This window comes from Populus trichocarpa, chromosome 17, assembly GCF_000002775.5.
Source record: "Populus trichocarpa isolate Nisqually-1 chromosome 17, P.trichocarpa_v4.1, whole genome shotgun sequence".
NCBI classification, from domain to species: domain Eukaryota; kingdom Viridiplantae; phylum Streptophyta; class Magnoliopsida; order Malpighiales; family Salicaceae; genus Populus; species Populus trichocarpa.
The window spans coordinates 2,325,862-2,446,605 of record NC_037301.2 but is presented as its reverse complement, the minus strand read 5'-3'; the positions used below and the strand labels follow the sequence as shown (position 1 = coordinate 2,446,605).

At 33.0% G+C, this 120,744-nt stretch overlaps 14 protein-coding genes and 1 long non-coding RNA gene across 36 annotated transcripts; 6 read left to right on the top strand and 9 right to left on the bottom strand.

Annotated features, from left to right (window-relative positions):
- Positions 1–746: 746 nt before the first annotated feature.
- LOC18106976 (polyubiquitin) lies at positions 747–2,813 on the top strand. The gene is made up of 2 exons (XM_006372884.3): positions 747–914; positions 1,475–2,813. The coding sequence occupies exon 2, from the start codon at positions 1,475–1,477 to the stop codon at positions 2,618–2,620; it is 1,146 nt and encodes a 381-aa protein (XP_006372946.1). The 5' UTR covers positions 747–914; the 3' UTR covers positions 2,621–2,813.
- A 1,775-nt stretch (positions 2,814–4,588) lies between these two features.
- LOC18106975 (probable galactinol--sucrose galactosyltransferase 5) lies at positions 4,589–9,737 on the bottom strand. Its single transcript, XM_006372882.3, has 4 exons — positions 8,232–9,737; positions 6,978–7,155; positions 5,353–5,720; positions 4,589–5,264 (listed from the first exon to the last, which is right to left on the bottom strand). Exons 1-4 carry the CDS (start codon positions 9,468–9,470, stop codon positions 4,698–4,700), a joined length of 2,352 nt encoding a protein of 783 aa, XP_006372944.2. The 5' UTR covers positions 9,471–9,737; the 3' UTR covers positions 4,589–4,697.
- Positions 9,738–12,576: 2,839 nt separating this feature from the next.
- LOC18106974 (plant UBX domain-containing protein 11) lies at positions 12,577–16,641 on the bottom strand. Of its 2 annotated transcripts, none has more exons than XM_052448385.1 (10): positions 16,593–16,641; positions 16,351–16,450; positions 15,928–15,980; positions 15,750–15,831; positions 15,588–15,653; positions 15,416–15,483; positions 14,887–15,108; positions 14,308–14,800; positions 13,756–14,025; positions 12,577–13,029 (listed from the first exon to the last, which is right to left on the bottom strand). In XM_052448385.1, exons 2-10 carry the CDS (start codon positions 16,448–16,450, stop codon positions 12,785–12,787), a joined length of 1,599 nt encoding a protein of 532 aa, XP_052304345.1. In that variant the 5' UTR covers positions 16,593–16,641; the 3' UTR covers positions 12,577–12,784. The 2 variants fall into 2 exon arrangements, with proteins under 2 accessions (XP_052304345.1, XP_052304346.1); XM_052448386.1 differs by having other exon boundaries at positions 16,589–16,630.
- A 1,152-nt stretch (positions 16,642–17,793) lies between these two features.
- On the bottom strand, positions 17,794–25,763 carry LOC18106973 (pentatricopeptide repeat-containing protein At3g18110, chloroplastic). 14 transcript variants are annotated; one of them, XM_024588487.2, is made up of 7 exons: positions 21,986–25,763; positions 21,674–21,874; positions 21,439–21,529; positions 20,194–21,013; positions 19,319–19,893; positions 19,150–19,233; positions 17,794–18,036 (listed from the first exon to the last, which is right to left on the bottom strand). In XM_024588487.2, the coding sequence occupies exons 1-4, from the start codon at positions 25,597–25,599 to the stop codon at positions 20,522–20,524; spliced, it is 4,398 nt and encodes a 1,465-aa protein (XP_024444255.2). In that variant the 5' UTR covers positions 25,600–25,763; the 3' UTR covers positions 17,794–18,036; positions 19,150–19,233; positions 19,319–19,893; positions 20,194–20,521. The 14 variants fall into 14 exon arrangements, with proteins under 14 accessions (XP_024444255.2, XP_024444250.2, XP_024444258.2 ...); XM_024588490.2 differs by lacking the exon at positions 17,794–18,036 and adding an exon at positions 18,120–18,588; XM_024588486.2 differs by lacking the exon at positions 17,794–18,036 and adding an exon at positions 18,120–18,578.
- Positions 25,764–26,836: 1,073 nt separating this feature from the next.
- Positions 26,837–30,986, bottom strand: LOC18106972 (PTI1-like tyrosine-protein kinase 3). Of its 2 annotated transcripts, none has more exons than XM_006372877.3 (8): positions 30,793–30,986; positions 30,013–30,211; positions 28,971–29,224; positions 28,714–28,840; positions 28,363–28,636; positions 27,607–27,739; positions 27,401–27,487; positions 26,837–27,306 (listed from the first exon to the last, which is right to left on the bottom strand). In XM_006372877.3, the coding sequence occupies exons 2-8, from the start codon at positions 30,104–30,106 to the stop codon at positions 27,184–27,186; spliced, it is 1,092 nt and encodes a 363-aa protein (XP_006372939.3). In that variant the 5' UTR covers positions 30,107–30,211; positions 30,793–30,986; the 3' UTR covers positions 26,837–27,183. The 2 variants fall into 2 exon arrangements, with proteins under 2 accessions (XP_006372939.3, XP_024445148.2); XM_024589380.2 differs by lacking the exon at positions 30,793–30,986 and adding an exon at positions 30,523–30,684.
- Positions 30,987–40,571: 9,585 nt separating this feature from the next.
- Positions 40,572–45,548, top strand: LOC18106971 (uncharacterized). The gene is made up of 4 exons (XM_024589426.2): positions 40,572–41,960; positions 43,685–43,952; positions 44,142–44,319; positions 44,793–45,548. The coding sequence occupies exons 1-4, from the start codon at positions 40,700–40,702 to the stop codon at positions 45,378–45,380; spliced, it is 2,295 nt and encodes a 764-aa protein (XP_024445194.1). The 5' UTR covers positions 40,572–40,699; the 3' UTR covers positions 45,381–45,548.
- A 391-nt stretch (positions 45,549–45,939) lies between these two features.
- LOC18106970 (protein EMBRYO DEFECTIVE 1674) lies at positions 45,940–48,989 on the top strand. The gene is made up of 4 exons (XM_006372875.3): positions 45,940–46,331; positions 46,430–46,503; positions 46,804–46,948; positions 47,235–48,989. Exons 1-4 carry the CDS (start codon positions 46,185–46,187, stop codon positions 47,727–47,729), a joined length of 861 nt encoding a protein of 286 aa, XP_006372937.3. The 5' UTR covers positions 45,940–46,184; the 3' UTR covers positions 47,730–48,989.
- On the bottom strand, positions 48,898–52,328 carry LOC18106969 (vesicle transport protein GOT1). Of its 2 annotated transcripts, XM_006372874.3 has the most exons (8): positions 52,209–52,328; positions 51,942–52,002; positions 51,730–51,803; positions 50,985–51,076; positions 50,802–50,882; positions 50,605–50,702; positions 50,440–50,521; positions 48,898–49,203 (listed from the first exon to the last, which is right to left on the bottom strand). In XM_006372874.3, exons 3-8 carry the CDS (start codon positions 51,758–51,760, stop codon positions 49,165–49,167), a joined length of 423 nt encoding a protein of 140 aa, XP_006372936.1. In that variant the 5' UTR covers positions 51,761–51,803; positions 51,942–52,002; positions 52,209–52,328; the 3' UTR covers positions 48,898–49,164. The 2 variants fall into 2 exon arrangements, with proteins under 2 accessions (XP_006372936.1, XP_052304711.1); XM_052448751.1 differs by having other exon boundaries at positions 51,942–52,259.
- Positions 52,329–59,299: 6,971 nt separating this feature from the next.
- On the bottom strand, positions 59,300–66,564 carry LOC18106967 (CMP-sialic acid transporter 3). 2 transcript variants are annotated; one of them, XM_006372872.3, is made up of 17 exons: positions 66,327–66,559; positions 66,086–66,243; positions 65,395–65,609; positions 64,914–65,030; positions 64,344–64,400; positions 64,167–64,244; positions 63,096–63,140; positions 62,331–62,390; positions 62,120–62,242; positions 61,869–61,946; positions 61,437–61,506; positions 60,817–60,924; positions 60,520–60,653; positions 60,337–60,416; positions 60,002–60,047; positions 59,846–59,927; positions 59,300–59,759 (listed from the first exon to the last, which is right to left on the bottom strand). In XM_006372872.3, the coding sequence occupies exons 3-16, from the start codon at positions 65,560–65,562 to the stop codon at positions 59,877–59,879; spliced, it is 1,215 nt and encodes a 404-aa protein (XP_006372934.1). In that variant the 5' UTR covers positions 65,563–65,609; positions 66,086–66,243; positions 66,327–66,559; the 3' UTR covers positions 59,300–59,759; positions 59,846–59,876. The 2 variants fall into 2 exon arrangements, with proteins under 2 accessions (XP_006372934.1, XP_052304545.1); XM_052448585.1 differs by having other exon boundaries at positions 59,300–59,927; positions 66,327–66,564.
- A 6,701-nt stretch (positions 66,565–73,265) lies between these two features.
- On the top strand, positions 73,266–75,766 carry LOC18106966 (uncharacterized). Its single transcript, XM_024589445.2, has 2 exons — positions 73,266–73,392; positions 73,647–75,766. The coding sequence occupies exon 2, from the start codon at positions 73,692–73,694 to the stop codon at positions 75,591–75,593; it is 1,902 nt and encodes a 633-aa protein (XP_024445213.1). The 5' UTR covers positions 73,266–73,392; positions 73,647–73,691; the 3' UTR covers positions 75,594–75,766.
- Positions 75,130–80,053, bottom strand: LOC127904513 (uncharacterized). Its single transcript, XR_008057786.1, has 3 exons — positions 79,691–80,053; positions 75,361–75,635; positions 75,130–75,273 (listed from the first exon to the last, which is right to left on the bottom strand). It is a non-coding gene; the product is annotated as an uncharacterized LOC127904513 (long non-coding RNA).
- Positions 80,054–82,919: 2,866 nt separating this feature from the next.
- Positions 82,920–85,244, bottom strand: LOC18107197 (rust resistance kinase Lr10). Its single transcript, XM_006373131.3, has 3 exons — positions 84,420–85,244; positions 84,275–84,301; positions 82,920–84,169 (listed from the first exon to the last, which is right to left on the bottom strand). The coding sequence occupies exons 1-3, from the start codon at positions 85,057–85,059 to the stop codon at positions 83,052–83,054; spliced, it is 1,785 nt and encodes a 594-aa protein (XP_006373193.2). The 5' UTR covers positions 85,060–85,244; the 3' UTR covers positions 82,920–83,051.
- A 16,462-nt stretch (positions 85,245–101,706) lies between these two features.
- Positions 101,707–105,384, top strand: LOC18106962 (rust resistance kinase Lr10). Of its 2 annotated transcripts, XM_024589230.2 has the most exons (5): positions 101,707–102,045; positions 102,450–103,014; positions 103,472–103,516; positions 103,922–103,939; positions 104,038–105,384. In XM_024589230.2, the coding sequence occupies exons 2-5, from the start codon at positions 102,675–102,677 to the stop codon at positions 105,165–105,167; spliced, it is 1,533 nt and encodes a 510-aa protein (XP_024444998.2). In that variant the 5' UTR covers positions 101,707–102,045; positions 102,450–102,674; the 3' UTR covers positions 105,168–105,384. The 2 variants fall into 2 exon arrangements, with proteins under 2 accessions (XP_024444998.2, XP_024444996.2); XM_024589228.2 differs by lacking the exon at positions 101,707–102,045 and having other exon boundaries at positions 102,052–103,014.
- A 3,885-nt stretch (positions 105,385–109,269) lies between these two features.
- LOC18106956 (putative disease resistance protein At4g10780) lies at positions 109,270–113,528 on the bottom strand. The gene is made up of 2 exons (XM_052448583.1): positions 113,109–113,528; positions 109,270–112,792 (listed from the first exon to the last, which is right to left on the bottom strand). The coding sequence occupies exon 2, from the start codon at positions 112,774–112,776 to the stop codon at positions 109,447–109,449; it is 3,330 nt and encodes a 1,109-aa protein (XP_052304543.1). The 5' UTR covers positions 112,777–112,792; positions 113,109–113,528; the 3' UTR covers positions 109,270–109,446.
- Positions 113,529–115,630: 2,102 nt separating this feature from the next.
- On the top strand, positions 115,631–119,439 carry LOC18107201 (uncharacterized). Of its 4 annotated transcripts, none has more exons than XM_024589239.2 (4): positions 115,631–116,314; positions 117,765–118,092; positions 118,352–118,440; positions 118,971–119,439. In XM_024589239.2, exons 1-2 carry the CDS (start codon positions 115,713–115,715, stop codon positions 118,027–118,029), a joined length of 867 nt encoding a protein of 288 aa, XP_024445007.2. In that variant the 5' UTR covers positions 115,631–115,712; the 3' UTR covers positions 118,030–118,092; positions 118,352–118,440; positions 118,971–119,439. The 4 variants fall into 4 exon arrangements, with proteins under 4 accessions (XP_024445007.2, XP_024445006.2, XP_024445008.2 ...); XM_024589238.2 differs by having other exon boundaries at positions 118,967–119,439; XM_024589240.2 differs by lacking the exon at positions 118,352–118,440 and having other exon boundaries at positions 118,967–119,439.
- The last annotated feature ends 1,305 nt before the right edge of the window (positions 119,440–120,744 follow it).

Here is a 120,744-nt window from a genome sequence, read left to right as displayed (position 1 = left end):
ATCAGGAAGGACCCACTCCATTTTCTTGAAGATAAGTATTCTTCTTCTTTAAGAAAATAAAGAAAGAAAGATAAGGATGCCAATCATCAATGACGTCTATGTCCACGAAATTGGCTTCTCACCAACCGCTTTTTCCTCATGTCACGGATGACGTCGGACTAAATTCCTAATATATTAGTGCTAATATTTATTTTTAGAATAAAGTCCTTCCTTCCCTTAAAATCAAAGTTTATATTCTTCTTAAAAAGCGACAAATTGATGCTTATAAAAATTAATAATCAACTATATTACATCATTATTCTAAAAAATTGTAAGAATTGTTGTAAGTTTATTGCTATTTTTTTCTTTTTTTATTTTAAAATAAAGATATTTTCAAATTAAATTGAGATTTAATTTTATTTTTTCATAATTTTAAGGATATGTTTTTATATTAATTTGATGCGTTTAAAAAATTAAATAAATGACAATGTTCAAATGAATTGAATTTTACTATTTTAATTACTTTAATAATAATACTTTGGTTTGTTCATGTGCACATTATACGGGTTTTCTATTTTTTAAATATATTAAAATAATTTTAATTTATATTTTTTTAATATTAACTTATTAAAATTATAAGAAAATATTAATATAATATTTAAAATATTACCAATTTCCACATAAATTAGGCACCACTAGTTTTTTTCCTTAAAAAGATTCTCTGTGTCGGTAGGATAAGATGAGCGCGTTCAAACACACACGCCAGAAAAGAGTGCTTCACCTCTCTTTTTCTCCAGGGTATTCTCGTAACTTCCTCTATAATTTCTACTATAAAGTAGAACCTCGAGCCCCGAGTTCCTCACAATTCCGATAATAGCAATCAGCCAATACAAAAAAATCCCTAAAAAATCTCTTTCAATTCTCAATCACTCAATGTAAGTTTCGTTCCTAAATTTCTCTTGAATATTGGTTGACTGCTTAATCTTTGGTGTGATTGATTGATTGAATTGTGTTTTCGATTTGATTAGAAATCGTTTTCTTTTTGTTGATTTTGATCGATTTTCAAAGGATCTGTCTTTTCTTTAGAATTTATGTAAATATTTGGGATTTGTTTCTTTATGGACATGATGATTGCTTTCAATTTGGTTAAAAACAAGATGACAGATAATTTTGTAGGTTATATCTTGTTCCTTGATTGAAAAAAATTTAATTATTATTTGGAAGGCATGATTTTTTAATGGTTCTTATGATTTTGTGGGTTGGGCGTAGGCTTCCGTTTTGATTGATTTCTATTTTGAGGGTAGCTGAATTGATTGATATGTGAAAGATTTTGTTAAAGAGTCTGAATGTGTGTGGTGGATGTGTTTATCTTTTTTATAATATTATAGGATCCATTGACGCCTGATGAATTTGTGGGGCTATGAAAAATAGTTTTTTTTTTTTCCTGTAATTAAAGTTGGCTGATCTTGTCTCTGTGTTTGTTATATGTGACCAGATGCAGATTTTTGTGAAAACTCTCACTGGCAAGACCATCACCCTCGAGGTGGAAAGCTCTGACACAATCGACAATGTAAAAGCTAAGATCCAGGACAAGGAAGGGATTCCCCCAGATCAGCAAAGGTTGATCTTTGCTGGGAAGCAACTAGAGGATGGACGCACACTCGCTGACTACAACATCCAGAAGGAGTCCACCCTCCACTTGGTGCTTCGACTTAGAGGTGGTATGCAGATCTTTGTCAAGACTTTGACTGGGAAGACCATCACCTTGGAGGTGGAGAGCTCCGACACCATTGATAATGTCAAGGCCAAAATCCAGGATAAGGAGGGCATCCCTCCAGACCAACAGAGGCTCATCTTTGCTGGCAAGCAGCTCGAGGATGGACGTACTCTAGCTGACTACAACATCCAGAAGGAATCCACCCTTCACTTGGTGCTCCGCCTTCGTGGTGGTATGCAAATTTTTGTGAAGACTTTGACTGGGAAGACCATCACCTTGGAGGTGGAGAGCTCCGACACCATTGATAATGTCAAGGCTAAAATCCAAGATAAAGAGGGCATCCCTCCAGACCAACAGAGGCTCATCTTTGCTGGCAAGCAACTTGAGGATGGGCGCACTCTCGCTGATTACAACATCCAGAAGGAGTCCACCCTTCATTTGGTGCTTCGCCTCCGTGGTGGTATGCAGATCTTTGTCAAGACCCTCACTGGGAAGACTATAACCCTGGAAGTTGAGAGCTCGGACACCATTGACAATGTGAAGGCCAAAATCCAAGATAAGGAGGGGATCCCACCTGACCAGCAAAGGTTGATCTTCGCTGGAAAGCAGCTTGAAGATGGAAGGACCTTAGCTGATTACAACATTCAGAAGGAATCCACTCTTCACTTGGTGCTGCGCCTTCGTGGAGGAATGCAAATCTTTGTCAAGACCCTGACTGGAAAAACCATCACCCTGGAGGTTGAGAGTTCAGACACCATTGATAATGTGAAGGCTAAAATCCAGGACAAGGAGGGGATTCCACCAGACCAGCAGAGACTGATCTTTGCTGGGAAGCAGCTTGAAGATGGAAGGACCCTGGCAGATTACAACATACAGAAGGAGTCCACTCTACACCTTGTGCTTCGTCTCCGCGGTGGTTTCTAAGCTGGTGATGATCCTCTATGGTCAGGTGTTTGTGTCCCAGTTGGTGTAACCGGCTATTGTTGGATGGAATATATGAAGTTGCTGAAATACCATGTACGTTTTGCTGTTTTGCTATTGTTTTCCATGTCTGGTTTAAAGAAGTGGGAAACTTGTCTTTGATTCTCTAAAATAAATTTCACATCTTTTGAACAAAGATATTCCTGATTGTCTTTGAATTTCACCAAATAATCTACACTAGTAGTTTGTATCGGCTAATTTTTAGGCCCCTTCAAATATTTCTCGATTGCTGCTCAAAGAAACTTTTTAAAAATATTCTACAAATTTACACGGAATCCAAATTAGATTTGCTTGAATGTGCTTCTGGGAAAAATCTTAGTTGTGCTTCAAAGTTTCACTTGATGAAAGTTGAAACCATGATCTACTTTGTCCATTGCCATGCAAACAGTTGGATTTCTTGGCTGTGCTTTCTACAATTTCAAGTTGATTTTTAATGCAACAGAATATAACATCTGCTTTAAAAAATATATATTAAATGATAAATTAAAAAAAAAATTGTGAGGTGCTTATAAAAGAATAGAGTGGAAAGCGATATAAATGTGTATGTTTTATTTTCGTTGTGCTCTTTGTTTTATGTGGAGATTTACTTTATTACTAAATATATATATGATTTTTGTTTATATTACAAGTAACTGGGAAGAATTTAAAGATAAATTATAATGATTTTTTGAAGGTATTATGAATTTATCCAAATCATTAAAGAAATTAATCACTATTTAAAAAATAACTAAATTAAACAATAACGGTTGTGATATTGATTAAAAATTAAACCAAGGAAACTAATCAAAAACAAAATAAAGGCTAGAAGTTATTAAGGATTGGAAGGCTACGCCGGTGCCCCTGGCTTAAGAAAAAAAGCACAAGGGCGCCGCTTGGAAGGTTTTATTCCGCGTTGAAGTTAAGTCTTAATTTTTTGGAATTGAAATTGTGGTACCAGCGATTAATTTTTATTTAAAAATATATTAAAGTAAAGTTTTTTAATTTTTTAAAAATTATTTTTAATATCAACACATCAAAACAATTTAAAAATATTTCAAAAAAATATTTCAAAAAAAAATTCAAAATTTTTACAAATATTATTTGCACCGATTTTCAAACAAATCCTAAATATAAGTCTCAACTTTCAAGGGTTCCTAACTACTTAAAATTTTCTCTAAATTTAGGTTGATTTTTATTAGGTTCTCCAAATCCTTTAAAAAAAATTTATGAGTAAACATAGACATAGATCTATTCTCTCTGCCCCTTCTCTCCCCTCCTTCAAAATTTCTCTAAATATAGATGTCGACATAGGTTCCTCTCATCTTCTAAAGGTTTACTTTTCTTGAGTTCCTCTCAGTCTCTTACAAATTTTTTTAAATATATACTAACTCTCCTTGGGTTTCCCTAACCTATTAATTAGAAACTTTGTGTCGACATGAGTATGTCATTTTCGGTCCTTAGAAATTTTTCTTAATACAGGCTTTTCCTCCATGGGTTTCTCCACTTGCTAGAAAACTTTTCTCAATATGTGTTCCTCTATAATTCCCCCTCTATATGCATAGAAATTCCTTTTCAATCATGATATATGCCTCTACACAGAGTTTTCTGGTATATCACCCTAGGTTTCCACCTCTCTTCTCATACGAATAAGATTCAACAAACTTGTTGTACGTTTTTATGTAGTATTTGTATATAAAATATTACAAAGACTTGGGATCTACCTATAAACCCAAATTTAATGGTTTTAAAACCCCCTCGAGGCCCAAAAACCCATGGTCCCTCATGGGCTAAACCTTGGATAAGAACTCAAAATAATAGGTTCAACTTAGAGAAAAAACCTAGTCCTCGTGAGTTCAATTATATTTTAGATCATATTCTTTCTGTACCTTTAACTATATATAGTACATATATAATTGTAATTTCCAAAGCATCTCAACCTCAATCATGTTTATTGTAATAATTAGCCATTATTAATAGCACTTGATTGGTAACATCTTTCTAATTAATTTGGGGGATAATAACAATAAGTCCCTCCTAAACTCTAAAACAAGTAGTCAACTGTAGACAGGCCAGATGGAGGAGACCATGGCACTTGAGTGACAACCATGTACCCTTCATACTCAAATGCAACATCTCTTCCATCAATCTTGCAGGATCTTGGTTTCTCAGAAGCAAAGACCCTCATTTCTCCGCTTCCCTTGATGCCAATCTGGACTGAGCTATTGGAATCATTAGTGTAGGCCAATGACTGGATAGCACCACCGGTGTTGAGCATGTTCACTAAACCTATAGGAGCAAATTGGGCTGGTTTTCCAGCCAAGGTGGTGACCGGGGACACTGTGATGAGCTCAAAATTGAATGGTTCTAGCGCTATTTCAATGTTCTCGTGTGCCTTGGAGAGAACCAACTTCTTAGACTTGGACAAGTACATGGCAAAGATTTGCACTCCTTCAATGGAAATTGGGTTCTTGCCACTATTCCATTCTATGTCTCTGGGGTTGGTCTTAGCGGTCACCGAGTGAGAAAATTGGGCTGCACATTTGTTGCGTCTAGTCTCCCGGCACCATCCTCCTCCTTGGCAGTTAAATGTTCCAATAACTCCAGTAAACTGTTGCAAAGAAAGCATAAAACAAAGAAAATCATTTTTGGTGTAGGACAAGATGAGCATGTGTTAATATTGTATCAAAATTGCTTACCTTGTTGAGGTTCCAAATCTTGAGCATGGTGTTGCCATCATGCAGAGGATCCTCAAAGAGGCAATCCCTGGTAGGAAGCGCATGGTAGTTGCACCGGAGAATTGAGCCGTCTGGCAGCACTAGCCTCCTGAGCAGTGGGAAATTGTGCTTCCCAACAGAGTCACTAACGTAAATCGGGCCACCGGAAATCGCCCTTGAAGCAGCGTGGAATTCAGCACAAGGATGAGTAGACTGGAACATATCCCAATCTGGGTGAATGAAGTTGCCCATCCACAAACTGTTGTAAGCACAGTGCACCATGTGACACCCTTGGAGCCAAAATGTGCCGTTTGGATCACCAGATGGATCAGTGCACCAGAAATCATCACCTGTTGACACAATATGAGCATCTTATACTATGAATTTAGCATGATTTATTGTATATATAAAAAGGAACTATAGCCTAACATTGATCTTTATCTCTAAGAAGCACCTAAAGTTGCAGAAAGTTGACATGTTTCGAAGCAGGAGGCAATGGGAAAATTAAGAAACAAAATTGATGCGTAAAAGACCCCATCATCACGCAAGCTTTGAATCAATGCTAGATAATGACTTGGTGATGGATATGGGGTTGCAATTGACCGTTCTCTATAATTAAAATATCAAAAAATAATCAGAATTAATCCCTTGAAGATCACCAAATCTTAGATGCTACCACCAACTACCTTGCCAGAAAGACAACCACACGTATAAAACTCAATCTGATAAGTTAATATGACTAATCTATAATTTAAAACTTAATCTCAGTTGATTTTTAGTTTTAATTGGTTTTGATATTCATCCAGCGATTTGATAAGGGAAAATTACAGTGATCATTCAATAATTTAATTGTTTTTATTCTTATTTTTCAGGTTTTGAAAAATTATAATAATTTACACTATAAATTTTGTTGCAGCAATAGAAATTTATATCCAAAACTATCTTATAGTTTAATCTATTTTATAACTATATAAAAAAAAAACTATAATTTTTCAAAACATGCAGAATAAACAACTAAATTATAAAATAATCAGAATAATTTTTTCATTTAATAATTTTACCCGGTCAAATTCAATCTAATTTTAGTCGGTTAGAACTAAGATTATTTTTATGATAAACTCAAGTTGATTCGGCAATTAAATAATCTAGATTCTTTTTCAAGTTATATCTAATAATTGTTTGTCTTTATGTTTTAAAAGCGTTTTTGAAAAAAAATTATTTTTATTTTTTTTATTTTAAATTAATTTTTTAATATTTTTATATCGTTTTAATATATTGATATCAAAAATAATTTTTTAAAATAAAAAAATATATTATTTAATATATTTTTAAACAAAAACACACTTCAAAAAATAATATTTCCAGACTCCTAGATGCGAGAACCATGATGCCAGCAATACATGACCGACACATCTCAGTCGAGCATCCCCTAGCATCTGTCCATGTATTTTATTAAAATAACTTTTTTCTTTTCGCAAATGAGAAGTTCTATCTTTCGTTACAATTAAAATATAAACTAGAAAAAATAAATAATTAAGCACTGCCTACGTGTCGTAACCACAGATTTTGGAGTGCCAGATCCATAATAAATAATTTAAGAGACATACCGACACGACCAAGAGAGATGGCCTCAGTTCCAAGGAACATGAAGTCGTTGCAGTGTTCCATGCTAGCTATGACACCATTCCCTTTGAAGTGCTTCCTCACCGAAGCTGTCAAGGCCTTGTAATATGCCTTGGCCAGGTCAACTCTTCCGCCATAGTCTTCACAGAGCATTTCCAGCAACTGCGCAGCATGGCAGATTATGTATATAACTAATTAAAAACCATCTAATTAAGCCCCATAATTAACAAATAATTCATCAATTATCTTACCGAAAGTATGTCATAAATATAGTATTAATGCATGATCCTTTTCTTAATTATCCTGTTGATTTCTTGATTAAGGGGGAAATCAGAGTGAAAGAAAACGAGATGGTGGACTTTTTGTTGAGACAAAAACGAACGTATTTATTAAAAAACAATTACTTGGTGCAATAAAATTGCCGACCAAAGATGTCGAAAGTCAAAGCATGGAAACAATCAACACGACTGAGATATATTTGGTCCAAAGTTGGACAAAAAATAGCGCACCTAGCACCGAACTTTTAAATGTATTGGAATATAAATTATATTTTAAAATTTTATTTAATAATTTAAGATTTTGTGGTGAATTAATTTTTTGATATGATATTAAAGTCTTAATAATCAAATGATTACAAGTTCAAATCTTATCATTTGTTTATTTGATAAAAAAAAAATTAAACAAAAGGTAGTATAGACATATACAAGTTTCAAGTCCAAAAAATTTCACTTAAGAAGATGTGTTAGAGAATAATATAAATCATATCTTGAACCTCACCAGATTAACAGTTTAAGCTATTGGATTGAAATAGTTCTTTGACAAATCTTATATGATCGGTGAGGTGACAATAAAAATTTAAAATCTAAAGCTTTATTTTGACTGAATTTTTAGATAAATAAGGTAAAATATTGACTCAATTTGACTTAGTTGATCCAATTGAATTTTTAATGACATAGTTGACATGTCAAACTTGATTAGGTGAACTTTTTTATAAAAAATAAAATATTGTTGTTTTAATAAAATTAATTAATCCAAATTAATTTGGCAACTTATGAATTAACCAAATAATCTAGTAATTCAAGTCTTTTTTTAGTTTATCCCTGAGTTAATCTAAAAAAAAAACACTCTTGACTGATTAGTATTGGGATTTCTATTTTGTTTGAAATAATTCATCAAGGAATTTAGTCCTCCCTTTAATATATATATATAGTAGCTGGCTAGGTTATTAGAAAACTTACATGAATAACGTCCACCTTGACGCCGTCAATCCCAACTTTCGCCAAGTGTGAATGAATTCCGTCGTACATCTGATATACAATCTCAGGCGGCACAAGCCCCACGCCATTGTTCACAATCTTATCGACGGCCAGATCTTCCATTGTCATCTCCAATCCCGGTGATAATTTTGGCTTAACAACTTGTGTTGGTGGCAAACCAGGGACATTAGGCCTTAGCCCACCCCAGTATCCACAGAGCGCATGCCACACGTAGACATAGTCCACGGTGTTAAACTCTTCCTTTAGGTCCTTAATAAAAGCCCCCATGCCTTTATTATCGGCACCGGCGGCCAAGCTCTTATGACTCTCGTAGTCCCTGAATTTGTAATTCTCTTGGAACCTCACTAGCCTGCATGGCATTTGTTCACCTGCACCAACAGCAGCATTCATGCCTTCTTCTGTGATGGGGTCCTCATCATGACTAATGGATTGCCAACCATCATCAATCAGCACAAGTCCAGGCGGGCACCCACCGTCAACAAGACCCTTAACACCATCCCAGACACCTTGAGGATGCACGTTAAGATAGAATGCATCCCAAGTACACCAGCCAAACTTATCCACGATACCTGGAGGAGTTTTCTCCTCCAAAAGCTTGAAAGTACCCAGATGCACCCTAACCGCCTCCATGGCTTCCTTCACCAAATTGTATGGATCATCACCTGCATGCAAATAAACAACACTCCGGAATCCGGCACCACAAACCTTTGTGGACCCACTTTCCACACAAACGTCAACGTTGTCGTCGTCGCCCGGCTGGAGAGAAGCCCGGAAAGGCCCCTCGATCAGAGGAAGAAGGAGAACGTAGGGTCTTCCTGAATCATCAGACTTATCAAGCATGACAATTTGAGTCTCGTGCTCAAGGTCTCTGCCGTTGGAGCCAACCCAGTGGGTTGTCCACCAGACCTTGAACCTGAATATGCTCATGAACTTTATGCTCTTCAATTTCCCAATATGGACAACGTGCCTGTCCTTGGATTCTTTCGAATCGAACCCCACAAAGGATCCGGCGTTGTCGCATATTGTTTTTTCAGTGAGTGTAGCAGGCGAGGGACTGAGGGTTATATTATCAGGGACATCAGAGAGAAAAATGTGGCCATTGACCACAAAGTTTGATCCCTCAAGAGAGATCAAAGACGGGTTATTTCCATCAACCAGTCCTGAAGCACCAGAACCAGATTTTCTTACGCTCGGAACCATTGTTGATCAAGAACGGACTGCCTTCAAAGAAAGAGAGCAGAGCAATACAGAGAGTAAGGAGTAGGATAGTACAGTTTGTGGTGAGAAGCAGAGAGAGTGTGGTTATATATATTGAAGACTGTGAGACCGAAAAGCAAAATGGAATTGAAAAGGAAGAAGAAAAGAATGGAGAAAGGAGATTCTACGTGATCTTTAAAGGAAGTAGTTTGCTAGTTTGCTTTGTGCTTGGTTGAATTTGAGCTTGCTTGATTTCTGTTATGCTCAACACAAATGGTAATTGCCTTATTTATAGGCAAGCTCTTGAATTAAAGAAATTGAGTGAGGAAGGTGAAGTGGTGTTTCCTATTAGGTGACTGGACCAACGAGATCAGTGATTCCCGTAAAATATAAGAATTCTTTATTTAAGATTATCAAGTAATCTTTAAAAAATACATCTGTAGATCTTTTTTTTATCTACTCGCGGTACAATTATTCCATCTATCCAAGATTAATATAAAAATATATATATTACTTTTAGTCATATTTATAAAAACCAAACCGATGTGACCGACCGGGAACTGAATTGATCAGGGTTGAAAAAACAAAAAAAAACAAAAAAAACTTAGTTAATCTTATCAAAGACATGTATTGTCCTGGTCGAACCGAGCATAATTAATCAAAACCCAACTCTTAGAGCGTGTTTGGTAGTGTGGTAGTGGTTGCTTTTCAAATAACTTTTCGTGCCGAAATACATGTCAATGATGTTTTTTTATTTTTTAAAAATCATTTTTGACATCAGCACATCAAAACGATCCAAAAGGTACAAACCACACTCAATTTTAGCAAACAAAGAAAAAAAATTTGAAATTTGGTCAAACGCAGGTTCAACCGCAGAGCCAAACAGGCTCTTAACTTGTTAATTTTTTAAAAAAAAATTATCAAAAAAAATTATTTTGATTTTATTTATTTATTTTTATCCTTTATATGATTTTAGAAATATCCTTTGAGCAACCACTTCTCAACATCATCAATGAACCGATTTCATAATTAATAAACCAATCATGTGACAAATACAGAGCTTCTTTTAACCTAGTTTGAAAAAAGAAAAAAAAAAGAGAATATTTTCCTTTTTCCGGGAGGAATCATTTTTCTTCCTTTTTTTCTCTGATAATATTCCCCCGCCTTATGAACCTTCTTGCGATGAAGAGATCACAAATATATATATTCTTCTCTTCTCTTTTCTGTTTTGTCCCTTACGGAGCTTGGAATATTGGTATATATTCTAGCTTTTTGAATGATCCATGTAGCCAATTAATTAACCGATAATTACTTTATTAATTTAATTTTTTACTTATATTATTTTTTTATTTAGTTTACGACTGCTAATTTTAGTTGGATTCTCTTAGCTATATATTTAAGAATTATTTTCCTATAAAAATTTAGTTATGAAATTAATATAAATATAAAATTATAGTTTGCTTTTCAAAAGAGATTAAATAGATTGATGGTTTAGAATTTTATTAATTAGTGCATGATTGTAATTTTAAGATTTAAGAAATTCTAATTTCTTTCTCGATGTTCTTAAGGCTTTGAAAAACCTTTTGAGTTTCTGCTTCCACTTTGTCACTCTAGTGCTAGCACATGCACCGTTAGCCGGACTCACTGTCAGCATGAATTAAGGTAGAAGTTTGATACTAGTTGGTTTTTAAAATATTATTTTTATTTAAAAATATATTAAAATAATATATTTTTTTTATTTTTAAAAAAATATGTTTGATATCAGCACATCAAAATGATGTGAAAATATAAAAAAAATTTAAACAAAAAAAATCTAAAATTTATCCAACTTCTGTTTAGAACACAATACCAAATAGGAGCTTAGTAGTAATTTGATTTTGTGTTTGGAACTACGTTTGAAAAATATATTTGACTTGGAAAAACATTAAATAGATTTTTTTTATTTTTTATTATTCTAATGTATTAATATTAAAAAAAGTAAAAAATATATTAAAAAATTATCTTAATATAATTTTAAATAAAAAACACAATATTAAAAATAACAATACACAAATTCGATGCATGGCCAGTGCTGTCAAGGAACCCACTATCCACCAAGGGAAAAGGATAATATTCTTATTAAAAGCGTGTGGACCTCTAACAAAATGCCGTCTCTCTTCAACTTGAGCCTCCTCTTAATTATACCATGCCATGTTGTTGCGTCCCAAAAACACTCCTATTTCTTCTTTCTTTCTTTTTCTAACATTTTCCCTCGGTTTCTGGGTAGCTAAAGGAGAGAACTTTTCAAGGTTGTTCTTACCAAAATAGAGTTTAGGGTTTGAAGTTCCGACTCTTGAGGTGGATCGAGCACCGACCAATGCCATGTGTTCGTCTCCGAGGCCATTATGCACCGACCCTTAAAGACCAAATGCTTTTTCCAATAATAATAACAAAAGATGAGGTGAAATGTGGAGACATATGAGTCGGCCACGAGTGTTGCTTCTCGGACAAGGCATTCAACGTTGTTAACTACCAAATACTAGTTCAACTACCGTTTTTCTATCACGCTAGTAACCGATCAAATTAATGCAAAACTCCCTTCTATCAAACTCAAATGGGCCAGGCTTGCTCACTAATTTGTGAATTTCTACTAAAAAATGAGGTTGAATTTACTTATGCTAAAGCTGACTTGTTTTGATAATCCGAATTTAAAGTTTCATTTAAAAAATTTCATTTATAATTTATAATTTTATCTCAATTTTATCTCGGGCTCATAGTACGACTAGCTCGAACAGGATCTTATAAGGGAAGAAACTTTGCTGTAACATTATTATTATTTTTTTATTAATATAAATATTCGAATCAGCTTGCATATATCTCGATTAATTCCACAGGCCCTGAAGTTAATAACCATATAAACTTCCAGTACCCCTGAGATTTATAAAACTCGAACTAATAACCTCTAAAATAAAACCTAGAACATCATCAGTTGAACTACATCCTGAAGATTAACTTTGTTGTAACATTATTAATCAAAAGCAAAGTGACATCGATTGTTTTACCAATGCTATTCCTATAAATAATTAATTTGGTTTACAATTAACCTTTTATTGCTTTCCGAAGCAGGAAATTACATCATTGGTTATATTTTATTAATATACCGTATTTTCTTACAATTATTTATTGTTCGCGAATAGGAAAATAAACCAAATTGTCATATGATAAGGCTGGTAATATGTACTCGCATGTTGCAAAGTAAAGAACTGTGAAAAACGATACAAGAACTGAAGCTCCTGATGCAACCACAAGATCAAGGTGCGTGCACTTCCAAAGTGACCCTATTTATCATCATTGTTCCCACCATACTCGGTTGAATTTCCATTCCAGAAGGAATTTCTATCGTTGAATCGGCCATCATCACCATCATGTTTCAGTGTGTGAATGTTGCTCCCAATGCGTGATGTTGTCGTTGGCCTGCCTTGGCTGTCATTTCTGCCAGTTGCTGAAGCGTTTTGATTTGGGGAGTAACTGGAGTAAGGTCGGTCTGTTCTTGCATTGTTATTCTGAGGTGTTGAATTTGGACCTGCAATGTTGAAGCCAAGGGTTAGAGAGCACGTTCCGCAGAAGCACTTTGTGATCAGTTCCATTAATTCACAAACATGAGTACATATAAGAAGATGATATTTAACTGTAAAGTTAGAAGACAATATGTTCTTTAAACTGAGCATCTTGCCACTCTAGTTTTCCAGCAATCACCACTTGCTTCAACAGAAATTATTTCCAAGGATTTCATGAACAGGGGAAATGAATAGAGATTTATCTGTAAAAGCTAATTGCAGAGATCGACTACATTTTCAAACGTTGCATATTCTGAAGAGCTTATCACTTTTATTTCCAAAATAAAACAAGAGCCCAAAGAAGAAAGCTTCCACTTCTCTTTCAGGAGAGCATTAACCCCCACATGCCTCTCCATCACTCATAAGTGATATGAAAAAGTTCATTCCAAAGAAATAATACTGAAAAAATGAAGAGCCAGTGAATCGATTGTGAACAGAGGACAACTACCAAATTCAGACCACAAAACCAAACATACCCACCATATATTTATATTTACGAATATGTTTTAACAGTTACAGAAAATATGCAATTGTAAAGGTTCCAAGTTCCATAAGTGAAAGAAAAAAAAAACAATTTTGTAAGATTGTAGGCATAATGACAATGAAAAAATAGCCTTCAAAGAGGCCATTTGCATTTCAGATGTTAGGCCCGAAGAAATAAAATTGAATCATAGCAGGGTATGGAAACTCACTATATTCCCATATGCCAGATTGAGCTTGTCCAGAACTTGATGAGCTTGCACTACCACCAAAGTAGGAGAGAGGATTGACATAAGATAGAACCCTTTTGACATATGCAAAATATCCCCCATCATTTGCATTTGCTGAACCACTGCTAGTTGTAGTAGTTGCTCTGTCCGAGGAAGAACCTCCTCTGTGGTAACTTGTGGCTCGCTGATGAGGAACCACCATCAATGCTTGTCTATTAAGCAGAGCCAACTCTGATAATGATTTACTCAAATCTGAAACAGGTTAAATTAAAAACAAATTTATAATGGACATGAAAATGAACTAAATTAATAGCATTTTTCTGTAAAAATGTTAGTATTAAGAGATATTCAATACATAAATTGAATATATATATATATATATATATATATGCAATACAGATAAAAGGAAGAATATTCAGTACGCTTCTTAATGAAATGAATTGTAGAACATGAAATGAAACAGCAAAAGAAAAATATCATCTCTATCCAACCAAAGCATCATGCCACTTGTCAAAGTGCATCTGATGTGCATACCTTGATCACTGAATGTCTTGCGAGGATAAGGAATGGCAAGATCATATGCACCAATACCACCAGCTTGGTTTCTGTCCACGTAGTCTTTGACCATTCTCAAAGTGCTTGTCACAGAAAACTTCTCCTGTAAGCTAACACCATCCGGCAGACGGATATTTAAATGAACATCACTCAATACAGTAACTGTTTTTTTATCATCTAATGTCCCAGGCCCCAAACCATCCGTAGATTCAGCCTTTTTATCTCTTCCTGCTTCTTTTATCTCAGTAGTAGCACCTGAATGATTACCAATAATCTTTTCTTGGGCAAGAAGACCATCTTCAGCACCAGAAAATATATGATCAGCTATGGTATGGTCTGATTTGGTTATTGAACTGGGTAATTTATTGTCTTCGTCAGGGGGACATGTGGACCGCTCATCCCCACTAGTCTGCGACTTCTGAACATTAAAAGATTTTGTAGATGTCTTGTCATCCAAATTGGTTATTGTTTCCTGTTCATGCAAGTGGCAAACCACCCAAGTATGTAATACCATTATTAAACCATAAAAGAACCTCATGAGAGCTGCAGCTTAATTACCTCAGCTGTAGGTTGTTCATGACTCGCCTTTTCTTCTATCAACTCAGAAGCAGCCTGTGTTTCAAGCTCTGAAGGTTGGGCATGGCTGTCCACCAAAGGCAGTGAGACAACCGTACCTGAAGAACTTCCTTGCCCGGTGGAACCAATATCAGACGACCCAGAAGAAGGTGGTTCAGATCTCTTCAAAGCAAGTGCTGCAGTCAGGACAGTTGCTGTTGTTTCCTGCACTTCATCATTAGAAATTTCAAGTTGAAAGGAGGAAAGACACAAGTCACAAAATGAGAGTAGGGTTAGAGCATGAAGTCCCTCAATAGCTGGAGTAGAAAATAAACAGAACAGTAACCACGAAGAATATCCCATTCTTGTGATCTCAAGTGATAATCTACTACTAGTAAGAACAAGGTCCAAACAATTAGCAAATGCTCAAAGTGGAATCACAAGTATGTTAGTTGCCTCAGAAGTAAATAGCAACACTAGGAGTTTTGAGATTTATGCACGTAACTAATAAGATAAACCAGCATTTACATACCTGGATATGAAGGCTCGACCTTGCCTTCTCTAAACCAGAAGCCAAAACTTCAGCACTAACAAACCCTTCTGTGTAATGACACAGAAATATAAATTAGTCATATTTCTACAATATCATTACACATCAGATTAAATGCGCACCAAAACCAAAGATTTCAAATAAAACACCATACCACTCTGCCAAAGTTGAACCCCATTGTAGCCAATGGCTGTTATACAAGGAGCAGATTTCTGTGGGTCTTTGATTTCAAGTTGATGCAAGGATACCATCTTCCTTTTAAAATGTGACCTTTTTCTGAAAGCTTAACGTGTAAAAAGTTTGTACAAAAGGATACATATTGCAGACAAATTCATGGCATCAGTGCTTCCTTCTTTGATATGCAATAAAATGCAGTGCTTTGAGAGCGACTCCACCACCTAAATGCAGCACAACAAGGTCAGAACCATAACAGGCTATATCATATAGCATTCAGAAAACGAATCCCAGATTAGAAAAAACAAAGAAAACCCTACTTTAGAATCAGCCCAAGTGGATTTTTCCAATTCAGCGGACTCCACATTTTCACCTGCAAATCAAAACAAGCACTCCACTGCGTATTAAAACAATTAATCAAGAAATATATTACATGACACCACTATACTATACGCAATCCCCGGTTCAATATGGTACCTTTGGAAACTATCTGATCACACCCAATTCTAAACTCTAGTTCTAAAATTTGAACTCAACACCAATCAATCCAATCACATCATCACTTCCTTCCCTTCCGAGTAATGCAAACTTTTAAACAAAAATCTTTTAAAACAAATATCAACAATTCAATGAGCCATTAGTTGGTCTCACAAAACCAACGGTTGAGGTTATTCGGGGAAAGATTTTCAGTAAAATTAGCATAATTCCGTAAAAACAGTGCACTAAAAGAAAAGGGAGATTACCTGAAATGTAAACAACAAAAAGTTTCTTCTGTTTTTTGGATTCAAGAATTGCTTCAGGTATTGAACCTTTATAGGTAACTGCAGATATTGAACTCTCCATCTGTTTATAACAAAAAAAAAAAAAAACCCTAAATTTCAATCAACAAATTATGATCAGAATTGATTCAAACAGTTGAAATATAATATAAATCATTAGTTAATTAATAAAGCACTAAGATCGAGTAATTTAATTAATTAGTTTCACCTAGGGTTTTGAAACCAGAATATGAGAGTGGCACTGATGGTCCGGCCGATTGGAAGGAAGAGCGTAGAGAGAGTCTATGGTTTTTTGTCTTTAATTTTTTTTTTTTATTTCGGTCAAACGTCAAAATATAACCCCAAATTATTGCAATAGTATCAATTTTACATTCAAAATATCTTTTGTATCAATTTTACCCCCAAACCCTTTGGATTTCTTATATAATGTTTAGTTAATGTTCCAGGATAGAAAAGATGGAGGCGGTGGAGATATAGGGGACATGTCTCTGTATTTTTTATTTTGAAAATACAGAAATTCATTTTAAAATTAGTATATATATATATATATATATATATATATATATATATATTTCTATTTATATCTCTTTAACCAAACATATTTTTGTTTTTTATATATGTTTGTTCTGAAACATTAATTAATTAAGCGTGATGTAATTATGACTTTTATAAATACTTATCAAAAAATGTTAAATTATCTACAAAATGATGTCTTTTATTACAAAATAAGTATATCTTGGATGAAAATATGGATGGCATGCATTTCTTAATCCAAAATTTTTGAAAGTCCAAGTGGGATACTTGGTCTTTGCATTAGAAGATAAGCATTGCTCTTACTGTTCACATTACACAAAAATAAAAATAAGTTTTTATCGTAGCAAAACCTACGGTAGAAACTTATTTTTTTTGTAGGATCTACTTCTAAATCAGACATTAAACTTTTAACCAAACAACTATAAATTGTGGTTGGGGCAAAACGTAGCCCCAAATATAAAACCAAACGGATTTTTAATCTGAAATTTTTTAAAGTCTAAGTGTAAAATTGATTTTAAAAATTGTTTGAAAGTAAAATTGAGATTCTTTATATAGTTGGATGGTATTTAAACCATCCATGATGAAGTAAGAGTTAACTTTTTAGATATTATTTACTTCTTGTTTCATAAAAAATAAAGATGTCTGAAATATGAAGAACATATACCCTACCATTTATATTTTAAAATGATATAAATTCATTATAAAACTATCACATATTTATCTTTTCTCTTGTTGGCATGCAAATATAAAAGTTCCAACCAAAAAATATCTTTACAAGTTATCCTCCATAATTTTTTAAAGTATGATTGATTCGGCTCAAGACTTGAGTCATTAGGTTATTTTGATTTTTAATTTTTAATTTTTTTTATAAAATAAAATAACATATTTTTTATTAAAAAAATAATCAATACATTACAATCGGTTTTGCTAGATCATTAGATAAACTTAAATTTACAATGAACAGGGTAAATAAATTCCCTTATCAGCCAGACATGAAAACACACAATCTCCACAATTACAAATCAAAAACATCTTCTTTACCACAGAAAAACTACTCTCTGTATCCTCTTTTTCATCTTCTCCTCCATTACTTTAATTTACTTACCGGGCGGTCCCCTACAAACACACACACAGAGGACTTGTTTAGCAAATATCCCAGGGCCATCCAGTTCAGGCTCTCTATTCACCAGTCCATCGTCAGTTGCAAAAAAACCCTACATTCTTTGAAGTTTTTCTGCAGCTTCATCAGGTTTTAGAAGGCAGTAAAAGACAATTGTTTGAAGACAGCCTTAGACGATATTCTATGCCCATAGGCTGCACAATAAAGCTAACAACTATTGGCTGTTTCTATCTGAAAGTTCAACTGTATGTGTGATTTACAAGCAGTTTCGCATATAACAAATTCATAAAGCTCACATATTATTTTCCCACGGTTAAAAAGAAAAGAGTAACTCATAAAAAAACAAGGCACAAACATCCACATAAAAGCAATTTGATCCTTGCACAGAACACCTATGCTTCTTGTCCACCGTAGAAAACAATACTTTCAGCTCAGACCACTCTCATGTCGTCAACACTAGGAGGAAAGAATGCAGAAAGCAATTGATCCAGCTCAAAACAATCCTCCTGCTGCGCATGAATAGGTCTAGTCCAAGTGCCTAAAAAAACCTTTGACACGGTTTTAGTAAATAATAAACACCACTTGTTAATGAGCAAAAAACGATCCTTAGAAATCTAGAGCAATATATCCAGTTATGTACTGCACCACCAATTCCATGGTCAATTAATCACTTCGAAAAATCAGCAGTCTGGTGCAACTACTAGCAAGCAAAAATGTCAATAAAGCATCAGGGGCACTAATAGGTTATGGTACAACCCAAACCTACATGTCCGAACTCATTATATGAACAATTAAAGAATATATAGAGTGACCAGGAAATCTGCATGCAATGACAAGTTGCAGCAATTCCCATGCAAGAACTAAGTTCTTTGCTTTGGGTCTCTAGAGCAGCAGATGCTACCTTCAGAAGTGATTTTAGTGCCTTACAACATCGCACATTTTTTACTGGAACTCAGCTTCGCACTGCACATTTAACACTGCAAAGCTTCCAACATTCATATGCCAATTCCCGAGCATGTGCTCAGGGTGTCTCCGTGTGTAATTAAGTGTTCTTATTAGATTGTCGACATATCACCATAAAAAAAAAATTTAAATAAAACACACCATACCTTGTCAACTTGAGGTGGATATTCTCCCTTCAGCTTGGGATCTATACATAATTTAACTATGTCTTCTCTCAGTCTTAGGGTAGCCTGGCAAAATAAAATTTATGTTGATCTCCTCAATCATTTAAAAAAAAAACGCTAAACAGAAGAGAGATGATAATATTGCAACAACCAGGACAGAGAACTCATCCATGTAACAGACTATTCTGCCCACATGGTCTGGTATGATCAACAGGAGAGCCACTCCAGAACTGTTAACATCATTCATGCTGATCATCTAGTGATTGCATACCTGCACAACAGGTATACAAGCCACAAATCAGATGGATCGCTCCATGACCACTAACAATAATTTAGAATTAGTTAAGAAGAAACATTTAAAACCCATTCAGAGGGAAAAGAAATGATTCTGATACAACATATTTATCCTCGTAAATTAACAATTATCTCAGCATTATGAGGCAAAAATAGTGTACGGTCACAGATTTAAGAACATCTTAATATGGTAGATTGAGAACAGAAGGATTACTCTCCATGTAAAACTGGGAGGAACTGGAGCTACAGCTCAACTTGTTAGTATCCTCTTAGAAAATGCCAGCCTTGTTTGATATCCCTCTTCAATGGAGATCTTTGCCAAAATGAGGTTGAGCATCAGAAATAGCCCATAAACCATATTGTTTGCAATTAAGATGTGATGACAGCCTTTGAAACACCCGTCTTTGGTCAATGAAAAGATGCAAAACTGTCCTTTGCTTCCACAAAGAATATGACACGATCAGGAATGAATAAAAATACTGCTTGAAGTAATATAAAGCCAAATTGGATGAAAAGGCAAAGGGTCTTGTATGTTCTACAAGTAATGCTTCGTATACTAACAAAAATTCTACAAATGCAAGGGACTGCGTCATTGTAATGTGTTATGATTAATCTTGCATGTAATGAGGAAAAGAAGGTGACAGCAATCAAGAAAAAGAAGAATAAATATATATATATATAAAAGAGAAATATTATGTGTAAGATAATGCATCACTGTGAAGAGATTCTTACATTAGGTGTTATTGTTTTGTGATGAGTTGTACAGAATGAGATACCCACATGTGAGCTCATAAGCCAGGAATGATGCAGGATATATCTATCAGTGTCTTGTGAGTTGGAACTCCTGCAGATTTTCTTGCTAATTTATGGAATCATCCAATAAGTATAATACACCACGATATTACTTCATCTTGACTTGAAAGCACAAGAATTCTGAAAGGTGCATAGCTTATTAAATTCCAACACAACCAAAACATCTTTCCATATGGTGATTCTATTCCATTTTTTATGGTCTAATCTAATCTCCCCCTGTTTGACAGCATGGCTTGCCGAGTAAATTTTATCTTTCTGAGCATGACCTTGACTTTCCTTTTCCTGCGTCCCTCTTCTTCATCTTTTCCTTCTTTTCCTTCCCACCCTCTATAAACACTTGAATGGCTTTTTCTCTTCTGTCATCTGATAGTAAAGCAAACTTCGCAAATTTCTTCGGTCTCACAAATCCAAGCTTCTCATTTATCTCCTTAAATGCAGGAACAAGACCACGCCTTATGAAGCATCCTTCTATTAGTTGCATTGAGTTTGATTCTGGGAGAGATGGTGCATTTTTTAACTCAAGGTCCAGGCAGAAAGGAGAGTCCTTCAACCACATTTTGAGGGAGTGGGCCTTGGCTATGAGGAGCCCACTCCGAGTTTTACAAGGAAGAAACGGGGAACCCATCTCCCAAAGGCATGCTTTCAATGTGCTGTCAAGGGACACCATGTTGTATTCAGCTGTCCCTGTTATCAGAGCAACTGATTTTGGAGATTCTGGACATCCCTGCAAGGATGCATCCTGCCACATCCAAAGTATTATGTTTAGACTCACATTGTAAAACCAAAAGGTCCTTTTTCTTTTTCATTATCATCCTCGTGGTTCATGACATTAAGCATTCATATAGGAGGCATGGATACTTGCCATATGTTAGATTTATTAGCATGCCACTATGCCAGCACATAGATACACACAAATACTTTTTACCTGAAAAACTAGAGGGATACATACAAGCATGCATGTGTACTCATAAAAATATTAATGTATTTGCATGTGCATGTCACTATGTATGCCTAAAGATCGATGGCAGCTAGTTTATCCCATGTATGCATGGGAGAGGGAATTTCAGACTGGCAATTCACTTCTTCGACTCATGTAAGAAAAGGTCAATCAAAATCATATGACTCACATGAAATGATCAGTCATAATTTAATGAAAGATCTTGCCTGCATGTGGTCAAGCCATAAAGTAAGACCAACAAGAGCTGCACCGCCTGACAACTTTCTAAAATCAGCTCCCCAGTCCTTGTCAGCAACCCTGAATTACAAAGACCACAAGATATAAATTTATCCAGGTGCAGCACAATAATTTTAAGAGAAAATGCTATAAGATCTTTCTGTATAGTTCGACAAGATAAAGCCATTAAAGTTGATAAAATATTTCAAATCCATCAGCTTTCACCTGAATACATCATGGCGATATATTTTCCTCTTGATGGCCAACAGAAAAACCCATGAAGCAGTGGCTCGAAGTTCAAATGCCCACAACAAATCCTCTAATGCATTGACAAAGTTAAAGGCTGCATTGTCTCCCAAGGTTTCTAGCATCTCAAGGCACTGGTCCAGTGCTGAAACTAATGGTTCAGGTTTTTCTGTTAGAAGCCTGCAAAAGAAAAATCACTCAGTGCTACTGATATGAGAAAATAGAGAAATGGTATGAATAAAATTAATCTTGTACATGGTAGCCATAGTAACAGTTGTAGCTAATCACTACCTGATTGGAAGATCAAATCCAGTATCTCGGAGAGCATTTAAGAGGAGAATGGCCTCACTCGTGTGCCGGGACAAACTTGCAGCCCTAATAAAGCATGTCCATATTCTGTGATCTGGTTCCAGGCCCTCTTCCTTCACTTGTTTCAGTTTCTGAATTCCAGCATTGTAATCTCCATTTCTGAGATAAGCATCAATAACAGAACTATATGGTAGCGTACTGAGATTTGCATCTGTTTCTTTCAAATTAGAGAGCACCTTTTCAGCCTCCTGAGGCTGCCCAGAGCTGCCATAGGAAACCATAAGCAAATGCATTGTGGCAATAGTGGGTTCCACTCCTTCATCTTTCATCATGCTAAATAGCCTTTGAGCTTTAGAATGACTTCCAGAATTTCTATATATTTTCATCATTATATGATAAAAAGAGCGATCTAATTTACATCCTGTTGACTGTAACTCCTCAAAAAGTTCCTCTGCTTGCTCCACCAACTGCTGCTTGCCAAATGATGCAACTAAGCTTTTGTAGGTATCCAATTTAGGCTCCAATCCCACCGTTCTCATTTCATCCATCAGTACCAAACCTTCCTTTGGTCTATGATCTCGGCAGTACATCACAATTAATATATTGTAAGTGTCTTCATCTGGCTCCAGCCCATCTTCCTTGATCCTCTGGTAAATTTGAGTTGTCTTTCTAAAATCATCAATTGCTACATACATCTTGAGCACAGAATTCCATATAGAAAGATCAGGCTTGAATCCTGCTTCTTCCATCTCAGAAAGCATGGCTTCAACATCCCTTACCTGTTTTCCCCTGCATAACAGCTGAGCCATTACCCTGTAAAGATGCATGCTGGGAAAATAACCTGCAGCCTTCATTCCATGGTATATTTTCTTCACTTCAAATATGTTCCCAGCCCTTGCAAATGCATCAAGCATCAAAAGAATAGAACTTTTGCTTATTTTAAAACCTATATCTTGCAACTCCTGGACTACCACATAAAGTTCTTCCAATCTTCCATCAACAATCAGAGCTTGCAAGAGACCATTAATGGAATCTACAGTTGGAGAAGGGCCATCTTTCATCATCGTATTAAAAACAGCCCTGGCTCGCTCATAACAGCCACTTGCAGCATAAGCTTCTATTAAAGCATTCCAGACTTTACGGTTCACAGTAATGCAACTTTGTCTCATATTCCCGGCTACACTCTCTGCTTTCTGCCATAGCTTCAATCTTCCATATGCCTCGATCACATCGACATAAACAGATATATTATTCAAAACTGTGCCATCTGTTTCTGTGAGATCAATTAGATGATGGGCTGTTTCCGGGAACCCCATTTTACAATACAAAAGCATCATGCTTTGGTACAGACATTCAGATGCTTTGATACCGCAGAACCTCATGTCAGAAAAAACCTGAGAAGCTTCAGTAAAAAGTTCATTTTCTAAACAGCATTGAATCAAAGCTTCAAACATGGTAAAACTCCCAGTAAAACCAAGTTCTCTACTATTACTGTATTCCTTTAAAGCAGTATCTAACTGCTGAGCCTTGCAAAGCATAACAACCAAAGCTTCAGTAATCATTTGACTGGACCTGGGAGTATGTTCTTTCAATAATTCAAGCAAGTCAAGTGCCACAGAGTGCCTCCCAGATGAACTATATGAACTCAAAATAGACAACAAATTCTCACGGTCGATTTCATAGCGATCACTGATTGCCCGTCGCAGCATTTTTGCAGCTTCATCATAGCAATCACCCTTGACGAGAATATAAGAAATAGCTTGCGGGTTCATGCCACATACTTCTTCCATATCTCTGACAACTCTTCCAATATCTTCCACTTTGTTTGCATTCCCAAGAGTTCGGAGCATCAACTCATAAAGGGAATGTTCCGGCATAATACCATCATGAATCATTTCCTTGTAAAAAGTCATTGCCCTCTTCGGCTCATTAAATCTTAGATGGATGTCCAGCATAACCGAGTATGCTAGTTGGTCAGGTCTAGTTCCAGACCTGAGCATGCAATCAAAAGTCTCTTCAGCCTCCACTGGTTTCCCGGCCTTGGCATACCCACAAATCAAAGCACTATACGTCCTTAAGGTAGGTTTAACTCCTGTGTTCAACATCTCTGACATCATACCAGCAGCCTCCTCTATTTTGTTTGTCTTCCCAAGCGAATCAATTAAAACAGTATATGTAATCACATCAGGATTCCGGCCTGATGACTTCATGTCCCTGTAAAGCTGTAATGCTAGATCATTCTGACCTTGCTTACCATACATGTGGATCATAGTGTTGTACGTCATCTCATCTTTGCCAAACCCTATTTTCACCATTTCCTCACATATATCTTTCACTTTCTCCACATTCCCTTCTCTTGCGAAAGCGTACAGCAATGAATTATAACTCACGGCATCTGGAAAAAACCCTCTCGACTCCAGGTCATTAAAAAGCTGCTCTGCTTTGCCAGACAGTCCGCATCTTCCATAAACTGAAATCATGGCATTATAAGTCCACAGATCAGGTTCGCAATGATGTGCCACCATATCATCAAAAACATTAACAGCCTCCTCCAAATTCGATGCCCGTGAACAAGCACTGATAAGAGTATTATAAGTAATTATATCTGGTCGAAGACCCGATCTTCTCACTTCAGTTAATAGCTCAATAGCCAAATTAGGCGTCATTTCACCTGCTTTCAATCGAGCATTTATCAATGTATTGAAACTAACAAGGTCTGGCTCACACCCTCTTTCACGCATCAAATCAAACAGTTCTTGGACCTTATTAAACTTACCACTCCGTGCATATACACCCATCATGGCATTATAAACTTGCACAGTATTCTCAACTGAAGGTTCTGCCCTAGTAAATACTTCCACAGCCAATGGCTCTTGATTGGCCTTTCCCAAAACAGCCAAAATAGTGGATAGCATCCGCGCATTGGGGGAATACCAATGGCGCAAATTCAACCACTCATAGACCTCAAATGCCCGGTGCCAACTTTCCTGGCCCACAGACTTAACCACAAAGCAAAAATCAGTTGGTGTCATCTGCACTTTCCTATCATCGAGAACATCAGCCACAAACTGGTCTTGTTTCAATCCTAATATCCTGTCAGTAAAATATTTCACCCTCTCCCTCCAATCTTTAGCCTTCCTAAGTGCTAATTTATTCATTTTCTTAACTCTAGTCCTACTTTGCCTCCACCCCAACTTTTCTTCTTCATTCCCATCATCATCAACATCAACATCATCATTCAATTCAGGAGAGCCCACACCCAAGATTCCATCTTTAGACATTTCAGCCAATTGGTTATGTGAGGAATGGTTCAAGTTTCCATCTTTAGACATTTCAGTTGATTGGGTTTGAGAGGAGGGGTAGTAAGTTTCGTTCAGTTTAAGTTGAGGCCATCTGACTGATGGTGAAGCTCTGCTATAGCTAAACTTTTGTGGGGCATCACTCCTACTATCATTATTGTTGCTGTTAAGTTCAGTAGTGGCAGTGGAGGGTGAAGAATGATGTAAAGAGCAAGAAAGAGGTGTGCTTTTGCATACCTTTGAAGGTGGTGGTGATATAAGAGCCAGGACTCCTCTGCACTCCATGCTTCCACTCATTACAGTCTCCCGATATTTTGTGGTGTTTCAGAGGGGATAGGAAATGGAGGGTTTAGGGGTTTGGACCGTTTTGTTCGTTTTTGTTTTGTTTGTTTTGGTCCTTCTGGAAATGGAGGGTTCACATATTCATGGAATCTATCTTGGAGAATTACAAACTATATTCTAGTTCTTGTAGATTCTCAAATGTTCCATTTCGAATACTATAGTTTGAAATATCTTCACATAGACCTTAGAATCTCGGGAAATTCCAGAATGACACTTTATTGTTAAATGGCTAATGGCAATTCAAAGCATACTTGTTAGATCAAAATTAATTCAAAAAAAGCTTAGCTCACAAGATTATTGAGCCAACCTGGAAGTTATTAGGTCAATCATTTTAATCAAAACATCATCATTTTATTCTATGTTTTAAAAATAAATCCTTTGTTGTTTACTTAATTGTGTCTAAACTAAGATGGGTAATGTTAATTAAATCACTAAAAACTTGATTAAATCAACTTAAATTTCACTTAATATCTTTTCAGGTTCAAATTGAAAGCTGACTCTGTTCTATTAGTTGACGTGATAAACTTGCAATTTAAAACCTCACCGAAATCATGTTTTAATCTAAACTATATTTGACATTAATCTAACCAAACTTAATAAATTAAATATTAACCTAACTAGTCAAAACCAAGAAATTATGTAAAAAATTAAATAAAACCACATCATTTTAATAAAATAAAAAATTGACATAAATTGACGCTATAACCAGGAATTAACCTGACAGCTCAAGGACCGGCCCTTTACCAACCTGACAACCATGCTAGTAATAATGAATATTCTTTCATAATAAAAAATGCAAGCACAAAGGACATCAAGGCTAGTTGCTCCGACCACATTCTTGTCCTCCATTATTCTTCTCGTGTGTCTAGTATTGTAGTTGGGATGTTTTTAAAAGTTTTTTAAAAGATATATATATTAAAATAATTTTTTTTATTTTTTTATTTTTAAAATCATCATATAAATATCATAAAAAATACATTAGACAAACCATCAGTTTAATTTATTTATTTTAATAAAAACAACTTTTAGAACGCACCCATTTAGTGTCCTCTCTTGCTTGAATGCTTGTTACAATGAACGCAAAAACAAAAAATGTCATCCGCACAGCAAATTCGGCTCAAATAAAGAAGAAATAGAGCATGTATAATTCAGGTGGCGCCAAGCAAATATGAAAGAAATGAAAAGGGCCGGATTCCAGCAGAACAATATTGACATAAAGTTTCAGTAAATTATGAACAACATTTGTTAATGATCACAAAAGGATCGTTTGAAAGCAAACAACAATCCCTACATAAGACTCAAGGCCTCTTTAGGGTCAATTTATGACTGGAAAAAAAAAATCAGCAGCCTGAAATACCAGCAAGAAATAGACAGAAAATCAATGCCCCTAAAGAGGACAACCCAAACCTACACACCAGATCTCATATATTAAAAATTAAAAAAATATATATATAGAATTGTCCGCAGAAATCCACATGCAAATGAAACCAAACTGTGCAAGTTGAAGAAATTCCAACACGAGAAACTGACTTCTTTGGTTTAGGTCTCTGGAGCAGCAGGAGCAACTGACTTCAAAAGAGGTTGGAGAGCCTTGACAACAATGCTCATATTTGGCCGGAACTCAGATTCATACTGCACACATAATGCTGCCACGGCTGCCATCTGCAAAAGGGAAAACAACCATAACATGAGAAGCTAACAAACTGCATGCACATGGCCACGCCTGTTCACATGTTTGGGACAAAAATAATGATACCTTGGCAACTCCTTTAGGGGGGTATTCCCCCTTCAGCTTTGGATCTACACATTGTTTAACTTTGTCTTCACTCAGTCTTGGAGTTGCCTACAAAAACCAAGTTAAATGTCAAACTATTCGAATCCGGAAGAAAAATGATTAAAATAGAAAGGTGCTAAATGGAAAAAGAATAGATATTACTTCCACAATTGAGGCAGAAAACTCACCCAAGTAACAAGACTCTGTTGCCCACGTGGCATGGTGTGATCAACAGGTTTCCTCCCAGTAAGAAGCTCTAGGAGAACTACTCCAAAACTGTAAACATCGCTCTTCTGTGTCAATTGTCCAGTCATTGCATACCTGCAAAATAGTTATCAAGCCAAAAATCAGTTGCATCCTATAAGCAATTACAGTTATTTACAGATATTATATGAGATGAAGATACAATGAAATGGAAATTTCAGAATATGCAGATGCATATTTTAGAGAAAAGTTTTAGACATCCAGTAAACAGCACCCATCAAAAGAAAACATCTTATGCTACAGTGCGGTAGAAGGTCCACATTGCGTTCATAAACCATCACTGCAGATAACGTCAAATATCACATCTCAGCTATTATCCATAAAATTGGTAATGTCAAAAGGTAAAGTCAGAAGTTCAGAAGGAAAAATAATTTCCAACATCCACCAGGCAATACAATAGAGAAGTAACATAACTTGTCCAACTTCTCTGATCATTCAAAAACATTAAATCTAACCTATCTTGATAAACACGATGATGTTACTGAACCTTATCCATATAGTTAAAATTCTCCAAGCATGGAATGATTTGGCTGGCACATATTGGGATCACTCAACATCAAATTGTGCTTATAAACTGTACTTTATGAAAACACTTGTAGCAGTTTGCAATGAAGCATGCACAGAAATAGCTACAAGTGGAATAAACATGCAACATAAAAGGAGAGTTACAGAACCCTTACTCAGGAGCATGATAACCAAAGGTTCCTAAAACTCGAGTTGAATGAAGGCGAGCAGCCATGTCAGGAGCCTGATTTGAAAGGTTAAAATCTGCAATCTTCGCTTTGAAGTCTTCAAAGAGGAGCACATTGCTTGATCTGATATCTCTGTGTATTATAGCTGGTTGTAGCTTCTCATGCAAGTATTCCAAACCCCTTGCTGCATCAACTGCAATTTTCACTCGCTGAATCCAGTCAAGCACTGGTCCTGGCTGTGCACCTTGAACTCCCTTTCTACCTGCCATTGCGAGGATATATAAAGTTAAATCGATTATATTAGAATGTAAATGATGAACAGACAAGATGAGCTCATACCATGCAATATGTCATGTAGGGATCCCATTGTTGCAAACTCATATGCAAGCACTCGGAGATTTCCTTCTACACAGTACCCGAGCAACTCCACAACATTTTCATTCTTCAACCTTGAGACCATGGAAACCTGGGCAAAAAAATTCAGATGTCTTAAGAGACCAAAAGGAACAAATTGCAGGGTGCAGAACAGAATAGAATCATATAAGAAACAGATAATTGGATACAAGTCCTTCCTTTCCCTTTAAAATGCAGCACACCTGAGTCAAAAATTCAAAATTTGTCTCCGGCTCACTTGCAACATCAAGTTTTTTTACAGCCACAGCTTTTCCATTTTCTAAGCTTGCATAATAAACTCTTCCATAGGAACCTTCACCGATCAATGCTTTCGACCCGAAATTGTCAGTCTTCTCTTTCAGTTCTTCCAAAGACAATGCAGGCACTTCAATAGGTGGTGCTTCCTTCTGTAATTCAGCTTTGACAGGAGCTGCTACTTTTGAGCCTTTAGGATACCCTAAAGTTCCGCAAAAGGAAAGCAAAATAGAAAGTTCAAAAAGAGCAACCATGCACAATCAAATAAACCCCAGAAATGACTGAGCAGGACTTGGAAGCAGACGTAATGAATAAAACTTCTTGTAGATGCATGTGTAACATGTAATTGGCACCAAATTCAAAATTCATGATTGCTCAAAGATAGCATATGTCAGAGCCTTAGAGAACAAAAAAAATCAAGCAGATAAAAACTTGCTCTAATGAAATTATAAAAAAAATAGCACAATTAAGTACAGCATTCAATATGAAAACTGAAATCAATAATAAAAGTGATAATCTCTATGTGCTATGTGCCCCCATTAACATTTTAGAGAAAGCTGCTATCTAGAGAGAGCATAACCAAATTGTATTCTGAAAGAGACAGAATCTAAGTTGTAGGATCAAAACCATCATCTTTAAGTCTCTCAATTCTAAGAATCAAATTTACATGCTGTTACCAAAGATGTGAACACATAGTCTGCACAAAACTACAAAGACCAGATTGGCAAACAACACAAAATTTTCCATGCAATAATATAGTTTCCGTCTATATCATTGAACTTAACCATTCAAAAATGTTAATCCAACCACTGCACTCCCTGACAATAAGAAATAAGAAACCTTAAATAGACCAAACCCTCAACTTTCTTTAGAATCCCATCATAATTATCAAAATCAACGTGAATGCAAATTCTTTTTTCCCTCCCCTCCGCTTCCCTTATCACCGGCAACTGTTAAACTGAAGATAATCTATGGTTCAGAGTAGTTTACCATCTCCGTAGTTTCTCGGGCTTCTTAAGCGCTCGCTCTCATATGGTGGGTACGACTCCTCTACCTGACAGGTACAACAAAGCCACCGACGCATCTTGTCTCTTTTCCTCGGAAATAACTCGTCTCCACCCCCTTCACCACCACCACCACCTTGTGTTCTCTCCAATCGCACAAAGCGCCCAGGAGATGGCGCATGTGCCTATACATTCAACAACAACAACAATAACAGAAATCAAAAGGGAAAAAACAATAAAACTCCAGAAACGATAAAAATTTCGAGAACGAAACAAGATTCACCTTAAAAATTAACCAAAAAAATTCAAAATTAATCATTTTCTACCATTAATTTACGTTAATTAACACACAATATAATAACTAAAACATCAATTATACCATTATGATGAAAAAACCCATTAACGCCAATAATCAAATTAAAGACAGTATTTAAATTTTACTGCAACAAATCTCTATCTCAAACTTGAATTAATTAATTAATTAATCAAACCCTACCCCATAATTACGATGAATATAATCCTTGTCCATCAACAACAGAAAAAACAAACCCTAAAATTTGGGTAGAAAAAAAAAGAAAGTAGAGAGGGTGAAAAGGAAATGAATAGAGAACAGCGAAATAACACCTAATTTTATTATTAACTAAACAGAATTTTGACAGTGAAGCATAGAAATTAAATAAACAAAAAAAAGGGCACAGATCATGAGAGAAATTACAGAAACAGCCAACAAATGTAGGAAAAAAAATATAAAGAAATAAATAAATACCTGTACTCGTGTGTTTTTAAGGGTTTGGAAACTCGTTAGGTTTATATTCTTCGGAGAGAGACAGATAGAGAGATTTGCTGTTTGCTTATAAGAGAAGAGAGTGGCGGAGAGAGAGAAGGGGAGAGAGACAGATAGGCAAAGCGGAGAGGAAGAAAGCGAAGGAAGGCAGGGAATTTTTCTGCTTTTTTTTAGTTATTATATTAATAGTCTTTTTTTTATTTCGGTTATCATTTATGTCAGAGATTTAGTTAATTACAACTTAGTACATGTAGTTTGTAAAATGTTGTTGATTAGTCCTTGTAGTGTTAAGACTATTATATAGGTCCTTTGACCAAGAGTTGACCATATCAATTATCTGGTAGCTTTTAGAATTGACTTCTATTTTATGTGCGTAATAAGAGTTCAAAAACGGAATGAAAATGATGAAAGGATTAAGTTGTGAGTTGATTAAGAGTATAGGGACTGAAAATAAATTAAAAAAGGAATGGAATTGATGAAATGATGGGGTTATGAGTGGATTATTTAAGAGTATAGGGATTGGGAATATAATTTTTGAGACAAGGAGGATTAATAATTAATTGATTAAACTAGAAGGAGTAGATTATGATGAACTCATATCTTTCTAAAAATAGTAAATTAGGATATGATTTTATTGAAAGAAAAATATAACTTTGATTTATAAAGAAAAAGGTGGGGGCGGTGGACAGGGAAGATAGAGAGAGGGAGAAAGAGAATACTGATGGTTGGTGAATGATGAAGGAGCTACAAGGTGTTTTTTGTACGTTATGTGTTGGAGGCTTTTACTTTATTTTTATTTTTTTATGTTTTTTGAAAATAATTTTTATTTAAAAATATATTAAAATAATTTTTTTAATATAAGTACATTAAAATCATTAAAAAATATTAAAAAAAAAAATTTGATGTTTTTAAGCCAAATATATTTTATTTTATAATTTAAGTACTTATATTCATAAAACTTTATTAATTATATACCTCTCTGTCGGAATATATGATAATTAACTTTACGCGTCTAGTTAAAAGTACGCGTCTAGTTAAAAGTATGGTTGTGATTATTTTTTAAAATGTTTTTCATGCTGAAATGCATTAAAATAATATTTTTTTATTTTTAAAAAATTATTTTTGAGATTAACGCATTAAAACGATTTAAAATATATAAAAAATTATTTTTTAATAAAAAAATTTAAATTTAAATTTTTAGAGAACACGACGCAAACCGCGCACCCAAACAATATTTACGTCAAATGAATTTAAGTTGATATTATTTTAATATTTGTTTGTTTTTTTTTAGATAATAACATGTAAAAGTACTTTTACTTTATAGATTCTTTCTATTTGTGTGCTTGTTCTGATTTTATTTATTTTTTACTCAATTGCTTGGAAAATTCTCATTTCTTAAAATTTTAAAGATTAAGTAATTTTGAGATTTTTTTATTTCTTAATTTTAATGATCTTTCTATGATAGCCTCGTGTAATTCAATTTAAATGGAAAAAAAATGATAGAAGGTTATATTGAAGAATTAAATATTAAATATTGATATAATAAACGCAATTAGAAACAAAGAGATATGTTAAAGACAAGTCTACTTTTCTTCTTTTTTTCCTATTTAAGTTCATGTGCTGATTTTTTATATAAAAAATAACAAAAAAAAAACTTAAAACGAAAACTAATAAATTTAACTACTTAATTAAGCGAGTTAATATTTATGTTATTCACTAGTTAGAGTTTTTAAAGTGTCTATCGTTACCTAAAATTAAAACCTAACGAATGAGAAAGAAAAATATAAAGTCTCCTAATTAACTAGTTTTCTTTTTAGTTTTTTTTTAACTTTTTGATAGGAAATAAAAAAATATATTTAAAAACAATGATGGGAATTTCGAATATATGAATTTGCAATGGAAATAATTGACATTTCAGCTAATTTGTGAAATAAAACTTATAGAAATACTTAAAGCGTATTTAAAAATTTGGTTGTGGTTGTTTTTTAAAGTGTTTTTCACTTATAAATATATTAAAATAATATCTTTTTATTTTTTAAAAGTTATTTTTTACATCAACACATCAAAATGATTTTAAAACACCAAAAAAATATTAATTTGAAGTAAAGTAAAAAATAAAAAAAATTTAAATTTTTTTTAAGTATTTTAAAACGCAAAAACAAACAGGACTTTATTTTAATATATTTACAAGTAATTATATAGAAAAAAAGATACAAGTATTTGATTACGAAAATCATATATAGTATGAAAGCTTCATATCTTTAAATAAATGAAACATAAAGTAATATTAATTGAGTTTACCTGACAGAGAGTTGATTGTTACATCAATATTCTTATAACAAAATTAATTAAGGTATTTGATTGATTAAATTTTATAAACACAATTATGTAAATAAATAAAAACATAATACACGTATTCAAATAAAAGAAAATGACAAGATACATTGTGTCGGCATACTTGTAAAATGTTAGAATTTATCCCATAATAACTGTGGATAAGTAAGTTTAGTATGTAACTAGCTGTGCTGCGAATCTGACTTCTTTTTCTTTCTTTTTTTCCACAGTGTCTCAGACACATTTAAATAAAAAAAGGATAAATTCATCATTGGATTATAAATTTGATTAGATCAAATAAATTAGGTTGATGAGATTGAGATTGGATTATAAATTAGGTTGATTAGATCAAATAAATTTGGTTATTCCATTAAATTTATAACCTAAGTTGATGAGATTGAGATAACCTGATAAAAAAATAAAAAAAATCACAAAACTAATTTAAACAAAAAACAAATATCAACTCGCGTTAATTTTTTAAAGTTGTGATCCAGGTTATTAGATTAGAAGCATTCTATCTGAAAAAATCATGAAACTTTATTCTCAATTAATTAAATATTCAATGATAAAATTGAAAAATAATTTCAATACTACAAAAGGATTCAAAAGAAGATTATTAATTAAAAGAATATGAATCAAAATTGAAACATAAAATAAGTTTATTTTTTATTAAAAAGTGAGATTGAAAAAAAAATCATTTCAACAAAATGACCTAAAACAATAAAAAAGATAAGGATTAAAATTGAAATTAAAAATATAAATAATTTTTTTATTGAAAGGTGAAATTAAAAATAAAAATTAATTTAACAAAAAAACAATCAAAAAATAAAAATTAAATTAAAAAAAATATATCCCTTAAGCACACACAAACCAAACAAATCTAATAATGGAACTACACGAGCAATGAGCAATAATACCACTTTTGTTTTATGAATATAGAAAAGCTTTAATTTTGCTCCATTGATGATATAAAATTCCTTGCCATCACTGTACAACTTTTGAAAGTTTCAATCGCAAGCTTTTTCTTTTTCTTATTTTCTTCAAAAGGGAGTACGGTTCTTCTCTTTCTCTTTTCGATATGAGAAGCAAATTGAGCCGTTGTGATTTTATTATGGAATGTTTAGAAATGTGGTTGTATTTTTTATTTTAAAATATATTAAAATAATTTTTTTATTTTAAAATTAGTATATTAAAATGATTCAAAATATATAAAAATATTAATTTTTAATAAAAAATTAAAATTAAAATTTTAAAAAACACGGTGACTCGCGTTAGAAACACTAAGCGTTTGGGAACGCGGTTCAACTAGTGTTCCTAAAAAATTTGAATTTTTTTTTTTGTTAAAATTTAATATGGTTTGTACGTTTTGGATTGTTTTGGTGTGCTGATGTCAAAAATGATTTTTAAAAAATGAAAAAACATCATTGAAATGTATTTTGACACGAAAAATTATTTGAAAAGCACCCGCAACCACACTGTGAAACACGCTCTTAACTGTACTATTCTCAATAATGCAACCCTTCAAACAAGAAATTCTCAAAAGAAGCACCACTAGACGTAATTATGTAAGTAATAAAGCTAACAAAAAAGCAATTTTCGTGCTTAATTTGAATGCCTTTCTTTCTAATCTTGGTTGACTGCAACAAGTCAGACCTGCTATAGTATCAAGTTTGTAGAAATTTTTTTAAAAAATTCAATTCAATACAGTGATCAAATCATAAGTTATGTCCTAAAAAAATCCAAGCCATTTACGTGTTATTTGAACATTTTCTCCCTTTATTGCAAGACAATTAAGGGATGCGCCACACAGGAATGGGAGTTTCTGCACGATAAGGAGATTTCATGCCCTTTTGCAGCACTTTTACATTAATTTTAAATTTAAGTAACAAAGATGTTTTTTTTTTTTTTGTGTTTTAAGTTGGTTAATGCTTTGAAATTTATATATCTTTATCTTAAGAGATGAAAAGTTCTGACATTTTACCTGAATGGTTCGTGAGTATTTATACCCCTAGAACCTTGTTGTTTTCAGAGAAGTGAAAGACTAGAAAGTTCTCTGTTTTCAACGATATTAACAGGAGACAAATATTTTTTATATGTCATTAATGAAATAGCAAGTATAGTAGGTCTCTTAAAAAACCTTATACATACCTCCAAGTATAAACATGATGGTTTATCATGTTTTTAATACTTTTATTATAGAAAATCGTTCAGAATCAGACATATAGCTGTAAAACATAGTAATGTCCAAACACTTAGAATCTGACATGCTTGTCAGACCCATATTACCCTGGACTTGGTTGTCTGTCAAGTTCAAGTTTCTTGAGTTTGACATGTTTGTCAAACCTACGTTGTTTTTTGCTGTAACTAATTATCAACCTCAATATTTCTTTAGATCTAGAATATTTTACCATACTCCTTTTATATAAAATAATTTTTATTTATAAAAATCTTAACAAAAAAAAGTCAACACAGGGTCACTTATTTTAATCTTAAATCCATTTGTTCTAAATGAAAGCCTTTTCATTTCAGGATAGAAAATTCTATATCCTGAAACCTTTTATATGCTCATTCTGTAGAAACCCTTGCTGTAGGCCTTCGCACTTGATCCACTGCAGAAAAGACGAAGAAATAAATAAATAATTTCTTAGCAAATATCCGAGTCATAAAACAGATGCATCAACTCAAAAGGAAAGCAACGCTAGCCATGCGCTATTATTATAATTATAGTTATAAGTTATTATACATTATACATACATATAAGCATAAACGTGCTAGAAAATAATTTTTTTTGAAAAGTAAATTTTAAAAAAGTGAATTCCAGAAAAATAAATTATTTTTTGATATTTGATGATGTAATGAAAAATAAATTGGAAAATATTTTTTAGTGTTTGGTTATGTCATGGAAAATAAGCTGAAAAATAACTTATTAATTTTTTATTTTTTTCAAGTTTATTAAAATAACGAGGAACAAATCTTATAAATTAAAAAGTTGAATGAAAATGAAATTGAAAAAAAAAATATAATTTCATAAATTATCTCAAATAAAATAAATAATAATCAAAATAATAGAGATTAAATCTAAAAAATAAAAAAATTAAAAGATGAAGAAATTAAAATAATAATAATTAATATTTCATAAATTATTTCAAATAAAATAAGTAATAATCAAAAGAATGAGGACCAAATTTGATAGATAAAAAATTTCAATTAAAAAATAATAAGAGAAAAGCAAATAACAATTATAAAAATGAGGACCAAACTTAATATAAAAATTAAATTCTAAGGGATGAAATTGAAAAATAAATATTCAAAACAATATATATATATATATATATATATATATATATATATATATAGCAATCAAAAGTTTGAGGACCAAATTTGATATAATCAGCAAATAATATGACATTTCTAAATTTTTCATAACTTCTAGAAAGTGTTTTCCGCCCAAAATAAAAGGAAAACACTTTCCTGAAAACTAAGCCAAATTTTTCTTTGACTGGAAAGTGTTTTCCGTTGACCAACTTTCCTAATGACAAACAAACACAGGAAAGTTTGGAAACTGGTTTCCCGGAAACCACTTTCCGGGAAACAAACACCCCCTAAGAAATCAATATTTTAATGTGGACTGTAAACAGTATAATCTATAATACACTATTATTTTACTCTTTAAATAAAAAAATTGAACATATACTTAGAAGTAAAATCATATTTTCACATATTTATTGCAGAATATAATTATGTCCATGTTCTTGAAAAAAAAACAACACAACTAATGACTAGTGTCTAAGGGGTGTTTCCAAATTTTCACATTTTTTTTAATACAATGTAATTATTGCATAGTTCTTGAGGTCAACTCTTTTTTTGGCCTAAGGTCAAGGGATACTCTCAATTTTTTAACATCGATTTTCTTGCAATTATCTCTTGGGGTCAAGGGTGTTCTGGTCTTTTTATAACTAAAAAAATTGGCTAGTGTGTGCGGAGCACGAGTCAACAAGTGGGAGGCACTCACGCCCTTTGAATGGCGCGCGCAGCGCATCCTAGTGCAAATGGGTAGCCTTCTGGAGCGGCATTCGAAGTAGCACGCCACCCTCTACATGGCGGGTCGATACCTGTTGGCATCCATGACACGGAGGAGCTCTGACAATAATTTTTTTCTCCTTCCTCTTTTCTCTCTCTTCCACCTCAAAAGGTATGCTGACCTTGCAAAATTACAAAGTGGATTTTTTTTTCTTTCTTTGGGGTTATTCCAGATTATGAATTAATCAAGTTCATCTAGATTTATTCAGTTATTATCATTTGAATATATTTTTATATTAGAAAAAATTGACCCATCCTAGCATAGTTTCAACAAGAATCTGACATATGTCTAAGTGTTTCAACAAGAAATGGAATCTACAGGCAACATGTTATTCCCCATCTCCATTAATGAGTTAAACAAACAGTTGAAAGACCACAAGTAAAAATCAGAAAGATGCTGTAAAAAATGCTGATGGGGAAGAACATGTTATTAAGATTCTCAATTTAGGGTTTTTTTTCCCTCTCTAACTCTTCACGTATCTTTAATGAAAACTTTGAGTTTCATGCGGAACATAGTTTTCTTGGATAGAATCCATGAACAAATATGAATAAAAAGATTTAATTAAGAATTTTTGAAATCTTAAAAACCTAATTAAAATGAACTATATATATAAAACCCGATGCATATTTGATCAACGATCGTGTTATAGATTGAGTAGACTAACCTGGATTAATTTAAAATAATATTATTTTTAAGTAAAATGATATTGTTTTTAAATAAATCAAATTAAATTTATACAAGAGTTTTGACCATTAACTAGATTAATTATTAGTTAACTCCAATTCAATCAACTAAACTCCTAGCCTAATTCGATTTAAAAATCTATGAATTGATGAATTTTTTATTTAACTTTTAGTATTACCGAGTGTTTTATAAAAATGATATATAAAGCATAAATTAGCTAGCAAATTAGCACAAACTCATTACCCCTTAGATACAAATGAATGATCCCAACGTTCCAAACATGATATATCAGAGTAACAAAGATATTTTTATGGGGAAAAATTAAATCTATTAGAAAAAATATTTGTTTTTGTATTTTAACTTATTTTTCAAAGTGATTGGTCGTTGGAACCACCAAAACATAATTCTAACTAAACTATTACAAATAAAATAAATTTATTATATGATCGTAAAAACCAGGTCGAATCCAAAAAAAATTTCGTTTAATCTTCTTACAGTATACTAAAATGAGAAAGAGCGGGGATTTAAATGAAAAATTCAAGAAACAATAATTATGAAAATAATAAATTATTATGTCGTCAAATCAGTTCAAGGATCCATACATCCATTCCTATAAATCTTTTGATCATCGAAGTAAAATAAATATTCTTTCACGTCAAGCAAATAAATTTAATATCCCTTAAAGCTAAGGAAAATCAATGAAATTATGAGTACATTAATCAGGAAAAGCTCTCTAATCAATTTCTTACCATCAAGCGAATGTAATATTGAAAGCAATTTTCATTCACTCGACCGTAGTCTAGGAATAAAATCTGTGCATTTATTATAAGCAAACGTTCAAAAGCTTGACAACTTAACTTAATTTATTCTTCTCTAATAAATCAAGATGAGAGTTGCAACAATCAAATTAATTATTTTGCTTCTTACTGTAGTCCTTAATAACAATTACAGATTGAAAGAAACTAGAAAGCATACATGCCATCTCAAAACAATTCAACAAGCTTGAATAACAATCAATAGCATAATTCTGAACAAGGAAAAATAAATACTTGAATCTGAATGAATTAAAATGATAACGTTACTTCTCATAATGTGCTAATGGAAATGATGTGTATCCCTCTTGAACCGAATCCAGGAATTTAGTTCATGGTTGCTGGAAAATTGACAGAAGCAGAAAATGAAGGAATGTTTTTCGGACCCTATTTCAGTTGTGTTCTGCTTTATTTATCCTCCCCCTTGGCTGCCGAATTTCTTCAAGATTATTTGGATAATTACAAGTCTTCATGATACTTAATTTGTTCCTTCTTTATCTGGTCCTTAAGATTGGATAAATCTCTCAGAGTTAGTGTTAAAAACTGACTCTACTGCTGTCATATCTCTACTGTAATTCCAACTTTGTTGCAACTTAAACTTTGTTTTTGACTTGGTTTCTTGTAATATCTGACTATCCCAGTTGTATTCATTCATTCATGACATGTTAGAGGCTTGATCGACATTTGTTTGGGTCCTAAGACCCACCGTTTTTATGTCAAACTCTCAACATCTTTGGTTTCCTGATCAGATCAAGAAACTTATCTCGTCCTTCAAATTGCGTCCGGAGTTTGGCCTTCAAAACGATTTTATCTCACTTGGAGTCTTTCATCAAAGTTATATTACTAGGTGTGTAGATAAATTTGGGCTTTTGAATCTCCTAATTTTGATATTTGAAAAGCTTCATGAAAAGCAGATAATATATAGTGTGAATATAGAGTGTGAAAGCAGAGAATCCTGCTGCGAGTAGGATTTTAACCTAAGTTTGCAGGTTTGATTAGAGATCTAAATGAGATTGGGTTTTTGCCTATAAAACCTTAATGAAAAGCTTAATATTTGTACTTCAACTTAGATTAAGCCCACATTCTCATTCGAAAACTCTAACTTGGTAAAACACCTATCATGAGAAGCTAAGTCCAGAACATAAAATACAAAATTCTTATCTTAAGCAATTAATTCATAAAGTTTTTTGGGCATGCTAAACTCATAAAAATAATTTTTAATAAACTCAAATAAGCTCAAAATACATTAAAAAACTTGGTGTTAAAGGAGTAAAAACATATGTATATTTTGTACTTATCACAAAGTATTTTTTTTAGGTATTTTTCGATAATTTTGATGTGTTAATATAAAAAATAATAAAATATTATTTAATATATTTTTAATTAAAAATTACTTTAAAAAATAACTTCCACTAAATTATGTATATCAGTAACTCTTTTCTTTCTCTCTTTTTTCAAATATAGTCTTATAATTTACATCAAAATTATAAACTTAGAAATGAGAAGTTAAAAATCATGGATATTCGATTCAAAATTTCTGAATTAAACCTATTTATTTTTCAAGATTATTATTTTCTTTCATATTGGCATTTAAGTAATTATGGAAAATGGGTTTTTATTTAATCCAACAAAAAATGGAGCACTACAAATTTTGATGTCATCATCTACTCAATTAATTCAACTCAATTATTTATTATTTCTTCATATTCATTGTAAAATTATCTTGTTTTATTACAAATAATATTTCTCATTTTATAAAATTATTACAAAAATTAAATTAAAAATATACTATATTTGGCATGGATCTTCCAATTTTGAACTCAAAAAACCCCATACTTTCCAAACTACTTGTCGTTGAAACCCCTCGAGCACAAAACCTCACTCTCCATAAACCCCACTCTCTCTTAAATCTCAATCACAAGACAAACTCTCAAGATTCCTCAGAAACTGAATTCTCTCCCTCTCGCTTTAAACTTGAATGACCAAAGCTTTGTTCTTTTCTGGTTTGGAGAAAACAGAACTCGAGATGGCTGATGATACGTCGGTTGGGCCCGAAATAAGAATCACAGAGATTGAAGAAGAACCTCTCCTTCAACAGCCACAAGAAGAAGAAGACCCAAATGGATCATCTTTGTTGATTCTTTCACCTACACAAGCAGACCAAGAAGAAACCAACAATCAAGACCAACCAAGTCCAACTTCTTTCAAGAATGTAAAGTTCTCCTCTTTAACTGAATCTGATACTAATTTTGGTGAGAAAGAAGAACTGGGCTTGGAAGGAAATGAAGTAAAGTTTGACTATTTGATTGGAAAGAAGGTTGCTTATTGTGAATTGGTTTCTGGGTCTTTTGAAAGTGGAGATTTTGATGATAAGATTGAGAGTTCTGGTGTGAAAGTGCTAGAAACTGAGACTTCTGTGGATGGTGTATTGAATAAAGGAGAGATTGAATGGAGTGTTGATGGTGTGAAAGAAGTGAAAGAGAAGGGGAAAGATTTTGTAGGAAGTGAATGCTTCGAGGCTGAGATGGGTTTAGGTTCCGAAGACAATAAAGAGTTTGTGATGGTGAAAGAGATTGGAGGAGAAAGTTCATTGGAAGCAAAGAAGAAGCAATTATTGGAAGAACTTCAAGATGGTTCGATCTTTAAAAACAAAACCAATGTGGATAATAATGTTGATGGCTTTGACACTGGTGTGGGAATCTCGGGGATACTCAAAGGATCTGATGAATCTGTCAAACGTTCTTTGAAGATTGAAATGATTGATCATACAGTGTTGATTGAACCAGCTTCTGTAACCAAAACTGGTAATGGTGGTGGTAATGTTGCCGAGAGGAATGGAAAGAAGAACGGTAAACATGAAACTGATGAAAAGAAGGTAAAAAGGCCGCGGAGAAGGGGAAAGATTGCAACGAAGGGTGGTTTGGAGACAAGCGAAGGGCAAAAGAAAGTGACCCAAATTGATGAAGCTCAAAAGAGAACAATTGATGTTGGTGAAGTTCGAAATGGCTGTGAAACAGACGGGGACCAGATGAAGAGGAAGTACTCAAGGGAGGAAATGAAGGTCCTGAGGTTTGCAAATATTGTAGAACAGCGAAAATTGTGGAGAGATATATACACTGGACTTGGAGATGATGCTGTGGAGGGCTATAAAGACTTGGCAAGTTCAAAGCATCATAAGAACGTTTCCTTGAACTTCAATCCTTGGGAGCATTTTGGAAGGAAGGAACCTGACATTCCTGGTAAGTGTTCTTGTTTTTTTTCTCCTCCTGTTTTAATAATATTTTAATAGCAAAATGTTTGAATTATTTAGGCATCTTGGATTGCATTTGTGATTTGTTAACATATTCGATTCGTGCTTCGGGTTATGGCATATTTGTTTTTGTTTTTATTTTGAAGAGGCCTTAGCATCTCCTTGACCTATGTAATTGAATGTGCATACTGACATGTATCGGGTTATGGCATGCTATTTTGATGGAATAGGAATAATTTGTTGCACTCTGTTAAAATTGATTCTTTCCATTTCACATTTCATTTTAAACTTCACTGGATCATTTTCATTGCAAGAGTGATGAAGTCTACCCAACCCTAAGATGGTGGTCCATTTTTGGATGGGAAAGTGTTGGGCAAAAAAAAATTAATATCATAGTTAAACAGAAAAGCTTGTAAAAAGTGTAAACTTGCTACGCTTGGCCCGGAATAGGTCTACTTTGTTGTTTTGATAACTTCATCTAGGATATAAGGTGGTGAGTGTTATCATGACCACAACTTCATAGTTGGTTTGAGTCAACCTTAGTAGGTCTTGCAAACAGCGGAGCATTTATTTAGTGCAGATGAACTGTCAAGCGCCTGATTTGAAGAACAGATGCAGTTCCATTTGGTTATGCAGATGATACTTTAACTAAATGCCTGAAAATTTGGCTTTTAAACAGCTGCCTTTTGTGTGGCTTCTGTTACTGAAACCTGATTTTTACCCTTTTTTTTGGTTGGTCCCTATATCATTTTAACCCTATGGTTGCTTCAAACTTGTTCTCTTGTGTTTCCAGTTTGATTACTGAAATCAACAAATCTATTCTTGGTCACTTTTGTTTCTCTTTTTTCCTAATGATCCTGTCATCAAAATTCTTGGTGCTCATGTTTGTGTTTCATCTCTTGAATTCTGTTTCTTTTATTGTTTGATTTGAATTATGGGACTCCAATTTACAGTTCTTTTTTTTTTCTTCCTCACATTTTCTTTTCTCATTTTTTTTAAAACTATCGTGTTTCTTCTCATTTTTGTTCTCCTCTTCTCAACTAGTTTGGGATTGAGGCTTTGTACTTGTTTTTGTTCCCACTCTCCCCCCTTTCTACCTTTCTGGTTTTTAGCTCCTTTATTTTAAAAATAAAACAGGTAAATTCATCATAAAGATGTCGAAATCCTTTGAAATTCTTTCATTTCTCCATCCCTTCCCTTCTGAATTCAGCTCTTATTTTGTCAATTTGATTGGTTCATTTTCTGTCTGGGCAGGTATGGCTGCAGCAAGGGGAAGATGGAACCATTTGAATGTATTTGCACATTGAAGAATAGCATGAGGAATCTTGCTAAAGTCCTTATGTGCATTATATCCACACATATCTGTTGAACTGTTGCTCTGATTGCTGTGTTTATGCTGCTTGCATATAGTCATTGTACATGGAAATTCTTTCTGCTGGCTTACCTAGATTGTAGTTTTTGGGAGCCTAGTGTCGTCATCTAACATGGCCTATTGCATTCTTTTGTAATTGAAAACTAATAAAGAGATGCTAACTGCTACTACCTGTGTGAATGAACAGAATGTTGTGTCTGTTACTGTTATTTCCACTTATCATTTTCTCATTTCTCTCTGGCTGAAATACCTGTGCTATCTATTTATTTATTTAGTTTGGGATCAAGATTTCCATCGTTATGAGAAATGTGAGGGGCTCTAAATTTTGAGATTAATCTCAGGGGAAGAATCTTCTGAAATCGTGGACGATGGATTAGAAAACATGGAAGTAGATGGGGGGGTGCAAAATGCTGATCTCTTGGATCCTGCTTGCAGTAACAGTATTGAGGGTGAAGGTACTGATACAGTTTTGGAAGAAGCGTATGGTGAAGAAGTTGACAGCGATGATGATTATGCTAGCATTCAGAGGCCTGCTTTTGCAGTAGAAGGAGAACCAGATTTTGATTCTGGACCTCCAGAGGATGGATTAGAATTCCTCAGGCGTGTCAGGTACCATTCCGTATCCTACTTTTCTTTTCCTTTACCAATTATCGATGCTAGCATTAAAATCCAAAAAATAATTGCAATCTGTCAAATGGGAAGTTTGACTGCACCTAAAGTTCTAACATAATTTATGATGGTGACATAAAAAATTGTAATCTTGTCATCGACTTCATATTTCTTTCTTCTTCTGTTTAGGTGGGAGGCTGCTCACATTCCAAAAGTTAAAGTAGCCAAGCTTGACAGGAGCAGAGTTAACAAAGAACAAACTGTTTATATGCCCCAGATTCCTAACATTGCCAAGTGTCCAGAGTATTTACTGCCATTGAAGCAGTGGGAGGATGCATTTCTTGTTGATTTTTCTGAGCTGCGACAGGTATAGTTCTAGTGTTAATCTGCTTTGTGTTTATGTGGTAATTTTATTGGCAAAACAACTCTATTTGTCTGTTTTAGCTGAAAAGGGGGAAAATAAAATTCTTCTTTGATCTGTTCACCTCTCTTTGAAATAAACCTGTATCTATATTTCTTGAGGAATTGTTTTATCAATGCAGAGATATACATTATTCGATCCTTTTGTCCCAAAAATCATTCCTTCAAAAGTGAAAGAGTGCCAACTTTTTGTCGAGGGAAGATTTGTGATTTTAGAGAGACTGTATAGCATTCATTTGCACGTACAATAGGAAAAAACCTGAGATTAGCTTGAAATTTTTTAACCCAATGATGATATTTAAGGTCTTTAAGAATCTTGCCTGCTAGGTCATAAACATATAACAAGAAAAATAGAGAATGCGTAGCACTAATGTCAAAAACTGACTTCGTTTTCTTTGTTTTTCTTTATCTGAATTCCAGTTTCTGTCTCAAGATGACGGTTCCAGCACTAGAATTTCCCAGAAGATGCAACCAGCAGCTATTGTTCTTGGGAATTCTTCCCCTCAGCATGCTGAAAGTATTGTTGTTGAGAGATCCAATATCCTTGGAACTGAAACTGATGAAGTCCAATCCTACAAACCTCTCGATACTTCCAGTGCTGAGAACGCCATTGATCACCCATGCATGGCGAATGTTGAAGACTGTAGAAACTTAACATCTTCTCAGATTCCAACTCCTGAAGCTTCTTGCAGTGATGCTTTATGCAACTACCCTACCTTGTCTGTGATTTTAGCTATGGATTGTGTTGCTCGAGTTTCAATGCTGAGGAAACGCATAAAATTGGCAGAAACCATGGACACACTGTCAAAGAATGACTGTGTGTGGCTATTTGCCTTATGTGCAGCAGTTGATGCTCCACTAGATGCTGACACGTGCGCTGCTCTTCGGGGTCTGCTCCGAAAATGCGCAAGCTTGCGAGCTAGCAAATCTGAACATGATGATGAGGTTATCATGCTGAATATTCTCGCCACAATTTCAGGCAGGTATTTTGGACAGTCTGAAAGCTGAAGCTTCTCAGTTCAACTAAACCATGTCAACTTCAAGGAGTATATTTATATTTCTTGTATTTGAGTATAGCAAGTTGCTTATATTTTTTAATCTGCTTTGGAAATGGCTTCTGTTTGTTCAGACGCAAAATTAGAGTTATTTTTAATTTGGGGTGGTTTAATTATGAAATTTTATTTCCTCTGATATAATCTCCAGCAATAAAAACCATGGTGTTACTAACTCTGATATAATCTCCAGCAATAAATTTTCTATGAATTCAGTTTTCACATGTTATATATACGAGTTTGTATTTTTTAAAAGTATTTTTTATTTAAAAATTTATTAAAATATTTTTTTTTAGATATTTTTTTTAACATAACACATTAAAATCATTAAAAAAACACTAAAAATAATAATTAATTTAACATCTTCTCATACTAAATACATTTTAAAACACAAGTAAAAACAATGCAAAAATAACCTCTTCAACTTGAAATCAGTTTTTATGGACCAAAACATATTAATTAATCTTATCACTTCTGTTAAATTGAGATATTTCCATGTAATAATTTGAATTGAAATAAAGTTGTCATAATTATCATAATTTTTAAATCGGTTTATAAATACAAAAATTGAATAGGTTCTTGGCCAAATCATGTATTTAACAATTATGCTTCCATGATTATGCCACGTCATCTTGGTAGGGCAAAATCTCCCGCCCATTTTGGCCACGCGCACTCTCTTCTCTCTGCTCTAAAATGGCTGATGTACCGACCCACCTATCTATAAACGGGGCAAAAAAAGAAAAAGACCCGACCGGGAAAAATGTCGAGTGAGGCGAAGGAAAGGGAAGGATTTAGCAGCAGCACAACCCCAGCTTCACTAACCAAAATCTTGATCCGTTCCCTGTCGCGTCTTAATTCAAGAACCCCATCCAACACTATCCCTCTTTCTTCTTTGTCTCTTAATTCCGTACGTACAGTAACCTTTTCTTTTCTTTTTCCTCTTACAATAATTTTTTTTTTTTTTGTTTTAGACAATTTTTGTTTATCTGGGTGTGTGTTTTACAGGTTTGGTTACATGACTGGTGGCTCGTTAAGGTAGAAGGGAATGGCTTAGCTGTTTCTGGGTTTACTTCAAGAGAGTAAGTCAATGGATTTATTTAATTTTCAGCCATTTTTCTTTTTTTTATTGAAATTTTGTGATCATGTTACTGTAGAACATTACATGTTTTTATTCTTCTGGTTAATATTTTGGTATAAACTATTCAATCAAGATCATCATGTGAGGCCTATTCTGTGACTTGCAGCATGTTTTTGACATCCATGTCTATGCTTGCCATTAAATAGCTTATAGAAACTTAGCTCCATTTTCTTTCTATGATTAGCGAGCAAGGAAGTTACTGTGTGTTCATCTGGTTTTTGTTTTGAATTTGATGCCATAGAGGAGTAGGGACAAGATTATTTTGTTCAGCAGCAATTGTCAAAAGACATTATACTACCATTCTTGAGGCGAAAGACGGCATCACAGTTACACTTAGTGGATTCATAAATCGAGATCGAGCTCATGAAAATGGGTTTTCATTTCAGGTATGTCATCATTTTTGTTCAGAAATGATATGGTGTTGTGTGCTATTTGATTTCAGAAATTTGTGATGCAGAAATATTGACCCTACTGTGTATATCGGTTAATTGTTGTTCCCACTTGCTTGTGTAAGTGTTTTCTCGTGAGAAACTCTGTATTCTTTGATTGAGAACATCTATGTGCTCAGTATCTATGCAGTTTCGTAGATAGAGAGAGATGACCATGCCCTAGTTGCATTCAAGTTCATTTGTTGATTTTCTAACTCAAAACCAAGACTGTCGCTTTGAGCAGATTTGTGACCGTTTCCAACTGGGGTTTCCATATTCCTGGGAAGAAATTGCTGCTAAATTGCGCGGTGAAGAGTCTGCTAATGGAGGGAGTCCTAGGGGAAAATCTGGATTGGTGGAGCTCAACACGTCTTCTGGCATCAGCACAAACACTGCTTCGGTGTCCTTTGATGATATCCCAGTTACAAGAATCCGTGATATTCTAATGCACCCTCTTGGAGATCCCAAAGATTGTGCACTTGAAGACATACTAGGATCATTCTGCAGCAACACCATGGAACACACTCCCATGTTAACTGATCCATTCTCAAATAGCAAGAGTCCAGTCACAGTGGCAAGGAAAAAGAAGAGGACCAAGGCTGACCAGAAGCACAGAGATGGGGGTAAAATCACACATACAGATGATACAGTAATGGGGGAGTGCATTACCCCAAGAAGAGGAGTTGTCACAAGAAGCATGTCTAGATTGAGGAATCTTGCAAAAAACAACCCAGGATAGATTTTGTTAAACTCTTCCATTGAGAGTAAAGATGATGCTTTTCTTTCAACATCAGAGGCTGCTCCGAACTGGCTCGGAGGGATGTGTGCTAGGAAAGATAGTTGTGCAAACATATCTAGATGGATGAATGATGAGAAAATGCAGGAAGAAAATCTCCCATCAAAAACTACTGTCTCTTGCAAAGAATTCAGAAACAGCCGAGAAAGATAATTGTGCTATCGTGTGTAGATTGGTGAATCGTAGAACAAGAAGGAAGAAAATCTGTCATCAAAGTCCACTGTCTCCTGCAAAGAATTCCAAGAACCCCAGAAAAGGCTCTTCCATCAAGAGTGAAGACGATGCTTTTCTTTCAACATTAGAAGCCACTGATGTAGAACTGCTGGCAAAGATAGTCGAGCCGCCATCATCCAAGGAAGTCCCTGATATATATATAGTCAAATATCCAGAAGGATTACTGGAAAGCCAGAATTCCGAAACAGAATCTAGTACTGCTGGGATCTTCATGCCTAATGGAGTTGTTCTTGCAGAAACTGATGATAACTCATTTGGCAGTCAATGTGTGATATTTACAGGTTTTTGGGGCTACAACCTTTTCAATACGGGCATTACAAGCTAAGTTCTCATTCAGAATAGAACTCAACAAATTCCAGAGTTTGTTCATATGTCGGATGATAGAATGCCCATGACTTTCTTAATCCTTCCATTCTAACACAGGATATACCTTAAATTCGACCACTATATGCAGGTGATTAACACGGGTACACCTTGCATTCGCCGTTGGACCTGGGGTTTGTTTATGCCTGGAATAGTCCTGGAGACGAATGCAAACAGAGCTCTCCATTTCTAGTAGTAGAATTTCTTTTTTTACCATTCACGATGCATCCATGCATGCAAAGACAGTTTCTATTTTTTTCCTGGCTTTGTGTGCATAAAAGAAAATCATCCCAGAGGAGAATGACCAACACAGTCAAGATTCAGGAAGATCGTGGAATCATCAGGGTTGGTGGCAATTTAATTTCTGTGCTAATTAATCGTTCACTTCCTGGGGCAGCATAACGTCATAACAAGATCGGTTCAACTACATGATTTGATTCATTTGTAAGGACTTGCGTTCTTTCTCTTTTGTACTAATTATGCAATGACAGATGAATGGGAAACAACCACAGAATACTAAAAGAATAAGCTATTATCAAATGAAATTGAATAGATGGTCACTCATACAGAACCCCTGTATCTTACAGTGACTTGCAAATCGTACTATTTGCCGCTTTGATGCACTTCCCAATGATGTCGGAGTAAACAGTCACCCTTACAAGTGCCAAAAAGATTATGTCTGGAGCTGACTATTCCTTTTTCTTTTTTCTTTTTTTACAAATGCTAGGATGTTGGCCTGTCTTGATTCTGGAGTTCAGTTGCACTTCCTCTGATACTGCATTTACACGGGCACTCTTTTGCCCCGATATCGATCAAAAAACTGCCCATAAATGAAATACAAAATTAGATCAGCTTCTAATGGTGAAGTGTTCGTGAACAATGAATGTATATAAATGAAATTGAGAATTTTATGTATCAATAAATTCAACTGATTCCAGCGCCAGCCAGCAGAAGTACAATTGTGCGACTGCTCCAACCAATATTTCTAATACAATTTGTCCATTCTGTGAGCCTCCCTACCTAATCATTTTTTTTTTCAAAGGAAAGCCTTTAATAGAAGTGGCAGTCTAAAAATCTAATTCATTGCACTTGTCATTCAAGTAAGCATGTCAATACTTCCTAACATCAATCCAAGCAACCTTTCATCATGTTTCCTCAATTATCAAATTCCACCCGTCCTAAAATCTTTCATCACGGTTCATCAATCATCAAATTCCACACATCTCCATCCACTTGCTATGATCTGAACCAGGGATTTACATGAATGCTATTTCAACCTTTTACAAATATAGTTGATGCCCAAAAGAAATTTTGCCAAGTACACTTATCCTTGGCCATTCCATGCAGACATAAATTCCAACCTTCTTTGGATATAAGATCAAGTCTCAATGCAAGTTATGTTACTAGCAAAGACATGCCAGAGCCAACAAAAACAATGAAAATTGTGCTAAATTCCACTCGTTAAGTATTTTCAAAATAAAAAGTTTGCAACAATAAATAAATAGTCCACAAAAAGGGAAAACAATCAATAAAGATCAAAAGTACATAAAATAGAAGGTTAGAAACAAGCACGCAGCTAACCTAGCCACAAATGAAGGAAAGAGTCAAGGGTGTATCAGAAAAGCAAAGGGGCGACAAATGGACAAAAGTTGTTTAAGCGAATAATCATTCTTTTATGGAATCAATAATATAACCAATTCACCAGAAAACATGCCAAAAGAAAAAATTAGCAACAATGGAATACGTCAACTCCCTAGTGAGGTTGGCTGTTCTACCTTTAGAACTAACATGATTCGTTCCGCGTGATATTTTAGCATAATAAGGGATAATCAGGATTTTCTATCACAATTTTTCAAACTTATTCGTTAGATGCACTAAATGACATCAATCAGTTCTGTATGTTCCTAATGTCCATTGCAAACAGGCATGATGTCCAAGCCAAGTACAGACATAGAACAGTTTAAAGACTAACTCATACGATAAGATAAGATCGTATTATCTACAAGGATGGAAGTCTAAAAACAGTTTTTTTATTTCAGTTCTAAAGCAAACATACCGATCTCACAAAAGGCTGTTGGAACACCCATCCAAGAATTGGTATCTTCTGAATGAAAACTGCCAGTGTTGGCCAGAAACCACTGTACAAAATTCCCATCAGCATCTTCAACGGGATGAAGCAAGCAGATTAACTATAAACCAATTAGATAAATATTCAACAGACCTGAAGAGAACAATGAAACCATATGCTTCCAAAATCATGCCAATAACTGGCCATCCTATGACCACAAAGAAGAAGCCAGCACCAAATGAAATAGTTCCCTGCATTACCAGCAAAGCAAACGTGGTGTAAAGTGAGCATGAAATACAGCAGCTGATGCAGGGTTCACGTATGCACACAGAAACAGATAGATTAACTACCTTAAAATTCTGGCGTTTCATGAAGAATTGCATGGTAGACTTTGGTCCAATAGTGAGACTGACTCCAGAGATGAAAAGGATCTGGTCAAGTACCGCAGAGAAAGAACCAGCGTTAAAATGATATCATAGCACAAGCAAAACAGAGCTGATGCTGAATACGTACATGCATGGCATGACACTTACATTTCCCATGGCAAGAAATCCCTTGTCAAAGAAGAAGACAATTCCCAAGAATGAGAAAAATATGCCAAATCCAGTCAAGCCTAACCCAATCTCTGTTTCATTTCACAAAAAATAAGAGGCATAAGACTTTAGATAGAACAAAAAGCATACCAAATTAACACAACAAAAAAACTAATCTTTTTTCTGTCATTCTTTTTCCTATGGACAAGTAATTCAGCTCGAAGTAACAAAAAAAAATGCCTTTATTCACAGGAACACAGAGTCTACATAAGGCAATAGCTATGAGCATAAGATACATAGAGTAATCAACCGTATGAATTGTCATTGCAAAGCTTCAGCATTGCTTAAGACTCCTCAAACAGTTCAAGCTTGCCAAATTTTCATCAACCCACACAGACACTAATATATAACATAAATTTCCCACATAAGGTTCCTCAGGTCCAATGTTCATCATCAAGACTACCGAGACAATTCTAAAAACGGCAACCCTAACAAATTACTACAAACCTAATACAATTTCTCAAACTCATTAGTAACAATAACACGCTAACGCAACGAATTAAACAGCTTTACCGCAGTACTAAACAGAATCATCTACGCTAATAATAGCTTTCTCTCTAACTTTCAGCAAATTTCAAGTCAAAACAGGCACAAATTAGCTTTTAAAAATAAAAATAAAAACTCCAAAAAAAAACGCCGCCATGCAAATAGCATGTATAAAGAAAGAAGATCAAATTTTACTCACTTTTACGGTCATTCAATTCAAAGGAAACCATCGTTAAAGCTGTTGGTGGATTCTTCACGTACTAATCACTTTAACTGGAAAAAAAAAACAAGAAGCAAAATCAGATCCAATTAAGATCAAATTATGCAGAGTTAGCTTCAAATTAGGGATTTGATTGAAAAAAATGAATCACACGAGATCTGCATGCGCTAGAATCGTAAATTTTGTGTTACCCGGTAAATCAGGTACAGAGAAAGAGACAGAACACGAAAGAGATCTTCTAGACTGATCTATCTGCAATAGAAAGAGAAATCATATCGAAACGATTATCCATTTCACCGATTAAAAGAAGATAAAACAGTGTGAGAGAGAGAATGAATCGAAAGAAGCTGTGTTTGGATGCTGATAAAACAAAGAACGGCCTAAGTTTATCTTTCTGATTTTCCTCTTGTTTTTCTCGACAACCAAACAGAAACTAAACAGAGAGAGAGGGGGGTGACCTGAGATTTGAGAGAAGCGAGGAGGAGGAGCAGTAAAGGAAATGAAACGAGAGAGAGAGAGAGAGAGCGTATCAGTCAGTTATTTTTCTCTTCTTATATAATATAGACAAAAGAAGATTATTTTTGTTTTATTTTGTTTTCTTATGAAAATATTTTTCAAGAATATTATCCATTTATATTTATTTTATTAGTTAGCTGCCCTGGCTAAGTATTTGATTATTCGACTATTCGTTGGTGAGTGATGTCGTTTGGCCAATAAAAATCGGAGTTTTCCTCTTTCCTCTTTTTTTTTTTTTTTTAATTTTTAATTCCTTTCTTATTCAAGGTAACGAGTTCAGATTGGCCGGGACGAGTCACTCGGTATGATAACTTGTGGTATAAGTGTTTGGTATTATAGTAATAGAATTGTTTTTTAAATTATTTTTATTTGAAAATAAATTAAAATAATATATATTTTTTTATTTTTTTAAAAAAATTTATATCATCATTTTAAAATAATATAAAAAATTAACTCCAAACAAAAAAAAATCAAATTTTATAAAAAACGCAATCTAGCAGCATAACCAAACAGGTTATAAGGAATATTTTTAAGGTTTTAACCTTTAAAATTTAATAATTCCAGTTCACCTCTTATAAGGAATATTTTTAAGGTTTTAACCTTTAAAATTTAATAATTCCAGTTCACCTCTTATACTTTCCGATGCGTTAAAATCTAGTCCTTGAATTTGTATTTTATTGTAAAATGATTAACTCATATGCAGGTCATTTAGGTGAAGCTAAACATTGACATACCGTAACTGTAAGTTGAAATTGATTAGGAGGTGAAACCGTGTTTTTTTAAAATTTAAAAAATAAATTTTTGTTAAAAAATAATTTATTTTTTATGTATTTTATATTGTTTTGATACGTTGATCTAAAAAATAATTTTTAAAAAATTAAAAAACATTATTTTAATGTATTTCAGCACGAAAAACACTTTAAAAAACAACCACAACCACACTCATAAACAGTTAATTAATAATGTCCCAAAAGTATGGGAGAATAAATATTACTCTATGTCTTAATTTGTGAAACTCTATTTAATTAAGTTAATCTAGAAAATTTATGAATTATAATTTGATTTATATTAAATTTTAAATGAATAAAAAAAATAAAAAAACATTAATATGTTAAAATTTAAAAAATAATTAAAATAACATTATTTTTATATTAAAAAAAATAATTAATTCAAGTTAATCCAGTAATCCAAAAATTCAAACTCATTTTTAGTCCAATCTCTAGCAAGATCTAACAATTATGTTTTCGAGTTCTTAACCATCGAAGAGCTAAATCATGAAATTTTCACTTCAATCTATCTTTTGCTTGCTCTCTAAGCTTCTCGTCTTTCTTCCAAACCGACATACGATAATATCCTACAAAGTTCTTTAAAATAAGAAAAAAATTTGGTTGCGGATTATCTTAACATTACGGTTCATATTGGAAATTTTTTAGAATTATGGTGTTTGAGGATAATAACGTCATGTTGTTTTTTAAAGTTTTTTTTACTTAAAAATATATTAAAATAATTTTTTTTATATCAATACATCAAAATAATATAAAATAATAATTTTAAATAAAATAATCAAAATTTTTAAAAACATGTTTCCAAACATTTCTCGAATTTTATATTAAAAAATTTTAAACAACAACAACATAATGGTATTCAAAATGAGATAGGTTAAGCTAAAGATTGACATTGAATTCACAAATTAAAGAATCAAGTTGTAAATTGCCACTCATTTTTATTATATTGTAGACAGATGAGAAAAATATTTAATCAATATTAATGCAATTAAAACGACTTACTAATTTCTAATTTTCTCTAGCTGGCATCAAGATAAAAAAACGCAATAATTATAATAGAATTTACTTGCTAGACTTTTGCTTACCAATCTGATCCCATCTTCGTGATGCAATGGAGAAAACCAAATCTGTTCATATAGCATAAAATCATTGGGTAGCCATGGTGGTTGTTGGTTGTGGTGCCATGCCACCATCCATGAAAATGCTAGTGATGATCAGTGCCATTGTTGTAGCAGATGGTGCTGCTTTGCGTAAAAAAATTCGTGTATTTTGACGTTGATATTTACCTTTCGAGTTCCTAATTGGACATGGTGATATAGAAACAAAAAAAAAATGATAATATTTGAATCCAACATCAAAAGAAAAATAGTAAAACAATCTGTTCTTACTTCAACAGAATGGTATGCAGAGACCATCCATGAGAACCCAGAAAATGGTGTGGCTAGCAGATTCAAGAATTACCCGTGCTTGCAAGAAACACGAACGCTTGCGTGCAGAACCAATTGCAGACACCATTTCTTGTAGCTCGGATGCCCTCAGACCCAATGTTTTCAGCAATCCTGGCAATAAATTCACGAGGATCTTCACCGTGAGTACTGTCAACAGAAGTAGAGTAACTCGGAGCACTGCAAGCTTGCGAAGAAACTTGCTGTTAAATAATATTTATGTAGTCTTATTTATTAAGGGTAGAATAATACTTTCAGTTTGACCTATATATACTTTATTTGTATTTAGATTAAGACTATGCATTCATAATATACAGATTATTCAGAATTCTAACCTCCTTTTCTCTATTTGATCTCAATTAATTTAACACTTGCAACCATAAGAAAGGCAAACACAAACAAAATCCCATGAACTAGCGAGCAGCAGAAATGTTTTGTGCAGGCCTGAGGGTACAGACCTGCTGCATCTGCAAGCTCTTAAAACAAAGTCAGTTGATGTCCGGCAGAAAGCATCCCGTGTTGAAGGAGGCCTGAACCCCAGATGTCCTGCATATTCGACGACGCAACTGCTCATTCATACAGGAAAAGAGAAGTCCAGTGCATATTAAGAATCACCTAACGCAACAGAAATATTACAACCAGACATCTAGCATTAGTGATTCGATCAATTTTAGTCATTAGAATTATTTAAACTCGGAGATGGAGATTGCAGTGAGAGCATATACATAGAATTACACAGATTAAAAAATGTAAAAGCAAAATGATGCCAGTGCCCGTTGAGCCCATGATGGTATTCCCTTTGTTTTAGTTCATGGCTTCTCTCTGCATATATTATCTAAACCCTCTACTTCAGTCATGAGGGTTCGGATTTTCTTGCTACTTTTTATGCCATCATGACCTTCAACTTTTAACCATACTTGTAGTATTCATCCGGAAAAGAAAATTATTGTATCATTATAGCAACCCATAAAATGATTAGTTATTTTTATTAAAATGATATTTATTATTATTATTATTATTATTATTATTATTATTATATTATTGATATGGTTAGGTTTGAATTAGGTTTGAAGAACTTATTCAGATCACTAAAAATTATATCGAGTTAACTGTGTTTAATGGATCAATATTTAATCTAGTGCAACAATAAACCTAACTTAAATATCTTTTTAGTTCATGAGTTTTTTGAGTTAACCCATCGAGCTGGACTGAGTTTAACAACTATATTTTTAATACTTGTTTAAAACTAGTTTATTGTTTTTCAATTTCAGATTTAACATTTTAAAATTATTCTTGGGACAATTATTCTTAACATCTTATAGTATAATTGAAATTATACTAGTTTATTGAGTTTTGAAAAATTATAATTTGTTTTTAGATCAATATAAATTTTCAAATTGAACAAAAATACCAAACTACTATCTATATAATATATCAAAAACTCAAATAAAACTATAAAAGACAGAAAAACATTTTTCTCTTTTCTCTCTTTTCAAATATCATTTTCTATCTCTTTTCATTCATGATCTGTACCCAAATCGAAACCAAAATATAATGTTTTTAATCAATTTTTATTTTCTCGTGCTGTTTGAATATCTTCCTTTTCTTGAAAAACAATTAGTTATGGTTTTATAAAAGCCTTGAAAAAACCCTAAATCTAGCCTTAGAAATAACCTTAATTTTTTCAATCATATTTACCATAAATCCACCTCTTATCCAGTAATTCTAGAGAAATTCATAAAATCTCTATATAGTCGATCGAGATCAAAGAACCACCATCAATCTAATAACAATGATGATGATTATAATAGCGATAATGCTGGAGTTTCCAAGGAGAATGCCAAGGCCGAGGAGAAGATAATGAAGTAGAAGAAGCCTAAGAAAACATAAGGTGACTACAGCTAAAGTCGCCGTTAAAATTGATGCTTCCAAATCAAACTCCTTATCAATATTGAAAGACATAAAAGAACTTAAGAGAGAGGGTTGAATTAGGACTTTATAAAAAGTTCTACCACTTTAAAAACTCAATCCTCAATTACTTTAAAAATATTAAAATTCATAAACAATATTTAAGAATAAATCATCTCTTCAAATCCGACAACAATAATATTAACAATAATTAATCAATGCACAAGAATAAAGATATAAGGATAGAAAGGGAGACACTATTTTTTTTTATAGTGGTTCAGACAATCACCTACTCCACTCTTTTAATCTTCGTTCAAGTATTCACTATCAATCAATGGTCTTCTTAGCGGCTGAGACTACACCAATACACTAATATTTTTCCAAGATAAAAATTAAAAAACCTTATATAATTTTTTTTTCAGGTTCAGGATTTAACCTTATCCTTTTACAAGTTCAAAATCAAACTCAATTTTTTTGCGAGCTAAGAATCAAACCCATCGTAATCTTTTCCCGGACTCAAGATTGAAAACTCAATCCTTTTATGAGTCAATGATAAAATCTATCACCTAATCTTTTTACAAAAAAAAAAAATTATAAAACCTTATACAATCTTTATCAAGGAAAAGATTAAAACCTCTATTTGGCTCACTCCCAAAGAATTACCCAAGTGATTTTAAGTGTCACTTACACTTTCACAAAGGTTTATCTCTTAAAAGAGAATGATCACACTTTACACACAAGTAAGATTACAAAGATTAATCTCAAGTCTTTATAGAAATATAATCTAACACACAAAGGTAAAAAAAAGTGATTTGATACAATAAATGATTCAAAGCTTTTCAAGATAATAAGACAATATTCGGAGCTTTTTGGAATGAGAAATATCAAAGCATCAAAAGTAAGAAGAATTATAAATATTGAGAGATTATATGGAGAAAATTCTTATTTGAAATCAATTGGGTATTTATAAAAAAAATATCAAAACTAGTTGTTACTAACAAAACTAGTTGTTACTATCATGGAAGGAAAATGAATAAGAAATTATGCTCTTTCAAGTATTTCTATTGAATGTGAGAAATGGCTAGGAGAAGAAATTTTGAGAGAAAATATTGTTGCAAGAATAATAAGTATTAAGCATGTTTTTTTTAAAAAAAATTATAAGCTTGCCACCTTCTCTAGTAATAAAATGAGTGGTATAAAACTTATGTGTTAAGATATATAGCTACAAGCTGGCAATAAAATGTTTTAAAATGTAAGAGCACATAACAAGTATCATGCATGCTTTTTATTTAAGTGAAAATACCAAATGATTTTTTGTAAGGTATTTTTCACTATGTAATATTTTGTTCACTAAAAATATTTTTAGATAGAAATTTGACAATAAAATATTTTTTAATGATGAAAATCATTTTATGATACCAAATTATATTCTATAAAAACTTGATCATATAATATAAAACCTAAGTATCTCCAAGTCCAGTTAACATCTAAAGAATCCAAAGCTTTAATTTAATGTAAAAAATTCTTACAATAAAGATTCTTACAAAAAATAATAAGAGCTTGGAGTATAGCATGGCTTCGAATCATCCATCACCCATTTATTATTAAGAGATAATAATCTAATTTGAACTCGATAAATATCGACAAAATCCAATCGAAACGAGTGTGTATTTTTTAAATTTGATAGATAATAATTAGAATATAGATATTGTCAAACCCGACCTGAAACCTTCTCGAATCTAATTCAAAATATGTATTTATTTTTTATATTTTATTAATTAATACATAATAATAAATAACAAATACTCAAAAACCAATTAATACTTTTAAAATTTTTTATTCAATAAATAATAAATAAGATATAAAAATCAAGAAATTTGAATCACTCGCGTACATTGACACCCTACTTACCATCAAATATGTCACATTTCTCAAAAGAAACTTTATTATCCCTCTTGTTCGCCCCCACCACCTGGGAATCTACCAATTTATTCATTGCCCTCGTTTTTATTTCCTGCAATAAGTTTTTCTACAGATTTTCCTTCTGTGTTTCTCTTTGCATCTACATCATCCACATTGCTAGAAAGAATATAATTCCCAAGTTCACTAATACCCAAATGGGGCCTCTTTAAAACCCTCCAATCCCCGCTAGAATCTGTCGAGTCTTCACTTTTTGCTTCAACGGATTTTGGTACAGCAGTTGCTTGTTCATCACCACCATTTTTGGAATGATCTGGTTTATTTTGAGGAAATGGTAGTTTCAATCTCCCTGGGTTAAGATGTTCAGGGAGAATACTATGGCCAAGCTCACCGATGTAGTTTGGGGCATCTTTGTTCCCTGTACTTGGTTTCTTTAGAGTTCGGTGAAGGTGGTGGCTATGGAGCTTGGCTGGTTTGTACAGCAGTCACATACTTTTACATGCTATATACCATTTCTAATAAATAAATCATGGTTGAAGGATGTCGAAGCCTAAATTAGAAATCAAAATACTAACTCTCAATCTCGAATGAGTCAAAATTCCGAAAGAGTCAAAATTCCGAAAGAGGTCGCATCCGATTCGCAGTCTTTGTCTCGCTGTGGCTTAGGAGGAAGTTAGTAAAGTGTTTGTGGAAAGCTGATCGCGGGTAAAAAATAGCGTTTTTTTGGCTTGGGGGTCAAAAATTAATTAATTTCCGAATAAAAAACATTTTAAAAAACTAGGAATACACTCTCCAACACCTTCTTAAACAGCAAAGATGATTGTGAAAAACAGTCTGCCCTGTAAGCAAAGCAAATATGGAGTGTGAAATGCCACTAAAATATCAAATATAAAAAAAATTGTAATCAATTTATCCATTTAAAATGCATATGCGAATAGCCATGTCAGTTATAATTGTTATCAATGCGGAACTACATTAAGAAAAAAAATAACTATTTTTTGATTTACTGCGACAAAATGATACATTTAAATAGCATGATATGTATAAGGAAAAGGGGACATTTTTTCTCATTACACCATATGGACTTCTAAAAGAGAGTAAGAAATGATATTTGGGCAAACAGGATAAAGAATATCTTTAAAGGAAAGAACAAAATTAACCCCACATTAGTTTTCAAAAGGCAGGAAAGACATCGGGAACCAGGTACCTGGTAACCCATGTTACTAATCTTTGTCAAGCCTCGAGCGGGGAAAACCCAGATAACCCGGGCATGATTGAAAGGCACACCGACCGGGTGAACGAAAGAAGCAGGAAAGGATTCTCAAATGTGTAAAACAATTCTTCCAAGTTGTATTTATTTTTTGATTCTGACAATGGACTTGTCTTCTCTTCAGTCCAACAAGTCCTGCCAAAAGAATTCTTCCCACAAAAATTCCTGAATAACAAAGATTGTTGCAGCACGCCTTTAATATCTAACAGATAAGATTTTAAGAAACATCAACATCTTAACAATAGTTGTACCTCTCTAATGTAAAACAAATTCAGTGAAGCTTTAGGTAGGGAGTAGAGGCCGTCTTTCATCCTCTCCTGCATGACGAGTTGTCTGGACAGAGCAAAAACGTGGTAAGTTTGAGAACAGTTAATACTATCTAAATTATGGTAACTACAGATACACACCTCTACATGAGCTGCTGCTGCCAAATCTAGGAACGAATCTTTTGACCTGAACAGTAATAATATATAATGTACTTCATTATTGGAACGGAGAAGATAAACTAAATCAGAAGTATTTTCTCGGAACTCTTTTCCATCCTCATCCAAGAATAAAAAAAAATCACATTAAGCAACTAAATCAGGTTCCCTTGAGGCATATCCAATTTAAAGCTGATCGCGGGTAATTTTTTCAAATTGCAGGAAGAACAACTTAAATTATCCAAAGCTATTTCTTACACTCTGGCCACTTGGAGTGAGTGTGTGTGTGTGAAAGAGAGAGAGAGAGAGAGAGAACATACTTGAGTTTCTCAGGAACATCCCTCAGTTCTGTTATTCCATTCTGCTGTTCGTCCTTGACTTTTGCAAGTGGTGAAAAGAACTGGATGACAAATCAAGCCAAATAAAAGAGGGTACTCAATTTTTTTTTAAAAAAAGTTCCACACAATCCAAAAAATTTCCTTTCAATTATCTTTATAAATCACCTGGTGCATTGAGATGAACACAATAGAAATTCCTAACATAAAGTTTATGGTCAAAGTATGACCAAACAAGGCAGCAGATGCAATGCCAGTGAAGATTGTTGCGACTGTTGAAGAGTACTTCTTCAGGATTGTATCTGAAAATATCCAAATGACATCACTATCCATGCGTTGCTAATGATATTTTTATGCCATCACTCACAGAAGCACGTATAGGTAAGATGAAACTCCAAATATGAACTTAAGACATGTAGACATCGAAATCATTTCATGCAAAGGGGCATTAGGGGTGAAAAGAACCTGCATATTTGAAGAAAAAAGAAGACAAAATTCCTTGGGCTGCATTGTTAAATATTAGAAGCATGGTAGCTTTTGAATGTCCTTCCAGGATGTTAAAGCTACTGGGTCCTGAAAACATTGAATATTAAAATGTCAGGGGACACAACCATAAGTTTTGCATAAGAATCCCATGAAACAAAACTACCAAGATCATAGGCAATGGGCATTTGATCATCTCATGAAAATATTATTACTAGAAAATGTTTTGCATTACTTTTGAACATAATAACAATTCAATCAAAGATTCTTAGAGGAGTGTAGGAGCCAACTATAGATGCCATCATATTAGGATTTTATCAATCATTCCAATACCCTATTAACAGTAAAGAAATTTAAATCTTCACAGCAGTTCTTATGTTCCAAATATTCACAACTGAAAAATCCACCATAAAAACTTCTCATCAATGTCACAAGTAAAACTAGATAAAGGAGTAAAAAAAGCTGTCCAAAATAAATCAATAAAACGCAAACCCATTAATGGCATAACCTGCAAACACCTGATATTAGAACTCAAGCATTGCTCTCAATGTAATCATAACTTCCTTGTAAAATTAAATTTAAGTAATAGATTTCTTCCATACCTTTGACCACGACAGTTCCCAGTATTGCTAAAAAGTTGAATATAGCACCATATCCATATAAAAATACATTCTGGAAGCAAAAGAATTGGAGTCAATGTTAGGATAACTTATTGAGATTTAATTCTTTCAAAATCCAAATATCAATTCTGAAGTTCACAGGGCAGAAGCAGATTGACCCAATTGTTAAATAATGGAGTCATGCACTACCAACTCAAAGTCCTTCAGAAGTCAAGAGCATGTGCTTGACACCTGCTAGGGAGGTCCTCCCTAGATTAAAGGTAACAATTACTATACTTCATATTGGAATCTATATAAACAATCATAATCACCATTTGATGGTCATCACAAGTGAAACCGTAAATAACATGACACTCTCAAAACTGTTTTAATGCTGAACATAAAAAACCAAATTCCTCAACCATGACATGTCACCTGTAGGTATATGCTAGTGTCATATTGGCTCTTCATAGCATATTCATTAAATACAGAGGCCATAGATGGAACGGTCACCTGTAAAATTCCAAAAATCAGCCTCCAACATGAAAAAAAAAGAAGAGGAACATTACAAAATTTTACATACAGATAGTCACTTTTAACAGAATCTGCTTTCATAACCAGCACTTCATGCCATTGAAGAAAAAGTAATTACTATCCTCAGCATTATGATACTTGACTTCACTTACAAAGATCAATGTGTAGATGTATGCACCCGTTGCAACTGGAAGGCCCATAGCGCTAGCACCTTCAGGTAAAGAGCGCAACTGATTTACACTTATTCCGATGAGCAACAAAGCAAGAGCTTCCCACTGTTAAGAGACCCACAAGTCAGTCCTATATTTCCCAAGAAAATGACATGGAAAAGTGGTCATAAGTGAACCTAAAACATGGAATAACCTGAATTATGGAAAACCGACGTCTCATTATGAATTTCAGTAAAACAGCAATTACCAAAACCTGCAAGTTCACAGAAAGAAACAAAATTTAACCTAAGTACAAGTTCATGATCTAAAACATAAATGTGAGCTTGTATTCCCTTCTAAAAATAACATGAGCATTTCTCTATAAAAATTCTGGTAAAGAGAGAAGCAGTATCCCAGTTCAGCATATCTAGGCATAATTTATCCACAAATGAAGTTCTTATTACACCTCATCCAAGCCCTAGGTGAAAAGAATCAAATATGATTAATTTCATTAATTTTAGCATCCAACTAAAACTATTTCTGTGAGATAAAAATCCTTTGTTTTGGTTTACTAATTTATCAATGTGTTCTACTTCAATTTTCGAAGATGTTTTCGTAGAGCATGCTGTTTCAGTGGAAAGTGAGTGTCCAATACTGAGAGTACAGGACCAGAAACTGCTCAGAGTCATTTAAAAGCCACTATATATATATTAGGAAACATAAAAATTTTCATCTGGCACTCCGAACCAAAAGTTGATTTGTCAGTTAAATGTTGAACAGCTTCGAAGCATTTTATCTGTAGTTTGTGAGTCTTCTTCACCTATATTTAAATTCAAGATCCTTATTGGATAGTGGAAACTGAAAAAATGTTACAAGTCCACCAAAGCTGGAAGCATTAGTGTTTATCAGGGGAAGATCATGAAGCTAACAACCAATATAACTTAGCTTCTAATAATCAGAAATATGCATCATAGAATACCTTCAAATTGCTCAGCATCTTCACAGTTGCAGGATTGAAATATAACTGCAAAACAAAGAATAAATTACAAGTTAAGGGGTGTATGAGAACACAAAATAATGCTTCATTCTACGTCTGAATAGATCTTAAATAAATAAAAAAAGTAATATCATTTCCACTCTTATTTTAGCAAAGTTTCTGAGTAATCTTGTGTGTAAGCCCCACTATTCACAGCTTCCTGGATTTATAGTTTCTTATGCCCCTCAAGGCATCAAAATAGAAGCTGGAAGAACTCCTAAGCAGATAAGAAGTTTCTAGATTTACCTTCGGTATAAAATCACCAAAAGCAATTTATCCCGGTCAAAGGAAGCAAATGCATTGATTTTCATAATTGAACACAAAAGTTTAGACTTTGCATTATTCTGGTGGGACAAATTCTTCTCTTAACTTAGCCAAATTGAAAATTCTGGATCTTCTTTATCATTTTGATAGTTTACATGCATTCACTCCCTAGAGTAAGCAACTAGGACAATTAGCCTTTCACAAAGAAGAGCAAGCCAATGCTGGCACAATATTCTTTGGTCCTTTTTGGTAATACTGTTTCCGCAGAATCCATCATATTTGATAATTATGTGTCATAGGATCCAACTAACAATTGTGTTTGGTTGACAGCCCATGAATCCAAACCCTACACATAATATCCTAGAGTCTTTGTGTTCTTTATGAGGTCGCATATGATGCAAATACACAACATGCATTGAGAAAATATACAAGGTAGGGTCTGCCAGACCCAGCCACAACCCAAATGCACATCATGTTTTCTTAAGGCCCTCCCAGTCCAATCAGCAACTTGTTTATCTCACCCATATATTTACCATGGTCAGGGAAGGCTGGGATAAGTTGCCCATTTACCTCCTCAATCACCATCCCTATAAACAATTGCATCTCAGTAGTTGCCCCCATGCATGGTATCGAGCCATTGACACAAATATGGTAGCAAATTGAAATACAGTAGAGTACAAAATGTGGACAGAACAGTAGAGTACAAAATGTGGACAGAATAGATAGGAAGAGATTACAAAAGAATTATACCTGCATGATGAATTTCAGATAGTTATTGATAGCATAAAGAAGAGCTGGAACTGCAAGAAGAACATTGTTACGAGCTGCCTGTAAAAAAGATAATGCATGGCCAGATTTAAGGCTGTCAAACATAACATTGAAAATCTTTTGTTTAAATGTGCAACCCTTCTGAGAAAAAGATGATACCTGTACAAATGTGGAGATTGATAGAAGGGGCTTCTCTCCAACTTTCTGATGCCTCGCCTGCATAATTAACCAAAACTTTACATCATCAGCTAGAAAATGAATACACATAAGAGGCATAACAAGAATCTTTTGTTCAAGAGTCTTTCTAGTTTTCATGAAAAAACTAACATTTAATGAAATGCTATAAGCAAACACAAAAACAAATCGGGATAAAAACTAAAACGTGAAAAATAACTACAGAGTATAAATCATCGAAGTCAAGATCTCTCCTTATTTCCAAGCTCCATTCCACTTATGAAGATTGATTTACATATCAATACTCAGTTGGAGATCAAATATAACATGTATTAGGCATGACAATTGGAGAAAATCCAATTCTTTGGCAATGTTAGTTATATATAGTGACTATCTCAGCATTCAAACCTAAACACTTTGAAGCCACAAGCATAAAACTATAACTACTGCACTATGCAATGTCCATTTGCTTTACATTAGGCCATGGTAAGATGACAAAGAAAAAAATGGAATCAGGCATACACTTAAATGACTAGAAAAGAACATAAAATGTACCTGGAGCAAAAGCATGACAATTGCAAACAGAACCTTCGCAGCCTCTATCAAGAAGTTAACGCTAAGCGGGCTAAAATTGAACTTCCCATCCACCTTGGACATATAAACCAAAATTGGCTGGCAATAAAAGCAAATCAAACATGTTAAGAAATCAAAGAAACAAGAGGACAAAAACATGTCAAGGAATCAGAGAAACAAGAAGACAGTTGAGGCAAAAATCAAATTAGTTATTATTGCACACCTAAACAAAACAATACCACAACAGATATTTGAATGAACTATATCAACAACGGAGTCACTCATATTCACTTAGTCAGTCAGCAAAGCACAATTCTAAATGTAAACATAGAAAAGTAGCAAACAGATCTATAAGATAGCTTACCCATCCCAATTTCCAACAAACTATATTCAAATGAACTCATATTAGAAGAGAGAGAGAGAGAGAGAGAGAGAGAGAGAGATCATGAAGGCAACTAATCACCTGTAAACCAACTAAGACACAATCGCCAACAACCAAAAGCACATTAAGGGCACGCTGCTTTGATGAAACCCTGATCTTATGCCGGTCATAAGCCTTCGAATATGTTCTAGAATTTGGAGAAACCAATTTCGAATGGCACACACTGCATTCTAACGTGCCGTTCTTCATTGGCTTCCTCCTCGCTGCTCACACTTCCACACCTCACAAAATTAAATCTACACAGAAAAAAAAAGGTTAAAAAAGAGTTAATAACCCACAAGGAACACTCATTAATTATTACTATCAATTGCTAATTAAACATTTAACACTTGATTGTTGAAGTTACGGATTTAAAGCATATATTAACAACTAAGGAAATTAAAATTCTCTGCTCCATAAAGAAATTAACCAAATTTATTAACATAAACATAATTCACAGTTAATAGCTAATCTTTGTTCAAATCATGCGCAAATTTCAACTCTTGATACCTAATTTACTTGAAATTGTTAAAAATTAAACATGGATTTATAGCTAAAATTCTCCCTGGTCCAATAAATCATAAGAAAGTAATTAAATTTATTAAGATAAACAGAATCCAAACCAGATCCAAACAGTACATTAAGAACCATCAGATCCTGCACTTTCAAAGTCCAAAACTAACACTTCGTTATCTAAACAAAGAAAACAACAAAAAAATCACTTTGATCTCACCTGAATCACAATCTCAACAATTCATCTGCCAATAGTACCCTCGTCCGCCGGTGAAATCTCCGATCAGATCCACAGCTCCTCCAAAATTGAATCCAATTCTCTCGCCGGGGGAGATTCGAATTGAATTCGGCAGACAAAAATGAGAAATGGAATTCTCTCTTAAAAGAAACTCGAAACGGTTAGAGCATTAAAAGAGCTGGTGCTTTAATAAAAGCAACGGAAATCAATACGTTAATCTCACCTAAATCAATCTCTTAAAACCTCATTCACCGACGGTGAAATCTCCGGTCAGATCCACTGCTACGCGGAAATCCAATTTAATTCTCTCGGCGAGAGAGATTTGAATTCTCTCTAGAAAGAAAGTTACGGAGAATTATTATTATTATGAGAGAGGGAGGTGCGATTCAGAAGAATATGCATGCACTTTATTATTATTGCTTCGGATTTACAACAAAACACACGGTGTTTGGTGTGTTTGGGTTTTGGTTAATGGAAAACGACTTCAATGAAAGGTGACAGACCAATCACGTGTCAGATTTGCGTGTGAAGAAGTGGAGTCAAAGTAAATGAATGCTGCTTTATGGTGATGTGTTCATTCTTATAAGTTATATGGGATTCACTAATTCTTATATGATTGTTTTTACTGTAGAAAGCATTATCATATCAGTTTAATTATTATGATATCAATTTATGTATTAATAAAAATTAATTTTATGCTTTTTTTATTTCATGATATTTACAAATCATCTTATCAATGTACCTATCATTTGACATTAAATTATAAATATATTATGCTTTTGTTTATTTCATGATATTTATAAATATATTATGGTTTTTAGATTTAATATATTTCATTCAATTTGTTATAAGGTAAGAAAGTTAATATATTGACGTCTACCTTTGTTTTTATTAGGTTCTAAATCTTATTGAAATTATTTTCAAATAAAAAATTATAAATTAATCCCTATATTCTCACAACGTTAATTAAATAGTCCCTCTAGTTTCAAAAATATTTAATTAATCTTTATGATTTAAAATCTATTTGGAACATGATTACTTTCACCTATTTCATAATATTTTTTCATTTATTTTCTTAAATAAAAAATAGATAATATGGAAACATGGATAAAGAAACAAGATATTTTAAAAACAAAGAAATATTAAATTAAGCATGATCAACATTAATTGATTAATTTTTAAATTACAAGAACTATTCATTTTATTTTATAAAACTAAAAATATTAATTTTTAATTTTATTATTTAACAATGATATTTATTTAATACAACAAAAGAAACAAAATTAAAATCCCAAACCCAAGTCATGTTATATTACAATTACAATTACATTAAAAAAAAAAAACTAAAAATGGTGGTGATTTTTCTTTAAATCTGCTTCGCTAGACCAACGTTTTGTGCTTTTTATAGTTCTTGAAGTTTTTTATTATTTTAGTTACCAATTTTTTTTAATTTTATTCTTGCACAATATGTTATTTCGAATTCAAGCAAGAGGAATTATTTTGATTTTCTTGGTATAAGGTTTTTGAGATGTCAAAAAAAATTAAAATTACAAGGATCTAATTTGATATCTGGACTAAAATAAAGTTTTTTTTTTCTTGTTTCACTGTTCAAATCATGCCTTCTTTTATATATTTTTTTGTCTTCAGAATTGTTTTGATTTTTATTTTGATCCTTTTAGTTTTTACAATTTTTATTTTAGTTTAAAATTTTATTTTATTTATTTTTCAGCCTTTGAATTTGAGAGAGGAGAGAGAGTGTCATCGAAAAATCATAGTTTTCAGACACGGCCGGTCCAAGGCATCTAATAAAAATTTGTTTTAGATACTATTACAAAATAAAATACTATTTATGAAAATTTTGTTTTAGATTTTAGTAACTATATAAACTAGTATCTAATAAAAATAGTAATTATAAGATATACCTAAATTATGAATATATAAAAGCATCATTGGAGTGGAACTTTTTTAAAAAGCCATCAGAGAGAATATTCAAAATTTATAATGGTAGATGAATTAAATAATCTTTAAATTAATATTGATATATTTTATTCAATTTTTTATAAGGTAAGAAAGTTAATATTGAAATTAAATAATCTTTAAATTAATATTGAAATTATTTTCAAATAAATCTTATTTAACAAGAATAAATTATAAATTAATCCCTATATTCTTACAACGTTAATTAAATAGTCCCTCTAGCTTCAAAAATATTTAATTAATCTTTATGATTTTAAATCTATTTGGAACATGATTACTTTCACCTATTTCATAATATTTTTTCATTTATTTTCATAAATAAAAAATAGATAATATGGAAGCAGGGATAAAGAAACAAGATATTTTAAAAACAAAAATAAAATATTAAATTAAGCATGATCAACATTAATCAAATAATTAATTGATTAATTTTTAAATTACAATAACTATTTATTTCATTTTATAAAACTAAAAACATTAATTTTTAATTTTCTCATTTAACAATGATATTTATTTAACACAACAAAAGAAATAAAATTAAAATCCCAAACCCAATTCATGTCATATTACAATTACAATTACATTAAAAAAAAACTAAAAGTGATGGTGATTTTCCTTTAGATCCGCTTCGCTAGACCAATGTTTTTTGGTTTTTTAGTTTTTGAAGTCTTTTTTTTATTTTATTCATTAATTATTTATTAATTTTATCCTTGCAATGTTATTTCAGATTCAAGCAAAAGAAATTATTTTGATTTGTTTGAAATGAGGTTTTTGAGGTGTCAAAAAAATATTTTTACATTCGATTAATGCTTAATTTTACAAAACATATTTGATTTTGTTGCTTTAAAAAACAATTTAAAATTGCAAGGATCTAATTTGATTTTTGGGCTAAAATAAAGTTTTTCTTTTCTTGTTTAACTGTTCAAATCATGCCTTCTTTTGCATTTTTTTTGCCTTCAAAATTGTTTTGATTTTCATTTTGGTCCTTTTAGTTTTTACAATTTTCATTTTGGTCCAAAGCTTTATTTTATTTTATTTTATAGTCTTTGAATTTTAGAGAGGAGAGAGAGTGTTATAGAAAAATGTCGAATAAGAGAGAAAATTAATGATTGACAAAATTTCAAGATGTTAATAGTTCCATTTGACAAAAGAGTTTCATTCAAATGTTTTTGCTTTTAAACTTTCTATAAAAAGTAGATGAAGGTTGACAAGGAAATTTTTCCCATCTTGATTTTGTATTGTTGGGCCAATTTAGGAGTATTTTGAGTTGATATATTAATTTTTTTAGGTTATAAAGGTGTTTATTAGATGTTTTTATATGAAAATAGGCCGAAAATAATTGTTTTGGTAAAAAAAAACCTAGTTCAATTTTCTGACCAACTCTCTGGTGGTTGAAAACTAAGCATTCAATGACGCATCGCTTAGTTTTTTTAAGGAGGTCATCACCCTTTGAGTCAAACAAAGAAAAAGGAAAAGGCTAAGTGCGCGGAACTAGCCTTGCAGACCCACGCGCGTGGATTTTTTATTTTATAAGACATGCATATTAGTCTATGTAGTCTTAGGTGCTTAGCGGCCTTAAAATTTTCCACCTCTTTAATTTAAATTTCAATTCAATAAAATGAATTAATTAAAATTATATTTTGAATATTATTTTATTAAATATCTTTCAAGCCTTACTTCATTTTATGTAAGATTATAACATTCTTTTTATAATATTTATAAATGCTATTTTTATACAACCCTTTATGAGTTTTTTTCTTTAAATTTTATTTGGTCACTTTCTTGTGAATGTCTATTCTTGATAAAATAATTCAAACAAACTAGTCTATAACTCAAATCACATGTTTCACGAGTTAGACTAAGTTTAATCAAGTCGATCTAGAACACTGTCATCTTAATATTTTAAAAAAGAAGTTAAACAACACCATCTTTTTTCTTCCATATAAATTGAAATTCATTCAAATAAGTTAGTTAAAAATATATTTGGAGTGTAATTTAAGAAAATACTTTTTTTTCTTCAAATTAGACTATGACGTTGTTTTTATAATATTAACAAATGGTCTTTCTATATAACCTTCAATAATTTATTTATTTATTTTTATCTTAAATTTTTTTTAAGTGAATGTCTATTTTTAGTGTGAAAGATGTGTTATGAGAAAAATTATTCATTAAACTCAAGTAAGTCAATGACTCCAGTCAATAGTTTAATGGGTTAACTAGACTGACTTGTTTCGATCTAAAATGTGGTCCTCTTGATAAATTTTTTTTAAATAAGGTGAAACAAAGTTGTCTTGGAGTTTTTTTTTCCAAGTCAAATCATATCTTGAAATTTTTTAATTGAAACTCATTTAAATAAGTTCATTTAAAGTGTATTTGGGGTATTATTTAATAAACTATAGTTCAATTTTTACTTTGTTTTTAAGATAATAACATATTTTTGTAATATTAACAAGTGCTCTTTTTATATGGCTCTTCATGATGTTTTTCCTTAAATTTTATTCAATTGATTTTCTTTGCATGTTTATTTTTATTATCATATAATTAAATAAAAATTTTGATTTTAAAAAATAAAGTTATTAAACTTAACCGGATATATGACCTATGTTATGGGTTAACTCGGGTTGATAAAAAATGTTATCGCCTTAATTATTTTTTTAACTCAAACGAAGGTGGCTTGAAATTTTTTTAAGTCAAATCAACTTTTGAATGGGATAACCGAGTTGCAATTGGATCCGCTAGGTCAAACAGAATACATCAAGACAACTCTAACATGATTCAACTTAAAACTCATGCCATGCAATTAGAAAATTCATAAGGTCAAGTCAAATTAATAATAAGAAAGTATGCTAGTAAGTTTTTTTTTCTAATTGGATTTTAAATTTTACTTTTTATAAAAAAAATTGACACATAATTTAATAAAAAATTAAATAGCACAACACAACATGAGATCGTGTTTTTTTTTTAATCTTCATCTATTTCTCAATTTCTTGGTTTTTTTATTATCATAAACAACTCTTTTTAGTATTTACTAGTTTATTGGTCCGCACTCTGCCACGGGCTGGACCAAGTTTTTTAAAGTGAAAAGGAGCACTAAGAGCATGAGGATTTTTTTGACAATGCTATTAAATCCGAGCAAGCATGTAAATTTTGAAATCCCTTGACCTGACTTCTTATCTAGCCCGAGTTTCCAATTAAACTATATAAGAGCTAAACTGATATGAATTGATTGATTTAATGGGTTTAAAGAAAACTCGAATGATTGGTAAAAGCATGGATCAACTTATAAAAAAACCAAGAATATTTTTTTAAAAGTATCGAGACAATAGCATATTGGATGACACCGGTCACATGCGACTTAATTCATGAACTTAGTCGGGTTTAGTAATTTTTTAAAAAATAATTTTGACTTAATTATGTGATAAAAATTAAATGCTTGCAATTTCAAGTATCAATCCTAAAATAGATATTTGTTCAAGACCATAATAACCTTAAACAAAACAGGAAAACCATTCACGAAGTCTATTTCCTAACCAATTCAATATCAATGGATGAAATAAAAAAATAGTTTTTTAATTATTATCAACAATAGGTAAAAGATCAAATTGCCTCTAAGATGATGATTAAGCCCTTGAAGTTAAGCTTTAAAAGTGAGTGATTTAAAAAAAAAAAAAAACCTTAGACTCAAGTTAAGTATTGTTTTGAATTTATAGGCATTATATCAACTTAAATTTGCAAAACAATAATAAAAAAGATAGCAGTAACCTTGATAATTGTAAAATGGCTATTTCAGAACAATTAAAGTATGATGAGTATGAAAGCCATTGTAGAAAAAATCAGTAAACTTACTCCTTCAACCTGTACTAATTGATCCATGTGATTCTAAACCTAAGTTAATATTCCAAATTCACAACACTTGGAATTGAAGATTCAGGTTCAATTAAGAATTTTAATTGTTAACCAATTTAAATGATGAAATTGGAAAAACAAATCTCAAATTAAAAAACTAACCAAAGCAAAACAAAAAAAGAAGAAGAAAAGAATGAGCATCAAATATGGAAGGAGAGAAAAATGAAGGGGTGAAATTGAAAAAGAAAACAAATTAAAAAATTATTTTAAATAAAAAAATCAAAAGAAAGAAGACCAAATTTGATTTATAAAAAAAATTAAAGGAGGATGCAATTGAAAACAAAATAAAAATTGTGAAATGAATTAAAATAGAACAAATAGAAATAAAAAAATAAAGGACAAAATCAAAAGAAAAATAAAATTAAAGGGTTGATATGAAAATATGGAGGGCCAAACATGAATTTCTAGAAGGAAAGAAAAAAGAAAAGGCTATTAGCAACGCATCAGAGGTCCGACGACTACACGCATCGCACAAGGAAAAAGAAGAGGCCAATATGAATTGAATGACATGACATGATAATATTTTTGACCACCATATTCAACCGTATATGCTACTTGAAAGGAGTGAAACGATTGATGCGTTGATGCATGCAATATACACATCAAATGCTTATTGCATCTTTTTATTTAAAAACAAATAATACTTTAACATCAGGACTCAAACATTATTAAAAAAAAAATAACCATTTGAAACTATGAATTAGCTTCTCAAGTCAAGCTTTTAAAAATTTAAATTTAAAGATAATAGAGTAATTATATTATAGTAAAAATATGAAATGCCTCAAAAGACTCTAAACCTTTAAATGATTATTTACTTTTAGGGTAAAAAAATTATTTTATTGTGGAAAAACATAATGAAAAGATTTAAATATTCTTTAACAATTAAAAACTAACAAATAAATAAATAAAAAGACCGTTTTACCTCTTAAAAATCAATTTATTAAGAGTTTTTTCAAGAGCAAAATCATTAATTCACTATTACAATTTACACTAGTACATATATATAATGATTTTTTCATATATTTTAGCTTTATCTTTAATTATCTTATATGATTAAAAACAATACAAATTTTTATCATTTAAAAATTTTCTTAGTTTAAAAAAAACATTAACCCGCGTATCTTTTTCTTGTTAAAATTACCTTTTGATCCGGCCCAGTACGATCTCTTTAAGCTGAACACCGAAGAGAAGAGAGCACGACATCGTTTTAGTCAAAGTCCTATAATCTGTGCTTTTTTGTTTTTTTTTTTTAACTACTTCAAAGTTCAAACCCTATAATACATTTTTTTAGCCAGACTTCTCAATATTTTTTTTTTAATTTTTTTTTCTCTCCCAGGTTTCTCTATCTTTCTCGGGAAAATCATTAAAGTCACATCGATCTCGTTGGATTTCATTGGAAACAGAAGGTACATCTCTGAGATTCTTGCTTTATCTTTATCTGGGCTACTCAATTTTAGTTTACTGATGCAAATTTAGTTCTTAAAGAAACTATGATTTTCCTCTTTTCCCTTGTTTGGTTCCTGGTAAAAGGTGGGAAAAAGAAGAAAAATAGAAAAGGAGCTGACTTTCTTGATGTTGGAGTCCTAAATTGAAATGGGATTTTTTTTTCTGGAAAATTTTGGTGAATGTATTGTTTGTTTTGGATGATCTTGTTGTCTAGATTGAGTTTCCTGGTAGAGAACAGAAGGGGTTTCTTGCTGATGTAATGGCACTTGCATTTATCTATAGTCTACAAAACGTGTGGCCTTTTTCAATATTGAAAGTTGATGATTTGAAAGCATCTAATGAAATAGTTAGGAAGCTTTCTATACCAGAAAACACGAAAAGATTTGTTTTTGCAGTTCGCGATCCGAAATCTCAATCTGTGATTTATATACTCTGTGCTCAGAATTTATCTGAGAGGTCGGCTGTAGACGTTGAGTGCCTTGTTAGGGAGGTTCGACCAGATGCTGTAGTGGCTCAGGTGGGTCATTCGGCGTTGGTTGATATTCAAACTGAAGAGAGTGAATTAGGAAATATTGTTGATGAGCTAGTTCCCACTTCGTCATTTGGAGTGATTAAAAGATGCTTTTTAGAAAAGATTAATAAGGAAAAGTATGAAGATGTGGCTGGCAACTTGGTTTTGAGAGAAATGTTTGGGACTAGTTTTCACGGGCATATCTTGGCTGCCAGGAGGGTGGCCAAGGAGGTCGGTTCATCTTTTTTGGTGCTGGAAACATCATCCATTGATACAGTTATCGGGGACATTAATTCGAGTGAAGCTGACACAGGGAGCAAATTTCATGCTTTTGTTAGTAGTTTAGTGCCACAGAATGTGGGTTCGATTGCTTTGCAAAGTTCAAAGAGGTTTAGTCTTGATGATAATGTTCAGTCACGGATGGTGAAGTTGTTATCTTCTTATATGGATGTGTCATTGTGGAAGTTGAGTCCATCAAGTTCTGTTTCAGAGTCAGGATTAAAAGAAATTCAGCCAGGAAACACTTTCCAGGTGCCACCATTCGCCCAATCTGTTTATCCATTACTCCTGGATCTACATAATATATTTATTGATCTCCCATTCATTGGGAGGGCTTTAGCCTTTGCACAGAAAATGCTAGATGATGTAAACAGGGGGGAAGCTGTGGATACCCAAATTATATCTGAAGTGCACACCTTCCGAGTTGCTGTTGAGGGGCTGAGAATTGCCCTTAACAGTGCCGGTCGATTGCCCATTAAAGAAGCGGGGAAGCCCAACAAGACTAAAGTTGAGTTTTCAGAGCTTCAGGTTCAGGACAAGTCATATGCACTCATTGCACAGGCCCTTCAAAGCCAGACTAGGAATTTCAAGACTATAGTAGCCGTGGTGGATGCTAGTGGCTTAGCAGGTATTAGGAAACATTGGAACACTCCTGTTCCTCCAGAAGTGAAGGATTTGGTTGGGAAGCTTGTCACTAATTGTGAAAGTGATGGAGAAGTTCCTAATCATGATGAAAAGAGACGGCTACTTTCTAACAAACCTATGGTGGCAGTTGGAGCTGGGGCAACAGCAATTTTTGGAGCTTCGTCTCTTTCCAAAGTTGTTCATGCATCGACATTCATGAAGGTTGTTACATTTAAATTTCCTACTGCCCTTAAGCTTTTGCTGATCCAAACTCAAAAGATAATGGCAATATCTATGGGCAAGACTCTTGGTCCAACAAAACTGCTGGCCCCTGGACTGGCCAATTCTGGAGCCAATGCAACATCTGCGTTGAAAGCAGCTGTTTCTGCTGAGAAAATCCGGACAGTGGTCCACAGTGTTATAGCCTCTGCTGAGAAAACCAGTTTTTCAACTATGAGAACAGCTTTCTATGAAATAATGAGAAAACGGCAGGTGCAACCTATTGGTGTCCTACCTTGGACAGCATTTGGTTGCAGTGTTGCAACTTGCTCAGCATTGCTCATGTATGGAGATGGGATTGAATGTGCTGTTGAATCTCTTCCTGCAGCCCCGTCAATTGCCAGTTTGGGTCGTGGGATTCAAAGTTTGCACCAGGCATCTCAAGTAGTTGTGCAGACAGATGGCACCAGAATACAAACATCTATAGAGTCTTTGATGAACAGGTTGAGGAAAGTAAAGATGCAATAAAGCAGGACTCGCATCTTTTATTTTGTTGTATACAAGCTGATACTGCTCCAAAGTTATTAGTACTGGAATTTAGAGAAATCTTCTGTATATAAATAGAAAGCAGGAGGGGTGATTTGTATTGTCATGGATGTTGATCTTTATTTGAAGTCAATTTTCTAAAGGGTTCTTTACAATGCTGCCTGGTAAACATTTTACAATTGTTGCCTCTCCCTGCTTCCCTCTCCCTTTATCTCTATGTTTAACTCCATTTGACAATTTCGCATAGGTATTACTTGAGATTGCATTGTTAATTCTGACGCAGTCGAGAAGAAAGCTCTCAAGCAATGGCTGCCATTGTTATGAATAGCAGGCTGCTTGCTAGAAGCTTTTCTTCGGTTTCACAGTCCTTGATTCCATCTTCTCTCCATTACTAAATTGTTTGTGTAGTTTAAATCATAACTGAAAGTTTTCGAATCCTATGATGAAGCCAAGCAAATTAACTATAAACCGAAAAACCAAAAGAGGAGATGGTTTCAGTGTATCCCTCCTCAGTCCTCACACATCATTATTTATTAGAATACTATTTTGTTTTGTTTTTTTTTTTTAGTTTTTTTTGAATTAATTTTTTTTCATCCTTTAATATTTTTTTTCTTTGATTTTTTTTCAATCAATATTTTTTTGTTTAATTTTATCATTTATTATTATTATTTTTTTCTATTTAGTTATCACACTTTTATGACATGGATCCCAGGTTTGACGGGTTAAACCGGTTGACTCAGATTTTTTTTAATTATTTGTTTTTCAATTTAGTTCTTTATTATTGATTTAATATTGATTTGATTGAGAATTAAATTTCATAATTTATTTTGTTTACTTTTTATTAAGTTATCTTGGTCTTATGACCCGAGAATTAACTACAAACTAAAAGAGGATGCAGTTTTGCTATACCCCTCACAAAACACTATTTATTGAAATAGTACTTTGCTTTGCTTTTTTTTTTCTATGATTATTTTTCAATCAATATTTTTTTTGTTTAATTTCATCTTTTAATATTAGATTTTTTTTTCTATTTAGTTATCACTCTCATAAGATGGATTTCAGGTTTGATGGGTTCACCTAGTTTGGCGGGTTAACTCGGTTGGCTCAGATTTTTTTTCCCTAATTTTTTTTAATTTCATCCTTTCATATTGATTTGATTAATAATTACACTTCATGATTTGTTTTGTTTACTTTTCATTAGGTTATCCTGATCTCATAACTCGATAATAGTGCTTAACATGTTAATCTAAGTTGACTTGGGTTGTTTTTTTGCATCTTTTATTTAATTGATTTTTTTTCAATTTTATCATTTAATATTGAATCAATTGGAAATTAATAAAAGAGGATGCAGTTTTACTATACCCCTCACAAAACACTATTTATTGGAATAGTACTTTGCTTTGTTTTTTTTTTTTCTATGATTTTTTTTCAATCAATATTTTTTTTGTTTAATTTCATCTTTTAATATTAGATTTTTTTTTCTATTTAGTTATCACACTCTCATGATATGGATTTCAGGTTTGATGGGTTCACCTAGTTTGATGGGTTAACTCGGTTGACTCAGATTTTTTTTTATTTCATCCTTTCATATTGATTTGATTAATAATTACACTTCATGATTTGTTTTGTTTACTTTTCATTAGGTTATCCTGATCTCATGACTCGATAATAGTGCTTAACATGTTAATCTGAGTTGACTTGGGTTGTTTTTTTGCGTCTTTTATTTAATCGATTTTTTTTCAATTTTATCATTCAATATTGAGTCAATTGAAAATTAAGTTTCATAATCTGTTTTGATTTGCTTTCATATGAGAATATTTTGGTCTCATGATCAAGATCACGAGTTTTGATATTTTAACCCTTGTTGAAACAAGTTATTTTTTCTTTTTATTTTTTTCTAAGAGGTTATATTGGTCTCATAACCTAGGTCACAAGTCCTTCAACGTTAGACTTGCTTTTTATTGGGTTCTTCCTGTTTTATGACCCGGGTCGCGAATTTGACGGGTTAACCTAATTGACTCATTTTTTCTCTTTTTTTAATTAATTTTTTTTTCAATTTCATCAATTAATATTATGTTTGATTGATAATTGGACTTCATGATTTGTTTTAGTTTTTTTTATTAGGTTATCTTGGTCTTATGACCCAAGAATAGTTCTTAACGATTAACTCAAGTTGACTTGTCTTATTTTTTATGTTATTTTTTTAATTAAGATTTTAAAAAATTTCATCATTCAACATTAGTCCGACATGAGAGATTGAGAATTGAGCCTTATAAGCTGTTTTGATTTTCTATCTATGAGGTTATCTCAGTGTCAAGACCAAAATCATCGATTTGACAAGTTAACCCGAGTTGAATCAAGTTTGTTTTTTAATTTTTTTTTCTTATAAGGTTATCTTGGTCTGTTGACCCAGATTATGAGTTTGGTGGATTGATTCAGGTTGTTTTTTATGTTTTTTTTTAATCTCATCTTTCAATATTGGGCTGGTTGGGAATTGAATTTCATATTTTGTTTTGAATTGTTTTTCATGGAGTTATCTTGGTCTTATAACCCGAGTTGCAAGTTTGACATGTTAACTTGGGTTGTTTTTTAGTTTTTTTTAATTGTTTTTTTTTCAATTTTACCATTCAATATTGAGCTGATTAAAAATTAAGCTTTATAATTTATTTTGATTTACTTTCTATAGGGTTATCATAGTCTCATAACCCGGGTAATGAATTTGACACGTTAACCCGGGTTGTCCCAAGTCAATCCAATATGTTGTTATTTTAATATTAAGAAAATATATCATCTTAAATTTTATTTAGTCAAATTTTATTTTCATGGGTTATATATGTTGTTTTTGGACTAATAAAATCAATCGAGTTATATCGGGTAAACTCTCACATAATTTAATTTTTTTCCACTAAAAAAAACATAAACCACATTTAGATATTTTTTTTACATTCAAATTTTTTTTAACTTAATCCAGAGCACAACAAGAGTGAATATCTTAGTTTATTTTATAGTTATTTTGGGAGGCTAGAAAATTCTGCTAGATGTGCAGAGTGCAGACTATTTCCTCAATATTAATTATTGATCACAAAGATAACTTTATGTCCAGCCATAAGCTGCTAGAATTTGAACTGCCATGGTTTATAATTATTTTCGGAGATCTGAAAGTATGAATCCTTACCAGTTGCAGTGACAAACTACTGTTTATTGGGAGAAATGGCAAATTAGAGCTAGCCATATTTACTTGAATGATTCTTGAACTTTTCTTGGGCCATCTGACAGCCTATGATAGATTTCCTAAAATTTATTTATGCGGCCTTCTGTCTCAAAGAATTTGGCAAGAAACGATCGGTAGAAATTTATAAAAATTTACTTTTTAAAATTTGATTTATGGTTTAAATACATGTTATTAAACTTGGCTGGATACATCAACTAGGAATCTAGTCGTTCTCATCTAAAACTTGGCTTAAACTAGGTTAAAAAAGTTGGGTAAAAGTTGATCTAGTTAAATAAGAGATTATGTAACTTAACTCGATCCTATTATTTTGGTTAAAATTTAATTTGAATATTAAAGTTGTTTTTCTTAAAGCAATGACATTTTATTTTATTTTAAAATTTTTTAAATAGTAAAATAATACTGTTATGAATTGATTGAAAATCTTGAAATAATTAACTTGAAGTTAATTATTAGTACTCTCATTAATCACGGCATATCTAATTGTTTATATTATATGTAAAAGCTCAGTTTTTTTTTTTTAAAAAAAAAGTGAATTTTTTAATATTTTCAAATCATTTTGATGTATTGATGTTAAAAATAAATTTTAAAAATAAAAAATATTATTTCAATATATTTTCAAACAAAAAATACTTTAAAAAATAACCGCCACGATACTAAACATTCAAAGTATTTTGTCAAACAATTTCACATGAAATCAAGACAACACACAAGCAATTCATTCTTTCAATCTGGAATTGCATTACAAAAACGTGAAAAATAAATAAATTCTGGAGTTAACTCAGAATCTAGTATTATAAGTAATTAATTATACATGCATCAGCTAGCGTTAATTTGATTCCAATCACACCTTAGAATCCAACCTCTGTGCTTCTTTTCCTGCGCCAACCTCCAGCACGGCTCGGGCTGGAAAGACTTTCTTGAAGATGGATAAGAAACAGTTCACTTCGATATCAAGCTCATCATCATCATCATCCATCTTAGCCTTCTCCTCTTCCATTCTCTTCAATTTATCGTTGTGTAATCTTCGCAACACATATGCTTCAGCTAGACAGTACCCATGAGTTGCCATGGCCTGAAAACATGTTCCAGGCGTCTTTGTTGAGAGACCAGTGGAAATGAACTAGGGTTGATGATGAGCTGAGAGGCTTTGTTTGGGTCATTTTATAAGGGTCTTTTGGCTTGGGGAGGAAGGAAGTCGTGTGCTGTTTAGTGGTCCAAATGGAATTATTGTAAGCCTTGAAAGTGAAATATTTGTAATCTTTTGGTGGACAATGTCATGGCAGCGTAGAAACTTTGTGGAGATGGACAATAAAAAAAACAGGGGATGTAAGAAACCCTTGTGTTTAATTATTGGTAATTACGTGTGCCTTGGTGACCAAGTGACTAGCTAAGTAATTATTTCCAACACACCCTTGGACTTGTATGTGTTATACATACTTAATACATGAACTCCTAACCAATCACCGAAGGTAACCTCAACTTATAATTACTCTGTTTTAGAGAAAGCTGCCAACTCTTGGTGAAGCCGTCTTCTAGGAAAGATTGCTTGCATTTTGATGAAGTTAGACTGGGCTTTCCACGATTGCAATCTTGGGCTACAAGCTCTAGAATGCTCTAGAATGCAATCTTGGGCTTCTTCTAGGTTTGTAATTCCATTGTAGTCGTTCAAGTTGGCCATGACAGAGACACAATCATTTAAGAAATAAGTGTACAGCACTTGAAGATAAAATGGAGAATCTTTCATTTTGTAGGGGTGATCGTTGTTTGTTCTTTGAAGATCATGCAATTATTAATATCGTCTTGCATCTTGATCTTTTTTGACAAGAAGCTTGCGTGCGAGATTAAGAGGAAGATTGATAACAAAAGCCACTTATGTGAATATGACTTGCTAAGGAATGCTGTTTATAGCAAGATAAACTCCTTTAGAGAGAGTTGGAGTATGAATGTTCTTGTGCTTACTAGTTTGCATGTTGTTCTATCTTGTTCCTTAAAAGAATTGAAGTTATTTTTGTACACTTAGTAGAGCTAGATGTTATGTTTTTCGTGAAGGGAGAGAAAAATCTGAAACTGTTGTTGTATAGATACAATAACATTGTTGAGCACTTTCACTTGATACGTGATTTGTTTGAGAATTGGAGAAGTTGGAGTAACTATAGTAGAAAGATTAGTTATTCTCTCATATCTTGAAGTTTTCAAGTCGTCATCCATTAAAAAAACTTTTGGTGATAAGAAGTAAAACAAGAAAGAACTAGTTTTTGTTCAGTTTTCTATAGATAATGCCACTAATGAAGCTATGAAAACTTCAGGATTGGATTGAGCTCTTTGAGACTACGATCTTGGATTGGTGGAGCGATGGGCTTGGCCACAAGTCTCGTGGGTTGATGGGTGACTTCCACAAACTTGTATGTAAAACAAGTTTTTTATTGGAATAGAGGGTCATTTTATTCTTAACTTAGTATCATAGGAGGAGTAATTTATAGAAAAGAGAAAGAAAATGAAAAGTATAGAGAGTTTGTGAAATGGTAAAGCTGCTGAATGAACTTCAATTATTATTTATTTGATAACTCAAGATATTTATATATCTCACTTACATAATTTTACCTCATGGATTGTGATGTAATAATAAAAAATACCTAAAAATTTAAGTCGTTGGTCGTTGAGTCTAGCCATATCATTGATAAAAAAAATTACTAGTTATTGGTTGCGGTCCCTCGCTGTATTAATGGTGGAGAAGTGGGTGAGGAGTAAGTTCTCTTTCAGGTGACATGCAGGGAAAAAGTAACCATGGACGGGAAATGAGGTGCCTTGCTCTACTTAAGGCCAGTTATTCAACACTCCTAGCCCCAACGTTATTTCTTCCCACCACAATCCCAAACAATTAGACAAGACTTTGAGAGGAAGAAAGGTTTTCTTTCTTTCTTTGTGATAATACATAATTTTTTAAATAAATATTTTTTTTAGGTGTATGGGACAATCTAAGTGGCTGTAATTTCAACTCAAACTCCATCCAAGACCCGGTGTTAACCAAGTCAGTTTTTTAATTTATATCTAGAAGTTTGTTTTAGTATAAAAAAACATGTTGAATAATTTTATATATGTATATTTTTTTATTATTATGTTTTGATGTTTAAGATTTGATGCTTATTATTATGATTTTTTTTTTAATTTTTTTTCTTGAATTTCTTATGAAAGTTTTGTTGTTTTTAGTTTCACCCTTCAATCCAAGTTTATAATATTAGCAATCGTTCATCTTTTGCATTGAATCGTTATTTTTTTTGTTTTATTTGTTGTTAATATTATATTTTCTAATGATAATATTAAATTAATCAAGTTTATTAATCTAATTAGAGCAAATTACCTGTATATTATATATTTTTTATTTTTTAAAAAATATTTATCTCCTTTTAATATTTTTATTCTAAGAAAAAATATATCGGAAGTCACCTAACCTGACTAGTCTTAACTATGAACATATCATCTTAATCCCATCTCATGTCACATACTCATTTAAAGCTTGACACATGTAAGATTCACTCTGATGCAACCTGTGATCAATTATTTTATATTTCAGTGCTTTGTGACATCAACAATGCCATGTTACTGATTGAAACATTGGCAAGACTTTTCCACCATGCGCAAGCAGGTCAATGACGAAGAATTGTAGGGTTCTTGGTTATTTCTTCTGGTCGAGAAGTCTGTGCCGTGTGACAATCTATCACGGTATGAAAGATGTACGTATTATAGGGTAGAAATGGCAAAGGGAAGAGATGAAAGAAGAAGGATGAATGCCAACCTATTCATCTCGTTGTTGATCAACAAGGAAGGAACTTGATAGAAATAGACCCTTGAGATTACTATCCTATCCATCAAAATCCTTCTATCCTCCCTGCAATTCCTTCCAAATTATGTGCTACATTGATTTTCTTCGCATTTGAAGTAAGTTAGACTGGATTGCCTAAATATGATGAATAAAGGGTTGGATTTGCAAAGATATTTACACAGTTTAATTTATTGATTTGATACATCTCAAACTGTGAATTGACACTGCATTGGTAATTAAGAACTTAGAAGGTGAATTGACAGAAAAGAAGAAGCTAGTACTAGACCAATAAGTTTACACATAATCCATGAACCTATCTCACAGGTCACAACAATTTCTTTCATTATTGCTCACTAATATGTTATTACTGAAAAGAGTAAATTTCTGATCACTCTATTTCTGAGATGGCTGCCAACTCTTGGTGAAGGCGTCTCGCTGGCATGTGGCCTGCACTTGTTCTCTTAGGGACAGAGGAGCTAAAAGGATCAGGAGGCTTTGTTAAGTTTTCACCTTCCCCTTCAAGCATTTGGACAACAGTTTTCATGGAAGGACGCTCTGCTGGGTTCCACTGAATGCACCACAGCCCCACAATTGCTAGTTTCTTTGCAATTTTAGCATCTTCTTCTCCATCGATATGAAACCGCAGGTCTTCTTCCTTTTCTAAGAGATTATAAATCCATTCCGGGAAGTATATCTGGTCGCCATTTTCTGCTGTATCATCGACGTTCTTCCTTCCTCCAACCATTTCCAACACTAACATTCCAAAGCTGTAAACATCTGATTTATAGGAAACATTCCCGAAGTTCCTCGAGAACACTTCTGGGGCAATGTAGCCAACAGTCCCCCTAGCAGTCGTCATGGAAATAGCACTTTTATCCTTGGAACACAACTTAGCCATCCCAAAATCGGCGATTTTGGGATTGAATTCGTTGTCAAGCAGGATATTCTGTGGTTTGATATCAAAATGGAGGATTCTTTGATCACACCCCTGGTGAAGATATTCAATCCCCTTGGCTATGCCTAGAGCAACACGATTCAACCTTTCCCAGCCAAGGAAATGGTTCCTTGAGTCTGCTGAGGATATGAACTTCTGTAACGAGTCATTTGGCAAGTACTCATAAACTAGAGCTCGTCTAAATCCATCAGCACAGAAACCGATCAAGCGAACAACATTGACATGGTGGATCCTTGCCATTGTTCCCACTTCATTGATGAATTCCTCCCCTTTTCCTATGGAATTATTGAGGAGCTTCACAGCTACAGCAATTTCAGTGGTTAGCTTTCCTTTGAACACGGTTCCATAAGCTCCTTGGCCCAATTCATCACCGAATTGATTTGTGATCCTCTTGAGATCAGCGTAGGAGTACCTAGTGGGATTCAGTGATCTGTAATCATCCAAAAACATTTCAACCCTGGCTTGATATTCTCTTTGTGTTTTATCGTTGCTATAGGCGCGGTAGAGTGCAATAATCACTATTGCAAAAAGGAAGAATCCTAAAATCACACCTGCATATCAACATTCTGAGTCAGGAAACTCTTTTTTTTTTTTTTGGGAAGTAATGTATTGAACCAAGTGTAAAATTGAGGTGGAGATTTGAGCAGACTACTAACCAGTAATCAGTAGCTTTGGCCGCACATCTGTAAGGGATCGAATACTTATTAGCTTCTCCCTTTAAGGCAATTGGTAAAATCATGAAAGCAACAAAGAAGAAAAGAGTTTAATTTGAAAAAAAGAAAGGAAGATAGAAAAGCATACCTTTAGTGTGCTGAAGGTAGCATTCAGTTTCAGAAGATTCACAAGTTGGATTGGACCAAGACATAGTAAGAACATCATTTTCTTCCGGTATCATACTATATGAAATTCCATAAATGTTGTACATCTTGGTACAAGATAACAAATCAGAGTCACTGATGGTGGTACTTGAGTCAAAGGCATAAACTTCATGGTTAAAAGTACTCAGACATGGGATTTTATACATGAACCCAGACCTTTTCTCACTAGAAAGTGAACAATTGAACAAGGTCCAATCATACAGCCAATCGTTCTTAATTTGGAAGTGAGAAGCCCCTAAACTGAAGTTTAAACGTTGCCCTGGAAAGCAACCTTGAGGATCCCTTGCATAAATAAGTTGATGTCTATAGTCAATTCTTTCGATGAGGAAACTCAATCCAGTTGGCAGCTTAAGCACTGTGCTGTTGTCATCTGAGCAGGATAGATCAAACCCAGGACAACCACAGTGGTCTGGTTGTTTGTCCATGTTTCGGAAAGGAAATCGGATGTCAGGGCCACGGTTTCCACATGATCCTGTGTTATTCAAGCTTGCTCCATGGCCTGCAAGGAAGACAATGAAAAAGTAGAACAAACAGGTAACCATTTCTGATGAATAGTTCATCATCTCCACACTCCTCTTAAGATTTTATCTGCATGTGCTGATATAGTTTTGGCCTTTCAGAAAACTCATGTAGTCCTTAGATGGGCGAGTCCTTTACAGTACTGTAGTACACGCGTCCTTGCATGAGAATTTATTTATTCCATCGATCTAGTGTGATGCTCCTCCCTTTGACATTCCTCCACTCACAAACATGTGGGATCCAATAATTCCGTTTTATTTAGATGTGAGCATTATTTCAAACGGTTTGGTTTGGATAAAAAAATATATATAACCGAAGCATTTTTTTTTAAAAATTTAGTTCAAACGGTTTGATTTGAACCAAGTTTTGCTATTTTTTTTGAATTGAATCAAATAAAAGAACCAAATTAATTGGTTTAGTTTGATTTGTTTTAATTTTTTTTTGAGTTAATGGACCTTTGAGCAATTTTGACAAGTTTTAGAGGCAGTTGTTTAGACGGCCTCATCATATTTTACAAAAGAAATAATTTTTTTTTAAATTAAGTTTTTGTGTTTCTGGATTGTTTTAATGTACTGATATCAAAAATAAATTTTTAAAAATAAAAAATTATTTTGATACATTTCCAAGCAAAAAATACTTTGAAAAACAATCACTACCACAATGCCAAATACCATCTTAATTTAATGAGTTTTGAGCTTATAACATACTTTTAGTTTCTAATACGTTTTTTTTTATTTGGTTTGGTTTGATTCAGATTGATATAATTTGGTTTGGATTGATTTTTAAAAAAGATTTAAAATTGAAACTCAAATGAAACGTTTTTAATTTTTCTAACAATTTTTTTTTAAAAACTATTTGTTTCAGTTAATTTTGGGTCAATTTCTATGATTAATATTCTCATCCCTAATAATAACAATCTCTCTATTTACATAGTATTCACATTGTATATGGTAATATGTTTATTTTGGAAACCTAGAATTAGCAGAAAACTGGATTCTATCAAGTGAATTTTAATTACTCTTAATGCTTATGTCAAAGGATTGTTTTTTTTTGTCAAATTAGCACAGTAAACATAAAAATTTAAGGGAATAACACCGTTTGAGAAAGATTTAACAAAATAACTTACTTTCAACTTATCACACTTCAAAAACATGATATTTACTAAATGTTGTTATTCCAACACGTGGCAAGTAGTTGTTATTCTGAAGCATGACAATATGAAACTCCAATTTACTGGCCGATCGGTTTGATCTAGTTATATTAACCGGTCGATTGTTTCATACAAAAATGATAATTTTATAATTTTTTTCTTCCAAATATGTTTTATGAGTTAAAATATACATATCTGTCCAATTTGTTATTGTAGTTGGGCTTATGATAACGAGTGATTCTAGGTAGTCAGATGTGAGTTTGCCATAACTAAATGAGGACCTACTCCGAACAAATTACATAGATGGCCTAACAGATATTGTATTTATGGACTAGTGAGATATGTGTCTAGGCTCAAGAGGAGGTCTAATCATGCCAGACCAGAATAACAACTCAAAAGGGTCATAACTTTTGATTCGATCGTTGGATCGTGCTCAAATGTTTCTAGGATTTTTTGGAGGCCATTTTACCTAGGTTAACCTTACTGTGCTACATGAACCATTAGATCTTTGGACATAAAAAATCTCACCGAGGACCCTTGGTTTTGATAATTTTTTAATTTTCTTTATTATTTTCGGAACCGGTGTCACTAACCATTATGAACCGGTCGATCGGTTGAGCATGACAACTATCTTGTCATGCTTCAGAAGCATAACATTTGCTTTAGAAGCGCGATATCTACTAAATGTCGCTATTTTGAAGTGTGACAACTATTTTTTCATGCTTTGGAATAGCGACATTTAGTAAATGTCGTGTTTCTAAAGGGCGATAAGGTGAAAGTGTGCTATTTCACAAATTTTTTTTAACTTTTATGTCATTTCATCATTTATTTTAATTTGTGTGCTAATTTCCTAATTTATCCTATGCCAGAAAGGACTTGGAATTGTGATGGATGCAAAATCCTCAACAAGAAATAACTAAGAAGCGTATAATTCATCGTCATTGACACGAGGGTGGTTGAGGGGAAAGGTCTTGCTATGTGAACCAAGGTTGTCAATTTCATTTCGTTCTATCTGGAATGACTGGTATATCTCGTTTCAATTACAAAAACAAAACAAACTGGAACATATTTAATCTCCCTCAGAATCTCGGCTTGTTTAAAAAATTTAGCCCAAATTCTAGTCAGAATGTTCAAGTTCCATTCTAGCCATTACGTTCCGGACAAATAATGGTTTTTTTAGCTTTTTTTTTTAATATTGTTCAGTTTTACAATATCAATTATATCTCTCAATCCAACCATTGTATCGGGTTAAAATTTTACTAGGAGTCTCCTTACATATTTTTATATCTCAGGTTAAAAATTTAGGGTAATCAGAGTTTAGAAAAACTTTGCAAGACTATCAATGACATTTTTGTAATTTTATTCAAAATCATAATTTTGTTTAGCATTGTCATTTTATTGTGTTCTTTTTTTAGATTGAATTTTTCTCAATTTCAACATTCAACAATAAGTTTTTGGTAATTGAGCTTCATAATTTGTTTTGATTTGCTTTATTTGGAATTATCATAGTTTGATGACTTGGTTCACGATTCGGAAGGTTAACTTAGTTTGATTTGGATCAACCCAATATTTTATTGTCTCAGTATTTTTTTTTAAAAAGATATTATCTTAAATTTTTTTTAATTAAATAATATTTTTATTACTCATTTAGGTTATTTTTAAACCCGTCAAATTGACTAGGTTATATGAATTCAACTCCAATTTTTTTCTTTTCCCGTTAACTCGCACTCGTCATTGAAAGGAGGGTGGTTGAGGGGAAAAGTCTTGCTATGTGAAACTTCGAGTGACGGGCCAATGTTTCCATCAATGACTCAAGTGTATGAGAAGGAAACGTAAATAATGGGGCTTTGACAAGTTCCAAATCGGCGATTATGAAAAATTACATTATTTATGTACCCAAAATCCAAATCAATACAAAAGAAGCCGTGTCCTGTTGACTTGCTCAAGATACTGCGAAACAAGAAAGAAAAAGTCCAGATTTTTTTTTTTAATAGGAATTATATTCTGTAATGTGGTGTCAGGTGTGCAAAGCTAGTGTCCACAAGTAGTAAACATTATGTGTCGGGTGGGGGAGTGGTCAGTGGGGACTGGGAAGTGAGAACTCATGAGAAAAGAGAGTGCTGAGTCAGCACAACAGCTAAGCAATTCTTTTAAATTTCATGTGAAATTGTGATATCAGTACGTGTTTATTGTTTTTTTACGAGTTCGCTCAATTTTATGTGAGTTTGACCGGGTTTGATCGATTTTACTGGTTTTCGAGTTTTAACCTTGATTTTATATGTTTTATATGTTTTGACTCGTAAAATCGTATAATTTTACGAGTCAAAATGCGTAACGTGTTTTTGACAACCATGGTTGTATACTTATAATTAAGACCTGATATAACAATTGACCTGAATATAAACTCAAATTAATCTATTTTTTTTTAATTATGAAACTACATCATTTTTTTTCAAATCAACGAATCACTGGGTGACCTGACAACCCAGTTTTTATAATATTGGATAATTGCATTGTCCGTTGGAAGAAAGATGGGTGTAAGATAAGATCAAAACAATAATGCAAAGTCAAAAACTCAAGAACAAGAAGAAAATTGAGAGGAAGATATACTTTTATTAAATGTTTCTCTTTAAGCTTTATTAGTTATTCTCTCTATTTTGTACTACTTAATAATGTTGAATTACAAGCCTTTTATAAATATAAAGTCATAGACAATCAATGAATTAAACTAATATAAGAAAATCCTAATATGATCAGGAATTGTATTCTGCTAACTGAACCGGTTAACCGTTTCTTAACCGGTCAACCCCTTCAACTTATTCCACTTGGTTGCTCTGTCTCAACCAGTCAACATGTTCCCAAATAGTCGATAGGTTCAACTAATTTTCAGAAATCAGTTTACTTTCAACATCCCCCTCTTTAAACTTGATTTCTTCATAACTCCCAATATATCTCTCATCTTGATAAAAACATCATATTTGAGTGGCTTTGTGAAGATATTCGCGACTTGGTCTTGTGTCTTCATATACTTGACTTCAACTTCCTTGTTTGTAATGTAATCTCGTAGGTAATGAAATCTTGTGTCAATATGCTTATTCCTATCATGAAATACTAGATTCTTTGTTAATGCAATGACTAATGAGTTATCCACATAAATTTCAATTGACCTCTCTTGTGGCATTCATAGTTCTTTCAATAATCTTCTTAGCTAAATGAAATGATAAACACATGATGTAATAGCTACATATTCAGCTTCACATGTTGACAAAGTGACTATGGATTGCTTCTTTGAACTCCATGTGAATATTGTGTCTCCCATGTAGAAAACAAAATCCATAGTGCTCTTTCTATCATCCATATCTCTAGCTCAATCATTATCACTATACCCTATAAGCTTAAAGCTATTAGAATAATCATAGAACAAGTCAAAATCAACAGTACCTTTGATATACCAAAGAATTTGCTTCAATGATTTGAAGTGTATCATAGTTGGTGTCTCCATAAATCTTCTCACAAGTTCTACTTTGAAAAGAATATATGAATGAGTGCATGTCAAATATCTCAAACTCTCAACTAAGCTCTTGAAGGTTGTAGAGTTTATCTTCTCTCCTTCATCATTATTTGACATCTTTACTCCACACTCAATTGGAGCATTTACTCTTGCACAATCCTTCATCTTGAACTTTTTGAGAACCTCTGGGTGAAAAATCATAAATTGACTAGTTTCATGTAAAATAAAAAAATTCATAACTCTCGATCGGGTTATCATAAAATTCTGAAAATTTGCATAGAGCCTTCTAATATGATGCCTTAGCTTGGGTTAAAATTTCAGAATTTTTAGAGAAATTCAGAAATTTGACAAAAAATCACAATTTGACTAGTTTTACGTTATTGGACATAATTTTCCATCCAACCATCGGATTGAGGTGAAATTGTATGAGAAATCTTAAAATATATATTGAATAAAATCTGGTTAAAATTTTAAGATGAACGAAGCTCGGTAGTGCTAGAAAAAAAAAATAAGGACTGTCAAATAAAGGTAAAAATAGTCATTAAGGGTAGAATGATTATTTGCCATTGAAAAGAAAACAAATAAGCTCTCCTCTTTTATTAATTGCCGACAGGGCATAAACAAAAATATGAAAAGAAAGAACATAAAATAACGTGAGAGAAAGAGAGAAAAGTAAGGAAAAACATTAAGAAAATTGAGAGAATACCTTTATAAACTTGCAAGTTCAACTTATAAAACACTAAATAAAGTGAAGGAAGGAGAAATTGAGAAGGGGAATTCGGCTAACTTTGGAAGAGAAGAGAAATTGGAAGAAAAGCAATAGGTAAGCATGAGAAGTTTGGATTTAATGTTTGATTTAGATGTTTTCTTAAGCTTACTTGATTAAGTTATGAAGTAATTTCATGGAATTTTACCTTAGTTTCCCTTAAATCCTTGATTTTTGAACTTAGGGTTCTTATGTGACTTTGGGGGGATTAGGAGGGGAAGGAAAAATGATGAAATTGAAGTGGAATACAATGAAAACAAGTTGAAATAACAAGTAAATAAAGAAAAATTTAGGGGAGGAAAAGAAACATCACATTCGGCCAAATGAAGAAAAAAGTGGGAGAATGAGTTTTGATGTTAATGTTTAGAAAAAAACCATGTTTAATCATGATATTTGAAAATGTAAGAAAGACTAAATGAAGAAATAGCATTTAAGTTGAAAAAAAAGAAGATAAAAATAATAAGTAAATTAAAATTAAAAGAGAAATAAACTTGTTAAAAGAAAATATGAAGACAAGATGTCTAGATTGTGTTTGAATATAGTTCTTACATATATTTAGATAAAATAAATAATATGATGTGAGGGCATAAATAATAGAAGGATTATTTGATGGAGGAATTATGAACATAAAGTAAGAAAAGAAGTAACTTGAGTTAAATATGAGGTTGTATGTAAAATAATGATGTTATATTTGAGAATGAATTTTTATTAGAACAAATTACAACTAAAAATATTACGTGCGTTTTGTTTCGACACGTAAGAAAAATATTGATTGACTAATGATATAATGACGCTTGATTGATTCAGGAGTTGTGTTTGGAGTTGGTTATCAGACAGGAGGAGCTGAGTCATCCCGAGCAGAAGGTAGGTGATTCGTTACGTTATTTTGTAATTTTTAGTTTCCCTAAATATCTATGTTGTTTATTTAATTGATGTTAAGAGAATGGAGCAAATGAATAATTTGAGTTATGATTATGTGAATTATCGGTAAATTATGTGAAATTACCAGGTTTATTGGTTAACAAAGAGGTTAACCGGATATGGGGTAATTCGTATGGAATTACCGGATTGTTTGGCTAACAAAAGAGGTTAGCCGGATGCTGGGTAATTCGAATGGAATTACCGGATTGTTTGGCTAACAAAAGAGGTTAGCCGGATGCTGGGTAATTCATATGGAATTACTGGATTGATTTTGGTAACCGAAATGGGTTAGCCGGATTTTTAGGTAATCAAGAGAATTACCGGGTTTATTGGTTAACAAAGAGGTTAACTAGATAAGGAGTAATTCATATGGAATTACCGGATTGATTGGCTAACAAAAGAGGTTAGCCGGATGATGGGTAATTCGAATAGAATTACCGGATCTATTGGTAACCGAGGAAGGAAAACCAAATTTCTGAGTAATTATATGGAAGTGTTAGATTTATTTGATAATTAAGATGAGTTAGCTGGATTTTTATGTTTTGAAAAGATTATGTAAATTAAGGGATTGACTTAGATTGAAGTAGAAGTATTAAACTTCGAAGGTTAAGAGTAAATAATTAATATTAGACTAATATAGTGAGTAAGTTAATTAATATGATTATTATTAAAATAGGTACACCGCGAGGTAATGCAGATCGTTAGATGTAGGAATTCTCCTGTTTATGAATTACTATTTTGGAATGTAATTTTCATGTCTTTACTTTCAGTGTAAATCCTCTTGTGTTGTAAAAAAAATCAAGCAGAAGATGTGTAGTATGTAATAGACATATTATTTTTGTGTTGTAAAAATCAAGTAGAAGGTGTAATATGTAGTGGATGTATTATATATATGTATAGTTGTTAGTATGACCAAATCATTTCCAAAATGATAAGATAAGATTTTAATATAAATATAATATGACTTTTAAACTTAATTTTGTATTTATGTAGTTTAAAGGCATATATATAGTTAGTTAACATTTATTACTTTTAGTGATGAATTTGTTTATCTTTTGAATTGTTTTAGTAGTACTTTTATGTTGATTTACTAATTGATATTATAAGACTTGAATATATTGATAAGTATAAGTATTGAGTTATTGTTTGATGAATGGAATGTGATCTAGGATGATTGGATCAAGATGGAAGTCGTAATGACGTATAATAGAAGTGTTGTCGATAACTTGGTACCAACAAAAATAGAGGAAACTCTACCAAATTTTTTTTTAAAAAAAATCCTATAATTTTAGACATATTATCCAATACTTGACATTTGTAAAGAAATGTTTGGAGATTTCATGACATTATAATTTGAGAGTGTTACAACCTCCATTGCAAACTTCTCTTGATTCACAAAGATTTCATCTTCTCCTTTTTTGATTTCAATCCCTAGGTAGTAGGATATGCCAATATCTGTCATATCAAACTCCTTTATCATTGTTTGCTTGAAGTCTCTAAACATCTTTGGATTATTTGCTATAAAGATCAAGTCATCCATATACAAACATACAATAAGAGTATCACCATTCTCTTTGATCTTTACATAGATAACATGTTCATAAGGGCATTTAACAAATCCATTCTTTAAGAAATAGCCATCAGTGCGACTATACCAAGCCATTTGGGCTTGCTTCAATCTATACAAGGCTTTGTTCAACTTTAATACCTTATCTTCATGTCCTTTCACTTTATATCTCATAGGTTGCTCAATGTAGACCTCCTTCTCAAGAAAGCCCTTTAGAAAGGTTAATTTGACATTCATTTGATAGATTCTCCATCTATGCTGGGCAAAGATGACAATGATTAATCGAATAGTCTTCAATTTAGCATCTGGAGCAAATACTTCATCATAGTTAATCTTATGCTTTTGACTATAGCCTTTTGCCACTAACCTTCCCTTGTACCTTTCTACTTCTCCTTTGACATTCTTTTTTTCTTTATAGATCCACTTGACACCTATTGACTTCTTTCCTCTTAGTCAACGAACCAATTTCCATGTGTCATTCTTCTCAATTAATGTAATCTCCTCATCCATAGCAATTCTCCACTTTTCATCCTTCATTGCTTCTTCAAACACAATAGGATCACATGTAGCAAGGTGATAATAAAGGAGAAGGAGAAGTTGAGCTCATTGGTGTTTGCGAAGGTGTAATAATAGGTTATTGATGATCTTTATATCTTTCCTCCTCTTCATCAAACTCAACATTTCTACTAATCATCATCTTTCTTTTATTGGGGTTATAAAGTTTATATCTTTTGGACTTTTGCTCATAACCAACAAAGATCATCTTTTTGCTCTTGTCATCTAGCTTAATCCTTACTTAATCATCTAGATGCATATAGTCAATGCTTCCAAACACTTTCAAGTGAGTAGTACTTGGTTTTCTTCCATTCCATGCTTCTTATGGATTCATGCCATTTAAGCCTTTAGTAGGATACCTATTTGACAAATAAATAGCACAATCTACAGCTTCAGCCTAAAAATATTTAGGCATCTTCTTGGTTTTGAGCATGCTTCTTGCCATGTTGAGGATGCTTATATTATTTCTCTCCACCACGCCATTTTATTGTGGGGATCTAGACACCATTAGGAGTCTTTTTATGTCATGATCTTCACAAAACTTATTAAAATTATTAGAAAAAGATTCACCCTTTATCCATCCTAATGATTTTTTAGAATAACCACTTTCTTTTTCAACTAATACCTTAAACTTTTCTTTTAAGAAGTATACCCAATTTTTTCTACTATAATCATCAATAAAAAGTAGAAAATACAGATTTTTATCAAACGAACATGGTTTGATGGGACCACAAACTTCAACATGTATTGCTTGTAGGGGTTGAGTTGCTCTTGATGTAGACTCCTTCAGAAAGCTCTTATGAAATTATTTACCCACTAAACACCCTTCACACAACTGATTTGGATGTATAATGGATGGTAGACCCTTCAACATCTTTTTTTATACCATCATCTTCAAGCTATCAAAGTTTACATGCCTAAGTCTCATATACAAAAGCCAAGTCTCATACTTCACACATGCATTTAGGCACATCTATCTCTATATTTAGCAAGAACATTCTATTCTTTTTCGTGACTACCTTTGCAATCATAGCTCATTTAGCGTCAAGTAATGTCAAAGCATGATATTTCATCTTAATCTCACACCCCTTCTCTAACAATTATATTGAGCTCCATATGTTGCTTTTTACCGTTAATATATATTAGACATCACCAATATTGTGCCTTCTTCGCGGGGGCGCAGCATCACGATGATACTTTTCAAGCGATGTCCTGGAAAGGTCTTTGGTTTGATAAGGGAGTCGTCACCTAGTATTATGGTTACTAAGAACCCTAATTGGTCTTTCAAAGATTTTAGGTAAATGATTGATTGCATAAAGGGAATGTATTAACACCCTTAATAAGCTATACCTGAGGTAGGCTGCATTGTTTTTTTCTTTTTGTTTGTTATGGTCTGATAATATTTCTATCAACTTACTATGGTGGGTTTGCTATGATAAACAAACTCTAATTTTCTAGGTCAAGAACTTAGTCTAGAATGGTGAAATGTTTTCAATTATCATTGAGGCTTCTTTCAGGATACACTTTGAATTTTTGGCAATCGCGTAATTTCAAATAATATTTTAGATAAAATTCATTGTAGTTTTTTTTATCCTTGTATTATGAATGAATAAGTTATATTATTCCTAATAATATTTTAGATATTAACCTCATACAGATTTTTTATCTTTATATTAAAGTGAGTAATAATAAATTATTATCCCTATTAATATTTTGGATATTAACTCCTTTTAGGTTTTTTTATCCTTATATTAAAAATGAATAATATATTTTTCTTGCCAAAAATAAATTTTTTGTATTTTTAAAATATAGACCAAAATCCTTTGAAATTTTACAAACTTGTTATAAAATCCATGCAACATATTTTTTAAAACATGCCAAAATATTTTAGATTTTTTTAAAAAAATGTTCAAATAATTTTAAGGATTTTTTGCCATATGCAAGGTAAAAAAAAAAAGAAATGTTTTTTTAATATTTTATTTAGGCTTTGTTTGGCAATAACCTATTTTTCTTAAAACCAAAACTATCAAAATAGGTCTAAGAGGTGTTTGCCAAACACATCTTTAAACCAAAAAAACCTTTAGCATAAACATTTCCAACCAAACATGGTCTTAACATTTTGACACGATTTTGACATGACCGGGTTGACCTGAAATTTTTGGTTTGACCATAAACCAAACAAAAAATACTAGTTTGACCCGAAACTAAACCAAAACTTAAAACGAATCAAACTTTAAAAAAACACAAAACACAAAAATCTTTGACAAAAAATGGATCAAACCCAGAAAAATCAAGAACACAAAGAATATCCAAGGCAAATCTAGCAACATGGATCCTAACTCAAACTAGATATAATCAAAACAAAGATATAGACATGTTGGAAATCATACAAGGATCCATACTCTAGCATCCATTCACTTTGATTATCAAAGAATCAACATGATTTTATCAAAATGAGGTTCAATTTAAAACCGGAACCCTAGGATTAAAACCACTAGAAACTTGTTATTGATGCAAATAAACCCTAAACTATTTACTAGTCACATTACCTGAATGATTTAGTGAAAATAATTGAACAAAAAATGTTTCAAATCATGGGGCTAAGACAATGTTCTTCCCAAGAACAAGAAGAACATCGCCTTAAACCCAGCCACTATCCAGAAAAATAAAATCAGCCATAGTTAAGCCTCCAAAACTGATTTTGCTTACCTCTAAAACATGTTTTTTTTTTATTCTAACAAGTCACACTATCATAACCTAACATGTTTGAATAAAAAAACCAACAAATAACATCAAAACATCAAAATCATGCAAGAGGTTCCAATCTTCAAAACTATCAACTTAAAACAGCGTATATATTTATGTAATTTGGTTTCAAAATGATATCTTGACACTCAAAAGAACTTAAACAAAAACCAGGAACCTATAACATGCATCAACAAGCCCTAAAAAGACATCAAACACCTACTGTCATATTTAGTAGAATACAAAAACCATTTTATTTTATTAAAATCAATCACAAACATATTATATTGGCACCCAATAACATCAACAACAACTCCAAACAAGATTTAAAAAATAACAACAAATATTTTATATAGTAATTTAAATCAAAACTAAAGAACATCATAACACTAAAGCAAGTTCAAAAACATCTTTAAACATGCAAAATAAGCTAGAGGTATTCCTCATAGACATCACCTACTAGGTTAGTGAAGGATTATACCTTCCCAAAACTCATAATAGTGGCTGTTGCGTTTTGGTTTCTTATTTTCCAAGCTTGTTACTTTTTCTCAAAGTTGAGGAAATCCTTATACTAGGCTTTTAAACCTTCACACTTAGAGTTTCTTTATCAATCTTTTCCTCACCTCTTTCTCTATTTCTTCATTTTTTCTTTTTCAACCTTCACACTTAGAGTTTCTTTATCAATCTTTTCCTCACCTCTTTCTCTATTTCTCTATTTCTTCATTTTTTTCTTTTTCCTCCCCTATTTCCTCCCTTCTTATTTGACTGATTTTCCGAGGGTATTTATAGGGTTTCAAGCTAGGATTTTTATGGATTTAATTAAAGATTGATCCTTATTCATCAAAGCTTGGTTCTGTTATCAAGATAAAAGAGTTTTGTGTATGTTTTACACGTGAGCTTTGTACTTATACTAGTTTTACAATGGTGATTTTATAACAAGCTTGGCTTTTGGAGATTTTGGTGGTTTTCCTAAACTTGGAGACCAAGGAGCTTGTTTCTGGCCTTTTGATCTTGAGAGAAACATGATCAACCTTTAACAATAACCCACTGAGAAGTCTTGAAGTGTGAACACACGAAAAAGATTAGTGGTTTTGAGAAATGGTATCGCAACCATTGATGACTGAGTTACCAATTTTCGAGGCTTTGTTGGTTCAACGCCAATGTAAACGTCATTGAAGACCACCTGATCTTAACAGAGAAGAAACATATCTTTTGTTTGGATCCATTCTTGCTCAATTTGAAGGTTTGTAGCTCCATATTCATTCATTTAAAAGTGCCAACCCGATCAGTCTAGAATCTGAAAATGCAGTATTGACTGATGGGGGACAAGATGTTGTTGAGTTCGTTGATGAAAATGGGATGTAAACATTTGATGAGAGTAGCTAATCTTTGTAGATAAGGTGTTTCTTAGTTGAATGATGGTGTTTACAATCTCAAAGGTGGTCGCAAACACCACATTTATTCGCCTGAAAGTGCCTACTCAATTAGCCATAACTACCAAAAAAGAAAATAAATAATGGCTGAATGACGCGTCAACTAGATTAAACCCTAAAATTTTGATTTTTAATTTGGGATTTGACAAACTTAAATTTAGTACTTGTTCTTTCAATTTCTTTTAATCGCACTCATAATTGCCTCTTATATTTTAATTGCATGCAATTGCACCCTGTCAAACTCAATAGTCAACCCCAAAGTTAATTTCCTATATATTTCATTTTAGTCCTAGGTTATGAAATTATGCATTTTGGCCCTCAGTTGATCAACAAACTTCCAATTTCTTTATTTTGGCCTTTGATTTAATTAATTTCAAACCCCTACATTCACATGTTTTTTTTTTGGTTTGGTATTTAGTTTTGGATTTCTTCAAGCAAGTTTCTAATTACTCATCAAACTTCAATATTTATGCAACTAAGCCCTTGATTTGACCAAATTAACTCTTTAAAATTGCAATTCAACCCTAGACTTTAATTTCTTCTAAATAAAGCCTAAATTAACTTCAAAAATCAATTTTTCTTGCAATTAAGCCCTTAATAAATTCAATTAAACATTAAAAAAACTCAATTAAGTTCTTAAACATTCAATTTTGAATTTTTCTCAAATTGAATTTTCCTTGCTAATAGGGTCTTTATAAGTCAAAATTGGACTGTCAAATTTTTTAATCTTGTGTATTTTGATCTTCCTCAACTAGTCTTTGGAAATTTCTAGGCATTCTCCATGTTCTCCTCACTGATATATTTCTTATTTTCTTCAATATTTTTTTTAATTTTTTGTATTTTCTTTTCTTGTTCTTCACATGTTTATTTGGGGCCCAAAAATGGGTAACAACAACCAATAAGTTGTTGACTTTCATCTTTGAATTTAATCAAAATTATACATTTTCCTTTAATGGCAACATTTGAATGATCCGTAAAGGTGACATTACCTCTTATTGATTCATTAAGCTCTATGAACTTGTTTTTGTCTCCACATATGTGGTTGTTGGCTCCATTGTCTAGATACCACATGTTCCCTTTGTCTTGCATTCTCTCATTATTCACTAGTAGTATGGTGGTTTCCTTCTTTTGTTCTATCACTAGATTTGCATTCTCTTCAACCCTCTTGGTTGGGCTATAACAATCCCTAGCATAATGACGTATATTTATATATATATTTTTTACCATTATTGCATTTAACTTTTGATTTGCTAAACCTGGGTCTCGTATTGCCACTGTCAGTATAACCAGTCGACCAATTGAGGTTCATTGCCTCCTCCTCCAAATTTGCGTCTTGTTCCACTTCTTTTGGTTTGTCCATGTCCTCTACCCTCTTGGGAATATCTAGAACCATTTTGCTTTGGAAAAAATGTTTATGCACCCACATCCTCTTGAATCTCATTGACTATTTTCTCACAGGCTTGTAATTTTCCCATGAGACTTTGTATTGAAAGAACATCTATATTTTGCGACTCCTCTATCACGACCACCACATAATGGAACTTCTTTTGCAGCGAACATATGATCTTCTCTACCACATATGTCTTTTCCATATTCTCTTCATATCTCTTTATTTGATTATATATGGTCAATATTCTTGTAAAGTATTCTGAAATATTCTCTGATTCAAGCATATGTAATTTTTCAAATTCATCACATAGTTTTTATAGACATACCTTTCTCATATTATCAACTTCCTGGTTTGATTCTTTCAAAATTTATCATGCTTGCTTAGCAGTGGTTGTGTTAGCTACTATCTCAAAAGTGGCATCATCCAGATATTAATGGATGATTGTTGATGCTTATTGATCCTTCCTTCGAGCCTTTTGCACGACCTCTCTTTGGAATGAAATCAATGTTGCTCCATCTATAGGCTCCTCAAAGCCTTTTTCAACCGTCTCTCATACATCTTGGGAACCTAGCCAAGCTTTTACTCGAATACACCAAGTTTCATAGTTGTCCTTTGTCAACCTAGGACATTGAAGCGGGAAGTTTGGATTGACCATGTCAAATAATCAAATCTAAGATCTAATACCACTTGTTGGAAGAAAGATGAGTGTTGTATAAGATCAAAATAGTAATGCAAAATCAAATACTCAAGAAGAAGATTGAAATGAAGGTATACTTTTATATATTAAGTGTTTCTCTCTAAGCTCTCACAGTTATTCTTTCTCTTTTGTACTACTTAATAATGTTGAATTACAAGCCTTTTTATATGTATAAAGTACTAGACAATTAATCAAGGAATTAAACTAATATAAGAAAATCTTAATCTGAATAGAAATTATATTTGGCCGACTGAATCGGTTGATCGTTTCTCAACCAGTCGATTGCTTCAACTTGGTTGCTGTAACATCCTCAAATTATAATGTCATGAAATTTCAAACATTTCTTTATGAATGTCAAGTATTAAATAATATGTCTACGATTATGGAATTTTTATTTTCTTTTTGAAAACTTCGACAAAGTTTCCTCTATTTTTGTCGGTACCAAGTTATCGACAACACTTCTATTATATGTCATTACAACTTCCATCTTGATCCAATCATTCTGGATCACATCCCATTCATCAATCAATCTCTCAATACTTATACTTATCAATATATTCGAGTCTCATAATATCAATTAATAAGTCAACATAAAAGAATTACTAAAACAAATTGAAAGATAAACAATTTCATCACTAAAGAGTAATAAATGCTAACTAACTACATATATGCATTTAGACTAAATGAATACAATATTAAGATTAAGAGTCATATTGTCTTAAAACATCCAATGTATTCTACATTTTATATTATAAACTTATCTTATCATTTTGAAAATGATTTAGCCATACTAACATCTATACATATATATAATACCTCCATTACATACTACACATCTTCTATTTGATTTTTACACCACAAAGGTTTTCAAAGAAAATGAAGACATATAAATATTACATTTTAAAATGATAATTCATAAACAGAAAAATCCACCATCTAACGATCTGCATCACCTCGTGGTGTACGTATTTCAACAATAACCACATTAATTAATTTACTTAATATCTTAGTCATATATTAATTATTTTACTCCTAACCTTTGAAATTTAATACTTCTAACTTCAATCAATTAATTTACATAATCTTTTCAAAACTTAAATATCCATCTAACTCATCTCGATTACCAATAATTTTAACACTTTCATATAATTACCCATAAATTTGGTTATTTTTTCTCGGTTACCAATAAATCCGATAATTCCATCTAAATTACCCATCATCCAGCTAACCATTTTTGTTAGCCAATCAATATGGTAATTCCATATGAATTACCCCATATCCGATTAACCTCTTTGTTAACCAATAAACCGGGTAATTCTCTTAATTACCCAAGAAATTTGGGTAACCCATTTTGGTTGCCAAAATCAATCCGGTAATTCTATACGAATTACCCAGCATTCGACTAACCTTTTTTGTTAGCCAATCAATAATTCCGGTAATTTCACATAAATTACTAATAATTCTCATTTGAAGTACTAATCACTCAATTTATTCATTTGCTTCATTCTTTTAGCATCAATTAAATAAACCAATGTGGTTGTATGTGAAATGATGATGTTATGTTTGAAAATGACTTTTTATCAGAACGAATTAAAAAAAAAATTACATACTTTACGTTTCGGCACGTAAGAAAAATATTAATGAACTAATGATATAATGACATTTGATTGATTTAGGAGTTGTGTATGGAGTTGGTTATCAAACAAGAGGAGCTGGGTCATCACGAGCAGAAGGTAGGTGATTCGTCACCTTATTTTGTAATTATTAGTTTTTCTTAAATATTTATGTTGTTTATTTAATTAATGTTAAAAAAATAAAGCAAATGAATAAATTGAGTGATTATTACCGATGAGAATTATTGGTAATTTATGTGAAATTACCGGAATTATATGAAATACCACTTCAATTTATTTAACCGGTAGCTCTATCTCAACTAATTGACCGGTTGAACTAATATCTAGAAATCAGTTTACTTTCAACATTTTCACTATCTTTCCCTTACAACCGAAGGAAGCATATCTTGGAATATCTCATGGATTTAGACTGGATTGGGCGTTTTGGTTTTTGATGAGATGCTCCAAGAAAGATATCAGGCTCGCTGGATGTCGTTGTTTGTGGTATTGACAGTTGATGACTTTTTTTTTTTTACTTTTCAAAGTTAATGATTCTGACATTTCGAAGGAGGTGGGAAATTATCTTCGTCTGTGAAGTAGTGTTGAATGGTGGATCAATAACTCACTGTCTGCTTTGCTACTATTCCTATCCGATGACTCTGACATTTCAAAGGACGAACAGGTAGGGGTGTTCTCCTTCACCTTTCACTGCATTATCAGTAGCTTCCACTCCGAAATTCAATAGTTTTTGTTGGAGAAAAAAGAAAGGGAAAAAAGAAGAATAGTTTATGCAAAATTGCGTATACACTGTGTATCACTTCAGCCTTCCCCATGTTTAGAGGAATGAACGTCCTTTTGCCTTGCTACATAGCTTTTCTTTTACAGCTATTAGTCTTCCAAACTTGCCATTCTAGCAACATCACTGCTCATTGTGCTCCTTCTTCATGCGGCAATATCCAAAACATAAGCTACCCTTTCAGACTAAACACTGATCCACAAAGCTGCGGAAACAATAATTATAATCTGAGTTGCGAGAACAATATTTCTACAGTATTATATTTGTATTCAGGTAAATACTACGTGCAGGCAATCAACTACGGTAACTACACAATCCGAGTGGTAGATGCTGGTGTACAAGGTAATTGCTGCTCCATCCCTCGTTATTCTTTGGCACGTGACAACTTCAGTTACGGAGATCCGTACACATGGTATAACTACAAGCAGGTACTGCCGCCGGGAGTGGGTGAAGGTTTCGTGGACTATCGGGGGTACTATTGGGGGGGCCGGTTACCTCCTACACTATCACAGCCTATGATTTTCATGAGCTGTGAAAATACGGTGAATTCTCCTCTTTATGTGGACACGGCTCCCTACGGCCTTAACTATGGATCAGGAAATTATTCCAACTCTTCTCTTGTGACTCATTCGAATTATGTGACTCTTGGGGGCATGAATGCCTCGGATTTGATGGAACTGTGCAGCATAGAGAAAATATTTTTGCTTCCAAAGAAGAACTACACAGACAATTACTCCTTTGAAGAAATACACAGTGACCTGGCAAATGGGTTTGAGCTTTCATGGTACAACATAAACTGTGAAAAATGCAGAAGAGGTTGCTACCTCAACAGTGCAGACCATCGTCGATGCATTGGTATGTAACACTTGATGATTAAGTTGCATCACTTTGATTCATAAGACCGTATATAACTTGTGATTTGAGGTGGTTCCATATATTTTCTCTGGCTTACTTTTCAATTTTTCATTTTTTTGGGCATTAGCACAATATTGCACTGTCCCCAGATGTTCATGTACAAATTCTGTGCATCCATAACCCGTGGATCCTACTATAGTGGACTGATCATGAGATTCATTCATGTTCATATTGTAAAAATTCTGACTATAATGTGGTTTAAGGTAGTTGGACAGATTCATCGGTCTTTTGCAATTTCAGGATTGACACAGTGAAACGTTTGGTTCATCTTAACTTGACCTAAAGCTTAATTAGTTCAAGTCACATTATTAAATTGTGTGCGCTCTTTTCTATTTTCTTTCGCATTTACTATTGTGTATTCCATTAGAACTCGTTTCTTAACCTAAAGCTTCAACAGGTTTTCATGAAAGCTATAGGCAAATTATACTCTACACAGTGGCAGGTGCGAATTCTTTTTCTACATCTCACCATGTTTGTGTATTCTTACGTGTTTCTTTAGACTGTTAAAAATATTTGAATAAGAAGAGTAAAAATAGGAATATGAGAAATATGGTGAAAAACGAATCTCATAGTAAACTCTGCTAAGAGAGGAAGTCCTACTAGACTTGGACTTAGACTTACAATATTTTTAATATATATTTATATTAGTTTAGGATAATTCAAGAGATTTAAAAGATAAATACATATTTAAGTAGTCACATGTATATATCTAGGAGACATCTAGGAGAACTAAAAGTCACTTTAAATGTAGACTTCAAAATTAATTATAACATAAACGACATATTTGTGAAATAAGGATTGTTGTTTCTTGAATAGTAATTGTAATTTTGTTCACCATTTTCTGCAGAACTCCTCACAACAATTGGTAAGAGATTCCTTCATTTCTTTAGTTTCGCAACAAATTTCTAGTGGAGACAACAAATAAGATAACAAACTTGATTGTTCTGGAAATTTCCTACACAGCACTACTTCATGGGCTAAAAGTTGTTTGTGGGACTCCATGTGTGATTATATTTTTGATCTACAAATGGCGAAGGAGACATTTATCAGTATACGATACAGTTGAACAATTCCTACAGAGTCAGAATAACCTGATGCCAGTAAGATATTCCTATTCAGATATCAAGAAGATTACTAGAGGTTTCAAGGACGAATTGGGTAAAGGAGGCTTTGGTACAGTTTACAAAGGAAAGCTTCGCAGTGGACGTTTTGCAGCAATAAAATTGTTGGGAAAATCAAAAGCTAATGGACAGGATTTCATAAATGAAGTTGCTACCATAGGAAGGATTCACCATACTAATGTGGTGCAGCTAATTGGTTTTTGCGCCGAAGGATCAAAACGTGCTCTTGTATATGATTTCATGCCTAATGGATCTCTTGATAGTCACTTGTTTTCTCAAGAAGGATCAATCTCTTTAAGCTGGCAAAAACTGCATCAGATTTCCCTTGGTGTGGCTTGTGGTATCGACTATCTCCATTTAGGTTGTGACATGCAAATACTGCATTTTGATATCAAGCCTCACAACATTCTCCTCGACGAAAATTTCACTCCAAAAGTCTCTGACTTCGGGCTCGCTAGGTTGTACCCAACGAATGGCAGCATCACATCTCTCACTGCAGCAAGGGGCACCATCGGATACATGGCTCCTGAATTGTTCTACAAAAACATTGGACGCGTCTCATATAAAGCTGATGTCTATAGCTTCGGAATGCTGCTATTGGAAATGGCAGGCAAAAGAAAGAATCTAAATGCTTTGGCAGAAAATTCAAGTCAAATCTACTGGCCATATTGGGTTCATGACCAAGTATCTGATGGAAAGGCCATAGAAATCGGAGACGATGCCACTGAGGAAGAAAGTAAGATCGTTAAGAAGATGATTATGGTTGGATTGTGGTGTATACAAATGAAACCCATGGATCGGCCTACAATGAAGAATGTTGTGGAGATGCTTGAAGGAGATTTGGAAAACTTGCGATTGCCTCCTAAGCCTGTCTTCAATGTAGATGAGACGCCAACAAACATTGAAGGAGAGTCATCATCGTTGTCAGGTGATTCTACCGAATCAACCAGTTTGGTTGAAAATGCATACTGAGTGATATGATGTGGAATGCTCTGCTTACATGCAGGGAAAATGATAGAATAATGGCGCTTTCGGACTTGGTTATGATAATTTAGTCTGCAAACATTATGATAATTTGCAATCCTTACTTTTATCTGATTTGTGTTCCTAATTTAGAGTTCAAGCTGCGGCTTGTTTCTTCGGTGTGGACTATATAATCATCATACAAAGATGTTATGTTTAGTGTTTATCTATCAGATTTCCGCTCTTTGGAAATCATAGCAGTTAGCGAGGATGGAACATCTTCCATGATAACTGTTACATGTTCTACATATTAATTATCGTATTTGTCTCCAGCAGAGTAATATTTTGGCTACAAATTAACAAGAGACTATCATAGGGATTATTTAAGCAAGTTGATGCATGAAAAGACGAGTCTCTATTTATAGGTAGCCACTACAAGTAGCTTCAGAGACCACAAATACAAGGCAAGTCTCACTAATAATCCTTCCACTACAAATAGCTTCGGAGATAGAAATGATTCTGAACAGAGGGGCTTAATTTCATTTTCTTCCACCAACAATGCCTTCTTGTCAACGTTCAGCCCCATGATAATCGATCTAGCGTCACCATTTGCACATTACCATATCTTGCTTAAGCCACGAGGAACCAATCACAACAAAACAGGATTGGAAACCATGACTATAATGGGTGCTGTGAAATGAATATTGAAACAGATGGGTGAATTTGATGCAGAAATCTTCTGTTTCTCCAAAAATAAAAAAAAAATAAAAAACGAAAAGTAGAGAGGAGACAATGAAGCTTGCTTACCGGTCATGGCATTTCACCAGAGAGCTCTGCTTCTAGGTTCTAGCTGTGAAATGCATCTTCTTGTGGGTAAGAGGCAAGGCCTTCAAAAATGTTAAACTGTGTTCAACAAACTTTCAGGATCTACTTTCAGGATCTACTTCAAATCGGGATCCTCGTTAGCTGCGGGCAATCACCCACAGTAATTTCTTCAAGAGAATTACATAGAAGTCTTCCAGAATAAATGCTATTCAAATTTGGTAATTTCTTCAATACCAAAACCCTCAAAGTCGTATCAAAGCAAGAAACTATCCTCTGATGGGTTCTCCCCTCTTCATCTGTTCCCGTTGTCTCCTCGATTTCATCACATTCTTCGACTCCAATCACTTCCAATCGGAGTCTAGACAACAGCCAAGCAGGGAGCAGCACCTTCAATCTATGACATTTGTATATCATGTTCTCTATACCACTGCTCAACTCAACATCCTTCATCAAGGAAGATGAGATGTTATTCATATCCATTTCAAATGCTTGACCTGCTGGCTCTGTTCCCAATCCAGTCTCAGGTGCATCAGGCATAAGTATGCTAGGAACCATGGTCTCCTCAGTAAGCACAATCTCTCCCCCAATCATCCTATCCATCCGCACCAATCCATCATCCAAAAGAGGTTGTCCTTCTTTACTGTGGACAGCACGCCAACATTACAAATGATGAGAAAGAGCACGATCCACAGATGAAGAGAAAGCAATAGGCCAAGAAAAGAGAAAGCAGTAGAGTTGACCTTGAGAGCAGTATGTTCACAGATGGAGACGGTGGAGAATGAGACTAACAAACAACCTTTAAGTTGACGTGATGTCCACATTATATAGTATTCATTATCGGTTCTTTTAATTATACTCAAATCCGACTCAAACAATAACTGTTCATAAAACATTTAATTCATTCGGATTGGTTTTGTAGAGTATTTATCAATTGAGGTGAAACTGTAATCTGTACCTCCAGATGTTAGAAAGATATGTCGTTTTTAATAGAGTATTTATCAGTTGGCCAGACGACAACACCACATTACAAGTTAGGATAATGCAGCCGGGCTTTTAGAAATAAAAGGTTATGAGCATTCATGTATGGATTTGATCTTCTACTTAGATGGTTTAACAGATTTTTTATGTATAAGTAGGACAAGCCTAAACTTAAACGAAGGTTTTATTATTTCAGGCTATGTTAATATCTTAAAAATGAGATATCTAGAGATTCAGTCGTTGAATCAAACTTAAAATTTTTTCAAGTGATTAAAAGGATAACTTTCCTACAAAAAGCGATTGTGTACCTTTTTACACCGATTGATTTTCCAAAATTAGGTTGGATGCCCTTGTTTGGATCAATTTTGCTATTTTTCTTAGGGTGTTTCAGATTTCTTGCATTATTGTAGGTTTTGTTTTATTTTTCTTAAAATTTTTGGACTTTGAGTTGTCTCTCAGTAGAGCTAGATTAAAAAGGCAATTCTCCTAGGCACTTAGCCTATGAGTAGGTAGCTTGGACCTGACACGCATGCAAGACTCAAGGTAGCGTGGGTCTAGCATGCATGTTTAGACTTGACAGTCAGTCACGTTCAAGATAATGACTATCCTCCCTTGACATGTTCGGGAAAATGACCAACCTCCCTTGGATCTAACCTCAGGGAAGAACTCGGTCTCTATAGGCTTAGCTAAATTTAATGTCCTAAACTCTAATCTTCGTACATATTTTTAGGTGTATAAAAGTTTTTCAAAGACCCACCATATTCCTATCAGGTAAGAAATATTTATCTTTCATTAAATATTATTAAGATAATTACACTGCAGGCTCTCCTTTTTATAAAAGAACAAGATTTGTGGGTTATAAATACATATTAAAAGCTTCATAACAAAGGTTCACGATCTCTAATTTTCTACTGCATTTATATTTTTAGAGCATATTTTTAGAATATTCTTGTATTTTATTTCTCTCAAAAGATACTAACTTGATCATCGGAGGATCTTTAAGTCTTCCAATTAAAATTATTTTATTGCAGGTATCCAAGATCTTCTTGGTGAATTTAAAATATTTTAGATTAAAAGAAATCCAAAATTTTTAACATATTAATAAACCAATATCCCTAACATCAAATACCTTTTTATTTTATATTCTTGAATTTTTAAACTTCATCATCTTCATATTTCTTTCAAACGCTTGGCCCACTAGCAATACGTATCTTCTAGTCCAAGAACACTTGTGTACAGGCCTTTCTAGAAGAGCGTCCTCTCTCAACAAATGACTAATCACTGATGTGCTTGCTCTATTCTTTGTCAGTCTCGGGTTCATTTCTTAGTCCATTTCTTAATTTGTGTTTGGTATGCATTATAGATACTTTTTTAAATAATTTTAATTGAAAATAAATCAAACAATATTTTTTAATTTTATTTTTAATATTAGTAAATCAAAATAATTGATAAATACTTAAATAATATCACTAAGATGCTTTTTTAAATAAAAACTAATTTTAGAAATATTTTAAAAGTCTTGAAAAACAAATGAAATCACGAAAACAAACACTCCTAGGCTTGTTTATTTTAGTGTTTTAAAAGAAATTAAATTTTTTTATTTGCTTAAAATTAAAACACGTCAATTACAAGATATTAAATAATAAGAAAACATCCAAGTTTAACATCATAAAATAATAATAAATTAGTTCATTGTATAGAGAACAGTAAATTTGTCTTAATAAAAAATTAAATGAAATCAATCATATGAAAGTGAAATAAAACAATAAGTGATGCCTAATCCTTTGATCTCCCACCAACAATGTTTTAGCAATATTTTGTTGAAAAAGTGTACCTGTAAGATCTCTAATCTTACAGTCTTTTTTTTAGTATTCTATCATTTGAGTTTTCAGACTTGTAGGTAAACATAAATGCATCTAGCAACAATTTCTCTAAGTCTTTTTTATTGAATCTATGAAGAGAATTTCAAGAAGTTAATTAGAAATTTATATAAACTCTTGTATTAAAACAATTATATTATATTATTAAATTAATTTTGTTATTAATACTGCGTGAACTCAGAATTTGTGATCTAAATGATTAATTTGATCATGGTCTTGGGGTTTTTTTATCTTTTTTTATCTGAAAGATATTCATCTTGAAATTTTGTTAGAAAAAAATATCACAAATAAAAAGTAAATTTTAATTTTTTTTAAAAATATTTTATTAGAAAAATCTTCCAAATGAATGATAGAATAGAGAAGAGAAGAGAAGAGAAGAGAGAAAGCTAAGCTTTACAACTGGATAAATATGAAATGTTCGAGTTAAGTTGATGCTGAAATTCTGAAATGTTACTTTCTATCACCCTCCCGATCACTCCTTACATAAATAGCATGACGTCATACCTTTACTATGAGGTAAAGGTTCCAATACCAAAATACAAAACAATCCCTAGAAATCATAAAATCCTAATTTCATCCCCGGAATAATAGCAAATGGCTAGAAATCATGAAACATTCTCAACTGTGTTCAACAAACTTTCAGGATCTACTTCAATTTTCTTAAGAGAACGGAAAATAGTGATCGGGATCCTCGTTAGCTGCGGGCAATCACCCACAGTAATTTCTTCGAGAGAATTGCATATAAGTCTTCCAGAATAAATGCTTTTCAAATTTGGTAATTTCTTCAATACCAAAACCCTCAATGTCGTATCAAAACTACCAAATGGAGAGGAATGCTCCTCTCCATGTACCAAAACTTCACCACTTCCCATTATCTCCTGCATGTTGTAACAATCTTCGACTACAATCACTTCCAATCGGAGTGTAGACAAAAACCAAGGGAGCAGCACCTTTATCCTATGACATTTATGTATCACGATCTCTCTGAGATTGTAGAAGACACCAGCAGTACGTAGCTCTGAAGGTTCTGCTTCAAAAAGGGTTTCTAAGATCATCAAACCATCAAGGTGTAGAATCTCAAGCCCGCTAAGCACTTTAATTTCATATGATGGACATAAGCTTCTCATGTTTTGACATCTCACAATAACTACTTTTGTAAAGAAGCGCGGGAACAGACAAACTGCATTGTCAATCATGAGGTCATAAAACCAAGCCTCTTTAATTAACCCAGACTTCGATCTTGTATAATTAAGATCTTCAAGTGAAGAGAAAGAAGGTCGTCCTACAGTAACCTTGCATGCAATTTGTGAAACTCTCCGTCCAGATTGGAAAAATCCGAAATCGTCTAGATCACGGAAGTTGCATTCCAAAGTTTCCAAATGATATAATCTGGAAATTTCATCTCCTCTAATTGAGAGAACAACTTCAGCTTTCTGATGAAGCTTGAGGAACTGTAATTTTGAGAGTTGGGGTAAAATACCCGACCGTAAAACACGCACCCCACTTCCATCAAGATTAAGATACCTGAGATCCTCCAGCCTTTCCATTCCCTCGGGCAAATCTTCAAGTCCAGTGCAACTGAGATCCAACTTCTCCATAGCCTTAAGCTTGGCTAATGATGGTACATAACTCAGCTTTGCACACCATCCCAGCAACAATGCAGTGAGACTCGTCAGATGACAAATAGAATCCGGCAACTTCTCTATATCTGTGTCGGAAAGATCAAGAACCTTGAGTCCGATGAGGTGCTGGAAAAAAGAATCCTCAACCAAATTCAATTTGTAGTTTCTGCATAACAATAATGTTGACAGACGGGGGCACATTGGTGAAAAGTCTGTTGGAATATTCTCGATTCTATTTTCCACGAGTGAAACTCTTGACAGATTATCTCTCCACCATCTTCCATCGGGTAATTCTGTTAGTTGTGCACCTGCTTGAACCATATCACTCCCACTTTCGTTCATTATTTTCACAGCCATATCCCAAATCAAATCATGCATCTTGACATATCTGTAATTTTCTTCGTCCCTGGAACCTTCTAATAAGCTGGCATTTTCAAGTTGATTAAGCATGGTATGGCCCCGATCAAATTGCGCTTGCCTACTCCCCATTTTTTTTACTATACCCTCATCAATCAAATACTCTATCAAGTCCTCTCTCCTGATCTTCTTGTCTTTTGGAAACAATGCACAATATAAGAAGCAATCTTTAATTGCTTTATGTTTTAACTGAACATAGCTAAATTTCAATATCTGAAATACATCAGTTTCCGTGTCACATGTTCCACTTTCTGAACTTGCTGGTTCCCGCAATGCATCTCTCCACTGAGATACATCATCCACTCCCTTCATGCTTCCAGCCATTGTCATGATTCCGAGAGGCAAACCAGAACACTTCTTCACAATAGACACTGCCGTTTTTTTCATTTCAGGACAAAGTGTAACACCATGCCCTAATCTGTCTATGAACAAATCCCAAGCCTCATCCTCAGAAAGAGGCTCCACTTTGATTATCCTTTGGCAATCCATTTTTCGACATGTGTCCAATGATCTAGTTGTAAGAATCAGCTTACACCCATCTGTTTTAAGAGGTATTCCCACTTTATCAAGAGGAAAATGATTCCACAAATTATCAATAATTAAAACACATTTTGTCACACTCAATGTTGTCCATAGCTCCCCGGCTCTGTTCACCACATCTTTTCTATTCCCAAGATATAAACCAAAAGCTTCGGCAATGAGATCCTGCAATGCGTGAACGCTAAATTCTTGAGGCACAGAAATCCAACAAACACGAGGAAAAATGTCTGGTTTCTCTTGAAGCTGATTGTGGATATGCGTAGCCAAAGTTGTCTTTCCAATTCCCCCCATCCCGTAAATGCCAATGCATAAGACCTCATCATTCAACAACCAAGAGCAGACACCCTTCATATTTCTTTCAAACGCTTGGCCCACCACTAGCTTCGTTGTCGGCAATACATATCTTCCTGTCCTACGTTTCTTATGTACAGGACTTTTAGAAGAGGGTCGTCTCTCAACAACAGACTGCATCAATTCCGGTCTCAAGATCAGTCTAGCAATTCTTAACTCAAAATCCCTCATTGATGAGGATGAGATGTTATTCAAGTTCATTTCAAATGACTGATGTGCTTGCTCTGTTCTTTGTCTAGTCTCGGGTTCATCTGGCATAAGAACGACAGGAGCTCTAGGTTCCTCGACAAGCTCAGTCTCCCCCCCAATCAGAAAACCCTTCCGTCCTCGTTCATCCGAAAGAGGTTGTTCTTCTTGTTCCATTTCTAAGCCCCGCAAAGCAGTTGAAGCTGCATTAATTCCCTCGTTATTGCTTGAACTTGGCACACTCTTATCGACAGGCATTTTAGAACAGCTTCCTCTCTCAGTAACAGCCTGCATCAATTCCCGACTCTCTATACCACTGCTTAACTCAACATCCCTCGTCAATGAAGATGTGATGTTATTCATATCCGTTTCAAATGCTTGAACTGCTGGCTCTATTCCCAATCCAGTCTCAGGTGCATCGGGCATATGCATGCTAGGAACCATGGTCTCCTCAGGAAGCACAATCTCTTCCCAAGTCAAGCTATCCATCCATGAAAAATCATCCAAAAGAGATTGTCCTTGTTGTTGCATTTCTAAATCTTGCGCAGGATCTGAATCTGCAGTAACTATTATATTATTGCTTGAACTTGGCATGCTCCCACGCATTCTGTCAGGAAGCTTATCAAACGCTGCTCGTTGAACATCTGGAGTTACTTTTTCACAAATTTTAACACCACCACCTCCAACTCTTGCCAGATGATATTTCATCCTTGTAGTGGAAGTACTTCCAGCCAATGTCTTCTCACAAAAAATGCACTTCAATAAACCACCATCCACTTTCTCAAAATAACTCTGAAATGGATCACTTCCTCCAGCCATTTTTTCTTCTGTGTCCCTACATACAGACATAACAAAGAACTTTCAGATTATTGAATTAAAATGGAACTTAAACTAATTGAAAAAAAGAAGAAGCTAAGTTTAAGATAAAAAGAAAAATTGATTACAGGTGTTTCACTGTCTAAACCAAAGTCAAGTTAAACCACTCCAAAGATCAAAGTGTTCTTTTCTTTTTACTTTCCCAATAATTCTACAACTGGTCATATCAGTAATTTAATAGCCAGTATGTTTCTTTTTGCTTAGAAGAATCAAACTACATGAGTTGGAAAAGAAATGGTATGAAAAAAGAGCTAAAATTAATCAAACTTAATAACCTGAACAGCAGAAGCAGCAAGATGTTATCCAATGGTTTGATTAAATCAGAAAAAAGAAGATGGACGGGGAAGAGTAAGTGTGTTGGAGACGAGTGATAGAGCTTCGGCTTGTGTGGTTGTGGATAAGGATAGATTCAGACAGTCAGAGAAGCAGATGACAGTGAAAAAAATTAAATGGACTTCTGTCGTTCATGGATGTCATATGGACATGTTGTTGGTCTTCCAGGAAGCGCATCTGGCGAGGGGTGCTCTAGTGAAGGCGTGGGGGTAGGCGGTGGCTGATGATAGTCTCCTCGTGTGGTGGACAGCACGCCAGCTTTGCAAACGATGCGAAAGAGCACGATCCACCACAAAACAGCAGAAGAGAAAGCAGCAGGCCGAGAGAAGAAAAGGGAGCAGGAGCAGAGTTGAGAGAGAGAGAGGTAGAGCTTGTTAAAGCAATTCAATTAATATAAAATAAATAAAAACTTGTATACGAAGGTTAGAATTTTTATTTATTTATTTATTTTAAAAGTATATATTTTAATCTAAATATAGAGTAATTATATATAGATTAAATTAAAAATATTTTTTATTTTTAATAAAGAAAACAAAATAAACATATATTTTTTAACATCCCTTTAAATTCATGATGTGACAACTATAAATATTGAGAGTTTACCAACTAGAAAACGAATGCAAGAAATAGATTACAACTTAGTAAAGAAATCTGCAATTTACAAAGAAAAAAAAATAAAAGATAGAATAATGATGTCATGCTTGAGATGATAATGAGTAAAATAATAATCGATCTCAATATATTTAGTTCGTTCATGAAAAATCGAATTGTGAATAATATAAATAAAACTCTAATTATCAAAATTCATAGAAATAGAATAACAAAATTTATACTGAACTCCTATTAAAAAAACAAATTCACTAATATAAATATCTTATTTTTATTATTATTATTCTTTTTTTTTTCTAGAATGTAATAATCAAATCATTTTCTCTCTCTTAAAACTTTTGTGATAACTTTTGTTTTCTTTTCTCAATATCCCAAGATTAAAATAAAAAAAAATAAAGTTTGGTCATGAAACATAAATCTCTAAAACAATAGGGATTAAATAACAAAAAATTTAAAACTTTAAAGACCAAACTAAAATTTTCCATGCCAAAATCTGAATGGTGTATTTATTTTTGTTCTTCGTTAAATCTGGTTTTTGTTTCTTTTAATTTTTGATTTTGAACCACAATTAAATTTTAAATTTACAAAATTAGAACTAGACTCAAATTTTAATATCTTTAAAACCAAGCATGCTGGAAATAATGCAAATTAAAAGAAATACAAAAAAAGATACCGTGATAATATAATTCTAAAGAATACAATTGTAAAAATAAAAAGTTTAATAATCAAAATAAAAAAAATAAAAATACGTTATTCATATAAACAGATGAATCCACAATAAAATGAGTATGCCTAAACCATGTTTGTGCTACAATTAAAGACCCATATGTTTTAGTCAATGACTAGTTGTGAACCCACACTATATCATAAGGTTAGATTTTCTTTTTGTGTAAGAATTGATGTTGAGGTGTTGCAAATATATTTTTAAGCATGAGGAAGAATTATAATCTCATCTCATGTTATAGACTTGACTATGTCAAATAGAATAATTTATTTTAATTAAATGATAGAAAAAATAGAACGAAATAGATGTACCAAATTAAAGAAAAACATCATGATAACATGGGGAAAAACTTCTTTTTTTTAAATGATGTAGCTAAATTCCTAATCTATTAAATACTTAAGGATTAAAGCGGGTAGAAAAAAAACAAAAAAAAAAGGTATATTTCAACCTGAGTTGATATGACAATGTTGAATAATGAAAGGTTAAAAGAAAATACATAAAAAAGATGTAACTTACATTCATTTTTCAAACTTGTGCCCTAAGTCATTAGGTTGAAAGTAAAATATCTATAAAAACTATAAAATTCAATTCTCAAACAATCAAATGTTGAAGAATAAAATTAGAAAAAAAATTAATTATACAAAAAGGATCCATAAAAAAATATAAAAATTATAAAAAAAATGAAGATCAAAATTAAGATAAAAAAATTATTTTTGATTAAAGGGTTAAATTGAAAAGAAAAATTAATCTAACAAAAGGGCAAAACAAAACAATAAAAGAAATGAGGATCAAAATTAAAATAAAAAATAAAATATTTTTTTTATTAAATGGTGAAATTGAAAAGAAAAATCAATTTAATAAAATGATTAAAAAATAAAACAATAAAAAAAATAAAGATTAAACATTTAACAATTTGCAGTTGATGGAAATTGAGAACAATTCAAGATTTTATAAAATGACAAAAATAAAAATTAAAAGTCAAAAAAATAAAAGTTGAATTTAACTCTAATTTGAGTTTCGCTAAAATTAATCAGCACTTGGGCTCTGCACTTTTCGGGAAATTTGAGAACCGTCATCCAATTGTAAGCTACACGTCGTCAGTGATTGTCAATTTTCTATTCAGACATTCTGTGAATAGTCAGTCAAAGTGAAATACAAGAAAACAAATCCCTCTCTCCTCTCCCCACTCTCTAAATTCTCCTTTTAGGTAGCCATGACCGCAGCCACCAAGAAACACCTACCCTCCTCCTCTAAGCCACCCAAGAACCACCACTCTAACCCCAACACCACCACCACAACAACCCCACAACCTAACATCACTCAAAACCCTAACCCAACCACTAATCCATCACCACTATCTCCCACCCTCAAAGACCAGGTTTTGTCACGCGCCACCCACATCACGCGCCAAGAACTCCTCAAAAGAAGGTCTTACAAGCTAAAACAACTCTCAAAATGCTTCAAAGATCATTACTGGGCATTAATGGAAGAACTCAAGATTCAGTACAGAGAGTACTATTGGGAATATGGTGTCAGCCCTTTTAAAGAAGACCATCAAAACACCCTTCAAAAACAAGAACAGCAGAAACAGGGTGGTGGGATTGGCGTTCTAGAGAGGGAGAATGAAGAGAGTGGGGCTAATATTGAAGTTATTGGTGAAAATAACACTAATGTTAGTGATTTGAAGAGTAATCATAGGTGTTTGTTTGTTGGGTGTAAGTTAAAGGCTATGGCTTTGACAAGTTTTTGTCATCTTCATATACTTTCTGATGCAAAGCAGAAGCTTTACAAGCCTTGTGGTTATGTTATCAAAAGGTTTCATCTTGCTTTACCTTTTTCTTTGATGGGTATTTGTTTATTTGTGGGGTTTTCATTGTTTGGTTTCTGTAAGATTGTTTTGGTGGTGTTAAATTTTAAATTTTTAGATGGGTTTTGGTATGTTTTGTTTATGCTTGGATGCTTGGGATTGCCATTTTTTTTAGTGGTTGCATTTTTGTGCAAGATTAGTTTGCCATGGACCAATGGAGGAAGTTTGGAGTAGGTAAATTGAATGAGCTTGATTAAGATTGTGTAGGAATTGGTTTATATATACTTGGTTTAGGGATTTGGAAAAAAAAGTGTCATGATTCATGAAGGATTTGTAAATTCATATCATTTAATTACCTGAGAATTGCTTGTGACCAAGATATTTTGGGGTTCAAAATGACTAATGCTGCTTGATTTTAAGCTGGGACTTTAATCCTTAATTATGAACAGATTTTGCTGATGTGTGAAAAAGTGATATGAGGTATCTGTTTGTCTTCTTGCTTCGAGCAACGATTATGGAACTCTTTGAAATACTAGAAAGATGTGATTTTTTCATACTAGATTTGTATCTCTTTTTTTTATTACATTAGTTCTGGATTTAATGGGACCAGACTTAGAAGTATAAAACTTTGTTTCATGGTATACATTATGCTTTGACCTTACAAGTCGAAAATAGCCTTCAGATGCCATCATGGTAGATAATGCACAGCAATACCCTTAGGCAATAAGCTAAAAAAAAATGAGTAGGGGAGAGTTATCTCTATTCTTGAACAAATTGTGTGACGACATTTGATGGTCCAGCTAGTGGCTGAATTTGATTTGATAACCAGGGTTAGAAAGAACTCTAGCAGTGCCATAGAAGTAATTGGATTCTTGCATGAATAACCTTGTTTGCACTTTCACCAAGAAATCATGTTTATACTTGGATATTATACCAAACGATTTGACTGTCTTGGGTGAAGTTGTGACTTTTTCCTATCTTTTTTGAAGTCTATTTTCTTGTTTTCTGTGATTACTGCTGTGCATGATGTCACTGTCTTGCTACAAGGTCCGTGGGGGCATTGACATCATAGCTACAGCTTGTAATAGATTGATGGCACTAGCTAACATCTAATATGAAAATACAAACATCATGTGTTGATGGATCTATGCTTTAGACTTGAACAATTTTAAGTTTCTTGCTAAAGTAACAAGAGACTAAAATTTAAAAAACAAACTTGATATCCAAGCTATAGCTTTCTTTTTGTCCCGCCTTAAACTAAGATAGCTATCATTTCTGCCACCAGTCTGCTTTCCATGATACCATGTCAAAACTATTTTGAGGGCAGTCGATTGGATTTGCTTTCTTTGCTTTCCTGTATCATACGATGAATGTTAAAATGGTGCGTTGTGAGTGATGCTATGAATCAATTGATTTTCCACTGATCATTAGATTTCCTTGGTTGGCTATGTACTCCAGTGCTCAGGCTGGACCAATAACATGTGGAAAGCCAATACTGAGATCAACTGCTCCTTCTCTCTGCACCATCCATGTCCAAAAGGCCCAGAAACATGTGACTCAGGCTCTGAGGAAAGCAGGTCTTAATGTTTCTTCATCGAGTAAGCTTGCTCCTAAATTTCATGTCATTGTGACAGAATATGTGCGTCAAATTCAATTCAAAAGAAAGGCTGCAGAAAGGGGAAATCGGAGTAAAGTCATGGACAAGGAAGTGACTGCTAGCTGAGCTGTTTCTCCATTGTAGAGATGACTTATGAAGCATGAGTAAACATTGTTGGAATAACCCAAGGTAAGATGTTTTCCTGATCAAGCTTGGGTAAAGAGGGGAGAAATGATCATAATTCAGATCGTCTAAAAGTTTCAAACATACAATTTCTGTTAGATTTTTCTTCTTTTTAGGATACACAGAATTATTTTTACGTAGTTTTTGAATTCATGGTGCCTTTAAGAAATAAAACAGAGAATTATTTTCACTTAGTTTTTGAATTCATGGTGCCTTTAAGAAATAAAATATACCACTTACCATTCAAATCAATTGTTGTTTGCAGATATTCTTGTCCAGGTGTTTTATCTTCTATTGACAACACTAGGTGTAGTATAATGGTTTTACTACATGGACTGCACTAGCTACTTTGTGGTGAGCATAAAATTTCTACTCATGCTATACAATTGTAAAAACTCTCATGTTGAACCTCTATTTTAATTATAAAAAGCTTGTATAGCCATTCAACTTGAATTGGTGCATGATGGTATTCTATACGTGTTTGATATTATGGTGCAATGTGTTTTTTATAAGTGTAATTTAGTTGAAAATGCATCAAAATAATTTTTTTTCAGATTTTTTTAAAATTTTTTTGATAGCAGCATATCAAAATCATTGAAAAACACTAAAAAAACATCAATTTGATGTTTTTTTCATGTCAATTGCACTTTTAAAACGCATCCAACACATACAAATGCAATGCTAAACAGTATGTGCATGTATATGCACTAAGCTTCTGTGTTTTTTCTTCTTTTAATGTTGAAGGATTGTATGGCACAACCAGGCGTTTTATGGGGGTGAAATCCTTGATCTTTATGACAAGATTGTTAAAGCGGTTTATATGATAAAGATTGTCATTTATTTTAACTTAAGCTACTGTAACTTGTCTACTTAATGCAAGGAAGCATCATCCAAGTCTCTACTGTTATCCAGCCCCTGCAATTGGAGTTTTTAAAGATGAGCCCGCTGAACATCATCCAAGTCTCTACTGTTATCCAGACCCAGCAAAAAAGTAACCAAGTCATTCAACAGCATGTCGGTGGCATGACCTGTGTTGAATACATTATCACATCAAATGGCTTCCAATGATAAACCCGACCTTATGTCCAGGAGATTATGGTCAAGTTAAACCACAGCTCAAGCTTGAATTGGGCATGACCTGTCTAGATTGCAGCCCCAGCCTGGGGACTGGGAGCACTGCTTCAAATTTTCATTTTTGAAAGCAGTCTTCTCTGCAAAACTGATAATAGAATCTGCTACAATTAACTTCTCCAGTGATGCATGATCTTACTACAATCACAACAACAATAAGTGTGTTTGTGAACATGCTGATCCTTTGATTCTTAATATATGTCAACAAATCTCCAGTGATCCTATGATTCTTTGTCAACAAATCATAGTCCTTACAATCCTCAAAATGAACCTAGGAGCTACAACACAAAGGCACATCTAGTTTTGCTAGCAAAAATACGTTTATTTTCGTCCTCTGGTATTACAGCACCAGCAAGTAGTTCTTACAATCCTCCTCCATTCCATGTCATCTCCCTCACTAAACCAATGTATTTCCAGAACTCAAAGCATTCATATGATCTTTGATCCACTAGACAACCTACCATGGATGAACATATGAATTGATGAGCACATAGAGAGGAGCTTGAAATGGTTTTTCTCGTCCACCAAACGGAAGCTTAAAAAAACTTTAACCATGATAATCAAATCCTAATAATAGAGGCACATCAAACACAGGTACAATATTGATAACTTAACTTTTTATCATATTAAGTATTGCAATTTTATTATTTGTAACTTTTTGTAATATTAATTATTACAATTTTGATAATGTTCATCTTAAAATATCAAATTCATAATCCAAGGCTGCTATTGTTGAATGATCTGAATTGCTATCTGCCACATTTATATTTCAAAAGCATCAAATATCAAATTTTGGTTTCGATTTGATAAGAATATTGTATTTATAAATTAGTTTTTTTTAATTTTCACCAATATCTTAAAAACAAGATGAGAATATGATAAACTCAGTGGTGAAAAAACCAAGTAACATTTAAATAATCTAATAATAATATAAATATTGTGATTGTTAGGTATATATTGTATCATAAAAGATGCATGAGCAATCTGATTATTTTAGTGATTAATTTGATTTTTTATTATTCACAACTCCTTAATGGATTATTTCTCAGCAGCTAGAAAAAAGAATTTTTCTAATAATTGTGAAATCAATTAAACTTTCCTTTCTTTTGAGAAGTCAATACGTAGGATTTAACATAAGAAAATGTAGCAACTATCTAACGAATATAGATTTCATAGATATACAGTAAAAATAAAAAAAACTCATGGGTAAAATAGATCACTAAAGGATTAACAATTGATGGATTAAATCAATTCACATGAACATGATAACCGCTACCACAAAATTTAAAATTATTAATAGAATATTTCATTAATATTTTAATAAATATTCCATTGATATTTTAATTACTAACAAAAATATATTGTTGGAAAGTATATCACCGGAAATTTTATTTTTATCAGTATTTTAATTTCATCAGCGATGAAATAAGCAATAAAATATTTGCATAAAAAATCAGATTTTGCATTTTATTTTTCACAATCAAAAAATCAAATAATTTATATTATTTTTTAATATATTTTTTTGAA

Excerpts from the sequence above, each read along its gene's own strand:
- LOC18106976 (XM_006372884.3), top strand. The coding sequence starts at position 1,475 with ATGCAGATTTTTGTGAAAACTCTCACTGGCAAGACCATCACCCTCGAG.
- LOC18106975 (XM_006372882.3), bottom strand. The coding sequence starts at position 9,470 with ATGGTTCCGAGCGTAAGAAAATCTGGTTCTGGTGCTTCAGGACTGGTT. Across the intron at positions 7,156-8,231 it reads TCAAGGTGGACGTTATTCAT|TTGCTGGAAATGCTCTGTGA; the intron begins GTAAGTTTTCTA and ends CATGCTGCGCAG. Across the intron at positions 5,721-6,977 it reads CATCTCTCTTGGTCGTGTCG|GTGATGATTTCTGGTGCACT; the intron begins GTATGTCTCTTA and ends TTGTGTCAACAG.
- LOC18106974 (XM_052448385.1), bottom strand. The coding sequence starts at position 16,450 with ATGGAGAGTTCAATATCTGCAGTTACCTATAAAGGTTCAATACCTGAA. Across the intron at positions 15,832-15,927 it reads CCACTTGGGCTGATTCTAAA|GTGGTGGAGTCGCTCTCAAA; the intron begins GTAGGGTTTTCT and ends TGCTGCATTTAG. Across the intron at positions 15,484-15,587 it reads GGTTCAACTTTGGCAGAGTG|AAGGGTTTGTTAGTGCTGAA; the intron begins GTATGGTGTTTT and ends GTCATTACACAG.
- LOC18106973 (XM_024588482.2), bottom strand. The coding sequence starts at position 25,599 with ATGAGTGGAAGCATGGAGTGCAGAGGAGTCCTGGCTCTTATATCACCA. Across the intron at positions 21,530-21,673 it reads TATCGCCATGATGTATTCAG|GGTTGCTGACAAGGACTGGG; the intron begins GTGAAAGCTGAT and ends TTTGTAATTCAG. Across the intron at positions 21,014-21,438 it reads TATGGCTTGACCACATGCAG|GATGCATCCTTGCAGGGATG; the intron begins GCAAGATCTTTC and ends TGGATGTGGCAG.
- LOC18106972 (XM_024589380.2), bottom strand. The coding sequence starts at position 30,555 with ATGGACAAGGATTATATTCATCGTAATTATGGG. Across the intron at positions 30,212-30,522 it reads ATATTCATCGTAATTATGGG|GCACATGCGCCATCTCCTGG; the intron begins GTAGGGTTTGAT and ends TTGAATGTATAG. Across the intron at positions 29,225-30,012 it reads CCCGAGAAACTACGGAGATG|GGTATCCTAAAGGCTCAAAA; the intron begins GTAAACTACTCT and ends GCGGAACTTTAG.
- LOC18106971 (XM_024589426.2), top strand. The coding sequence starts at position 40,700 with ATGACCAAAGCTTTGTTCTTTTCTGGTTTGGAGAAAACAGAACTCGAG. Across the intron at positions 43,953-44,141 it reads GAATTCCTCAGGCGTGTCAG|GTGGGAGGCTGCTCACATTC; the intron begins GTACCATTCCGT and ends TCTTCTGTTTAG. Across the intron at positions 44,320-44,792 it reads ATTTTTCTGAGCTGCGACAG|TTTCTGTCTCAAGATGACGG; the intron begins GTATAGTTCTAG and ends TCTGAATTCCAG.
- LOC18106970 (XM_006372875.3), top strand. The coding sequence starts at position 46,185 with ATGTCGAGTGAGGCGAAGGAAAGGGAAGGATTTAGCAGCAGCACAACC. Across the intron at positions 46,332-46,429 it reads CTTCTTTGTCTCTTAATTCC|GTTTGGTTACATGACTGGTG; the intron begins GTACGTACAGTA and ends TGTGTTTTACAG. Across the intron at positions 46,504-46,803 it reads TCTGGGTTTACTTCAAGAGA|AGGAGTAGGGACAAGATTAT; the intron begins GTAAGTCAATGG and ends TTGATGCCATAG.
- LOC18106969 (XM_006372874.3), bottom strand. The coding sequence starts at position 51,760 with ATGGTTTCCTTTGAATTGAATGACCGTAAAA. Across the intron at positions 50,883-50,984 it reads GATTTCTTGCCATGGGAAAT|ATCCTTTTCATCTCTGGAGT; the intron begins GTAAGTGTCATG and ends GTACTTGACCAG. Across the intron at positions 49,204-50,439 it reads AACAGCCTTTTGTGAGATCG|TTTTTTGATCGATATCGGGG; the intron begins GTATGTTTGCTT and ends ATTTATGGGCAG.
- LOC18106967 (XM_052448585.1), bottom strand. The coding sequence starts at position 65,562 with ATGAAGAACGGCACGTTAGAATGCAGTGTGTGCCATTCGAAATTGGTT. Across the intron at positions 65,031-65,394 it reads GTGTCTTAGTTGGTTTACAG|CCAATTTTGGTTTATATGTC; the intron begins GTGATTAGTTGC and ends TTTTATTGCCAG. Across the intron at positions 60,048-60,336 it reads GATGTTCCTGAGAAACTCAA|GTCAAAAGATTCGTTCCTAG; the intron begins GTATGTTCTCTC and ends ATTACTGTTCAG.
- LOC18106966 (XM_024589445.2), top strand. The coding sequence starts at position 73,692 with ATGGCACTTGCATTTATCTATAGTCTACAAAACGTGTGGCCTTTTTCA.
- LOC18107197 (XM_006373131.3), bottom strand. The coding sequence starts at position 85,059 with ATGATGAACTATTCATCAGAAATGGTTACCTGTTTGTTCTACTTTTTC. Across the intron at positions 84,302-84,419 it reads CTACCTTCAGCACACTAAAG|ATGTGCGGCCAAAGCTACTG; the intron begins GTATGCTTTTCT and ends GATCCCTTACAG. Across the intron at positions 84,170-84,274 it reads GCCAAAGCTACTGATTACTG|GTGTGATTTTAGGATTCTTC; the intron begins GTTAGTAGTCTG and ends GTTGATATGCAG.
- LOC18106962 (XM_024589228.2), top strand. The coding sequence starts at position 102,195 with ATGTTTAGAGGAATGAACGTCCTTTTGCCTTGCTACATAGCTTTTCTT. Across the intron at positions 103,015-103,471 it reads AGACCATCGTCGATGCATTG|GTTTTCATGAAAGCTATAGG; the intron begins GTATGTAACACT and ends AAGCTTCAACAG.
- LOC18106956 (XM_052448583.1), bottom strand. The coding sequence starts at position 112,776 with ATGGCTGGAGGAAGTGATCCATTTCAGAGTTATTTTGAGAAAGTGGAT.
- LOC18107201 (XM_024589240.2), top strand. The coding sequence starts at position 115,713 with ATGACCGCAGCCACCAAGAAACACCTACCCTCCTCCTCTAAGCCACCC. Across the intron at positions 116,315-117,764 it reads TGTGGTTATGTTATCAAAAG|TGCTCAGGCTGGACCAATAA; the intron begins GTTTCATCTTGC and ends TATGTACTCCAG.